Genomic DNA, 142132 nt, shown 5'->3' with positions numbered 1-142132 from the left:
TCAGCCACTTTTAAAATGCTCTGCAACCATGCACGTGTGTCACAGCATGGCTGTACAGTGCTTTCAGAGGGCTAATCATGCAACAAATATAACTTCTGTCTGCGCCCACCATTACCACAGTTATTTTCTGTTCTCAGTGCAGAGAGAGTGTCTGGTACCTCTGATATGGCCTCCATGGTAACATGTTGATAAATGTTTTCTTTTCCATGGTAACCACTTACTGACTTCCTGAATCACAACTCCTATTGGTTTCAGGATTGATTTACTGTAATGCTACCACAAGCTTCTCTGTATGAACAGGGGACCTTTCATGATAGATGGATTTCATCTTGGGGCAAGCTGGCAATATCTCCATTTCTGGTACACCTAAGGGATTCTAATAAGGGGGACATTTTAATTTCTAGGGCACTAGTTCCCAATATTTTTAGATCCAAGGCACTCCTCAATAGATTCAAGGGACCACTTGGAAAATGCCAGCTCTTAATTTTAACTTGTTTTCTGACTACAGAAAATTATAGAGTAATTCTTTTGTTGCAAAGAACTTACAAAGCCCAAAACAGGGCAGACTATTTTTATGAATACCCACTTGAAATCTCTGGGTTTACTTTGTGAATTATGTTTGCACACCTAACATTGCTGACACTGTGTGGCACCCCACATCACCCTTGGAAAGATACCAAGGCACCTGATGTGGGACCCTAGTTGAGAATCACTGCTCTAGGGGCTTCATAGTCTTTTCCGCAAAGGCTGCAGTGGGGATGAGCTACATTAGTATGTCCTTTGTCTGCCATGTCATGCCCTTTCCTTGGTTCAGAGCTGCCTTGGCCATTGCGGGCTCTCCTACAGCACCTCTAGGCAGACTTTCTGCTGCAGGGGCTCTTTACTATAAAGTCCATGTCAGTAGCAAATTGGTCCAAAATTTGCATAGATTGAAATGATACCTCAGGAGATGTGTATCTTAGGGGACCTTATCTGAAGATAAAGGCATTAGTTTGAAGCTCTATGATATGGATGCATCAGGTAGGTTGCACTGACAGATCAATCTTCTTCATCTGATTAGCAAAGATAGACAAGCTTCTCATACTAAGGGTGTGTGCTTGGGAAGATAAATTAACCTGCTGTATCAGATCCAGATTCACTTTATTTTCTTTCCTTTTTTCTTAGTTGGAGGGCTGCTGACTCTGTTTGTGTATATCACCATTGCTCTGAAACTGGTGTCCTACTATCAGGTGAATCACTGGTATAGGGAAGGAAACTCCCGACCCACCAAAGGCACTGCCAGAATTCAAGGTCAGCAAACTTAAAACCCTTCCATTAGCCAAAGCTGTAAGAGACATTAAAAGACTGTACTGTTATAAGTGGCTCTGTGGACTGAGCACAGGAATAGGGGATTCCTGAAGTCTACAGGCAACCCCCGCTTAATGCTGTTTCGCTTAGTGCTATAATGCTCATTTTAAATTCATACTTAATTTCACTTAGCGCTCAGGGAGCTTCACTATAATGCTCACGATCACTATCTTGGATCATTAAAAATAATTGCAGTCACCATCTTGTGTCATCGAATACTTTTGGTTTCGCTTAACACTTGTTTCGCTTAATGCTCGGTTTTTCAGGAACCAATTAAGAATGCTAAGTGGGGGTTGCCTGTACTTCCAGCTCTGAGAATTCATCATGTAGAAGTATAATGAACTCTGTGTGGATCTTTACCTTGTGATTGTTACCTCAATGTAAAAACACTCCTTTTTGGTATGGGCATAATGGTGACTAGTGGGAACCTATACACGTGCCCAACATGTGTAATTAGAACGTGTTGAAGCAGGCTCGATTAATCTAGTGCTAAAATAGTGCACTCCAGCAATCTTGGTGTCATGTGTATTCAGTGTCCCTGTGCTTCAAAATGGCAGGGGCACTTTAACTAAAGCTCATCAAATGAGCTTTAGTAAAAGCACTCCTGCTGCCATTTCAAAGTCTAGGTCACTGAATACACAAGACACTGTGAGTGCTTTAATTAGAGTGGCTCCCAAGAGCCGCGTTAAATTAAAGTACTTCCTCACCTACCCCAGAGCACATGTAAAGACACCAGGATGACTAAAATTATTTCAGTTTCTGCCTGACTGAGATCAGTAGAACAGATATAGGCCAATGCCAAGTTTCAGCCTGCTTGAAGTCTGACTTTTTCTTGCCTTTTCTGATTTCCTCCTCTTATAGTATATAGCCTCATCTTGTTTGCCTGAATTTACAGAATATCATGCACATATTCCTAAGAGGGAGGGGAAATTGTTGAATATGATTAAAAAAGAAAGTGCCCAAAACCTGATCTTTTCTCAGTCAAGATGTGATTCTCCTTGTGAAAAAGAGGAAGGATGGTCTAATATTAGGGTACTAGCCTGAAGTTTTAAAACCTGGGTTCAGCTCCCTGTTCCATCATAGACTCCCTGGGACAGTCACTTAGGCCCAGACCTTCAAAAGTGTTGAGGTGCCTAACTTAGTTGAAGTCTCAAAAATCAATGGGAACTAGGTGCCTTGATAGAAGTTATATCTTTGAGGATGGAGGTCTTGGCCTCTGCATATAGATGGAGAACTGAAGTATATCAGGATTAATAGCACTGCCCTAGAGAACAAGATGCTGAGGTGCTAAACTACTCTAGTGGGGAGGGGGACGTGTGCAGAATTAAAAGAGAGAGAGAGAGAGAAAGTCAACTCTAATCCAGAGTGTTTGGAAAGGCTGGAAGAGTTAGCAGTAAATTGGTGTTGGTGCCCATCTCCTTGGACTTTGGGAAGGTTGAGCAGTGTAGCACCTATTGCTTCTTGATATACAAGTCATTCATGACCTTGAATTCACTTGAAGCCATATGAAAGATTTTATACATGAATGTTGCATGCCTCCCACCGCTGGGGGGGCATGGCGACCTGCCTGCAGGTGGCAGGGGCATAGTGGCAGCGAGTGGGGAGCTTCTGCAGGTGACCATGGCAGTATCAGCAGTAGGGGCAGGCCAAGCGGGGAACTCCTGCAGTGGTGTTGAGGGGGGGGAAGCGAGTGCTGACCAGCGATCGGTGACCACCCTCAGATGCTGTCAGCGCCACTGGCAGTGCCAGCAGCAGCCAATCTCAGGGGGTTCACGTGTACCCCCTACGCATCGCCACTGATTTTATATCTTTTGTTAGCAGCAGAGTCTTCGAGCTACCGGTCTAGAAAGAATGAAAGAGGGCAGACAAAGCAGATCTTGTATACAGTGAACCTCAAAGTAAAAGGTAACATTGCTTCAGGTTGTCAGCAGGATATGTATAGTTTACACTGCATCGATGTAGCCACGGTGTTTTAGGAGGTGCAAACCTACCTTATCCTTATAACCAAATGAACAAAGGTTGAGTTTATAATCACCCTTCTTAAAGGGATACCATCCATTAAAATCACAGTTCTGAAATTACTTAACTAGCTAATGTCATAAGTACATGTAAGACAGGGTGGGCAAAATACCACCCGTGGGCAGGATTTGGCCCATCAGGCCATTGTATCCAGCCCATGAGGCCCCTAAAAATTTAGTAAATTAATATTTATTTGCTTCTGGCCACCTGTCAAAGATGACAGGAGCCAGGGGCAGTAGGACCCAGGGGGAGCCGGCAGGACTGAGCAGCCCCACCCCGCCCCACCCCCAGGCATTTCCCTGCCTTCCTGCCTCTGCTGTGCTGTAGCACCACGTGGCTCCCAGCTGCATCCCCGAACCACAGGAGCACGGGGGCCGTGCCGGTTCCCTGGGGTGTGCATACGTGTGTGTGTGTGTAGGGAGGGGCAGAGTGTGTGTGTGTTCACAGGGTGAGTCCCACATGCACACCCCACCATACACATATACCCTCACCCCCTCTCGCACTGCCATCCATGCAGACCCCCACAACCACATCCCCTCACATACCCTAGCCACTCTCCTCCCCACTTACATCCCCCCACAAACCCTATACTCATTCACCCCCACATATCCACACACACACCCACATGCCCTCACCCCACACCCACCCCCCACACCTATCCACCCCCACAGACACACCCACACCCTCCTCCACACCCCACATACCCACAGCCCCCCACAAACCTATACCCACTCGCCATTTCCTCCACCCCTCCACAATATACAAGAGTGAGACTTCATTTTAAGCTATTATATACAATCACCTCTATGCACATTACACAAATGCATGTAAACCAGGACAAAAATATATTTTTAAAATCAATTAATGAATGTTGTAAATATTTGTTTTTTAGAATATAATTTTGTATTTTTCTGGTTCTTGAGATGGCAAAACCCCTTGCTGAAAGGAGTACTTTTGGGGGCAAGGGGAGAGACTTCTGGTGGCAAAGGTCAGGGGTTAGGAGGCAGGACTTCCGATCACAAGATGGCGACTAGGTGGGGGGGGAAAAGGGGGATAGCACCTGTCAAGGGGTACGGCTACCTGTGTTGCCCTCGACAGCTTGCCAAAACTCAGTAAGTGGCCCTCCACCTAAAATAATTGCCTGCCTCTGATCTAAGACTATTAGAAGTGAAAGAGAATAGCAAAAACAATAATTCACTGGTTTTCGTTTATTTTTGTGTATTTGACAGCTCTTTGGGGATAGGCAAGGTCACCATTCACTCCTGCATAGCCTGTTTTTTGTTGAAGTCTTTCACAAGACAATCAGTGCAAAAAATCTTGTTTCAAATAGAAATGATATTTGTACCTCAAAAGTACTTTTAAAATTGCGTGTGTGTGTGTATGATAAAAAATCAGTCACTTAACCAGCACTTATGCCTTTTATGTGTTTGAAAAATCTCTGTGCCTTAACTAAAGCAGAGTTTTTGAGAGCTTAGCAACATTTATTATTTAGTTATCTAACTAGGATTCTAATGTTAGACATGCATTTTTTTTAAATCTTGTCTTTAAGTTCGATAGTCTGGTGTATGCTCCACAACACTAGTTTAACAAGCTTCTATGAAAAATTAACTATCTTTAAGTGCACCTCCACAGTGAGCAGCTAAGTGAGAATGTTATTTTATTAGCAGTTATGGAGAGAGAAGAGATCCCCATAAGAGAATGTCTGTGCCTTGGAGAGCTCTCTCTCTGCTATGTTGCCAGTTCTGCTATATCTCTGCATAATTTGTGTTTTGTAGCTATTGAATTCTGAATGAGTGCCATGCAGGCTTCTTAATGGGAGACATTACAGTATAGGCATCCTCAAGCAGTGCAGAACATTTTAAAATAAACAGTGCTAACTTAGTACAGTCACCCTGATTTACAAATGCTGTGAATTTTACCTGCTGTGAAATATACACTGAAGTGACCTGGCCCTTTAGCTTTGTCCTAATATCATGGTTATTGTGTCCAGGGGGGGTCCAGGCTATTGTACCTAGAAGAGGAAAAGATAATGAGTGAAATTTTGACCTCCCTTGTAAAGTCAATAGAAAATTCCCCTTGACTTCAGTGGGCCAAGATTTCACTTAAAATCAAATAATTCCTAACTGCTAAAAGCGCAACATCAAACAAGAATTGTAAAAAAAAACAAAACAAAAACCCCAAACAAAAAACTTTAAGCCATGCTTAAGAGTTGCGTTGTGCCTGTCCCTTTTGTGTTCATGAGGGGAAAGGGAGGGCAAGGAGCCTGCTTCACACACATTCTCCATGCAGGGACTGACCACACTTGCAACCATTGTGTTTCCTTGAGCACGACGCCTGCACCTGATTGCCACAATTATCACCAAAGCTGAGGTAAAGACAGGTGTCTCTGGTGGGTTATGGAATAGAGAAAATCCCACACAACTTACTGATTTGTTTGATGCACTGGCTGAGGGAGTAGTTAGTTGATTGCACAATTTCACAATGATTGCACACTTAATTCATACAACACAATTTTATTTTAAAATTCTTTGCTACACATATAACACTGCTTAGCTTTGAGAAATACCACAAACATTAAGAACACAATAACTACATATATCAGAAACAATGCTCCAAATGCACTTCCTTAAAACAATTACAATTACAACTAAAAGTTACATTTGAATCAATACTATTATTTTTCATAATATACTTACAATCCTAGAATTCCGAGAAGCCAAACACCTAGATATGCTTTCATTCCTCAGTAGTACAATTTAATGGGTTGGCCTCAGTAGTACAGTTCAATGGGTTGGCCTCAGCAGTACAGTTCAATGGGCTGGCCTCAATACTGATAGGACTAAATCCCCTTCCTTCAGTCCCTTTTGGGCACTCCACAGCTTCAGCGTGAACTGAGAGAGCCGTGTTCATGGAGAGGGTGGTTCAGGTGATCAGTCTGATCCAGCCTACACTTGCGATTCTTCCTTCATTGTTCTGCAAGTGAGGTTACCTCCAAATTGGGACAGTAGGTTACAGTTTTTATTGAGTGAGTTGCCATCTTGGGCCCCTCCTACCCAAACCTGTCACTACTCCCAAATCTGGGCTCGGATCTTTCTTAACAGATTCTTTTGCTTGGTAATCAGTTTCTTTTCTTGACCATTCAATTACTTTGGGGAATTTCCTTTCTTTCCAATCTTTTCAAAGGCCCTAGGGTTTGATCTCTCTGAATGTGGGATGTTTGCTTAAGGGTAATTTTTATGTTAACTTTGTTAAAGGCCTCTAGAGATAAAATTCAAGAGTTAAGACTTTGAGAAAAGTCAGGACCTTCCACAGGTAGACCAAAACAATGGCCTAGATAAGAAGATAAATCTTGTCTTCTTCCTGAACTGGCTAATGGGCAACTATTACAAACATTCAAACTATTTCATTCAATATGACAACAGGGTCATGGCTTTCAGGGTAGGACAGCAACTGTAATTCTTAGGATCTCTACAAGACTACTCAGCACCACCTGTATCTCAGGCTGTTTTCTACTGTCCTAGTATAGTTCACTCACCCACTTCTTCTGAAATTGACTTTTATCAGGAGTTATTCACACAGTAGAGGTCAGGATCTAGCCTTAGATGATCTGTCAGTGGAGTTGCAGACATTGACAGAGTGCCACGTGTGATCAGAATGTTTTTTCCATAGCCTAAGGATACTGTGTGATTCTGGTTATACTTGGAATATCAGTTTATGTGTACTTAACAGTATGACAACATATATTCATTTTCCTGTTCCTTCTAGCAGCATCAGACTTAACTGGTGAAGTATGTATTGATACAAACCACAGTCCTTTACAGTAACAATGACTGTAGCTGAAATTCAATAGGTAGCCTGAATATTAAAGTAGGCCTGCCAAGTAAAGTGGATTTTTTAAAGAACATGCTATTTATGATATTTTTCTTCCCCACCCCCACCCCTGCCAAGACCCTTACTACTTCCTGCTGGCCCCCATACTTTGCTACCAGCTGAATTTCCCAAGACAAAAGCAATGCAGACAAGGCTATATCATTCGGAGACTCATTGAAATGGTAAGAAAAAGATCTGCATTTAAAATGATCCACTTCTTCAGCCCTGCCATGGGTACTAACTGTAAATCATTGAAATATATGGCTGGAAGAGACCTCAAGAGGTCATTATGTCCAACCCCATGTTTAGGCCTGGATCATTCCTGTAAAACTGTGATTCTCAACCAGGGTGCCGCAGCACAAGATAAACCCAGAGATTTCAAATAGGAATTCCTAATGTTAAAACTATTCTGCTCTGTTGCTGTCTAAAGTTCTTTGCAACAGAAGAATTTCTACAGAATTTTTCTGTACTTGAATAACAAGTGAAAACTAAGAGCTAGCATTTTCTGAGGGGTGTCCTGAGTCTAAAAAGGTTGAGATCTACTGCTGTAAATCATCCTAGACAAATATGTGCCTAGCTTCACTTAAAAATGTCCCATGATAGATATCTACACCTTCTCAAAGTGGATACCTGCTCCAATGCCCAACCACCCTCATAGTCAGAAAGTTCTCCCAATCCAATCTAAATTTCTCTTGTTGCAATTTAAGCCCATTTATCAGTGAATGCAGTAGATTTTGAAGTTTTACACTGTGGGTGACATTGTATGCATTTTCCTGAATACTGGTGCTACAAGTCTGAGCCAGATGCTCATTATCTTGTGAACGTATTTTCTCCTGATGTTTTACAAACCCAGAAGGTCCATTTCTGCAATATTAAAAAAAAAGATTTCCTTAGTTCTCTAAGGAAGAGCATTCTTCCAGCTCTTAATTTACAAAGGCACAATACAAGTACACCATACTGAAATGTGACAATCACCAGTGCTGTCTGCAGCTTCCTTTAGTTTCTTTGAAACAAATTATGCTACAGTTGTACTGTTAAATTACATCAACTCAGTGTAACTTTCACTCTTCACTGACATTTTACAAATTGTGGGTGTGTCACACAGATTCCTATATAACCTCTCCACCACACACATTCTTCAGGACGCGTGTGGAAAATGAGTTTTGGCCATCTTGGATGATCTTAATAAGAGAACTCCCTAAATAGTGGTCATAGAAAACTCTGTTTCATAGTAACCCTTACATGGAAGCTTCCCTTTTCAGCCTGATAAGCATTGGCCATCTGGGTCAGTGAAACTGGTGTGAAGTGTCTGGAACTCTCTCAGCTCCAGCCAACTCAAGGAGCAAAGCGCCAAACATAGCACCCAGACATGGATCCACTCTGTGTAGCAGCCACTGTCCACTTTTTAGTCTGACCTTTAGTCCATCATTAATGTAGGAAACGCAAAGTTAAAATTCTACCAAAAATTTTATGAAAATGGTGATAAGAAGTCCTTGCATTTTGAAGGTTCAGATGTTTGACATCTTGTATTAGGTGAAGTCATATATCAGAAAGCACAACATCCAAGAAGACTGTCACCAGAGGGGTATAGCACAATCAATTTCAATGTCAGTTAATTGCACTTGAAGAGGCTTTTGTTGTTATGGTAATAGATTGGAGATTTGCAGTGTTGCCATGGGATATGGTGAAATCAGCCTGAGGGAATCCAGGAAAGGCTCTGAAGCCCTCTCTTGGTTTGTTTTTTTGCAGGTATTTCTCTTTCATCTCATGCTGGGGCTAATCCAGCAGGTATGATTTTATTTTATTTTTTGGGTGGGGGGGGTGTCTATGGTTCAACCCCAGGGATTCAGTTGCTACAGAATGGTAATGAGGTCTGCTGTGATGTGCCCCTTAACACCAGAAGCTGATTAGGACTAATCTTTATCACTTTATTTTCTTTACTTTCAAAATATGCCCCTACATCTACCTTTAATAAGTATATATTTTGGAAACTGATTGATTTGTTTATTATGTACCTTCATACTCTCATCTGTTGGGACATAATAACCCAGCGTTCTACTGCAAGAACACAGTGCCTGTATAATATAGCAGTGGGTCAGACCCGTTAGGCAGTGAGGCAAACAACACCTTTTAGCTGTGTTGTGAGACCTCCATCACCTTTGTCTTGCTCCTCCCTAGCAGTCTATGAATCAAGTTAAAGACTGAATCCACATACTAAGAGAGAGTACAAGGAAAGTAGCCAGCCACTGTCTCTGTTGTTTGTCACCAAGAGTTTTTAAAGCAATACTCTAGATTCCCCAGGCTTCCAGTCACAAAAGTGCAGCTGGGCAATTCTGCACCCTGAGTAGCAGTGGCATGTGGGGCAACACCAAAAGCCAGGTTGCTGGCAGCTGCTATTTTTGTGTCTATGTTGTGTTCCCCCCTCAAAGTCAATGCCTGGGGCTGGTGCCCCACTCAACCCCTACTTTGTTAGATTGCTGTCTATTCATCTCAGTTGCTCCTCTAACAGCAAACTGCAAAAACACCTAATAGCAAAGGTCTAAACTTTCCTTATTAGAAAGTGGTGTTAAATGACACAGGAATTTATACCTGTTTCTGGAAGCCACCCAGTTAGAAAGTTAAATCCTGAAAATGTACAAATATCTATACACAAATATGTTCATGTCTCACACTGACTAGTGGAGCATTTAACTGGGACTCAAGAAACCTGTATTTTGTTCCCATTACTGCCACTGACCTGCTAGGTGACACGAGTGAATCTCTCTGCTGCACAAAGATTTGCTCTGTGCCTCAGTTTCCCCACCTGTAAAATGGGAACAACAATGCTGGCCTCCTTTCAAGGTGCTTTACAATCTTCTGATGTAAAGCTCTATATGAGAGCTATGTATAACCACAATAATAGTAATAATAAAATATATATTTGTTTCCAATTCCCGTTCTTACACCTAGCTCACCTGCTTATCCTGTTCACACTGTGTCAAGAGTTATCATTGGTCTGGTTGTTCAGTAATTTCCCCATCAAGGTTTTGTTCCAAAATCCCCTGAGCCTGAAACAGTAGCAAATGAGTGAGTGCAGTAGAGGAGGATTCAGTTAGATAGGGTGTTTTTTTCCAGTAATCAAGTGTAATGTTAATTATAGCATAATAATGGTCTAGTTAATAATCTACCTCAAACTCCTAACTCTACCTACATACTTAAAAAAAATCTCTCTGCAAAGTGTCAATCTAAGATGCCCCCTTTTGCACCATAGTAACAAGTGCTAAGGATTCTGCTTTGCTTCAGTAAACCATCCCCACACCCCCATTTGATTTCATGCCTTTTGCTCACAGCTCGAGAAGATAAAAGAGCTTTGTATCCTAACATTTCTCTGAGCCCTGCTCTCCCCAGTGTAGGAGGATACCAAGTTCTGCTCCATATCTGAAGTGATAGTGAGGGCATTATGGTATGTCACAGTCTTCAGGACAAAAAGGAATCACTCATCTGTAGGCTAGGATGCAACTATTTAACTGGGTGTTAACTCTTCTTCTAGCTCTTCAGTTTGTTTGACAGCCTTGGAAATGGTTTGTATGCTACAGAGGCTGCAGCCCTGTTTCCTCCTGGTAACAGAGACATAAAATAATGAGTCACTTTGCAACACCTTCCAGAAAGAGCTGTTTGTGTCCTCATCATTGTCTCTGTATTTTTTCTTTCAGTAGGTTGTATCAAATATAAATAAATCAATGAAGCCCATAAATATAAGCAAATAATACCTTCTTATTTTCTTTAACCCAATTCTGTTTTATCTCAGTGCTCGAGATAATGTTAATCAGTTCTGTTTATTTCTGCAGGAAATAGAGTCCACCTTGCTCGCAGAATACACTGTAAAACTAGTGGTAAGGTCAATCTGTATGCTTTTGCACTCACTGGTAACCATTAACCTGATGCATATCTATGAGAGATTTCCCTTTGTAACAGAAAGCAAAGGAGATCTGGAGGTGCAAGGGGTTCAGTCGCATACTAGTTCCATTCCCTTCCATTTGTCAGTCTTTGGCTTTTATAGTGCTGCTATCACTAACCTCCTTTTTCAGTGCTTCCAAAACTTCTGATGAACAACACTATGTATGTGTAAATATGAAAGCAGAATCACACAACAACAACCATGTTAAACAGCAATGGCAAAGTCCATGGTAGATTCCCTAGAGCAGTGTTTTTCAGCCTGTGAGCTGGGACCCAAAAGTGGGTCACAAGAATATGTGAAAGGGTTGCAAACAAACTTTAAAAATGGATCGACAAACTTTAAAAATGGATTCTCTTTAAAGGAGAAAAATGTGGGAAACTATGGCTTTTCCCTTGCAGGCTGGCAGAATTCCAGCCTGCGAGGGGCTGCCCCTGCCCCACACACTGAGAGTCTGGGGTTGGGAATGAGAGGCACTGAGTCGGGACTGGCCATTGTTTACAAATGGGTCCTGGTACAAAAAAGGTTGAGAACTACTGCCCTAGAGTGGTTTACTCCCTTCTCAGGGTCAGAACTCCTCTTGGGACATGGTGGCTTTTCCCCCTTTTTTTTAGCAGGGATGTTGGGCAAAAGCAGGCTGAAGGGGCATCCGATTTATAAGTATCATTCATATGGTAGAAGAGTTTTTTTCAAAGAACAATAAATTATAGTATATCTTAAAGAGAAATCAGAGTCTGGATTCACCTGTTTTCCTCTAGAAGTTTGTTTCTTAACCTGCACCCTTGACCTAAGATTTCTTTGATCTCACTTACTTATATTCTTCATTCTGGGCCCAATATCTGCATGGTCCCAGAGGATGGTATTGGTAGTGATTTGTAGATCAAAATCTAGCTTTAATATAGCCATTAACTTCTTTCAATACAAGGACTGAGGCTTTAAACTGCCTTGGAAAAGGTGTACAGCAGCATTCTGTATTAAGTGAAGCCTGTGCATCATCTATGCATCCAGCTTAAAATACAGGCAATTCCATTAACTTAGCCTGTAGTTGACTAATACATGGATCATTGCGGGCTGGAAGGGACAGTTTCCTAGTGAACAGAAATGGAAGCACTTTTGTTAAGTTAGCAGCTATATCTTTTCCTGAAATTCTTAACTGCCTCATATATGAGAAGATGATCAACTCCCTGATGGAACCCTAGACTTCCCTTCACTCTTTCCCAGTTTACACTGTACTTACTCTAAGCTGCATACCTTCTCCTTACAGGCCTGTCAGCAGTCCTTATGCTTCTGCTCAAGGAGAGCTAGGCAGCCTGCCGGTTTGGATCTATTAACATAACTCTTAATTTTTCAAAGCAGTTGCTCTTCAGTGGTGCTAACATCCCCCATCCAGGAGCTGAGTACTCTGTTTTCACTGCAGTAATAAACCTTGTTGGTCTTTATGGCAATTGATGGCACCAAAATCTCATAGAAGATTTAAGTGGATTTAGTGCTTCCTTAATATGCTAGATTGTCAGTCCTAGAGATTGGCATATTCTTTGCATCCTTTTCTATATATTATATTCTGCTGTTTGTCCCTTTTAGATGATGAGACAAAGCAAGGATAGAATCCAGTTCACTCTATGCTGGGTTGCTTCTGCTGGGTTTTGCCACTAACATGAGCAGTAGACTTGACCAGAAGACAACAATTCTGGTTGTTGTCTGCAACAATTCTAGTTGCAAAAATTGATTTTGTTCTACATTGCACTGAGATAAAAACAGAACCATACAACACTAGTAATAAAATGTGTGTGCATGCACATACATGCACTAAAGCAGTTGGGCACTACCTATAGTTTCTGGGTACCTATGTCCAAAACTATGTTCTGCCTGATTCAGAAAAGAGTATTTCATTCTATGTGACTTCAAATTAGGTAGTACAGAGTCTTGAAGTCATATTTTCTGTGAATGCCTGAACCAGTGAGCTATAAGGAGTGAGAGGGTGTCCTCTTTCTTTCACCTCAAACTTCGCTGTTACATTAGTTAGTTGAAACTTACACATTTTAAAATGTTCTGGCTTCATTCATTTTAGCAGGATGTCATTTAATCAAAAATGTTCTCATCAGCTTTAGTTAGGATGCCTACAAAACCCTAAATTCTCTTCTCTCCTTCTCCGTTTTTTTCACTTGGATAACTCCAGTGATTTCAATGCTCATTTTGCCAGGCATTTCTAATTTATACCCTAAATATGAAAGCAGAATCAGGCTCTGAAAAAAAAGATTTGTTGGGTAAAGCCAGTTTTACATGTTCTTTCTTCAGAATGAAACTAGATTTTAAAGGAATCTTACATCATCATTGTATTTTGTTTTTATCCACATTAACAACAAAAAAGTAAAATCTTGCACATCTCATTCCACCTCTCAGAACGTGACTCTGTCCAAATCTGGAACAGGAGACTGGGGAGTACTGATACAGGAAAGAACTTGCTTCCACTCTTCCTGCATCCAGCCAGTGCTCTCAGTAGTTCTCTAGGTGCCATTCCAAAAATGCCTCATTACACACCATATGTATATACAGCTTCTCAGTTTACTATTTGAACCCTGTCCTGAATTGCTCTGTGATCTTTATTTATATTTGAATAATTTTCATCTGTCTTTCTTTATATTAAAATCATATTTAAAAACCTCTCTCTATTGCTTGGCCTGCAATTGGACACTTTAAATCAAGCAGTGGGAGAGCTCTTTATGAGAGCAGTCACTTGGGTAAGGGTAAGTTTAGATCTGATTATAGTCAAGCTATGCTGAAGGGGTAGAACTGAACAGGAGGAAAAGTTTTTTTGTCTGTTTCCTCTATAGGTGCCAAATCATTTCATCTGGCTGATCTTTTTTTATTGGTATTTTCACTCCTGCCTCAATTGCCTTGCAGAACTGCTATGATTTGGAGACTGGCAATTTTACTTTGATTGGTGGTAAGTCTTCCTTTACTTCTTGCAAAACTAGGTTATTGTTACTTATTCAGGCTACTATGTGATGTGTCCAAGGTAATGGGAAGAGAGGAAGGAAATTAGAGAAAAAAACATTCCAAAAAGAGGAGCTGATTGGCTTGGAAGGGATCTAGTAGTACAGGTAGCCTGGAACAGCCAATGGAGCCCTAGAGTTGTTAACCAGTTAGGATCATTAAGTAACATGACTCTGGCAAAGCAAAATAAAGATTAAAAAAAGAAGAAAGAAAAAGACCAAAATTATTGATTAACTCTGTTGAAAGGTAACTGTTCCCAACTCAGCATAGCAATGATTGTACGTCCACATTATACTGCAACAAAATCTGCCTTATAATAGATGTACTTTAACTTGAACCACTGTTTTTGCATAAATGGTCTTCGGATCTGTTAAAATACATGAATAAGACCCAGAAATGAGGACTCTACCTTATTTTGGCTGATTTCCTATGAAAAGAGAAAACCAAAGCCAGCAGGTGCAACCGTGAAAATAACAAGTGTCTTGGTTTCTCTTTCTTGTTCCTCTTGCCATTTCCATACAAGGAGATGGATCTGTGAAAACAAAGTAGAGGAAAGTTATTAAGCAAAGTCTCTGCTTTTAACTTTGACCTGATTCTCATTAATCTGACTTTCTTTTCCAAAGTAATGGGGCAAGAAAGCCATTAGTGTGTCAGTATCACTAGTAGCTGCTGGGAGCCAGTAACCAAGCAAGAGAGAGTGAAAATTGATTTCAGCTACTGGTGACCTCACCAGAAGTGGTTTACATAAGAAGTCCCCAAATCAGCAAAACTTCCAATTGAAAGGGGGTATTTTTCATTAAAAATGGAGGGGGAGGAGACATTTAACTAGTAATTTTTTTGAGGAACTCAGTTTAGAGGGTTTTTAAAATTTCTTGTTTATTAATTTTTGTTTTATTTAATATACAGGCAGTTATACTTACTTTAAGTATAAGTAAGTAGCTGACATCACTGTATACCAGAGAGAAGTAGTTAACTGTGTTAGTTTGAAGTCAGGGCAAAATGACAGCTTATTGACTAACTAATTCAGGGAAGCCTAAACTTTCATAAGCAACAGCTTGCTTCATCAGATGCTATGAACGGACCAGCAGGCTGCGTCCAGACTAGTGCAGCTGTGACACATCTGCGGCGTCACATACCGCACATTCAGCTGTTCTCCATGCTGCAAGCAAGCAGCCCAGGGGGTTTTGACCCCTGGCTTTCTACCCAGTACACACATGCCACTTTGCATGTATTATTATTTATATAGCAGGTGTCATACAATATAGAATAATCGTTCTGTTGATACCCACATACTATACAGCAGTATTAAATGTTGATAGCATATAAAGGAGGTACTCATAGCCTGTAGAGAACAGATGCATCTAATTAAGCACCAAGCCAGGACCTGTAGTGGGTTGAAAGGATATTCTTGCATGCTGCAGATGTACTAGAAGTTCTCAAAAGTGATTTGAACCTCTCAAGGGATGGCATAGTACACCTGGAATGGGTGATTGCTTACATGAGATGCAAATAACAGAAAATGAAAATAATACTGATACTTCAGGGTTTCTACAGAATTAACAAGATGGATTCTTTTACCAATAGTATTCAGCTCCATGTGTATACTGTGTTCCAAAGGTAGTTGCAATATATGGAATAACTAAGGCAGTAGTTTCAGTAGGAGGATTTTAAGAAAGCACAAAGGACTGGTACAGATCTCTGTAGGCCACTTCTTGAATCAGACACCTAGGACTGTGCTACCTAAACAAGAGTCCTAATGGCAGCGGGAGCCAAAAGATGAACAGCTGTATAAAGCCTGTTGTGTGACAGCCCTCTGCAGGATGCTCTGTCTGTCTCAATGTTTGTCTCTGTCATTCCTGCTGCACCCTACTGCAAGGCCCAGAGAAGCAACTGAGCCTTCTATCTTGGCAATGTCCACTGGAGTCAAGAAGGGTGATCAACCATTAGTGTTTCTACTTTCCAGGGACAGAGTTGCTGTTAAAGCCATGGCTGCAATTGACCTATTTTTAAAAATAATGAAAACCTAGGAGGTTAAAAGCTGCATTAACCCCACAGCAAGTTACTTCCCCTAAGGATAACAAATACAAATAACAAATAATAAGTTACAGCAGGGACAACTGCAGGGATTCAAGGCTCATAAATCACTACAGGGTTGATTTTAAAATCAAGATATCATTTTAAAATTAGTAGTATTTCAGTTGCCTTATGATGCTTGGGTCTTTAAGTTTCACATTTTCCAATTTAATCTGTATTGGGCAAAGAAGTAATTGTTTCTTAATACAAACCAAAGCTGGGATTCTGATGTATCCACATGATTCCAGGAGCTGGTGCTTTAAAAGAAAACACTTGTTTTCCAAGACTCAAAGACTCACATTATTGTAAACCACTGTGTGGAGAAAACTTACCTGAGTCGATGAAGAGGCGGTGGGACGCCGCGCCAGCAGCGGAGCACAACGAAAGCAAAACTGTGGTGGCCAGAGCCGCCGCAGATAAAGATCAAAGTAAAAACCTACGGTGGAGCCGAGAGGAGCTGGAACCGGCTCCCACATCTGCCTGGGCGCGCTTTATAAAAGTGTGCCAGGGACGATTGGTTGGGCGGACACCCGGCACCAAGATAAAAGACCCGGTGGGAAAGAAGCCGGAAGGAGGAGGGACGAAAGCAAAAGTGGAAGTGGAGGCGGAGGCAGCAGCAGCATCCTCAGCTGGCTTAGAGGAGCCTGGATGCCTAGAGGCTTCAAACGCAAAAACGTGGTGGTTCCCGTGGAAGGGGAACACAATGGACACGTCAGGGTGACAAGTATCCCAGGGGTTGCTGGCAGGACCAGTGTGGACGGAGGACAGCAGCAGCGACTGGGACATCAGCAGAAGTGACAGGGACAGCACTCTGATGGGAACAGCAGGCAACAAGTACCGGACCTGGCGCGGCAAGGGGGACTGAAGCCCGGGCAGAATCAGACTCTGCATAGGCAAGAAGGAAAAGGGGGGCGCGGGACATGGTCAGAATAAATATCACCAGTGACCAACTACCTCAGCCCCTAAGGGACCGAGCAGTCAGGGAGGGTCAGAGCCATCAACCCTGGCGGACAACAGTGTGGTTGGCGTTAGGCGGGGTGTAGGGGAGGTGGAGCCCCGAGAAGACATATCATGAGAAGGACCGAGGGGAGGTACCTCGGGACGTGGGACCAGACATTGTCCTCCCAATCGAAACCTATTTACCATCAAAGACGTGGCAGGTGATATCCCTGAGGGAACTGACCCAAGGTCACTCCCAATAGCCTGGCCGTGCAGCTCAGTAAGCCACAGTGAAGTTCAAGTAGAGCTTAGACGCGCAGCACTTGGGAACTAGGCACAGAAGGTTACACACTGGCATAAATCCTTTGTAATCAGAGTATACCTTAAATGCACATTACTATAAAGATGCATCATTTAAGAGAAGTGCAAGATTATAGTCCATAGACTGTGGGCAGGAGAGGTTCAGTTTGTATGCCTCATCTTCTGTTACTAATATAAGCGCTGTCAAGAAAATGAGTTTTATAAATTCTAGAAAAGTCAGTCAGAGATGGGAAATGCATTGTGCTAGTACCACTTCATCCAGTCAGATATTCATCATTTTGAGTGACTGACCATTCCATCTTGTTGAGGTTGCCAAACCTGTAAAAGAAAAACCAGGAATGGCTGTAGTTAAATTACAGTCTGGAGTTTTGCAGTGGTATTATGTTTTTCAGGATCCCCACAAAATGTACAAAGGGTTGATGCTGATCAAGCCTAAACAATGGAAGATAGGAAATTTGCATGAAGAAGCATCTCTTTTCTCAAATAATTAATTGGTTTGACAGTATCAGCCCTCCTTTAAAAATATCCATATGTAGCATGATAATCTCTGTAACAGTCTTGAATGTTTAGTTTTGCTGGAATCTAAAACTCAGGATTTACTCATCACTGCCTATTTCCTGTACCAGCACTTTAGGCTGTCCTTTCTAGTCAGGTCTGATGACTGCTTCATTGTTGATGATGGACCAAAATAATTAGCTTATGAGCCAAAGATTGGATAGCATATAACAATACCTCACATCTGTCATCAGAAGTCTGAGATAATTGGCTCCTGAGTTCTAGATCTGGAAAAATGGTGGGGTTATCACTACTGGGACAAATGCATGCAAATCAACTGCATATATATGCCGGTAAATGGAGTTAACTCTTTAGTACTCGAATGTAATTTGTTTTTTTGTTTGTTTTTTTTAAACCCCTCAACTAAACCCTCCTGCTGCAGAGAACAAGTATAACATTAATTTCAGATTCCAAGGGTTGTTTTATAGAGAACACCAAAGCCCTTGTCATACATTTATTTCAGTAGTGCTGTCAAAATGCAGTTGTAATCAGAAGATTAAGGGAACTGCACTTGGATTTTTGATGAACCTCTGCTTCATCTGCACTGATAAATGCCTGTCTAATAGAATGGCTACATGCTTTTCCTGTTCTGCTATGAGAGAAGCCCCGTTTTATTTGTTCTGTCCTTGTAGGAATGCGGATTCACTCTTACAGTTCTGGTCCAGATGGAATATCCCAGCCCACAAATGGCTAGACAGGTATAGTACAGAGCCCTGTATTCTTCCATTAAGATTCAGTTACATTTAGGAGATGAAATACTGCTCCGGGGAATCAACAATAATAATACATTGATTTTCTTTCCAAAGAATTAAGTTGCCATGAATGTGTCTATTTGCCTGCTATATTGCATGAGAAATTCTGCTGGCCTGAAATTTAATTCTGAGGCATTGTAATTAAGCCTTGACATTTAGATGTAATTAATGGGAAAGCTTTAAATTTTAGTGTCGTCTCAAAGGAATAGCAGGGTGTCAAAGGGAATGTAATATTTTTGTTAAATGCTTCACAGTTTCTGTAAGAAACTAGTTTGTACTATTGGGAATGTGATCATTTTGAATAATGTTGTAGCCGCATCCTATCCTGTTCCAGAGGGCTCATATCAGTGCAGTTCCAGTGCAGAAAAATGAGAGGGCAGCCCCAACAAGGAATGTAGACATCTTTTGTGTCTGCTGTTTCACCTCACTGTATAGGTAGCTGGGAGGAAGGTCCAATGTGGCAGTTTTGCCATTATATGGATTTCTCAGTTATTTTTCCCATGGCTACTTGAACATGGAGCTGCTTGAGCTGGAGGACAAGTAGCCTGAGTGGAGGATGATTCCTTCTCCCCAACCCTGCTGATATTCTCTCACATGCAGCCCACCTATGCCAGCTATACCCAGCCCCTGCTTCTATAACTAGGCACTCTGCATCAGTTCCACTGAAACTGGTAAAGAGTAGGGCTGTGCGAAACACCATCGTTTCGTTTCGACATCCGTTTCGCCATTTCGAAGGGACAGTGTTTCGTTTAGTTTAATTTTGAAGCACTGTTCCGTTTCGTTTCGTTGAAACTGTTTCACTGTCTCGGCACGTTTCGCCCATAGGCTATCATGGGGAATCATGAAAATGCCTAAAACGTTGCCATTTCATGCCTGATGTGGATGAAAATTGCAGGGATAGTAGCCCCTTTGGATGGCTTGAAGTCTGCCATGTTTCAAGGAGATAGGTGCAGAAGGTTCTGGGAAACTGCACCTCAAAGTCTTCAAAACAACTCCTGATATTTGCTGGCAGTGGCAGCCTCCTCTCATCCAGCACACAGATCCAGGGTCTTGCACCCCTGGGAGGAGTCTGGCACAGCCCAGCAGCCCTCCCAGGGGTGCGAGCCCCCAGATCTGCACCCTGGATGAGAGGAGGCTGCCTCTGCCACCTGGGACCGGCACTGGGTGTGGGCTGCTACTAGCACCAGAGAAAATTGCTGCTGCCACCTGTCCCAGGCAGCAGTGGTAGCCTCCTCTCATCCAGCGCACAGATCCGGGGGATTGCACCCCCGGGAGGAGTCTGGCACAGCCTGGCAGCCCTCCCAGGGGTGCGAACCCCTGAATCTGTGCCCCGGATGAGAGGAGGATGCCCTGTTGCCTGGGACCGGTGCTGGGTGCAGCCAGCACCCAGCACTGGTCCCAGGCAACAGAGCAGCCTCCTCTCATCTGGGGCGCAGATCCAGGGAGTTGCACCCCTGGGAGGAGTCCAATGCACAGGACCTAGGGGGACTCCTGGAGGAAGCAATTGATTGCAACAGCAGCATACATACTTATTTGTTCAGTGTAGTTCATCCTAACTCCATCCCTCCATGCATAGGACTAAAGATCCAGGAAATAATAGAGCATGCTTCTGCACATCAGAATAGCTATTCTGGGGGACAAACCCTGCACTTACTTGTCAACTAAGTGTTGTGAACTAAGTGTGTTGTGTTGTGTGTTGTGTTGTTCACAACTAAGTGTTGTGAACTAATCAACTTGTGTAAATTTGGAGTCACTCTACTGACTTCAGTGGAGCTTCATTGGTATCAAATCTGAGACTAATACTGATGCTAATGACAATTGAATTATGACAAACAATTGAATAACAGGCTCTTTTTACACTATTTTTCTCTGTGTAAACAGACACATCTACAGGCCTTTGCTGCAACATGGCTATGACAAGTGGCAAGCCCGAATGACTATGTTCCTACTCTCTGCATGTTTCTATAAGGTAAGTCACAGCAGCAGTCTTATCTTTTAGCATAGCATTTTCTTACACTGAGAAATCCAAGATGGTCTCTCCTTGATAATATTGAGTTCTTGCTACAATTATAGTCTGTGCAGTTTGTCTTAGCTATGCTGGTTAAGAAGCATTTAATTTTAGAGTATTCAGCTAAAAGTATGAACAATGTAAATTGTGTTATTAGTTAGACTGAAAATGAACTTGAATGTCTGAGCAGGTTATGCTGTAGTGGTTTGGAATTCATCAGCTCTGCAAAAGGAGTTTCATCCCACACAGGACCTGTCTATACTGTAGAGTTAGTTCCAATTATCTCCTCTAAAGTTGGTCCCAGTTTGAGCGAGAGCAGTCACATCACAAAACTGTATTCAAGCTGCATGGAATGATCAGATTAGAATCAGGATTTCTATTAACAGTACAGAATAGCTGTGTTCCTACTGCAGTTTTAGCTATAAAATGGAGCTTCACCCACAGCCCTGGCAGGCCAGCTTGCTTGAGTGGCACTTAGCTCAGGGGTAGAGATTTTTTAGTGTGGATGGAATCTGGTTAGGGTCAGGGCAATACTTGAGTTACAGCTGAAACTAACTGCAGTGAAGAGAAGGCTTTGGTCACAAAGAAAGGACTGAAAAGGTGGCTTGAAAAGTGGTGGGGTTAATTCAAAAGTGAGCATGTCTAGAGGAAATAGCACTGGTACAGTTTGACAGGTGCTTCTCTGCCTACTACCCATCCTGGAATATTTTTTTCTGGAAAAATTAACTTCTTGAGTATGGGCCTCCATTCCACACTGAAAAATACCTAGCTAGGAACTCACAGGACCGCACAGTGCCAGGGGAGGAAAGTTTTCCACATCCCATTACATCCAGCCTCTGATGAAACCTAGTGGGTCTGCCCCACATTGCTAAGCAGAACTTTAGCACCAGGCTGTGGGGAGTTTGCATTACTTTGATATAGCAGGCAAGGTAGGTTTGCACCTTATAGACTAACTAAAGTGCATGCGTGTGCACTTGTGTGTAGCATAAGCTTTTGTGGGCTGAAGCTCATTTCATTAGATTCTGTGAGTGAAAGGATGTGCACAAAGCAGTGCATAAAGAGAGAGAAACTTCAAAAAAGGCAGAAGGGAAGAAAGAAAGAGAGGAGGGGTGACGAGGGCAGTGTTGGGAGAAGCAAACAAACAGGCAGTAAATCAATAGGAACAAAGGAGTCACAACAACTAATCCAGGTAATGGGATAGGAACCCATAGTCCGTGTTTAAACAATACATAACACAATCCAGTCTGGATGATTTCTTGTTCCACAGTTTCCTGTTCAAATTGGTTTCTAACGATTGGCTGCCTGAGAACAACCATCCTCAGGTCAGCAATGGAGTGTCCAGGGAGGTTGTCATGGAGAAGATGACAATGTATGGTGGCTCTCAGTTATTCCATTAACTCAAGTGTCAAACCTTTGTGGATCTAAAGCAGAGCTTTCCAAACTGTGCGCCGTGACACATTAGTGTGTCGGCGGCAGTGTGTAGGTGTGTCACGCGAAATGCAGAAAATTTTGCGGAAGGGCACCGCGGAGCTCCCTTACTCACGTCTGCTTCCCTTGGCCCCTCCCCCGGAACTGAATTACTGTGTCGCGAAATGATGCATGTCTAAAAAGTGTGTCACCAACATGAAAAGTTTGGAAAGCTCTGATCTAAAGGTTCCTACCCTGCTGCTTGCTTGTGTAAGTCAGTAGGATGCCAAACAATGGATGTCATTTCCCAGTTTTCTTTTTTAAAAGCCTAGGCTAGAGAGGGAGATTCTTGCTGTCCCATAATGGTTGGCTCCAGCAGAAATGAACTTCAGCCCACAAAAGCTTGTGCTATATATACACATCTACTTTGGTTAGTCTGCCAGGCGCAGATCTACTCTGCCTTTTATTTGAGTTCAAACTGCCATGGCTAACTACATCTCATTACTTTGATAAATCATAACAGAGCTGTAGCTGGCATTTGTGAGTAATGCTGCCTCTTCCCATGGGCCTAAATCTGAAATCCCTACTTAGGTAGATATTCCTGTACACACGTGCTGCTTTGAGGATAGTAGAACAGCCATATTTCTGCAGAAGTGGGTGGCTACGTAACATTACCCAACCATCACATAGCAGTTTCTCTAGCTTTCAGATTAGGGATGCATTAGGGGCAAGTAAAAAAGGAGGCAGAGGAAGATTATTCCATATGCATCTCCTAAGGACAGCACATTTTACTGTTGTAACCCGGGCGGTACTCCAAGAGGTACCCCCTCTACAACTGAAGGGATCAAAGCAGGTGCACAAGTGCTGTGGGAGGTGTAGGGACTCTCCTCCCCCTACAGAGCAGAGCCAGACCACCAGTGGGCCTTAACTATATACCTTTTAATGAAAGAACAGTACTGGGAACATAACAGGCGTAAACCAGGGGGTACAGAGGACACTACAATGCCCCAAGGGGGCAGGATTCAACGAAGGTTAGACACTTACAATCATTGACAACAGACAGGGTTAACAAAATGTAGAACACAAACAGCAGAACAAACAATACTGGTTGATGAAATATAAAAAAGGCACAAAATACAAAATGCCAAATGACAAGGAAATATAGGGCCTAGGTACCTGGAGGGGGAGGAAGGGGGAAAACACAATGGCCCCTTTCCATTGCAAGAAGATTTTCTCTTTGTTAGCTCACTCACCCCAGCTGGGACTTGAACTCTGATCTCCCACATGGTAGGCAAAAACACTGCTACATAGCCAGCAGTGTTGGCAAGCTGCTAGGGGTCTTGACCTTTCCAGAGCCCTGGCCTCTTATTGGAGGAGCTGGAAACAGAGCTAGGAGCCTCTCAGGTTGTTGTTCAGATCCTTGCTGGAGCAGGGGAGCCTCTCCTGCTGGCCACAGCCTCTCATAGTCAATCCTGGATCCCAGCAGGGAGCCTCTCCTGCCTGCCGCACACTACACTGCTGAGGGTCCAGCTGCTGCCTGCAGGTCCCACTCCTTCAGGCTCTTCTGGGTCAACTACTCCAGCCCTGCTGGCCCAGCTCTTTGAAGCTCCTTCCTTATGGTCCCTCATTGGTCTTCCCCTTGAGTCAGCCACGCTGCCCCTTTTGTCCCCCTCCAGGTGATCCAAGGGGTCAATCAGTGGACACGGAGGGTGAGGCTCTGGGGCCTGATTGGTGAGAAAAGGGAATCCCAAGTCCTCCAATCATCTTTTGCCCTTTCAAAACCCCTGGGCTAAGTCACTGCCAGCTAGCCCATCACATTGTGTAGTACACGTCAGCAGTTACTGCTGCTCTGGATGCCAGAAACACCCTTCTGTGGCTTTCAGAGTGCCATAGGAATTGACTGTGAGAGCCTCTTGTCTCCAGCCAGCATCAGCACAGAAAGCCATGCTGCTGCTGGGTGCAGGTATGGGATCAGATGCCCCTGTATATACTCTTGGTTCCTGGCATTTTAGTGTCAAAGTGATAGGTGCTTTAGTAAACACAGGCAGACACAGCGAGGAAGTCAAAGCCTATGGCTGAAATCCTAGCTAGCCATTGCCCTATTCTGCTGTCAGTTTCTACTGTCTTTGTAACTGGCTAGTGGTTCTTCACAAGTTTTGCATCTCAGTAGGCTCTCTTTCCCCTTCTGCACTCCTTCCTCAAGCTAATCTCCTACTAAAATCCCATCAGGATCAGGCCTTCTCAACTTAATTTTTGGTTATAGTAAAGAACAAAGCCTGGAATAGCCTCCCACTAGCCAATGCACGTCAGCCTCTTGCTCTTGTCTCTTTCAGTATCTGATTGCCATCCCACTGAAGATGTTCCAGTTTGGGATGTTTTTTTGTTATGGTAGTTCAGGTAGGGCAAGATATTAATGTCAGGGTTTGAATTGGACTCTGACTCTTTGTAGGGGGTGGGCAATTCTGTGGTGGTGGCATCTGGAAGCTGGAAGGAGCTGCCACCGCCGAGGCCGCTAGCACCACCTGAGCTGCTTAGAAAGGTATGGGGGGGGGCTCAGCCCCTCCAAGCCCCCTCCAATACTAATGCTAAGATGCAAACTATGCCAGTGAGTATAAATCTATCAAGAAATTCATTACAAAGCTCTTTGTATAGTTCCTATTAATTAGTAATTATATTTATAATTAAATCATTAAGTTTGTAGTTTAAACTACTAGTAACAATTTGCCAAGTGCAGATTCTTTGGCAAGTGTTGGGTATCCTGTTCCTTCCAGCCATCTGCTGACACCACCAGTCTCAAAATGGAGCTACACACTAAATACTTTTTATGATGTTGCTTATCAGCGTGCAGTGAAAATGCTAAACAAAAATCTTGCACCATGACTTTTATGGCCCCCAAAAGTATGCTGTTTATAAGCTCCACGTAGAAAACTGTTTTGTTAGTCTTATTTTATTGCCCTTACTTCAAAGATCTTACACGTATTCTTTAGGGGTTTTTTGGTGTACTGTTGAGAGCTACTGGAAATCATCTGAGAGGATTAAATGACTGAATAATTTCATATGTTCTCTGAACATATTATAAACTATTTTCAGCAAATAAAAGTAAAACTTAAGGGGGTTTTCTAACTTGTTCATTAGAAATAGAACAGGTCACCTCATCTGTACTATGACTGGAAACAGTTTTGCAGCCTAATTAGATTTGGGGGTGTGGAAATTTTCACAGTATAATGATCAGTCTTTTGCTAATATGGTTTCTGGGATGCAATTAATTTATTGCCTTCTGAAATCATTCCCATTTAACCTCTCTTAACCTTTAAAAATCATCTCCAAACACTTCTGTTCCAGCAGGGACTTCTAGTTTGACAACTGTTGACTTTAAATGTATGAACCTTTCCTTCTCCTTATGGCCATTTGGTTGTTAAGCCTTAGCAGGTGGTCCCTTTAATGGTTTTTTAATTGTTTTATTATGATATGCATGAGCCCAGAGTGCATTGGCAAGAGAACCCTGTCAGAAGAAAACAAGTCTTCAGCATTATTGCATAAAAGCAAATGTGATTGGAAACTGGTCTCTAGTTCAGAACTGCTGTGAATCCTATTGTTACTGACTAGTGTTTGCTTTTCCCTACAGGTCCCACTGGCTTGCATAATGAAAAGGCTTTTTGGGGGTAGTTTTGGCAACATCCTCATGTGGATCAGTCTTGTCCTCGGTCCTCCCCTCACGATTCTCTTGTACTTTCATGACTTACATTCTGCACCATTGGAAGGATTCAAGCTGGGGGATGTTTTTTTTCTGACCTTCCCATGTCTTCATTGCCTTGCATTCTTTGCCTTGCTTTGTCAACAGCAGAAATACCAATATTTGGCTCATGGTATAATCACAGATTGAAGCCACCCTCATCTTCAATATGAAAGGAATGGCTTCAGCTTGCTAAGCCCCAGCTGGCCACTAGGCTGAAGATAAAGCCTTGTGTGAAGGTTTCCCTCCATATTGCAGGTGAGTGATCACAGACCAAAGCTGTGGAACCCACATGTATTTAGGCCTTTTGGCCAGTCTCTGTCTCTGTGCAAGGTCTCTGGGTAACTAAGTAACAGCTCTTTTCATTGGAAAATTCTGCTGACTATAAATATAATAACTATAATAGATTCTCTTTCTTCCTTTTAAAATACTGCTGTTTATTAAAACATCTTGCCTAGAAAATGAATTTTTTTTAAATTAGTTAAAATAAATACTCTTGCCTCACTTTTTTCACCCAATGATTTAAATGATAGAATCAGGTTAATGAGGAAATAATGTCAATAGGACAGAAGGTTGTCACAGGAGAATGGTCTCCTCTAGCTTTATAAATGCTAAGGTAAAGGGAAGACATTTCTATTCACAGCAGGAGACAGAGCTCTATTAAAAATCACTGATTCTTTTATCTCAACTGACTTCTGTATGGTAGGTATAATTAAACTGGGCCCAGTACTGGCAACTTTACTGAAGTTGAGCATTTTTGCTATTCCCCAAGCAGTCCCATTAAACTCAGTTGGACTGTTGGCAAAACATGTTCTAGTCATTGCAGTTACGGGTGGCAGAATTGGGCCCTCTGTGTGAAGTAATGGAGTGGTAATTAGCAACAGAAGGACAGACAATCTGTAGAAGGGTGTAGGTTTCACTCTTTCCATGCAGGAAAGCAGTCATCTGCCTCTAGTATTTAACAAAGTAGGCCAGCACCTATAAAAGCTTATGCCTCTCTGAAAGAGTTAGTTTCTAAGGTGCCATTCGGCCTGTCTTCTGCCTGATTTCAGACTAACACAGCTCTCTCAGCCCTGTGTGGGGAAACTGGGCTGGGAGGGTTCATGTTGCTCCCCCATCTCCAGGAATAACCCTGCAGAGTCTGCAATACAGTACTGTTAGGTGAGTGCCCTGATGCTCTTTGAATCACTGCAGTAGTGAAGTGGCTCATGAACACTGTGCGCCCCCAGAGGTTGGGGGGCCATGGTGAGCTTTCGCAAGTGGCAGCAACGCTGTTGGGGGCAGGAGCATGGTGGAGGCAAGTGGGGAGCTGCTGCAGGTAGCCGCACCGCTGGCAGGGGTGGCGAGCGCCGACCAGTGGTCAGTGACCACTCACAGACACTGCCAGCAGCAGCCAGTGACAATTGCGGACCGCCCATGGACATCGCCAGCGGTGTTGGCGGTGGGGGGGTGGGTGATTAGCAGCAACCGCCCGTGATTCCTTCTTGCAGGGGGTGCACTGCCACACTCAGGGGGTGCACTTTGTCAGTGAAGTGGCTGGAGGCAGAAAGCAGCTCTGTGGTAGCAATGTGGCCTTAAGGAGAAGAGAACTGGCTTCCAGCACTCTGGTGAGAGTTTGTGTGAGGCTTCAGAGATTGTGTTACACATGTTCAGGTAATCATTGATCATTATTTATGATCACTTGGGATTCTTAACTGTCATTAACCATCAGACCTGCATCCCAGCCCTGCTAAATGTGTAATGAGCAGGGATCCAGGTTTTCCATTTCCCATGGAAAAATGAAGAAAACCATGGATTCCCTGTTTTTATCGGAGAAAACGTGTATTTCCCTCTTTAGCAGAGAAATCCACAGACTCTCCGCTTTTGCAAAGAGCTCTGGCAGGCTGGCACAGCTCCAGCCTGCAGGAGCCAATTGCAAAAAGGGCGGGAAACGCCCAACCCTGCCTGGAGAGGGAGGAGGGTAGGGCCTGAGCCTCTGAGGCAGCCAAGGCCAGGCTCAGGCTCACACTCGCCCTTTGCCCCTGGAGCATGGAGGTAAGTGGGGCTGTGGGGCAGGGCTGGGGAAGATGGCTGGGGGCTGAGGGAGTGGGGCTGAGGGAGCAGGGCTGGGGGGCGGGTGGGCGGGGTGAAGGCGGGTGTGCAAAATCAGAGGATTTGCAATTTTTAATCAGAGAAAACCAGGACCCTTGGTAATGAGGTATCCTCAGGAACTCCTCAGCACAGCTGTAATACAAACAGGAACATTGTGACTAGGAGGGGGAAGTTACTCTTTTTTTCTGCATGTCCTTTCACAGCATCTGATGAACTGAGCTTCAGCTCACAGAAGCTTGTGCTATATTATATTATACACACGGACACACATTTTGATTAGTTGATAAGGTGCAAATTTGCCCTGCTTTCTGAGAGGGGCCAGCCAGGCCCTGAATGCAAGCTGGATGACAAGCTCTGGACAAGGCCCTTAGAAGCCAAGTTAAGGGAGGAGAATTTATTGAAAACCCCAATTAATGACAGCTTAATTTTAACAAATGTAGCAGGAAATATTGACATTGTTTCCAGGGCCACTAACCAGGACACAGTGAGCATAAGCAGTAACATTGCTGTTGGACCATGTGCTGTCTCCTAGCTTTGAATAAGTTATTCAAATAAGAAATATCTCTTCCCTTGCTTACAATGTCCATAGCCCGGTTTGTATGCTGAACCAGGCCAGGATTTGGCAGTGTCTGTGGTATGTAAGCATTTAAGTAAAGCCTGTTTCCTAATGCAAGTACAAAAAGGCACAGCACTATTGCTGTGTATACAACCCTAACCCTGGCAGCTCCCACATTTTCCTTTGCAATATTATTGTTCATTTTACAGAAGCTTCTATAAGGAATCTAGACATAATTCAAACACCGGTCACATTTAGAATGCACGTCACAGCCTGACTTTGAGGACTTGCCAGTGCCCAGCATCCCTATTAGCTACAGTGGAAGGGATTATTCACCATCCTTGATCCTGAATTAAATTAGTGTTTCCTTCAAACAATGATTGTCTTCTTGCCTCCTGCTGGCAGCAATGGGTAAGGCATTTCCTTAGAAAAGGGTTTGGATGGGGAGTGGTCTAAAAAACAGGGTCCATTTCTCACCTTGATTCCTCACTTCTCCTAGAAAGAGGGCTGAGTTTGCTGCTGCTCTGTAACCAACTTCATATAGGTATCCAACATGTGCAGATGCTGTTTGTACCATAACAGGTGACAACTGAATGTTCCTACAGCTTATGTAAAAAGTGATCTTGCTACAAATATTGCCATAAGCTTTAAAAATACTGCAGCCACTTGAAATGTGGTGTGTGTATATATATATATATGATCCCCTTCTCAGCTTTGATCTCTGTCCTCCTTCCTTCCTATTCTCCTTTCTTATGTGAAGGACCCTTACAGCACCAGTGGAGACTAGAAGCAGTAGGTAAAAGAGCAGATTTATATGCCATCCAGGCAGGTTTTCAGAGAGTTACCTAGATCAGGTACATACCAACCATCCTGCACGATATCTATATGTGCCTGGAGTCTTTAGCTACTCTGAGTGCATTACAGGGTCATCCCATGTCATCTCCTTTGCATCTTTGACAAGTTCCCCATGTGTATTTTTCACTTGTCGATCAATAGGAATGTACTGAACAATTCTTGCAGCCATACTGTCCTTGTACTCCATCCATCCAGCCCTAAGGGGCTTCCGTTCTTGACATTTCTCGCACTGTATAGTCAAATGTATTCAGAACAAAAACCAGTTTATCATGGGACTAGATGCCTCAGGGGATTGCTGATGAAAGACTATGTCCCAGGGGAGCTGGGGTTACAGGAGGACCCCAGGCCAAAGCAAAAAGAAAGCCTCACTTACCTTCAGCAGAGCCCGAAGAACAAGAAGGAACATGCGCGGCAAAACCACCGCCACAACCGATCAGCCGTGCTTATATCCAGCTGGGGCCAGGCAGCCTGGGCTGGAGACGCCACCCTGCGGAGATAAAAAGCTGCCCCAAGGGTGCAGTGGGGCGGCAGACGAGCGGAGGCTCGTGGAGGAAGCCCTCACCCAGAGGGGCTCAGCTGCTGCATTGGGCAGCATGGGAAGTCGGGGGCGGAGCCAAGAGAGGCTCCAACAGTGGAGCCAGCAGCAGAGTCGGCAGCAACGCTGACAGCAGAGCCGGCAGTAAAGCCGGCAGTAATGCTGGCGGAGGAGCCGGCAGCGAAGTCGGCAACAAAGCCAATGGCAGGGTCAGCAGGGACGCCGTCAGTAGAGGTGGCAGCAAAGCCGGGAGCGATGCCGGCGGAGGAGCCGGCGGCGACGCCTGCAGTAGGGCTCATAGCAAAGCCGGGAGAGACGCCGGCAGTAATGCCGGCAGAGGCTCCAGCAGCAGCACCTGCAGCAGAACCGGCAGCGGCCCCGGCAGAGGAGCCGGTTACAGACTCAGCAAAAGTAGCGTCGGGCAAGCTGATGCAGGGATCAACGAGCAAGCCAGCAGTGAAGCCTCGGAGAGGAGGTAACAGGGGTGTGGCCAACGGGGACCCCTACAGGTACCTTCGGAGGGCGGCAGAAGACCCCAAGGAGGGACAGAACAAGTGGCGGATGGGTCCCACTTCAGCCCTAGGATAAAAGACTGGGACTCAATACCCGAGTGGGGTGAGCCACCAGGGCTGGGTACTTGGGCACAGGGGGATCCATGGGGCCCATAGGCCAAGGGCACCCTTTGTGGCCTCCTAGCCCAGTGGCCTTAGTGCTTCAGCCATCACGGTGGTGGGAATTGCAAGTCAAGTCACAGGGTGGTTGGGATAGGGCGCTAGGAATTTGGATTAGTGGGACCCAGGTCCGAGGACTTCGAAGTCCGTACATCAAGGCACGGCCTGAAGACACTGGCGCGTAGCTGGCGGGCCGCGGGAAGAGGTCGGGTGGAGCCAAGAGGGGCCCGAAGACCGACAACCCAAGGTGGCGAGTGGCCGGGGTGTAGGGGAGGTCGGAGCCCTGTGAGTGCCTGCCGGGAGGCGCGACAACCCTGGAGGCTGCCTTGAAGGGGAACCCTTCCACTGAGGTACCATTCAAAGTCATGGCAGGCGAGTCAAGGGGGTCCCCTGACATCAGCCAGGGTAGTCTTTGGGGTACACCCGCAAGCCCAGGACAGGTGCGATCTATAGTCCGGGCTAAGGCCTCACGAGAGCGCCTAGTAGAACAGAGGAGGGCACAGAGTACATCTTTCACCTCCAGAACTCAGGTTTGAAAGCAGCCCATATCAATTGTAGCTGGAGATGGTTACTTTCTAATGGCTTCAAGACTCCATTCTCAATTTGGTTCCTGGTAGAAGCTTGTCTGCATCACAAAAACCTCAGCACCAAGTTAGCAGTCAGCAAAAAGTATAAGGAATGGATGGAGAGAGAGGCATCTCCCTTCTTGCTCCTAGAGGTTTACTTTGTTGTGTTAACATGGGGTAGTGAAGCATGCTGACATCTGCACTGGTCCTCCATGTGCTGAACCAGGCTTGTGCAGAGAGGGCAGAGGCCTACAAGTCCCTCAGTCCAGCGCCTTTCATGATTACTAAAACATTAACAATCATGTCCGTCCTCCTTGAGCCAAAGATCCAAGAAACCATAGCAGGTTAGTTCACCTCAAGTAACCATTCCTTCACCTCATGACTAGTTTCAGAAGAAACTGCGCAAAAGCCTCCCTCAGAAGTTTTTCCAGCGCAGCTCCTCAGCAAGACATCCTTGTAGAAACTGTGGGGAATCTGATTCATTTAGTTTCATGGAAGCTTTTGGTCATTTGCCTCATAAGTGAGTACATTTTAAAAGGAAGAGAGCTGCTGGTTCCTGGCTCGCATGCAAGCTAAACACTTCCATCTGTAAATCTCTCTGAAAGTCACAGAGCAGCAGGAGAAACTTATACATGCCCACTGGCATTTCTGAAGACAACACATATAATTTCTCCAGGACCTCCAGGGGGGAAGTTCAGAGCAATGCCAAAAGGAGCTGTCTCCAAGAGCTGCCTGTCAGTCACAAGGAAGCATTGATTTTAGCAATAAGGCCAGCAGGGAATGGGATGCAACTGAATCTGGAGACACAGAAGGAGATAATTTAAGAAGCAGAGCATAGATAAGGAAAAAACAGGTTTCAAATGCCTCCCTTTGTTTTGTTCATGTAAGATTTCCCCAAAGCTTTTGCGCTGTTAGATGTAGTACCTAAAGCAGAACTATTTGTTCTGTGAGGTGGAAAACCAAATGGACGTGTCTTCAAAACTGATAAGATTGTACTGCATGGGCAATTTCTGCTGTGCTCATGTTTTTTCATGATCAATAGGTTTTTATTGAAGGGCTCTCACTCCCTCATTACATCTTTCTTGGCATGAGGAATAATTCAGAAACATAATAAAAATGCTAAAGCAGTAAGGACCTTCAGCCAAACATTGTATGGATGGATATGCTTAAACCCCTTGTTCTGAACAAAGGCAGCTTTGTGCAAGTGGTTGGCTTTCAGAATAGCAGCCTGTGCAGTTCCAGCATCAGCGGGGTTCAAGGTGGAGGCTGAGTTACAGGTCTTATCTATACACCCAAGTTGCACCAAGTTAACAAAAGGTGGGATTTTTAAACCAATTTGCTCATAAGCCAGGGAGGGGTGTTCAGTTCTCTCCACTGAACCTGCCCACACTGAGTCAGCTACCAGGGGCCAAGGAGATTAATTAGCACTTTTAATCCAAGTTCCAGGAGCCAGTAAGAGACCCATGCAAAGCCTCCAAAAAGGCTGCAGACTCTCCAAACAAATTTTGGAGGGGAGCAATGGGAGGGAGAGTTCACATCAAGAGATCCGCATCTTGAATACTGCTATGCAAGGCGTTAGAGAGAGGTTAAGAGTCCTCTGGGCAGAGAGAGATGGAAATGATTGTAGCAAGAATGGGTCTGGTTTGGAAGATGAACATGCAATAGATTATGAAAAGCAGACTGGAAACTCTGCCAAATGAGTTTATGGCCATGATAAACAGTTGGTCAGTGTGACATTTTTGTTTGCACAAAGGAAAGACGTGGAGCCCAAAATCTGCTGGACTTGAGAGATTTGAAGTTGGGGTTAAGTACTGGGGTGGAAGACTATAAGTACTTACGGGAAATATGGTTCCAAATTAATTTTATTGTGAAGTCCGTAGTACTCACAAGGGTTATTTCAGAGTAGTGGGTGGCTTTGAACTTCTCTATCACTATTTTCTATGATTATAAAATAGAAGAGGCAATGTAACCTTGAGGAAAGGAGCAAAGAATATCACCAGTGAGTTGTACCAATCTTTTCTAGACTGGTCTGCTAGAATATTAACGGGTTTTCAACCAGGCATTGACTAGAGAGCACTCGATGGAGCTTTTAGTAAAGAGATTCTCATCTTGTTGGGAAAAGTGGGGTAAGAATGGTTCTGGACAACCAGAGGCCCCTCACCTTGCTCAAAACAAGCCACAAAATTCCGACTAGGAAGCCTCTACAGAAACTGGTTGAGCAGTGCTTGCACATATCCATCTAGCTCAGCCAAGCTCAACAAAAGGCAGGCTCATTAGCAGGCCATCACAAGGGGTGCAGACAGAAGTGCAGCTCCCAGCTGTAACTCAGAACATTTTCTGCAAAATATTGTGAGTTGCACTGTTACCCCAGGCTGAACAGAAGTTCACTGTTGGTTCCAGGGGGGTGGGGAATCTAGCTGCCTGTCCAGAACCTGCAGCTAGGTTCCCATAGCAGTGGCCAGGGCTCATTGTTTTCAGAATGGGAGGGGGGAAAGGTAGCCAAGGTGGCTCATTCTTGGGGCTCCTCAGCCACTGCTGAAGGGTGGGGATGCTGAAAAAAACCCAGACTGAACTCCCTCCACTCTTTTTCTCCCCTCCCATTCTGAAAACAGTGACAGGCTGGGAGCCCCACAAACACAAGTTACAGAAGGTGCTATATTTTGAAACCTCTTCATCGCATACAATGAGGGCTCAGATTTTCACCTTCTCAGCCTTTTTTTAAGCTGTCTGCAGCCATGCACTTGTTTGGGCATGACTGTAAGCTACTTTCTGTGGCCAGATCGGGCAAAACTTGTCACTTCTGTCTGTACACAAGTAGTATCTAAAGCTGCTGAAGGACACCAGGAAGGGTTGGTAGATGCCTTGGATGAAAGCAAAGTTTTGGAACATGCAACACCCAATTTAGGAATTCTGCTACAAAAGCATGGAGTTCTGCAGATTTCTATCAGTGGCTGCAAACCCTGTGTTCCCAGCATGTTGGTGGTCAATGGATGTCTGGCTCAAGGCTCACTCCCAAGAGGTGCCTGCAATGGCTTGATCCACACTATTACATGGTGCACTACCCTGAGGGCTGCTCTCCTCTTGCTCCTTGCATAATACCCATGGTGGCCCCAGCTCCAAGCCTTGTACAGACACAGCTATTACAGCCCTCCCTGATTCTTCAGGCTTACCAAGGCGCCAGAGCAAGCTTGCACCAACTACTCTTTTCTTTGGCCATCAGCCCCTGCCCCACTGTCAGCCTCAGGCATATACACTCAGAGTTGCACGGTGAAGACCTTCCTTCCACCTGCCTTCAAATGGGGTAGTTCCACTTGTCCCAAGTAGACACAGCTGGTCTCTGACCATGCCTCAGTCTCTTCTCACTTGGTGCTGGGGCAATGACTCTGCATTGCCACCTTCTGAAGTTCCACATTCCCCCATGGCACATGTCCCTGGCAACAACAGTGTCTCTGCAAAGCAACTGCAAGACCCACTAGCTACTAGCAGGGAAGATGCTTTTCAGCTGCTCTTTCCCTAGCAGAGTACCCATGGCCACTGGTCCATGCTCCAGCCTTGCTGGAATAGGTCCCCCCGGCCACCCCACCAGGTCCCCTGACACTCCTAACCCCCTTGTTCTAATAGTCTCTTCTCTTCTCCCTAGAATGCACCCCTACAGCAGCATCCACTGTGTGGGTTTATAGCTTTCTCCCATACTGACAGGCCTTTCAGGGTCCCCAATAAACCTCCTGATCCAATCGAGAGCAGGGACCTAAGAAGCAACTCCTATTCCCTTTTTTTCCAGCTCTTCCTCTCAGTGTTCCTATCTCTCCTTGTGCAGTATCTAGACTGTACTGAGGTGCAGATCACTCCTGCTGAGTAAGAAATTCAGCACAGGCAGCAGCCAACAATCCAGCTGAAAAGACCACTACTCCCTGCCTGCCAGCAGCCTGCCCAGGCTCTGTCTGGAAGAGCACATCAAAAGGCCTGCTCAGGCTCAGCCACCACCTCCTCCCTGCTTCCAGCCAGAACACAAGTAGAACACACTACTACCAACAATTCCCCTGCGCCATTTTTGGCCCTCTCAGAAACATCCAGCACAACCCCACCTGAGACTGACCCACATTCCCTCTCCCAGCTGATGCTAGTGACATCCACAGCACACCTGGTCCTACTAAGAACCAGCCAGAGCCCAGCTGAAACAGAGAACTAGAGGGAGCAGGTAAGTGGGGTTTTTGTGGTATGGCCTGGGACAAAGGAAAGAGCTGTGTTAGTAGATGACTCAAGTATTTAGCTGGTCTCATGAGCAAGCATTATAGGGGTAAATGGGCTTTTATAGGAGCCTCTGAGCAAGGGTAGGATGCTAGAATAGTGGAGGGAAAAGGGCCTGAGACTCTGGTGTGGCAGTGATATGTCTTGGGCTGGGGAGATTGCCTAGCAACTTAAACCAAGCTTGGGTTGCTCTCTGCTTTACATCCTCTCTGTATTCAGTTGCTTCTTTCAAAGCTCAGACCTGAGACTATGGCCCTATCTAATTTAGTGGCTTGCAGCCAATCCCTAGACAACATCCTTTTTATTTGACCCCCAAGTGAGTCTGTAGAATTACAGCACAGTTGAAATGTGCATAAGCTAGATGGACCCTTGGCTTGAACCAAAATAGAAGCAGCAATAACAGTTTACAAGGAGCCTCTTTTATGCCTTGTGAGACACTGAGTGGTTCAGCTTTCCCTAAGGACATATAAAGAGCCATGCTGACCTCCTTGTTCTCCTATAAACACTTCATAAATGGTAACAATTTAATAAACATTTTGCCTCTGAAAGGGCTTGATTCCCCAGAGGTATCTATTACCTTGTTGTTTCACTCAGACACAGGGCTAAAAATGGCATCCTGAGGGCCCATTTTATTGTGTCTTAATGATTTCTGCAGTACACGTGCTCCATTTCCATGTAAAGTGGCCAGCCCTGCACTTGGTGTTGCAGAGTCAAGGCTGGATTTCTTCTTTTTTGTTCATCCCCACAGCCCCCAGCAATAAAGATTTTGTTGGCCACATGCTGCTTTCAAGTTGTCTGATAAACTGGCCACTTTCTCTATCTGAAGATGGGGGGCATTGCTAACTTTAGACCAAATGGTATTGTTTGAGGACACTGACCCTTCCCTGTTCTGTAACAAGGCTGCAAACTGCTTACAAAGTGACTGTACCCCCAGGGCACCAAATCCCATCAAGTGAACATTGAATTGCCTCTCTTTGGGCATTCCCTGAACTCCACTGTTTGGCTGGATGATACCATGGCAACATGATCTAACAGTGGCTGATTATGTGGCATCAGACTGCTGCAAGCTTCAGTGTCCTGCTCCTGGCCCTACCCAAGTACACAATGGCTTCAGGAAATGCAGGCTCACAAGCTGCAAACAACATAAAGCAGCTGCATGTAGGGTGACAATCCATAAGAGACTGAGGGACAGACAGACAGTAAAGCATAGGGGGATGGTGGGAAACAGCTGTGGTAGGTGGTCTTTTCAACCCAGTGGATCTGGCAAGGACAGGAAAAGGCTTGTAGTGAGACAGGAAGGGAAGAGATAGTTTTGGAACTAGTGTAGGCAAAGCAGCAGATGGGACTTAGACGGAGGCCACGTGGGGGAGGAAGGAAGGAAAGAGAAGCCAGTGAGGGCTCCAGAGCTGTTATGGAGAATACACGGGAATGAGGCAGGTCCTTCAAAAGAATGGATGTGAACAGCGGGTGCTGCCTCACAGCCTGTGGTATCCCACTGGCTTCAGAAAGGGGCATGGGGGATGGTGTGTGTCAGGGCAGGGGTTGACCCAAGAACATGTGTGCTGGACCTCCTGGGTTCCTGCTTGTTGCTGGGCCCCAGCGCAGCTAGATGGTGGGAATTAGGATGTAGAAAGTTCTGGTCTTGAACAGACACAGAGGTAGGATGGCTCTGGAGGCAGGCAAATACTCCCTACAGTTTGGCTTAGGCTGAAAACAGAAGCCCATGCCTGCTGCCAGACTGAGGCTAGAAGTAGCCACAACCTACCTTTCCCTTCAGCTGTTCAGCTGCCTATGAAAGAGCTAAGGCGATGAGGCATTCTAGAGGTGACAAGGGAGAGACAGCTGAAAAAATGTGGTGGAGGACAGAGCTATCAGAACTGCTGCCCTGATTTCCCTGGGTTTTCCAGCCTAACAGTTCCACTTCTTTGTCAGGGCAGAAGGACGGGATGCTTGGTGCTGCTCTTTCTGTGCTTCTCCTATTCCCTGGTGGCTGGTGAGTGAAGCTTTGTCTGGGAACAAAGTGCTCTAGTCTGGCCCTTACAGTCCTCAATCAATGTCTTCAGGCTAGTGAAGGCTGGGCCCTGCTTGAGTCTCTCTCAACCCAGACTAGCATTTTGGCCACCTGTACCCTGGGGGAGGTAGAGCTGTGTGGTGCTCAGTGTCACCTGACCAATAATGGCAAGGGAGAAAAGCAAGGGAGGAGAGGGGAGGCAGGGAGCCAAGAGATGGAGAGATTGAGGGAAGCCAAGGAAAAGATGGAATAATAATGAAGGAGAAGCAAAGATAAGTGAAGTGAGAAGAGAAGGTAAAGCACAGGGCTGAGCCTCTCTCTATACTAGAGGACTGTGCCCTTTGTTTGCTTTGCAGGCTGTGGGACCCAGATCAGCTTGGCTCCCTCTAGCACGGCGCAGGAGTTTGTTGCTGTAGGTGAGTTCCCTTGGGTAGTGTCACTGCAGGACCTACAACACAAACATTTGGCCTTTGGCTGCATCTTGAGCGAGTATTGGATACTGAGCGCTGCATCCAGGCTTCAGAACAGGTGTGTATCCTGCTGCTGTTCTATCGTACCTTCAGGGGAAGAGGGGAGCTTTCATGCCTTAAGGCCTGTACTTGTTCTCTGGAGGGCACATCCTGTCTGTGACCCTGTGTCAAAGGAAGTCAGTGGAATTGTCAAGGTACACTTTATTCCACATCCTGAATTACTTACCAGGCACTGCCTTGACAGACGGGGTTGGCTGCAGTAAAAGAACAGGATCTGAGCCAATAAGCAAATGAAACTCTCTCTAAATGTTGCATAGAAATGTCTGCTGCTGTGAGAACTTCCACTGAAATGGAGACAAGAGTTAAATACCCAGATGCCACACATTGCGTTGGGCAGAGCTGGAAGGAACCTCAAGGTCATCTGATCTATCTCCATGAATGAATGTAGAAATGTGACTCCTGATATGTTACCCTGGGGTTTCCTTGGGTCCTCTCTCAGAATTGGGTCTCTTAGAAGATCTGCTCTGCTTTGGCAAGCCAGAGAGTGAGCACAATACATTCTTCTCATCCCTTCTCTGCCACTCAACATTAAATCAACTGAAACCTTTCAACCAGCCTCTTATTCTTGGCCACATTCTACCCTGCCCCTCCACACACAGTAGCTAGTATAGTCTCCCATCTAGGAACTGCTGTGCTCCTCCCAATGAAGATGCGACGTGAACAATGTGCCAGTGTTGTCAACTGGATATATTCGAGATTTTAGGGTTGCTCTCCTGACACAATTCTACCCAGTTGCAGTCCTCTCCTGTGATGAGGTGGCTCTGTGCTACTCTGGTGATGAAAAACTGGCTCAGGAGGCAGTGGGGGAATCTTTGTGTATCACAGAGCCACTAGAATATTTCCAGCTGTAACTTGCCACTGTAATAGGCCTAAGGAAAGCAGGGTGGGTAGCTGATGAGCCCTTACTGCTGGAATAGCCCCTGCAGATTGAGAGCAGACAGTGCAGTCTTTAGGCTGCTCTAAATTGTGTCTTGTGACTAGGCTGGTGCTAGGCCTCCCAAGATTAGGTAGAATGAAGGCACAACACAGCTTGAAAGTCTTCTCTGCCCTAGTCCTCTAATGCTTGAAAAGTCACAAAGCTGGCTTCCAATCTCCCACTGGCTTTATACCAGTATAGCTGCCTTACCCAAATCTCTGCTTATTGAAGTCTCCTCTCCTTGCTCCCTCTCTCACCAGGCACCCAGCTTTAGCCATGGTTGGTATGACTGATCTGAATATGCAACAGAAGGTCCAGCTCCGCTATTCAATCAAGACCATAATCCCCTATGAGGACTTTGATGAAATCACCCGGTACAACAACATTGCCCTTCTGAAGACAGCCACCCCGGTACAGTTCAGTGACACAGTTCAGCCCATCTGCTTCCCAGGCAGGAACCTCACTGCATCAGCCCTGGAGAACTGCTGGGTGTCAGGATGGCTCTACGCCAAGCAGGTAACCCCTTCATTGCCAGATAATAGGCACTGGAGGAGGGTGAATCCTAAGACTGCACTCAGAAGTCTGGGGTAGAGGGGAGTGGGGGGATGTTCAGGAGCTTGAATCTGTCCAAGACAATCAGACCTGCTAGCTCCTCCTGGCCAGGAGAGTAGGTAAGGTATGCTGCAGGAGAAGAGAGGTGACTGACCAATTAGTAGCAGGGGTGCTTCAAGAGGTCTGGATCCTGCTGATGGTGGGTATGCTCCCCACTCCGCAGCAGGCATATTTGCACATTGTCCCAGAAGATGAAATGTGGTCCAGGCAGGAAATCTAATGGCTAAGAGCAGGGTAAGAGTAGCACTGTCTGTGAACCAGTGAGCAGTCTCAAGGGTGAGGTTTCCCTCATTTTCCCATGATCAGGCCACATTCCTGCAAGCAGCACTCCCATCAGTTTGTCCTAGGAAGGTTAAAGACAGATGCATGCAGAGCTCAGTCAGATCTGCTTCAGATCAGCAAGCAGAGGCTGCAAGGAAATAAACCCAAGCTTGTGCCCTCTGCCTCTGTCTAAGATAGCAGTGCGCTTATCACAGCCTTTCCCAGTCTGACTAAACCCATGTTTCAAACCCAGGTCTCTTTTGTGACAATGCAGAAAAACACCCCTGGGTTCCTTACCCAGATAGGATCTAGATGAAGTAGCAGGGCTGCCTTTAGCTTACTGTCTTAATAGGAAAAACATGGCATAACATGCAACATAGTTGCAACTTCCAGAGACCACCTCTACCCTGGGCAGAAGCTAGCCTGGGGCATCTGATCCCTTGCTTTCTTCACTCAGGCAGGAAACAGGGCTGCTGTAAGCTTTCTGAGAAAACTGTCAGTCCTGGATGTGGATCCTTGCCCCTTAAAGAGAATCATCACAACAGAGTGTTGCAGCCACAGGGAGTCTGACAACGTGACTGGATGCCTGGTAAGAAGCATCTAGTGATCCAGGCACAGAACAAAGCGCGGGAACTTATCAGCTCCTGCTTCAGTCACTCAATAGCCCAGTCCACAATAGCAATTTGTTACACTGGGCTGTCCATGGCAAACCAGTGAAGGTATCTCACTCTGGCTTCAAAGGCACAAGCTTGACTCTCACTTCAGACCTGTGCCAAACAAAGGCTCTTCCCGGTCATTTGGGTGGGGAGCAAAAGGGCTGGATGTAATGTTGGTCACGTTGCTGCCTAGTGTGCTGCTGGCTACAGACACTAGCATTCTCTAACCAGACCAGCCCAATAGGCTGCTAGGCTCAGAAGGGCCTCTGTAGTGGAGTCATGAAGTCCAGGGCCTGCACCATGTTATTTTTAACCTGTCACCTCCCACCTCTGTCCTGCTTCTTTGCACAACCACAGCTACTGGCCACCACTAAAGAAAGCTGAACTGGGTCCCCCCAATACCCTGTTAATGTTGTCCCTCTCCAGCCAGTAGGTATTGCTGTTGGGGGAACATGGGATTCATCTTCCCCCACATGAAGCTAACCCAGGAAGCAAAAGACTAAGGTCAAGCCTTGAATCCAAGCCTCCCTAGACCTGATTCTAAGCCAGAGCTCAGTCTGCAGAAACATCATCTCTGTGCCCGTGACTGTTGTGCCTTGCTCTTCATCAGCTATAAGCCTAACATGTAACACCATAAAGCAGATACTTCTTGGTAGAGCACTGCTGGTTTGACAGCTGAGATCTTCATTGCAGAACATGCTATGCCAGTTTAGAACCTGCATATTAAAGTCTTGTTTCTGATGGAGACAGGATCCCATGGAAATCATGTATCCAAACTTCCTTTCTCCCAGTCTTGGAGGATTCCAAGACTGCTGTGATCTAGCCACTCTCCCATCTCATTCATCTTTGAATTCTAATTGTGATAGCATCCTGAACACTGATTTGGTCCTCTCCATGGAGTCATTTTTCTGTCTTTTCAGCATTATTGTTGCTGTCTCTTACAGCAAGATGGCCCCAGCAAGCCAGCCACCTGAACATGCCAAATGTGTGCAGACTGTTTGTATACTTAATGGAGTTTGTTTAAACTTGTGTAAGGAGTGAGGCCTTCTGTATTGCAAATGCCAGGACAATCTTGGGGCATCCCCCTTAAATCTATGGGCCTTGCTCATTTTCCATAGCCAAGCTGCCATAACCTCCTCACTTATCCTGATGAGTCCTTGTAGATGTCTTTCAATAGGATTTTCTATAAGAATTTCCCTGTGGATTTATCAGGGGTGAATGCCATATTGAATGACTTTTCCAAGGCCCCTCAGGTAAAACATGCAGAAGGGCTTACACTGGTTGAAACTGGGGCCTAAGGAGCTGCCTTCTGGTTGTTTAATTTGAAGCACATAGCAACATGGAACAGCAAGGCTCTTAATTTCTGTCAGCCTAAGGAAAACCGTTAGCCCCTGGAATTAGTGCTGGCTTGATGACAAAGTAAACAGAGTAACAGGTTGATGTGTTCTGCTTTCCACCCACTTCAGTGGGATTCATGGAGAGGAATCCATAGGACACAAACAGGGCCATGTTCTGTATAGGATACGTTCTGTATAGGATACATTCTGTATAGGATATGGACTTTTGTGACTTAAGCTTGCTTTTTGTCTTTCAAAGGGAGACTCGGGAAACCCAGTCATGTGCCAGCCTAAGGGGACCAAGAGATGGGTTCTCAGTGGAGTGCTCAGTGAGGGCGGCATGAGATGCTATGGACCATTTCTGTACACCAAACTGTCCTACTACAGTGACTGGATTTCAGCCACAACAAAGAAAGCAGGAACCACAATATATCACACTTTTGCCAGAGGCCATGCTGCTTCCCCAGCTCCCACAGAGTATTTGCAAGGGTCCAACTATAGCCAAGGAAAGCAGCAACAGAAAGGCAGCAAGTCCTCCCAGGTTGGATTAGACAGGTCCAAAAGCAAGTCTGCTCCTTTGTACTATGACTATTACAGTGGGGAAGTGCTCCCCATTCCTGATGGGAGCTGCTGTCTGCCTTATCCCACCCAGGACACCATTGCCATTTTCCTTCTGCTTTGCCTTCTGTTTTATTAGACAAGAGATCAAACTACAAAAGCAGCCCCCCTAGGGCCAGTACTCAGGGAACACTCTTACCCACATCTGCTACTGCTAAGAGAACCTATGTAGCATCATCCATGTGCATCAATGACCTGTCCTCACAGCAATGCCCCAGGTATCTGTCTGTCACTCCAACTTGGGAACTCACTGAAGGCTATATTAAACTTTTAAATTCTCCCAAGAAATCTTCCTGATTCCTTTTTTTTGCATTAAATGATCACAAGGCTCAACCCAGAGAGGGCGAGAGGGCAGTTCATGTAAACATGTCAGATATGATCATAGAATAACTGGTCTTCAAGATATCTGACAGGAAAGGAAATATGAAGAGCAAAGCTGATTCAGAACTTTGAAGGCATTTGTACACATGCTTGCACCGGGTACTTTTAAAAGCACCCAGCACCGCAGTGCATGCAATTGTGTAAGTGGCGAAACGCGTGTCAACACTGAGAAAATGGCAGTGGTGCGCTTTTGAATTAAAACACATCAGAGGTGTTTTAGTTCAAAAGTGCACTGCTGCCATTTTCTGCATACTGACACACATTTCACTGCTTATATAACTGCACGTGCTTCAGTGAAGTGCGTGTCAGGTCGCGTGTACAGCAGACTCAGTTAATCAAGTCTGCTCACCTGCCAGATCTCTGGAGCATTGCAGGACAAAAAGTATGTGTATAAATGCCCTGAGAGCCCAGCAAGGAAACCAAGTGACAGAGGCCAGTAGAATCCAACTTATCAGATAAATGGAACTTGACCAAATAGAGAACTTCCAACCCCGGGGCAGAGGGCAGGAAGGCGGTTACTTTATTATTTGTGCAGAAATGGTTCCATCTCATGCTGCAGTGCAAACGGCTCTGTATTCATCTGTTTGATATCTCTGCATTCCAAGGGGCTGGCTCTTAGCTATATCTCTCACTGGCTACCTTGCAGTGTAAGACAAGTTCTTGGCAGCTTACTAGCCATCTTGACCTTGTTCCAAGCTCTGTGGTAGCTTTGCAAAGATGCCTGCAGAAGTAAACATAAAAAAGAAGATATAGTAGTACAGAAACAAACTGTCATGAGGGATACTATCTGCCATGCTATCTACTGTATACGTGTATATGTATGTCAAGCATGTACTTTTGCAATCTCAGGCTATCATTTGCTCCCATTGGTTTTCTGTGAATACTATGTGGAAAACTTTGAGATGCCACACAGCTGTCCTGTAGGAGCCAAACACTACTTGCAGCATGGCATATATGTTTTGCCTTTTGTCTTTCATGTGCTATTGCATTTACAGTCTCTGTAACCAAATAATAACAAGATTTAGCTATATGGAAATACCGTCACGGAAATAAATGGGAAGCTGTTTCTCTTGTCTAGTGAATCCCTGCTTCTTTTCAGCTCCCAGTACAGCTGATAAGACTTGCGTTATACACTATTTATATAGCAATGCTCTGTACTCCAGATTTGTTCAGTATGCCATGTAGCTGGTTTAAATAAAAGGCGGAAGGGTTATGTGATAAGTGAGTTTGTGCTGTTGTCAGATAGTTCTGTACGTGAGCCCATGAACTCTGAGCAAGTTTGCACTCAGAGCTAACCTTCATAACACATAACATTTGCTATGATTAATCCAGAACCCTAAATCCAGGCTGACTTGAGCCTGGAGAAAAGCTGGATCCAGTTGCAAGTGTGTATTTTAGCTTTACTGTCATAGTATTATCACAGCCGCTAAAAGCTTACCATACATCAGGGCACTGTTGTGCTAGGTGCTGCACAAACAATGAACAGAAGGATGACTCTTGCCTCAATGGCTTTCCAGTGTAAGTACACAGGTCAGGCCCATCCCTGCACGTTGATGAGCAGAGGTGTAAAAATGTAAGACTACACTATGAGCACTAGAAGACACTCAGAACTTGCCATGGCAATTCTGTTTCTTCACACTACCATATATTTGCATTTAGTTTACACTGTGGAGAAGGTGGCATTTCAACACAGAGAGCACCTACAGATGTGCAGCGAGGCTGCTCCAACATGCTGTAATTACAGCACATCAGAGCTGTACAGCACATCAATTAATTGAGTCTGCTGTAGCGTGTTAATTACTGTGCTCCAGCAGACTCCAGGGTCATGTGTATTAGCATCCCCTCTGCTCTTTTTCAGCAGAGACATGTGACCCTCCAGGCACTTTAATTAAAGGGACTCTCAGAGCCACTCTAAAGCACTCTCCCCCTCTTCCTGGAGCACATCTATAAATGCCCAGAGATGCCCCTGAGCTCTAGGCATTAAATGTGTTTCCTACTATTATTTAATTTAAACTACTTTCTTTCATAATGAAAGCCTGGGCCTGGGGTCAGAAGCTTCAGGACACTTCCTATCTTTACTACAAAAGTGCAAGTCACAGCCTTCCTTCCTGTGTCTCAGTTCCTTCATTAGTGAACTAAGGGTAATAATGCACCATAAGGTTTAATTAATGTTTGCAAAGAACTTTGAGATCATCAGAGGATCAGGATCAGAAAGCAGGTCAAAACATTCTGAAACAATCATTTAGGGCTCAAAGGGAACCAAATGGGCTGCACATGCAGAAGTGAGAACAGAGGCAGATCTGTGTTGGTTCCCCTTGAGGGGAGGTTTGCATTGCTGCGCTTTTACATTGTAAACATGTTGGTCTAACAGCAACTTGATAATGCTTCCTGTTAACATTGCAGTAGATGTAACCCATCCTAAAACTCCTTGGTTTTCAGTCTCAGAGCTTAACTGTTAGAAAAGCTTTGGCCTCTATCCTCTGAATAGGAAGCAATAAGGACTGTGTTAACAGGACTTCAAGTTATTCTATTATACAGTAGTGAAAACCACAGCTAAAATTCCCCTTTGTGCTGGTTTCTACAAAACAAAAGGGCCCTTTACATAAACTATATGTACAGATATGGACCCTCTGGAAATCAAATCCCAACTGCCTGTAGGCCAGGACACAGGTACAACCCATGCCCTGCTCTAAACTCAGGAAGAGCTGGTCCTTCTGTACCTCAGCAATCTCCACCTTCCTCTCCCAGGTCTTAATACTGTTTTCCAGGTCATACAGGGCCATCTTCTCATTGACATACTTAAGGATGGGGGGGACTCTGTAATCTGACAGCTGCTTCCGTAGCTTCTTATTCAGACACTCAACTTTGGCTTGTTCCTGAGAGAGAAAAAGAGATACAAGACAGATGGAATCAGTGGGTGATCAGTGCTCAGAGAGGTCTGGCCCCCTCAGACCTGGTGATCGGTCCTCAGAGGGGAATGGCCACTTAATTATCTCTGAAAAACAACCAAACTCCCTAACACTAACTGCAGAGTGACTCAGGTGGACAGCATGATATTTCTATTAGCAATTCCATTTCCTGACTGCCTGGGGCAACAGGAATCTTCATGAACAAACACTTTGCAGTATCTGGTTGCTATGGCTCTGCTTTATGTGCACCTGTCTTATGGGATTGTGCTACAACTTCTTAGTGCCCTGGCTGGGGATGGCAGGGTCTTGCCTTTGAAAAGTGCAAGGAAAGTAAAAGTAAGGAAGCCCTGGCCAGTCCTGTCAAGTTGGGTGCCTAAAAGTAGGGTCCAAGATCCTTATGGGAGAACCTTATGTGGCTTGCATTACAGAGCTGCAGAACACTCTTTAATCCTCCTGACTTCAGCAGGAGCTGCTGGTACTTGGCCCCATGGAAAACCAAGGCAACTGCTTGTAGGGGCTTGAATGTGGATTTCAGAGTATAACTTTGGACAAATGGCTCTGAAAATTCTGATTTATGTCACAATACAAGATCTTCAATATTCTGGAATATAAACATTGTGACAGTATTGTTGCTTTTTGTATTGTGGTGGTACCTGGACACCCTAAACAAAGATTAGGTTCCCTTGTGGTAGCCACTGTACACAGAAAGCAGAAGTCATGTCCCAAAGAACTTTCAGTCAAGGATGCGGACAAGTGAATGTTGTTTAGACAACCCTTACTCCTATATTCCCTGAATTTTGTGTTTCAATATACAGCTTTATTGATGCAGTAATTATTTCTCTCAATGCACTTACTCCAGTGGCCTGGTAAGTCACATGAAGGGCTGCTTAAAAATCATTAACGTCTATTGGACCAGATACCGATCCAAGTCACATCAGTGTAAACTGAGTCCAGTGAAATCAGAGGAGATATAACAGATCAAAATGAGTTTGAGGTCAGAACTGATTGACTTAAACTGTTACTCTAGATTTACACTTGCCTAAGTGGAATAATAATGTGGATATAAATCAGTAGCAACATCTTTTATCAGCATATGCAACACTATAATGTTAGGGAATGGTTTTCTATAATGCAATTTAAAGACTGAAAAACCAAATAAGGCCCCAATTCCCAGGGTGACTGCTTTTGGCATTCCTACCTCCTCTGCCAGGATGGTCTCTCTCTCAGTTTTCTCCAGCAACTCCTTCCTCTGAGAAATCTCTTTCACCAGATGGGTGGCTGTCCCTGTGGCATTTTGCAGCTTCCCCTGAAATATGGTAGCACAAAGGGGAGGAGGAAGAGGGCATCAACTACTCTGTTACCAGGGAAGACAGAAGCCCTTTGCTCACTAAGCTGAGAATTTCATCATACTTTATCAGTCTGGATGGTCTAGAAACTGCTCCTCACTACCTGTTCACAGTAGAATACATTGATCAAGGTGACATCTCATCTCATTGTTGGTGACTCCCTCCTGAGGGGAACAGAGGGAGCGATCTGTCATCCGACCCCTTAGCCCAGAAAGTCTGCTGCCTCCCGGGAGCCCGTATCCAGGATGTGCCTGAGAGGATCCCAAAACTTATTTGGCCCTCTGACCACTACCCTATGCTCCTTATCCATGTGGGCACAAATGACACAGCTCAGAGCTATCCCAGCTGGGTCATGAGTGGCTACAGGGTTCTGGGGGTTGGGGGCGCAGGTGGTATTTCCTCAATCCTTCCAGTTATGGGTCACGGGCAGAGGAAGGAGAGATGAATCGAGGCAGTAAACAGAACACTGCAGTGCTGGTGCCACTGTAAAGGCTTTGGCTTCTAAGACCACAGTCCACTTTTCAGAGAGAGAGGCAGTGGTCTGTTGGGAAGAGATGGCCTTCACCTCACTCCACTGGGGAAGAAGCTCTTTTCAGCCATAATGGCTGACTTGCTCGACCGGGGGACGGACAGACAACCACCAGAGCAAGCTCACCAAGCATCAACCGCAAAATCAGCAGGTTAGGATGCTCAAGGAAACCCATTTCTACCCCAGCCTAAGAACAGAGCTTCTCCATGAGTACAAGGAAGGCTACGGCCTCTAACGGCACACTTACTTGTCTGTACACTAATGCTAGGAGTTTGGGGAATAAACAGGAGGAACTGGTCCTTCTGCTAAACACAAACGACTACAATCTCATAGGGATCGCAGAGACCTGGTCGGACTCCTCTTATGACTGGGCTACCAGTATAAATGGCTATACCCTGTACAGGAGAGATCATGCTGAAAAAAGGGGTGGGGGCGAAGGAGAGTTACATGTCCCTGCAAGCTGAGATTGGCACCCGAGGAGGATGACTGGAGACCCTTTGCGTCAGAATATGAGGGGAACACAGTGAAGGGGATACAATGGTAGGAGTCTACTAGAGACCTCCAAACCAGGAACAAGTGCTTGACCAAGAATTTGCCAGGTAACTGGCCGAGGCTACACACTCTCAGGAAAGCTGACTTTCATAAGCTCAGGAGGCTTGTTCTTGAGGCCCTGAGAGGCCATGATTTCACAGGGAGGGGAGTTCATGATGAGTGGTTCCTCCTTAAGGAAGCGATCCTAGAAGCACAAGGGGAGTCTATCCCAACCTGTAGGAAAGGTGGTAAAAGGGCTCAAAAAAAATCCCTTAGCTCAACAGGGAGCTCCTGGACCTTCTATGTCTAAAAAGGGGGAGTATAATGGATGGAAGATAGGAAACACCACTAAGGAGGAGTATACTGCACTGGCCTGCACCTGCAGGGAGTGAACTAGAAAAGCCAAGGCTGCAACTGAACTCCATCTGTCTACACAAATCAAGGACAATAAAAAGTCTTTCTTTAGATATGTAGGGAGTCAAAAGAAAAACAAGGGCAACATTGGACCCCTGCTAAACCAGCTGGGGCAGATGACTACTGACACCCAAGAAAAAGCCAATCTGTTTAATGATTACTTTGCATTGGTTTTTCACCAGCCCAAAGGGACCACCCTGCCAAGCATGATGCAGGATGACCAGGGTGAAAATGAATATATGTCCACCATTGGTGTGGATCTTGTGAGGGAGCATTTTGAGAGGCTGGACCCCCATAAATCAGCTGGTCCAAATAGGTTGCACCCGAGAGTGCTAAAGGAATTGGCAGACATCATAGCACAGCCACTGGAGAGGATATTCGAGAACTCATGGTGCTCAGGCAAAGTACCTGAAAATTGGAAAAGGGCCAATGTGGTGCCCATCTTCAAGAAAGGGAGGAAAGAATACCTGGGAAACTACAGGCCAGTCAGTTTGACCTCAATCCCTGGGAAGATTTTGGAAAAAATTATCAAAGAAACCATTCCTGACAAGCTAACAGAAGGCAACATTCTGAGGGATAGGCAGCACAAGTTCGTTGCGGGTAGGTCTTGCTTGACCAATCCCATTACCTTCTATGACCAGGTGACATATCACCTGGACAAAAGGGAAGAGGCTGATATTTGGATTTCAAAAAGTCCTCATGGAAGTCCTCATGGAAAAAATTGGGCAACTGCGGCCTCGACTACACTACAGTCTGATGGCTGGGGAACTGGATCCAAGGCCGGACCCAGAGAGTGCTAGTTGACAGAACCAAATCAACATGGCACTCAGTGACTAATGGCATCCCCCAAGGCTCCGTTCTCAGACCTGTACTCTTTAATGTCTTCATAAACAATCTGGACACTGGTGTCAAAAGCAGACTGGCCAAGTTCACTGATGACACCAAATTTTGGGGAAGAGTATTCACACTTGAGAACAGGCTGATGATCCAGGCTGACCTCAATAGGCTTGCAAGGTGGGCAGATGAAAACATGATGGCATTCAATATGGAGAAATGCAAGGTGCTCCACCTCGGGAATAAAAACCCTACATCACACTTACAGGCTCGGCAATGCTACTCTCGCTAGCACCATGACCGAAAGAAACCTGGGGTCATGACTGACCATAAGATAAATATGAGCAACCAATGCAATACCATAGCTGGCAAAGTGAACAAAACACTGGCTTGCATCTACTGATGCATCTCGACCAAGACCCAGGATGTCATCCTCCCACTGTACTCAACCTTAGTGAGGCTGGAGCACTGCATCCAATTCTGAGCTCCACAATTTAGGAAGGACGTGGAGAAGCTTGAAAGAGTCCAGAGGAAAGCCATACACATGATCAGAGGGCAAGAGAACAGGCCTTATGAAGAGAGGCTGCAAGCTATGGGGCTCTTCAGCCGGGAGACGCACAGGCTCAGGGGGGACTTGGTGGCAGCCTAAGTATGTAAGTGGTGTGCATCAGGATCAGGGGGAACACCTGTTCACCAGAGCACCCCAAGGGATGGATGACGAGGTCCAACGGTCACAAACTCCTGCAAGACCGTTTTAGGCTGGACATCAGGAAAAACTTCTTTACTGTCTGAGCCCCCCAAAGCTGGAACAGACTCCCCCCAGAGGTCGTGCAAGCACCTACTGTGGACACTTTCAAGAAACATTTGGACATTTATCTTGCTTGGGTCCTTTGATCCTAGCTGACTTCCTGCCCCTTGGGCAGGAGGCTGGACCCAATGATCTTATGAGGTCCCTTCCAGCCCTAATGTCTATGAAATCTATTAAATCATTTCTGAGTTTCTCTTGTAGACAGCAGTACCAGGATCTACTGTTGGTTTAAGATCATAACATTCCTCATCAACCATACATCAAAGACATTGTGTTGAATACTGTCCTATACTGACATAGGTCAAGCTACTGCCATAGCCCAGTGTTTCTTCTTGAGAGACAAAGCAAAGACTAATAGTTCCACTCACTACATCACAGTTCAGTTTAACAACAGTTTACAGGGGAGATTTTCAAATGCACTATTTCTTTGTGATTTCTTAGTTGATCTAGTAAAAGGTATAATCTCTGAACCAAGAGTTCTAGAGGTTTGCATTTCTAAGAAGAACAAAGTATTCAACACCTCAGGCAGCCTCTAAAAATCTCTCCTTGGGTCTGTAAGAGAGCCATGCCAAGAGATCCTGGACCTTGTAAATGACTGACCTACTCACCTTCCCATAAAGGTGCAGTTCACTGGAGGTAGAAAGCAGGACGTGCAGCGAGAGCAAGACTGGAAGGAAAACTACAGGGAAAATTAAGGAAGGCAAGCTCCCACTGTGCAAGGTGGTATTTTGAACAGGATACCATCCCTGACACCTCAAGCCTAACAGAAAGTACCCAGGGACAGATCTTTAATGACCTCATTGGTTTTTTCCTTCACATCTGAGAGCATCTTGGGAAGTGCAACCCAGCATAGCACAGCCCCCTGGATTCACTACTGGTTCAAATGGAAGGAATCCTCCCAAGGAGTCAGCAACACCATCTCAGTTATTGACAAATCCAAGGATTCCAAAGTAGGTGTCAACTCACAGCCTCCACCTGGTGAGTATCACAGGGAACCCAGACACCTGCAGCCAATGTTCCCTCTAAAGTGTAGTGATCTGTGAGTGCACCTCTTCAGTCCGTGAGCGTGCCACTTCGGTCCCACCTCCCCCTTTCACTAAGCCTGGATCTGGACTATGCTAAGCCTAACAGACTAGAATCCTCATGTAATGGATCTTCATGCAATGGATTTTGCAATAATCCTCCAAGCACAAGACTGGGGGCTGGGGAGCAGAGCAGTTCCCCGGAGCCAGTAATGGGGACTCCCCCATGATGCAGAAATCTTATGTCATGGTTAGACAAAGTGCTTTGGGTAAATGTGATATAATCTACCCAAAGCACCTTGTCTGCCTATGTGCTTAGACTAACACAGCTATAACCAGCACCCCCAAACTACATCATGGTTACAAATGATTCCTTGTACCAGCTTCTTTTCCTCTGATGCAGACCCAGGTTCTGCACCTTCCTGCTCTACCCCACGCACCTGAGATCTAGGGAAGCCAAGTTCTGCACGTGTCCCTGCTCTGGGAGCGAGGAGGCACATGGACTCCGGCCTGGGGAGTGGAGCAGTTCCCCGGAGTCAGCAGAGCCCAGCCCCCGCCCCTGCCTCACCTCTGGGAGCGAAGAGGCACGTGGCCTCGGGGCTGGGGAGTGAAGTAGTTCCCCGGTACCTGCAGAGCCCGCACAAGCCCCAGCCCCCACCTCACCTCTAGGAGTGAGGAGGCACATGGCTTCAGAGCTGGGGAATGAAGCAGTTTCCCGGCGGCAGTCCCCAGCCCCCATCCCCGGGAGTGAGGCGGCACTCTGGAAATGGGGAGAGCGCGCGCCAGCCCCTAGCCCCTACCCCCCACCTCACCTTGCAGTGCCACAGCTCAGATCCTCCCCAGGTGGGTGAGCAGTGTTAATAAGTTAGTGCGTGGCACTGTATTATATTGCGCGCAGCCGCGCACATACACACCTTGGAGGGAACCTTGCCTGTAGTGTAAAATTAGAAAGGGCCTCTGATTGAAAAGGATAGTCAGAAAAGGAAGTATGTGTGTGTGTGAGAGAGAAAGAAAGTGTTAAGTACCCTACCCCTTGCCTAGCAGGATAAGGAGAAAAACAGCAGGCAGGTCACATAAGCCTGACTCACTTTATAGGAATTGAGGATTTGGAGTGTGTTTCCTGCTGTCAGTTTTAGCTGCAGCAAGTCCCGATTCCTCTCATCAATCCTCTCCAAAAACTGAGCATTCTCAATCTTTAGCTGCTGGAAATCAACCTCATGAAGCGCCTCTCCCATCTCTTCCTTCTGCAAGCCAGAAAAGGAACAGAGACGATCACTGACCTAAGGTTAAGTACTGCATAAGAGGGCTTTTCTCTGTGATGAAAATATCAGGAGAGAAGATGGAGTCCCCAGTCAGGCTGCTAACACAAGGAGGGAGTAGTATACAGTACATGGACTCAAGCCCACTGTCCAAGCACGCACTTGCCATCTTCACAATGTCCTTTTCAAAGGGAGCTGTAAGGATCCATTGTGGATCTTCTCCATGACACAAAAAGGGTGGCAGCTCCTTCTCTGCAGGATCTCTGCTGCTCTCACCCTGCACAGCTACCCTGAAAGGTTTATACAGCTTATGGACCTGCCCCAGGCTTTAGCTTTTGCCTAATTACTAAGAACTTAACCAAATTTTTCTGAATCACAAAAAGTAAAATTAGAGGTAAAGGAAACGCACAGGAAAATAACAACCCCAGCTCCCTTCCCTGCTGAACAAGAAACTGCTCATTGTACCTTTTCTTTTGCAGAGTGTGAAATCTCTATCACTTCTTTTCAATCTTTACATACCTGCCTAAGTTGCAGCTGCAGCTTTTTCTTCTGAACCTTGAGAGAGTCATTTTTCAAACGCAACTTTTCTTTCAATGCATCCTAAAATAGAAACCAGAATACACCATCATGGTGGTACCATGGGGCTCAGGCTGAGGGACAGCTCAGTTTATCATTGGTGAGAAAAGGATGTGAAGCGGCACTACCACCAGGCAGCCATTAACGCCCCTCTATAAAACGCTATCAGTAAAAAATGGTCCCATAGCAAAGTGGACAGAACCCTGCCCCACATCCCACATATATCAGCTGTGCAACCTCTCCCAGCTTCACTAGGTATGGTGCGCCCTGCAGTCTCTCCTGTACCAGGCTTTCTGTGTTTCAGCTTCCCATATCACTGGTGAGCTACCACACTGGCCACTCCCATTCAGGTATAACTGCAAAGCAAGAGGAGACAGCCAAGTAGACCTGCTAATGTAAGTGTAGCTGAAAATGCCATACAGGATTCACTTGAGCAAAACGGGCCAGGATTTTGTCCAAGCTATCCAGCTTCGTATATAATAAATGTATAAATACCCAAATCTGAACTGACCCTGTAGTGGTTCTTCTCCTCCAGGTATTTCAGCACCTTCTCAGAAGCTATGACAGTCCCTTTCTTCTTGGCTATGGTTGTGATAATCTCTTTGTTAAAGTCACACATGGCTTTCTTAATATCAGCCCATTGAACATCTGCTTCCTCCATGGCTGCCTGTAGAATTAAAGTCACCTTATAGTAAAAAGATGTCAGCTTCCACTTATCTTCTCCAAGTTTTAGACATGGAGAACAACATACAGAAATGATGGGCTAAGTTCTCTGCTGGCTTAAGTCCATTGAAGTCAGGGAATTTTGCCCTACTTACCCTGTGGAAGTGCTATTTTAAAAACAGTTGTAGTCTCTCATTGACTAAAGTACCATGAAAAACTTTGGGCACTGTAGATGAATTTCAGGACCAATTCTGCCTTGTTTAGTAAGCATCTCCAGTTCTATCAAGTCTCCCAGAATGGTTGCGTACCAGACACCATTTTGACACAGTTACACAAGTTCTAACCACTAAACTTGACCAAAAAACTTCTATTTTGTTATTGTAATAAGAAAGAGGGAAGATAGACTTTTGTAGCAAAAAAGGAGAAAAAGCTGATCAAAACAGATTGTATGGCTGATGTGGATTAGTATTCCAAGCAACAACACCTGTTGAACACATCCTCATAATTTTTAGGGACCTCCAGAAATCATAAACAAATCTTCTTCGAACAAATGGACACACAGGCTGGCAGCTCTATAGCCAGCCAATCTTCATTATCAACAACAAAGGCAATTGTTTAAACTCATAACATTTCCCCTGAACTATGAGGTATGGCAAATAATAAGTAATTTCTTGCACAGAATTATAAGATTTGACTCATTTATGCCAGTGTAAAACCAAAATGGATCCCCTGATTAAAATGGGAGCACTCTAATTTTACATCAGTGTGAGAGGAGAGTTCTGGCCTTTTCTTACTGGTGATGAACAGCAACTCTCCCTTCCTCAAATATTTCCACTAGCTAGACACTCAGATTCCAAGCTGAACTGGTGGCACTGAAGTTAGGAAAACCCAAAGTTTACCTGCAAGTTGGATAAAACTGACAGGGAGTCACTGAGACTAAAATATGGAAGCCCAAAATGCCATTTTTAGAGAACACCACCACTTTTGAAGGGCTTGGTCTAAGTGCTTTATTGCACCAGTCATATCTTTTCCTACTAAGAAATTGGTAATACCCAGTACCTCTGGCTTCAAAGAGAAGCAATAGCACTATTTCATAGTTCATAAACTGCCCTACCAGATGTTATTGCAACACATTTTGGTAAAATGATATTTCAGCCCCCTGTCATAGATTCATAGATGTTAGGGTCGGAAGGGACCTCAATAGATCATCGAGTCCGACCCCCTGCATAGGCAGGAAAGAGTGCTGGGTCTAGATGACCCCAGCTAGATACTCATCTAACCTCCTCTTGAAGACCCCCAGGGTAGGGGAGAGCACCACCTCCCTTGGGAGCCCGTTCCAGACCTTGGCCACTCGAACTGTGAAGAAGTTCTTCCTAATGTCCAATCTAAATCTGCTCTCTGCTAGCTTGTGGCTATTGTTTCTTGTAACCCCCGGGGGCGCCTTGGTGAATAAATACTCACCAATTCCCTTCTGTGCCCCCGTGATGAACTTAAAGGCAGCCACAAGGTCGCGCCTCAACCTTCTCTTGCGGAGGCTGAAAAGGTCCAGTTTCTCTAGTCTCTCTTTGTAGGGCTTGGTCTGCAGGCCCTTGACCATACGAGTTGCCCTTCTCTGGACCCTCTCCAGGTTATCCGCATCCTTCTTGAAGTGTGGCGCCCAGAACTGCACACAGTACTCCAACTGCGGTCTGACCAGCGCCCTGTAGAGGGGAAGTATCACCTCCCTGGACCTATTCGTCATGCATCTGCTGATGCACGATAAAGTGCCATTGGCTTTTCTGATGGCTTCGTCACACTGCCGGCTCATGTTCATCTTGGAGTCCACTAGGACTCCAAGATCCCTTTCCACCTCTGTGCCACCCAGCAGGTCATTCCCTAGGCTGTAGGTGTGCTGGACATTCTTCCTCCCTAGGTGCAGCACTTTGCATTTCTCCTTGTTGAACTGCATCCTGTTGTTTTCTGCCCACTTGTCCAACCTATCCAGGTCTGCCTGCAGCTGTTCCCTGCCCTCCGGTGCGTCCACTTCTCCCCATAGCTTTGTGTCATCTGCAAACTTGGACAGAGTACATTTGACTCCCTCGTCCAAGTCACTGATGAAGACATTAAAGAGTATCGGTCCAAGGACTGAGCCCTGCGGGACCCCACTGCCCACACCCTTCCAGGTCGAGACCGACCCATCCACCACGACTCTTTGGGTGCGACCCTCTAGCCAATTCGCCACCCACCGGACTGTGTAGTCATCCACATCACAGCCTCTTAACTTGTTCACCAGTATGGAGTGGGATACCGTATCGAAGGCCTTCCTGAAGTCTAAGTATACGACATCCACCCCTCCTCCTGTGTCCAGGCGTTTCGTAACCTGGTCACAGAAAGAGACTAGATTGGTCAGGCACGATCTGCCCGCCACAAACCCATGCTGGTTTCCCCTCAGCATAATTTGCCCTGCCGGGCTCTCACAAATGTGAGCCTTGATAATTTTTTCAAAGACTTTACCTGTCCTTGATACAGTTTTAAAAAGTTGATAGAAGCAATAGCTTGCAATGTGGATGTGTAATAAAATGAATGAAATATTTCCTTGAAAAAAGAGGGGAATGAAGGGGCATCAACAGTCAGTATCCCAGCAGCTTCTATAGTTATCAGAATATATTCTGCTGCAAGCAGTATCTCTTAATTTACCTACCAGCTCCAACAGCCAGTGTGTTTAGCAAAATCAGAAAGATAATATAAAGGGTATATTGCATTCAAGGATAAATTCTGATGTAGTGTCTACTTACTATGGGATAAAGTGGACACATAAAACAGTTAGAGCAGACTACCTGAAAGCAAAGCAAATGCCCTTCTCTTAAATCAGCACAATTGTTTTATCCACAGGCAATGAGTGTGTGTGCGGGGGGGGGGGGGGGGGGCGGGCGGGCACAGTGGGGGCAAGTAACCTCCCCTGAGATTGGCTCTCGCTGGTCAGGGAGTGGGGGGTGATGGCCAACACCCCCCCCCCCCCCGATTGTGGGGGTGCTGAGAGAAGCGTTGGTGGCACTTCCGGGTTTGCCACCAGCACTTCCGGTGGCAGTAGCGACCAGCCACTGGGAGACCCCACCCCCACACCAGTCAGCAATCAGCTGCTGGTACCCCCCCAGGATCAGGAGGCACCAGTCGCCCACGGTTTTGTCTGTCAACACCCTAACCTGCATTCCTGGATTAGTAATTTACAGGTATCTAGGATCCGAGATGGGACTCTAGCAAACCTTTAAAAGAGAAACACCGCCCCCCCCCGTTTAGTACATAAAGGTTATTATGTTAAAGAGAGGTCTGGAAGAGAGGTTATTCAATATGCCAGGGAACCTAATGTTTATGGAAGGTATACCTCAAGGTTTTGTAAACTCTGTTCAGAATCCTCCTTTATCCGCTGAATTTCATCCTTTATCTCATCCAACTCTTTCTGTGCTATATCACATTTCTGCTCCACTGTCAGGCCTGTAAAATGGTCTGCTACAGAACGAGATTTAGATTTACGTCTGCCACGTGTCTGCAATCCAGAGAAGCAAAGACATATGGAAAGAGCAAGTAGGTAGCAATATGACCCAGTCAGAGTGGCTGCTAGTACAACATAAACATTTACCAATAGGTACCCTATACTTTCCCTATGCTTATAATGGGGATTAACGAAGATGAAGCTGTCAGGGGCTACTGATTAAAGCCTGGATGGAGAGTCTTCGTTTTGGGCTGGTAACCCACCCAAAACCTTAAATGATGTAGGTAAAATCATTTGAATGCTAGTAGAACTTCAAGGCCTTTCATACTTCAAGTAGATCTAGCAGTTGGAGTATAAGACGGAAAGTCTGGGAGATGCCTGCTGCGTCATAAGTTGATGCACAGCCTCAGCTGGTCCCTTAATTTTTCTGCATCTCAGAGTTGCCAATTATAAAACTCCAGTCTTACAATAGGTTATTGAGACTTAAATCACTAGTATATGTAAAGGACTTGCAGAACTCTGGACAGTAGACACCAAAGGACAAAATATGGGAGAAAAGGAAGTGTTTCCAGGAGAATCAGAGAGGAGTGGCATCTCACCTCAAGTCTGTATGTATCTACTTTATTTATAAGACATTTATCACCCACCAAGGAATCTAAACACAGTAGATGTAAGGTGGAAGTGTTTCTTATGTGTATGGCAAACATAATTTTCCTGCTCTTATTTTCAGATATCCAAGGCCACATCTCCAACTGTGTGAGATGCAAGGGGAAGCCCATTTAATGAGGTCTGTGTATGGCTGCTCTCCTTGCATCACTTGTCAGGAAGACAGTAAGACAGAGAAGTCAACATGAGAATGACAGGGAAGGAGGCAAATGAGTACTGAAAACTTGACAGACAGATACAGAAATACAGTGCTGCAAACAAGAAACAGCCCCGGCCATAACTCAGTACAGCACCTGTGTCAGGTCCAGCGAGGATCCATGCATGTCAGGCAACAACTGGACAGACATATCCTTTGGCTCCATTTTATTGTAATACTTTTCGAACATTTCGGCCTCGATGTTGAGAGTGGCATTGGCATAGCTGCAAGGTAATGGTTGTTAAAGTGAGCAATCTGACATTTGGGTGTAAGACACAATAGCAGCCCATGGTCAGTGTATGAAACTAGGGGAGAAACACAAGGTTCACGGTCCTCAAAATTGAAGGTGAGACACCACAGCCATTCTTTGATGCACACAAGTGACTTGAATCTCGTTGCACAATGGTGTAAAAGTGGGTAAGAGAGAAGTCAAATCCAAGCTTTATCCAAACCCTGTGCTTGCACAAGCTAAAATCCTTAGGAGTTTAGCTACAGATTTCAGTGGGAACACACACATCATCCATCAGTCATTGAGACTTTGAAAACTTGCCAATCTTCTGCTGGGACAGCTAGGGCTGATCTATTAGACATATGGGATCCCTCAGGAGCCAAAAGTCCTACTATTGGTGATAATCCTATTCCCTGCTAGGAGACAGAAGCACCCATTGCGGGGCTCTCCCTTTTTCTCTGAGCCTGCAAGATGGAAGTTCAAGGTGATTTCAATCAGTCATCAGTGGATCTGGGAGGGAAATAAATCAACTCTATGCTAATCTTATTCCCTTGTGTTGCTGACAGGGGCCAAATACAGACCACTTTTATAGCAGATGTTCTCAACATAAGGCACCCCTGGACAGACTTGCTGCCCCCTCGGTCAGTGCCAGCTCTTTGTTTTCAGTCTCCTATTGACTAAAGACATCATATGAGCAGTTTTTTGTTGCGAAGGCCTCGGAAAGACTGGAACAGGGAGGGTGGGATGCTTGTAACACCTGAAATCCCTGGCATGGCACTGCTGCACCGCCGAAGGAAGGGTGAGAACCAGCGCAAGACCCTAGAGACCCCGGGAAGCAGGCCAGGTCTGGAGGGGCGCTGCTTGGGGGCCTCAGCTGAGACCCGCCGACGGGCGGCCCGGCGCGGCTCTCTGAGGGGACCCCGTAGCCGCGCGCGGCCCAGCCCTACCTCTGGGCCTCTGCCCGGCCCCCGGGCCACGGCAGGGCGGGCTCCGGGCCCCGCGGGGCGGCCCGGGCCGGCCCGGCGCTACCTGGTCTCCTCCAGCAGCGCCTCGAGCTGGGGCAGCGGCAACGCCGCCAGCTCCTGCAGCCCCTGCGACTCGCCGGTGGCGCCGCTCTCCGAGTCCTCGTCCGCCATGGCCGCCGCCCCGTCACCCCGGCGACGGCCCGGCCCGGCCCCGCCCCGCCCCGCCCGCCCGCGTGTTGCCGGGCCTGGCTCGGCGTCTCTGCTTCCTGCAGCCTGCTGCTGCTGCTGCTGCACCAGGCGGAGATCAGGGGGGGCTTAACCGCACATCGTGAGGCTGGGCGCGTGTGTGTAGCACGGATTTATCTGGGTTTTTTGCAGTTGTATAGAAAAAAGCCCATTGGCTTGTGTCAAGCAGAAATGTTAGTCACTACTACAAAGTCGTGCGTGCTGTCTCAAAGGGACACTGTCCATTCAGAAACAACACATTGTCACAAGGGTTTATCTATGTTTCTAGGGGTGCTCAACCCCTGGCCCACAGCTCTGGGTCATCCGGCTCACGGGGCTCCCCAGAGGCCTGTGAGGAGCCCCAAAGGCAGTGGGCGTGTGCACTGGGTCAGGCGCTCAAGGAAGTGCGGGACGGATGGGCACGGGCAGCTCAGGGCTCTGGAGTCTGATCCCAACACGTGGGGGCAGCGCAGGCCGGATCCGGCCCTTGGGTCAGCCCTATGTAATTCACTTGCCAAAACCTTGAGCATCTAAGTCCTAATGCAACCTTGTATCAGAGAAAGTGAAAGAGTTTAAGAGCCCAAGGTACTTGTCACTGATGATGCTTTGCTTGCTTCCCTCCCCCCCCGGCCAAGTGCTTCAATAAAGGAAGTCACTTTTACCTTTGATTACAGTCAGTTTCACATCAGTCTTAGCTATTTGGTTTCAGACAGCAGGGGAGCGTTTATTCATCTGAAACAACTTTTCATCAGTGTTTTGTAAAAGGAATTTAATGAAGATGGCTTTGTTGGCTGTAGATCTTATAAAAGCTTTGGCTTAACAAAATCAGAGGCCAAATGTAAATTGCCAAAGCTCTTGTAATTATCCAGGTACCTTTTCAATGAAGCCAAACCTCACTCTTGGATTTTGTTTTTCATCCATAGATCTCAAAGCACTCCCAAAATGGGTCAAGTTCACTATCCCCATTTCAGATAAGGGGAAATTAAGGCACAGGAGGAGGAAGTGTAAATTGAGACCACTGAAAACAAAGGAGATATAATAGATCAAAATAAGTGTGAGATCAGAACTGAGACCACCGACTTAAAGTTACTCTAGATTTACACTTGCCTACATGGAATCATAATGTGGACATAAATTCATAGCAACATCTCTTATCAGCATATGCAGTATTATAAAGTTAGGGAATGGTTTTGTATAATGCAAGTTAAAGACTGAAGGTTCATGCAAGCAGGCAGGTGGCAAAACTAAAAACAGAAAGTACTGTCTTCTGCTTTTTCTCAGGGTGAGATTAGCAGCTGCCACAAGGGTCACAAATGACTATACAATGGGAGTAGGGCCAGTTTTTCCTGCCATACTTTCAATGATTAGATGCAAATACTTAGGAGTGTTCTCTTGCTGAGAATTAACACTGGCATATGCTTAATACTCCTAGATATAGAGCTAAATGGTGATCTCTGGATATTTGCTTTAGTCAGAACCACATTTTTCTCTCTTGGATTCACATATCCATGCCATTCTTTAACTGTGGAATCCACAGGTCTTTATTTAATAAGTGCCCTTGTAATCACAAAATGGGACGTCTTTGGATCTGGTGTAGCTGATTCCTTAGTCTAAAGGGTGGGGATGGTTAGCCTGACTCCTGTAAACTTCTTCATGTGGATCAGCTGCAAGAGGGAGACCGTGAGCTACTGCACACTGAATACAAACATATAGGGACAATTGTAATATGAATGTATACAGTTGTAAGTGCATTTGGTGGTGGCGACCTTCAATCTCTTTGTTTTCAATTTGGGCTTCATGTTATCTATTATATTTTTAGATGTAGCAGTGAAATCACAGTGCTCTTTAGTTAATGCACATTAAGACAAGCTCATGTGCATTTTCCTACTACCTCACAATGGAAGGCATTTTTACATGTGCTTCTGACATGGCTCTGGGTGCTTTGAATTAGTGAGCCACACTAATTAAAAGCACCCGCGTGTCATGTGTATCAGCTGTGCAGCACCCCTGCTGTGAAAATGAATGGGGTGCACTTTGAACTAAAGCATGTAGAACGTGTTTTAGTTCAAAGCGCACTGCCACCATTTTCTCAGTGCAGAGGCGCACTGTACTGCTGATATACGTGATGTGCAAGGCTGCCAGAGCATGTCAATTTACATGCTCCAGCAGACTCTATTAATAGTCTGCTCTGACATGCTGGATTTCCAGCACATCAGAGCAGGCACCCCGTATGTAAGTGGACATTGGTACTAGATTTAAAGCGCATTAACTAAAGCATATTAATGCATGTGTAAACACGCCCAGTACTGGGCATTAGGTAAGCAGTAAGCATTACGGTCCCAGCCCCCTCAAACTGATACCCTTGCCTGCCTGCCCATTTTCAGAGCAGTGGGTTTACACATCTTCAGAACTGTCTGGGATCAGATCTGACATTCTTCACTGTAATGTCACTGAGATAAATTCAGACATAGGGTAAACAATTCCTTTGATTTCAGTTATGTTGAGTAGAAGCTCAGTGGCAGCACCAAACCAACACTGAGGTTGCAAAGCTACTACAGATAGGAGTCTCTGCCCACTGCATGTTGGTGATGCAGCATAATGACATATTCATATAATTACACAATGTAAGCCTATTTATATAACTGTATGGAAATCAGTGCACTGACAACATAGGCCCTATTTCTTGCCCGTTGAGACAGTTTGGTTGACTGTGTCATAGTTATGATCATATCATGTTTGCAAAGCAACTGAGCAAGGATATTGCATATTCACCTAATGGCTGGAACATGTCAAAACCTATCAACAGAACAGATCTTAGTCATAATCACATCTGATCCTTAAGCAAAGAAACAAGGTCCCTGGTCTTATTAGTATTCCAGCAAGAAGGCCACCTACTTGCAGTCCTATATCACTTATGGGAACTGATTATTAAAATAATAAAGCTTTCTGAGGTAAGCTTTTATAAAAAGAATATGGGGGAAGAAAGATACCACCCTGCCTGGATTAATTCCCAAAGCAGGTCAATCCTGTGTACTGAATGAGGCAGGGGTCATATGGAAAAAGTAATATCTGACCAAGTAATTAAAGACCATATCATAAAGCGTAAGCACTAGGAGACAGAGTCAATGTTTCATAGGCAATCATAGTTCTGGCATTTCCAAATTTCTAAGTGCTTGACTTTGTCATCTTAATATTTTCAATAATAATGTAGTTTTGGGGTGTAATTTCCTAGGTTTCTTTTAACAAACAAATTGAAAAAATATTGTCATGTCATCATGACATCATATGGACACTGACATGTTATCAGTGGGCTTGACAAGCTGGTGGGGATGATAAACCTACTTTTAGATTCTTTGTATCGGCTTACACCACTTAGGCTCACAGAGCAAATGATACTAGTATTCTAGGATCCTCTGTGCAGCCTAGCACTAGAGAAAATGGGATACGCACGTTTCTAGTGAGTTTCACAGATTCTTGTTCATCACAAAGGAACAACAAAATTTAGGAATCTTGAGTTTCATTCCAAGACTGGGAGAGGAGTGTTCTTTAGTAGATACAGGGATGTTGGCTGTAACCATGTTGATCTACAGTCATAGGCAGACAACGTTCTTTGGGTAAATGTAGTATATTTTATTAGACCAACTAAATAGTTGGCAAAGTTGTTCTTTTCTTGCAAAATTGATTTTTGTCAACTATTTAATTGGTCTAATAAAAGATATCCCATTTACCCAAAGAACCTGTCCGCCTAGTAGATACAGACACTTCTGCTGCCCCTCCTCCCCCCATACTCCTCCAGTTGGACAGCTCTATTATTTCCCCTCCAGTGTGTCCCTGCCCCAATTCTCTCTTACCCTCCTTTTCTTTGTCCAAGTCCCATTCTTCTTCCACATCCAGGACCCATTCCTTATTCCAACCATATCATTGCCCTGTGATTTCTTGTCTCTCTTTTTAGGCTCTCCATCCAAATCCCAGTCTCCATACCCAGGCATTTCCAGTTCCCCCACCACAACTTTTTGTCTACAGATTCCTTGTCCTACCAATATGCATTTGCCTCTCCCCATTTCCTGTCTGATATTGCTTTCTCTTCCCTACAATCTTCAGCCGTTCTTTCACCACCATTGCCTTCCAGTTCTAGTCTTCTCCTCACGTTCCTTATCTAACCTCAGTCTACCTCTAGCTCCTCCCTTCCTTGCTTCTTGTCCCAGGCCCTTTGCCCAATCTGTTCCAGTTTTCCTCTGCATGCCAACATGGTCAGAACTGTGTCCTTGCTCCCACTCCCATTCCCTGCACTACTGCTTCCCAATCCCACTCTCCTTGTCCAGAAAACTCTTATCTCTGCATAGTTCCTCCTCTGACCTGCAATTCCCCATCACATTTCTCTAACAGACTCTCAATCTTAGTCTCCTTGCAAAGTCAGTCCAACTCAAGACTACCCCCCCTGACAGTTCCAAGTCCCAGTCTCTTTTTTCAAACAAACTCAAGGCCTGCTAAGCTCCTTTTCCCAATCTTCTCCTTTCCCCATCCCTCCCTCAGGTCTGGTTTTTGTCTTTTCTGTATCTGAGTCAGGAAGACTCCTCCTTCTTGTGGCCTTAGTACCTACAGAGGGTCACTGTAAGTACAAGAGAGACAGGCTCTCTGCTCTCAGCCCCAGTGCTTTGCCTAGAGCAGCTAGAAGTAGCCATCACAAGGAAATCTGGCTTCATGTCTGCTGCTCAGTCACTTCCTGGGAATGGTGCACTCACATCCTTGTCAAACACAGGACCCGTAAGGGGATGGAGCAGGCTCAGTCACTCTGTTGAAATGGCAGGGCACAATCTGGTCAGCCTTCAGAAGCTGTGAATGGCTGGAACAGGCTCTACTGAGATGGAATTTTCAGAGACATTATCTTCTAAACTCTTCAGAGTCTCCATTTAACATGTGCAATCTGGGGTTTTTACAAAGGTTTATACTTTGGATGAATTTGGGGAGTTTATCATAGGATTTGCAAAAGGCATACCTTTGAGACAAATGATGCCGCCTGCTTGATGGCAAGTCTCCAGAAGTTTTAAAGTGGGGGTGGGGTGGGGTGGGGAGGAAATCCTTAGCCTCATTCCTGGGAACAGCTGAATCCGTTTGGTTGAAACTTTGAAAAACGGAAAAAAAAAAGAAGAACCAGGCTGAGGAAAGAGTTCAGCCCAAAGATTTAAGGTTTGACATGATTATAAGCAACTGAAAACAATTACTTCTAATGGCAAGTACAGGGCAGAGGTTCCCAATCCCTGGCCTGGTACCAGGCTTGCATCGGGCCGCGAAGGGTTGGCTGCCAGTCCGCAGGAGGGTTGGCTCCCAGACTGGCAGTCCAGAATTGACTGGCATAGTGTGGACCAGAAGCCAAACTGAGTATAAAAAAGGGTTGGCTGCCAGTCCGCAGTATGCAGGTTACTTCCAGACTGCAGTATGCTGGTCTGTAGTTTGCCGGTTTGTGGTCACTTCCAGTCCCCGGTCTACCAGTCCACTGTCTAAAGAAGTTGGGAACCACTGGTAGAGGGCAATGGTGGTAGGAGCAGCCAGAGGAGCCAGCTGGCTCTGGAGTCAGGAAACTTTAGAATCTTGAATACAGTGGAATCCTTCAGCTCAGCTGCCAAGAAAGCAACCAGATGTACTGGCAGGAAACTAGGCAGATTTCCATCAGAAACCTGCCCGGCAGGCTCAGTTTGAAACCTGCCATATTCTCTTGGAAGATTTGTTGAAAGCGACCCATTTCTATGAAATGTGTCACTTCCAGCCAATCCGTGTTTTCCAACAGGAACTTACTCCACCAGAAAATGTTCAGCCGGCTTTAGGTATGAGTACATATGTCCAGATAGTACAGCATGCAAAATGTGGACGCTTATTAGCTCACTCTTTACATTAGTTAGGCATTAGCTAGGTGAGCAATTACATGACTAACCTGTTTGTTTTGTTACCCTGATTATACACACAGTTCAGGTGATTGTGCATGCAAGTTACCATAATTAGCCATTTACATGAATAATTACCTAATCAGCAATTACAGCCAGAAGTGCTACATAGTTACCTGCATAATTTGTTGTCATTAGTAGGGTGAGTTACCTGGGGTGCAGGAGAGATGGCACTCCAACACACATGTATCTATATCTTGACCGTGTGGAGGATAGTCCCTGCTCTTGGTCAGAAGCAAAGTAGACCTGAACTTGCAAAACTTGAGTCTGGTTCCGATTCCAAACTTTCCCAAGGTTCGTGGTGCGAGAGCCCGGAGGGCACTCACCTACAGTGCATCCCCGACCAGGGACCGGGACCGGGACCGGGACCGCACCGCGTTATGACGTCCACTTTACGACGGGAGCTCCCCATCTGCACCGGCCCGGCTTTACCTCCTCGACAGCTGAAGCGGATTGGGGCCAATCCACAGCGTGGGCAACATCCAAAGGCAGGGGGCAGAACCAGGGGAGCGGAAGAAGGAAGGTGGAGGGGGTCTCCGCTTGACAAGCTGGAGACGTGGGGTGAGGATGGAGAAGATCAGGTAAGTCTTTGGTCAGACCCCGAAGAGGCGGTGGCACCCTCGCCGCAGCAGTGAAGAGGAGGGTGGAAGAGACCAGGCGGCGGAAGGCGGATTAGGGAAAGACCCTAGGCGAGTCGGCGGCGGTGGATTCACCCGAACCGCTCGCCACTGGGGGGGGGGTTCTCGTCCTTTTTTTCCCCCTTTGTCTCCCCGCCAGCTAGAGAGCCCAGATCAGGGCCAGGCATTCAGAGGGGCTCCACAACTGAGACTGGGCGGGCAGAAAACCCCGAGCGGTGAGAACCGCACCCCCTTCCCAGCTGATTGCTCCAGAGGGCATCCCCTTCCTCGTTAAGCTGCGCGCGCCGGCAATTAAGCTGTTGCGGTCCTGATTTAAAGTATCCTGGAGGAGTCCAGGGCGGGGAAAGTAAACCGCTGAAGACTCCTGGGGTAACTGCCCGAGGCAACTGGAACCAGACCTTGAAGATGCCCAGAAGAAAAGGACAAAGGTCATGGGTCTTCAGTGAAATAAATAAATAAATAAAACGAAAGAAAGTAGAAAGGTTGGTTTTAAGTTGGTCCTTTCCTTGATTCTGGTTTTGGACTTCAGGCGTTGGGGACAGCCCCCACAATCGATCCAGACATGAGACAGGTAGACATCTCCCTTTTGTGAATCTCCTTTTAACATCAAAGTCGTGGCAGACGGGAAAAGAAAGGGCACCAGATTTCACCCGGCTCAACCATAGGGGCACAGCCACCCCAAGGGGCCAGTGAATGGCAGCAGGACATAGGGGTACATGTCTGTATCCGGTGACTGCCTGACACGTGGGTATCATCTACATCTGGATTTTGCCACTATCTAGAATTTTCTGGCACAAATAAGCTGTTCAGCTAGATGGCATTCTCTAGCCTTCTGGTTATATTCTAATAAGAAGAGGCCTTTCAACATGCCATTATCACAGTGCTATCTTAAATCATCAAGTGGTATGACTCATCCCTTATGCATACCTTATTATGAAATATAATTGACATGGTAATAGTAATAGCCTTTCTTTAATCAACAGCAAGGCTCATGTGTTTCTTTTTCCATCAGATTTTTATCCCATTATACAGAGCACTGGATAGATTGTTTTTATTCTAAATCTGTAATTTATTATTCCCTATAATAGCTTCTCAGACTACATACTTTCTGTGACTCAGTTTTCAGATATGGGTGACTTCTTGCTTCCTTTGCTAAGACTTATTTAAGTGGGTGTTAGGCCTGACATTTCCTTGCCATGGTGAGCTGTACATCAGGACAACTAACCTCCTGAACTTGAGGACCAGTTATCTAAAAATCAAATTAAAGTGTCACCTTCCTTTGCTCATTAGGCCCTAACATCTAATATTATGAAGTCTCATTTAGCTCTTTAGTAATTCCATTTTATGAAGTGAAAGCTTTATTGGATTTTGCCATCCTATATATGATATATCCCATCAGTTTAACTCTTATTTATTTTTTTTAAATATTTCCTATGTTGCCTCCGCTCACATCTCATAAGATAATATGGGCCCAATTCTTGCATCAGTTTACACCAATAGTGTTCCGACTTCAATGGAGTTCTTCCTGGCTTCCCGCAGTTACAAAGCCCACCGTGTGCTTTTGCATGCTATGTTTTCTCTGGGAAGGAATGTAGTCTAAGAGTTGGTGTATTATATGGGTGAAATCCTTTTCCTTACTAAGGCCTCAGTATGAAACGGCTCTAGAATCTTGGACAAGATAAAGCTACTACAGTATAACCTCGCCAATCCAGATATCAAAAATCTGGAATTCTTGAAAATCCAGCACATTGAGGAGTAGCAGTGGCTGGTCCCAGAGCAGCAGAGGGGGAAGCTTGCATGCAGCAGCTGCTGCCGCCATCCACCATACCATGCTGCTGCTCTGTGTGCAGCAGCTGCTCCCTTACCCCCGCACCTCTCCCCTCCTGCTCCACAACCGGCCGCTGCTCCAGTTTAAAAAATCTGGAATTTTCAAATTTCTGGCAGGTGCTCAGGCCAGAGCATGCTGGATTTATCAGGTTATACTGTATAATGTTTCCTATGTCAAGTTTCTTATGCCTCTGAATACAGGGAGTATGTTCCAGGAAAGGAGGGGATGGCTGTGGCATCGCTAAAACCTGACTGCTAGGAAGGCCCCTTGAATGTTAAGAGCAGCCAGCATGAAATAGAGAATTTCTATTAGCTTCTAAACTTGTGCTTGGATGGCCCCAGGCTTGGGAGGCAATAAAGGTGACTTTAAGTTGTTTTTGTATTCTGTCTCCCTGAGGTGCCCTACACTATAAATGTGATGACTGTGATGTTATTGTCCATGGTGATGGACATAGGGCATGTCTACACATTGCCCTACATCACCATAGTGATGTGCTACATTGCTGTATGACGTGCTATGGCAACACAGTGATCACGTGCGACTACATGTGATTGGCAGCTACTTCACCGTAGTGGCACACTCCCCTGTTTTAGTATGACACTATAGCAAGGTAGTGGCAAAAACTAACCAGGTGCTGCACACCCAGCACAGTATGGGCAGTTACTGCACCGTGCTTTAGTACTTTCAAAAGGAAGTACTAAAGCACAGCACTGTAACAACGTTGCCACAGGGCTATGTACGGATGTGCCCATGGTGTCATGTACCGAGTAAGAAATGTCATTCCTTGTAGTCCTAACTTCTGCTGATTTCTTCTTGCCCTGGAAGCCATTCTGCCACACAAACTGACTGCTTCATACCTTACCCCTCCAATGTACTCCCACCCCCAATAGCTCTACATGAGCCTAGCTGGCTCTTAGGGACTTTTACAGGCTCCTAGAGCAGTGAAAACATGAAGCATTGGCTGTATCTCACTCTGATTCTCTGATGTTCATGAGATTTGCTGGCCCACTTCACTCTTGCTGGGTCTCCTTCAGGGCTTGCATCAGAAGGGAGCAGTGGGTCAAAAATGCCAATGATTGAGGCCTATTCCTCCACACTACATCTCAGCCCTGATGCCACTTCTGTCAAAAGAATGTAGGACAACGTTATATCATGAGATCCCAGTATCACAAGGTGCACTGTGATGGCTCTGGAGGAAAGCTGCAGGCAAACAGTGGCTGTATTTTGAAGGACTGGCTTGAAGTGCCCGTGAAATATTCTTCTTGATGGCTAAAACTTCATCCCTGTTCTTCTCTTTAACCATCTGCTAGAGGGCGGAAAAGTTCCCAGAGAACCAACAGTTTAGCCTTTCAAAGGCAGGAAAGCCCTTGACATCGTTCTGATGTTCCTATTCTGCCTCCATGCCCTCTCCCTTTTAGGTTTCTTCTTTTCTTAGCAGCAGTAAGTCTGACTTATCTGTCCCAAATGGGCAAGAATTGGAATTTTTAATCTCATACACAGAGCTGTAGTTTCATTCTACCCTGCTCCCAGCTGAACATTGACTGTCGAGTATCTTAGGAGGATTGTCTCTCTCTCTCCCTCTCTTTCTCCCCAGTTCCTCTTGTGCTGCTATCTCACTAAATGATGACAGGCAGGGTAGATAAAAATCAATGATTTTTTTAATTAAAATCAGATTTTTTTAAATTTAATCGCATTTTTAATTTTTTTTGTTAGGATGCTTTTAAAAAAAACCCATATAAAGATAGTTTTAAGAGATGTTAAAGATCAAAGATATCATCATAGAATAAGGATTGTAACTTCTCATTATATACTATTTGAGACAATATATGTATGTGACCTTTTTATAAACATTTTATAAATAGGTCACAACAGGCCATGGATTACATCAGGGACCCAGTCTTATGGGTTCCCAGAGGCTCCTCTATAGATTAGTAAAGATTAAAGAAAACCACTCTACCCAGTGGGACTCAGTACATAGTCTAGAAGATCCCATTAAGCATCTCTGTGAACTGTGCTTGTCTTTCTTTTTCAGTCTATGAATAAACAGAAAGAGGGAGGTGAAGACTGAGTTTGCTGCAAAACCCAGTATTTTAAGTTTATCATGTTCACCTGGCTGAAATAATCTATTTAATTTTTGTTAAAAACACATTTCTGATTTATAACTAAAATAGTTAAAAATTAAAAAATACATGTGCTTGTTTTGTTAAAATAATTATACAACTTTGTTGAAGAAAATATACAAAATACATAAGCTTGTTGTTTTAGTTAAATAAAACAATGTAAATGTCTGCTGTTTTTGGTGATGGTTGTAGTTGTCCTCCTAATACAGTGTGGCAAAAATATCCCCAAAATATCCATGATTAATCTAGTGAATTGAACATAGTTCACTTCCCAGTGACTTCACAAGTATCTGCTTCAATTAGCTTTGGTAAATAAAATAACCAGTTTTTTGATGTAGCTGCAAAATTAATCTGAAAAAATATCAAAATAAATCACTGCTTTAAAATGTATAGATAGAATCATAGAAAATTAGAGTTGGAAGGGACCTCAAGAGGTCATCTAGTCTAACCCCGGCTCAAAGCAGGACCATCCCCAACTAGATCATCCCAGCCAAAGTTTGTCTAGCTGGGTTTTGAAAACCTCCAGGGATGGAGCTTCTACCACTTCTCTGGGTAACCTGTTCCAGTGTTTTACTACCTGCCTAGTGAGAAAATTCTTCCTAATATCTAACCTAAACTTCCCTTGCTGCAACTTGAGACCCTTGTTCCTTGTTCTATCATCTGCCACCGCTGAGAATAGTCTAGATCCATCCTCTTTCAAACCCTTCTTCAGGTAGTTGAAGAGTGCTATTAAATCCCCTCTGTCTTCTCTTTGCTAGACTAAATAAACCCAGTTCCCTCAGTCTTTCCTTGTAAGTCATGTCTCCCATCCCCTGAATCATTTTTGTTGCCCTCCACTGGACTACTGCACTCTCTCCAATTTTTCCACATCCTTTCTGGGGGGGGGGAGCAAAACTGAACACAGTACTCCAGAAGTGATCTCACCAGTGCTGAATAGAGGGGAATAATCACTTCCCTTGACCTACTGGCAACACACCTACCAATGTAGCCCAGTCTGCCATTAGCCTTCTTGGCAACAAGGGCATACTGTTGGCTCATATTCAGCTTATTGTCCACTGTAACCCTCAGGTCCTTTTCTGCAGAGCTGCTGCCCAGCCAGTCAGCCCCCCAGTCTGTACTCGTACATGGGATTGTTCCCTCCTAAGCGCAGGACTTTGCACTTGATGTTGTTGAACCTCATGAGATTTCTTTTGGCCCAATCTTCCAATTTGTCTAGGTCACTCTGAATCCTATCCCTACCCTCCAGCATATCTGCTACTCCCCTAGCTTGGTGTCATCTGGAAATTTGCTCTATGCCATCTTCCAGGTTGTTGATGAAGATGTTGAACAAAACCGGCTCCAGGACTGACCACTGGGGCACTCCACTTTATGCTGGATGCCAACTAGAAATTGAGCCATTGATTACTACTCTCTGAGCCTGATGCTCCAGTCAGTTTTCTATCCACCTTATAGTCCGTTCATCCAGCCTGTGCTTCCTTAGCTTCCCTGAGGGAATGTGGTGGGACACTGTATCAAAAGCCTTGCTAAAATCAAGGTATACCATATCCACTGGTCTCCCTGCATCCACAAAGCCAATCACCTCGTTATAGAAGGCAATCAGGTTGGTCAGGCATGACTTACTTACCCATCCTGGTGAATCCATGCTGACTGTTCCTAATGACCTTTTTCTCCTCCAAGTGCTTAGAAATGGATTTCTTGAGGATCTACTCCATGATTTTTCTAGGAACTGAGGTGAGGCTGACTGGTCTGTAGTTCCCTGGATCCTCCTTTTTCCCCTTCTTAAATATGGGCACTATGTTTGCCCTTTTCCAATCATCCGGAACCTCTCTGGATCGCCATGAGTTTTCAAAGATGATGGCCAATGGATCTGCAATCACATCAGCTAACTTCCTCGCTACCCTCAGGTGCATCCCATCCAGCCTCATGGACTTGTACACATCCAGCTTTTCTAAGTAGTCCCTAACCTGTTCTTTCACCACTGTTGGCTGCTCACCTCCTCCCCAAAGTGCGCTGCCTGGTGCAGTAGTCTGGGAGCTGATCTTGCCTGTGAAGACTGAGGCAAAAAAGGCATTGAGCACTTCATCCTTTTCTGCATCCTCTATCACAAAGTTGCCTCCTCCACTCAGTAAGGGACCCACACTTTCCCTGATCCTCCTGTTGCTACTGACATACTTGTAGAAACCCTTCTTGCTACCCTTCACATCCCTTGCTAGCTGCAACTCCTATTGCATTTTGGCCTTCCTGACTGCATTCCTGCATGCCCAAGCAATGCTCTTATATTCTTCCCTAATTATTTGTCCAAGTTTCCACTTCTTATAAACTTCCTTTTTGTGATTTTAATTTACTGAAGAGCTCCCTGCTAAGGCAAGCTGATCTTCCGCCACACTTGCTAGTCTTCCTGAACATCAGGATGGTTTGTTCCTGCACTCTCAGTAAGGCTTCTTTGAAGTACAACCAGCTGTCCTGGACTCTTCTCCCCCTCAGACTGGCTTCCCAGGGGATCCTGCTCATGAGTTTCCCAAGTGAGTCAGAGTCTGCTTTTCTGAAGTCCAGAGTCCTTACTCCGCTGCTCTCCATCCTTCCTTTCCTCAGGATCCTGAGTTCTATGATCTCGTGGTCACTGTTTCCTAAGTTGCCATCCACTACTACATTCCCCACCAATTCTTCCCTGTTTGTGAGCAGCAGGCCAAGAAGAGCATGGGCCCTAGCTGGCCGCTCCAGCACTTGCAGCAGGAAGTTGTCCCCAACGCTCTCTCAAAACTTCCTGCGTTGCCTGTGCACTGCTGTATTGCCCTCCCAGCAGATGTCAGGGTGATTGAAGTCCCCCATGAGAACCAGAGCCTGTAATCAGGAAACTTCTGCTAGCTGTTTAAAGAAAGCCTCATCCACCACTTCCTCCTGGTCTGGTGGTCTAGCAGGCCCCCACCATGACATCGCTGTTGTTGCTCTCCCCTCTGACCCTAACCCAAAGATTTTCACCCACCTATCTACAGTTTCATACTGGACCTCTGAGCAATCATATGACTCTTTTACATGAAGTGCAACTGCTCCTCCTTTTCTCCCCTGCCTGTCTTTCCTGAACAGTTTGTACCCATCCATGACAGTGCTCCAGTCATATAAGCTCTCACCAAGGCTCTGTTATTCCAGTCACGTCATAGTGCCGTGACTGTGCAAAGATTTCCAATTCTTTCTGCTTGTTTCCCAGGCTCTGTGCATTTGTGTACAGGCACTTGAGGTAACTAGTTGATTGCCCTGATTTCTCAGAAAGTATGAGTGCATCTCCCCTGTTGTCCCCTCCTGCTTGCTCTGTGTACCTTCTAAACTTTCTATAGTGTGTACCTTCTAAAAATGAACCCTGCATCTATCTCTGAGTTGTGAATAATATGTATTAAGGTTATATCAAACAACTAGAATGCACTTTTTGTAGAAAACAATGATTAAATCGAAGCTTCCTGACCAGTGATTTAAATCTTTATGTAAATAATGATTTAAATCCATTTGATTTAAATCAAATCCACCCTGATGGCAGATAGAATAGGTTGTACAAGAAACAAGTTTTACAATGTATATTTTTCCTTCATTGTTGTCCCTGAAGACTGACCAACTGGTATCCTGGTGACAGCAGGGGAATGGACACTGTGACTCCTGCATGGTTGATCTGTCAGTGCCCTTTTAGAGCAGGGCTGCAGCATCTGATCTACCTCTGCAGCTCTCCTCACAGTGGCAGCTGAGGATCAGGGCCAGGCAGCACTGGATATAGGCTTAAGCTACTTAAACTACAGTTTAGGGCCTCACAATATGAGGGGCCTCTAAATAAGAAGAAGAAAATGGACATTTTGTTGTAATATGACAAAAATATACATATATATGGCTCCACAGTTATTATTCATATTAACTTCATAAATCTGTGCAGAAATAAAATAATCTTAAAATTTCATGAAAATCCATTTTTGTGGATTTTGTGAATTATTTTAATCGTATAGTGACTCTTAAGCTGGACACAAGGCCTTAGCATGTCATAATCAGGCACTGGGGCCAAGGCCCAGGGCCAATCCTGGGGTGAGTGAATGGGGGTGACTGCCCCGGGCACTGTGCTTTGGGGGGCCCTGTGGACAGTCCTGTATAGGCCCCACTGTGGCTGCCATGCGCCGCCAGCTATGCGGTCTGGCTGCTCGCCACCTCCCTCTCCCTCCCCTTGCTCTGCGCTCTGGCCACTTGCCACCCACAGCTCCGCAAGGGCTGATGCGCCCCACACACCCCTAGGGATGGCTCTGCCAAGGCCTGTGCATATCCCACAGCTTCCAAGCAATGAAGTCTCCAGCATTGTGGAGAAAAAGTATATTGAGCAACTCTGCAGCCTGAATCACTGAGAGCTGGGAAATGGATAAACACCTGGAATTCCAGAACCAAGCTCTGATAACCTGGCTCAGACAAAACTCCTAAGGATGGGGAATAAGGTCACTAACAGGTTTTTTGTCTTACTAATATAAATGTGAGCTTTGCCTCAGTAAGGACCACAGACTTTGCCTAACAAGAACCAGCATTTTTCCTCTACAAAGCAAAGTATGAAGAACATGCCATATTCTTCTCTCTGATCCACCTTCTAGGCCCCCCTTGAGCCAGAACTGACCTACTGAGCTGTTTCATATGGAGGGAGGGGTACACAAGGGTCAGCGGCTGAGACAGACTTCCTTAAATCTCAGCAGACATATGTCTGTTAGGACTAAGGTTACTCTCTCCAGATCCAGAGTGGACCAGGGCAAAGACTCAAGGAGTTATTACTTGTTGCCGATCTCACCCTCTGCCCTGAGCAGGTGTCAGTGAGTGTCTAGACCTGTCATTTTCAACCCTTTTTCATTTTCAGACCCCTAAAAAAAAAAATTGAATGGAGGTGCGGACCCCTTTGAATTGTAAGTGTGGGTATTCGCACACTTTTGATTGATCACATTCATCTTTTGTGGACCCCTTAGACATAATTTACAGACCACAGGTTGAAAAGCACTGATCTAGACCAGGGGTTTTCAGCCTTTTTTAATAAGTGTACCCCTGGTGGACCCCTTTTTAATGTGTACCCTGGTGGGGGGGGTGGCGAGCAGCCAGATGCAAAGCAGGTGTGGGGATGGCGAGCAGCCAAACACAGAGGGGGGGCGGGAGGTGGTGAGCAGCTGGATGCGGAGCAGGGGGAGTGGGGGAGAGGCGAGGGGCCGGAGGTGGACAGGGTGCGGTGATGAGTGGCGGAGCAGTGGCAGTGTGGCGTCTGTGGGGCCCTGGTCTCGCGCTGCCCTGGCCCTGCTCCTGTGAGACAGCAGAGTGGGGTGGCGCCTCTCTGTCCACATCTGCCCCTGCGTACCCCGTGGGACCTTTCAAAGTACCCCCGGGGAGGTATGCATACTCCCGGTTGACAATCCCTGATTTAGACTAATGAATTCCAACAGCTCCCACTGGCAAGGAAAAGCAAAATGATTTGCCCAAGGCCAGAGAAAAAGACAGCACTAGGATCAGAACTCAGAGGTCTTTGGTCCCTTAGACCACGCCCCTTCTGAAAAATCTGATGGTGATAACACAGTTCTTACACACAGCCAGAGAGAAACTATTCATGGCCACACAAAGGATAGTACTTATTCTGAGGGTGATAGCTTATACCCCATACCCTTATTCTTTTATTTTAATTAAGTCCCTACCCTTGTAGTTACAAAGAAAACCTTCTAAATGTGCCACAGTGACATCTGCTTGAATCTGCAGAAAGCCTGAAACAATATTTCAGATGGATGTGAACTACCCTGGTCATCTCAATAGGGCATTCATTCTGATGCCCAATGGTGAGGCCATTTAAGTTTCAACACAGTCAAAGAAGAAAATCTTTGATGCACAGTATGATCCCAGGACACAAGCATGAAACACAAGAACCAACAATGAGTTTTATTCATTGTACAGAGCCTCACCCCTGACACAGTGTGCTATGATTTCCTGACTACAGTAGCTGGGCCCTACTGAAAGAATGGAAACAATCTGGACGCAAAAGACAATAAACCTGGGGTACTGGAAGGGAGAAGGCCACCTGGACAACCAAGACAAAGATGGCTAGAAGATATAGTGTCAGACCTACTGAAATTAAATGTGGATGAATGGAGGACAAAGGCACACAACACAGAGGAATGGATGAAGATAATGGAGGCAGCCAAGTGCCTCTAGGGCCTCTAAACCTAAATTATTATTATTACTGTCAAAGAAGGGGAGGGGCCATTATATCCTAAATATATAGTATTTTTATCTCCTCCCTTGGGTTAAGATGGTATTTTCAGAATCTCCTCTGTGTGACTTCTCATTCTGGCTCTGATCAGCAGAGCTTGAATTTTGGGTGAATCTGGGGAGATTATTGAGCCTTACTTTATTCCAGTCTGGCCCCTTGGCCTAGCCTTTCCTGTGTATGGCTGACTCAGAAGAGACTATTTCTGGCAGAATGGAGCTGTTCTCTCTCCTTTTATCTTTAATCTCTCCACTTGACTCCTCTCTTTTATGCTCCACTCCTTGTATTTTCTCTCTGTGCTTCTCTTCTCCATTACTATTCAGTGGTAAAGGGCTATTCCCCCTTATTACAGATCTTTGTCCTCTCTCTCCTCTCCTAGCCATCCTTCTTGCTGCCTGCTCCCTGCTTTCAATTCCCTATAGCCATCTTGAATACAGGACCTACATAAACCCTGAAGGAAATGTAGGCCTGGGAAGGTTGCAGTCTTCATTAATTCATTAATAAACTGTAAAGCCAGGATGAATCTTCTGCCTAATATAGGCAGAGAATTTCTGACTGTCCCCTTCCTCTCAGTCACATGGTCAGACAAATCTCCCTCTACCACCTCTTCTTTCTGAGTTAATGGCAAGGAGGTGGGCTGTAGAGTGGGGTCATCATGACAGTTGCCTGTAAAATGTTGGTGGGGTCACATGGCGTTGCTGGAGGGATATGTCCCTTGCAGAATACAAGCAAGTGGGAGAGGATCTGTAGTTGTATGGAGTCCTCAGCTGTGCTTTCTCTAGCATCTCCTGTCTCATCTCAGGTTTCAGTATAAGGGTTAAAAACCTAATGAAGAGCTAAATCCTTTCCTCTATGCCAAGCAGCTGAGCTGTGGCATAGAGAAGTTCCATGGGAACTGTGGGAAAGGGAGCTTCCTTCCAAACTTTGAGGCTGTTACGTTTACAAGGTTGTTCCTCTACCCTTGAGGCTACAATGGTCAACCTGGTTCAGTGCCCCTGCACTCCAGTAGATCTGTGTAGGAGTATATGAACTTGCCACGTTCACCTCTACATCGGCTCCAAATCACACTGTAAGAGGATTCTCCAGGAACTTGTGGAGAAATCCAGCTTCTAGCCCTTAGGAAATATTTTCAGATTATGGCCTTTCCATTCTCTTTTGGCCTTAGAGAGTCAAATCCTCAACTGGTATAAAGTATCATTACCCTATTGGCATCAATGGAGCTGCACTGATCATTAGCTGAAGATCTGACTCAGATCCTGTTCCATGTGTTTGGAGGCTTCTGACTGATTATTGCAAAGCAACTCAAGCTCAGTTAGGTTCAATCTTGTTCCCTCTATAGTATATGGCAACGTTTTTTCCCCTTTCCCCATTTCAGGGCTGAGCCCAAGCTGCCATCTACACCAGTACATCTACATGTATTTTGACTGGTATTAAGATCCATCCCCACTGGTAACCAAGACCCCCTAGTCAGGAACCTCCGGCTTCGGTCCCAGCAGGAGCATTGGCACACCCCAGTCAAAGGGCAGTAGGGTGGCAGTGGCAACCAGCAAAGCCCAGAAGCACTGGAAATACTCATGGAATACTGTAGGCATAGTTATGCCTAGATCTTCCCCGACCAGTGGCTGTCCAACCTCTTCTTGTACATCTCCAGTGATGGAGAGTCCACAACCTTCCAAGGCAGTCTATTCCACTGCCTCACTGTTCTAGCTTGGCTCCACGGATTTGCATTTGCTAAATAAATAACTGTTTTAACAGTGAAGAAGTTTTCTAACAGTGAAAAAGTTTTATAAGGAGTTTTGGTTGATGTATACAGACATTTGTAAAGCGAGACAAAGTTTAATTTTTTTGGTGTTGTTAATTTCTTTTCCATCTTTGACCAAAGACAGAATTCAGGAGAAAGAAATGGCCTGAAAGCAGCTTGCAAAGGAAAATCCTGCCAGTCCACAGGAAGCGGCTCTAAGCAGAGGCCAACGACTACAGAAGCTGATGGCTCTCACAGAGAACAAAGCTAATGTAGAGGCCAAATGAGCAAACAGTGGGGCAGGAACTGGCCTTGATTGCAGGAGAGCAGGGAGAGCAGATATGTGCTGCAGCACAGAGAAAACGGAAGCAAGGGCACTCGATGGAATTTGCCCAATAAATGCTAGTCATTTCTGCCCTGGCGAGAATGAGAACTAATGAGACAAAAACTCCTAAAGCAATGGAGCTGGCCCCCTCAGCCTGCTTTCGAAGGGAAACACAAGAACCAGAAGCACAAGGTAGAGCAGCAATGGAAGTGGAGCTCTTGAAGTTATTCCATTTACTATTCTTGTTTCTTATTCTGGAGCAGCTGGTAATGGTTACTGTGAGAGACAGAACACTTGGCCAGAGGTTCCATTGCTCAGATCTGGTATGGCAATTCTTCTAGCTCACATGAGGTTAATCACCCTCTTATGTGACATGGTATATCTGAATAAAGAATTCCCAGATCAAATGAGAAATCACTACAGTGGAATGAACATTTTATGCTTAAACTTTTAAACCCCCCATTTTTCCAAAACATTTTTTGCAGGAAAAGTGTTTTGTTTAAATGTTCTGTTTTTAACCTTTAAGATTTTTCTCTCTTTTTGAAAACTAAAAATTTTTGCCACTATCAAAAAATCACAAAAAACATTTTAGATTTTTTCACAGAGGAGACCATTTTCTGAGCAGCTCCAAAAATAACCCCATGGTTATGGCAATTGTTGACTTTGGGTAAAGGGAGGAAAAAAGCAAGCACAAAGCCAATTTGCACTAAGAACTAGTGACATGAGGCTTCCTGCATTTAAACAAAGGTGTGTAATGCAGACTGCCTGGAACAAATGAGGCTGGGTCTTACACAAAACAAATGCTTCTTTCACATAGTAGTCCATTCTGATCTAAAGATTTAAGGAGTAGGATTAAGCATAAAGCACTATTTTATATATGTATTCCAGGGAAGAGTTCAATGTAGCACACTTGAGCCTGAGGAAAACAGTAACCTATGACTTATTTAAAAGTCTACACCAGTCAAATCTTCCAAAGGAACCCTTTCACTTTCAGATGACAGCTAGGTAAATGTTAGGTGCTAGTAAGAAGGACCTAAAGTGCAGCTAGAAGTAGGGATCTGGGTATAGCAGGTCAGTTTGTAGAATATTATTTACTCTGGTGAGTACTTAGGGTATGGTGACATGGCAAAATGAAGATGTGATTGTAGCAGATGCAGCATACTTGTATAACTTATTAGTAGGGATAACAGTACCAATGAAGATGTGCTAGCAACCGGAGGAGAAATGCTGCCGTAACCCTGGGTCTGTAGTTTGGTTGTTACTGGGCACATATACGTGTGACTATTAATGTGATTCAATAAACTCCAGTGTGGTTTGTGCTGGAGTTTATTGCTCCCTGGCAAAGCATTTAAACATGCACCTGGGACCACAACACATTGAGCTAGGGTGGTCCTGCCCAAGCTGGCAGGGGGCCCTGGGAGTCAGCCTGCCAGCTTGGTGCTGTTCCAACCCAGCTCAATGTGTTGCAGATGGGCTGGCTGAGGCACGAGGGTGCTTCAGTGTGGGGCTAGATATGCCCACTGTGTATTAAAGCCTCTGCTGCCATGTCTTTACTGCAATTGTACCTATACTATTGGATCAAACTCACACAGATAAGCTAGCACCTGATACTATCATAATTTCAGCCCTTTGCTTACTTACAGAATACCAGTGAATCAATCAATGACTTGTGCTAGTAACTGTTCATCATCTCAGAGTACCTTTTACTGACTGGAAATAAGTCATAAGTCAGAGTAAGAGGTTTTACATTTACCACTTTATTTGGTTTGGGACATTTCCAGCTATCATTGTTGTGAGTAGTAGCACCACTTTAGCTAAGGTTGAGACTAGTTTTCTTATTAACAACCTTTTTTATCTAATGCCGCTCACTTAATTTTTTTTCAAATTTGCTATGCCTCCTAGGGAAAGCTTCATGGTTCAGAAATCAGAGTGTCTGAGCAAGCGGTTGCCAAGATACAATCCTCACAATAAAATTACCAGACAAAACATGTATGTTTCTAACTTCTTTTGTGTGTGACTGGGACTCAGACCTTGATTCTCCCCAGTTGGTCTTGACTATATTTTCTGATTTTAAGAGATTCACGTTTGTATAGCCTTAACTTTATTTCCAGGTTTGTAGAGGTTTACGTATGGGTCCGTTAGACCAGTGATATGCAACCAGGGTGCCATGGGGGGGGAGGGGGGATGGGGGTGCCTTGAGATCCTTTCAAGGGTGCCACAGGGTGTCGTGCAATGTTAGCACTGTCAGGTATGCAAACATTATTCACAAAATAAATCCAGAGCTTTCAAATAGGCATCCATAGAGTTCACACCATTCTGAATGGCTGTGAGCTTTCTGAGTTCCTTGCACCAGAATAATTGCTCTATTATTTTTCTGTAGTAAAAAAAAAAAGAAAATTAATAGCTAGCATTTTCTGAAGGGTGCCCTGAGTCTATCAAGGGATGCCTTGAGCCTAAAAAGGTTGAGAACCACTGCATTAGATGTTCAGTACAAAGCCTTGCTGATCAGCCTTAACTCTGTAGTAATCAAGTTTTTGCACAGTGTTTAAGAAACAAGAACCCTTGTGATTTTACTGCAAGGAGGGAAGTGCAGCAGAAATTAAATTAGAGGTTATTGATGTTGTGCCTGTATGCTCCAGAGACAACATTAACTGCAATAATGAAACTAAGTATTAATTAGTCAGCTTCACTTCCCCTTCTTCGAGGGATGGGAGAGTCAGTGGATCAGAATTTCTTGGTTTTGGATAATGGATTGAACCTTCCATATTACTTCTGGGGATAGCCTGGCAGAAAGGATTCCTTGGGCAGAATCTAGAGAAAATAAATGGATGGTGACCTAGTTGATTTTGTACAAAAAGTATCCGAAGGCCAAGCCAAGCCAGGCCAGGTGTAAGGACACTTGCAAATGTGAAAAAAGCCAGAAAAATGGTGCTTTATGTTAAGCTTGGTGTGCCCTCACACTGAGCCCAGAGCATGCCCAGAAGAGGCATCACATTAGTTTGACCCAGCTCTGCAATATCGGTATAGATTGGGCATTTTAGTGGGAATTTTTTTTGCGCTTTTATCTAATAGCTGATTGAATCAAGCTTTAGATAAAAGAGCCAAAAAGCCCCGCTGAAGCACCTGATCTATACAGACCGTGTGAAGCCAAGTCAAACTAACACCCTTCTTCTGGTAAACCTGTTGCCCCCAATCTTTAAGTGCTCTTAGTGGCCCTTGTGTTGAGCACTGCTGGGCTGAAGTGCTCTGAGGCCTGGTGGGTTGGGTTGGTTGTTGAGTGACCGCAGGGCAGGGGATGTGTTGGGGTTCATGGGACAGAGGTGGGCCGGGGGCTCAGTGGTTTGGGTGGTCACAGGTCTCCGGCATTTAGGGGATGGTTCAGCTGTAACGGGAAGCGCTGGGCTCATGGGAGGTTGGGGGCTCTACAGGCTGCAGGGCTCCAGGATTGGGGGCTCTGGGGTTGGAGGCTCAAAGGTCACAGGCACCCGGGGTTAGGGGGTCACGGCTCCTTAGGGTTGGCGCTAGGCTCCCTGGCTAGCAGCTCTGGGCCGGCGCGTGCCAGCCGCCGGCCGGGCTGGGGGCTCTGGCAGCTGCCGGGACTCTTCAGACACTTTTTCTACGCTCCGCCCCCGGGGCTAGGGCCGCAGGTCCTCGGGGCGGGGCCCAGGCCGCGGCGAGACGCGGCCGGGCCCTCGTGCGGCGGGTCCCCCGGGCCGTAGGGGTCGCTGTGGCGTCTGTCGCCGGCCGGGCCCGTCGGAGGCCGCTCCCGCTGCCGCTGCCTGGGCCGCGGGCGCCGCCGGATCAGCCCCTTTTCCGGGTTGGTTGCGCTGAGCTGCGCTCGGGCCGGCTCGGGCTGGGCTGGGCCGGGGCTGGGGCCGCCGCCGCCGCCGCAGATCGGCCTCGGCACCGACCGCGCGGGCCCGGCCCCCTCCCCCACGCCACGCGCCCGGCCGGGCTGGCCGTGCTGCTCCCAGCCGCCGCCGCCGCCCTCCTGCGCGCCGCGCCCCGCCTCGGCAGCGCCGCCGGCCCCCTGCGCCGCCGCCTGCCGCCCGCCCCCGCCATGCCCGGCCCGGCGGCCGGCAGCAGGGCGCGGGTGTACGCCGAGGTGAACAGCGTCAAGAGCCGCGAGTACTGGGACTACGAGGCGCACGTCCCGAGCTGGGGGTAAAGCGCCGCCGCCGCTCCCCGCAACCCGGGCGGGGGCGGGGGCGAGGGCGCCGGGCCTGAACCCGCGGGCAGGGTCCCCCCCTCTCGGGGCCGGGGCCGGGGCCGCGGGAGGGGGCGGTGGGACGGCGCTTGTCGGCCCCGCGCACGCCCCGGCAGTGATGTCCCTCTGTGCCTCCCACAGCAACCAGGACGACTACCAGCTAGTCCGGAAACTCGGGCGCGGGAAGTACAGCGAGGTCTTCGAGGCCATCAACATCACCAACAACGAGCGTGTGGTGGTGAAAATCCTGAAGGTGAGTGTCCAGGGCCTGACCCAGGGGTGCTTGTGGAGTGGGGCAGCCCTCCCTGGGCTCAGACAAGAGCTGGGAGAGGGGCCTTGGGGAGGGTGATGTGGATGGGACGGGGGGGGAGGGGCGGGCAATGGCATCTAGCTTGCCACTCATCCCGTCTTTATGTCTCTGCCTCGCTCACCCTCTCCAGCCCAGAGATGCCCAATCTGTGGCTGTGAACTGTGCAGCTTGCACCCTGCTGTGCCATCTTGGTGCCTTCTCTACCTTCCTGTGTAGCTGGTGTCAAAGGTGCTGGGTTGGATGGGGGCTGTGAGCAATTTGGGTTGGGTGATGTGCGTCTCGGTCCACAAATGGTGTTGCCTGTGCTGCCTGTACTATGTAAATGATTTTCTGAGGACGCTTGGCCCAAATGGCTGGAGGATGGTCCTGGCTGCCCTAACATGAAGCCTTGGAGTGGAGACCCTGGCGTTTGTCTTTAGATGGTTGGTGTTCATCATTCTTAGAGCCAGGCTGTCTGAAGATAAGCAGCCTGGGTTTTGGTGAGGGGCAGGGAGCAAACTAAACCTCAGATTCTGCACTTGGAAAATTGTATGTTTTAGGGCAAATACCTGCTGTTTTGTGCAGAGTAAAACCATAGTAGTCAGGGTCAGTCAAGTGCTCCAGGCTGGCACATGGGGAGCAAGTTCTGGTATCACTGCAGCTTTAGATGTTCTGTGGAACCAGCAGCCAAGGCTTGTGAAGGGACCAGTAACCACCATTGAGCAGCACTCTTTGCTTGATGAAGGTGAGATTGGTGAAATTCCAAAAATGCTTTGGGCAGCCCAGTGCCTGGGACCTTTGTTTCCATGTCTGGCAGCATTTTTTTTGCTTCTCCCCCTGACATTAGAATTGTTGAGAGCTGGGGCTGTGCATCAGCCCCAAGTACTACAACAGGGGAAGTCTGTATTTAGGAAGTGGCCTCCCAGCTGCTGTGGCTGGTGGCTAGCTGTTGTACATGTGTTCACACAGGCCCTCTTCCTCAGAGCAGTTATGTACTCAGCAGCCTGTGTGTTGGTCATTAGGTCTGACAGAGTCCTCCAGACAGACTGGGTTGTGCCAAGTGCTTAACTAGCATTGGTGCTGCTCCTCTCCTCTAGGTCAGGTGGCCCACTCATTCATCAAGGGGCTCTGCTTCCTCTTCCTGCTTCCTCATCTCCCTATTTGACTTGCTTTGCTGCGGGTCTCAGTTTGCCTGGTGACAGTTGCTAGGTAAGTTGTGAATTTCTATCCTGCCTTTGCCTCAGGAGGAGTTAGTCATGTTAAAAACTTAACTGGTGGCTCCAAATTAAGATGGCAAAGTTATGCGACTCTTCAGTGAGTGCCAGTCTGGTTTGGCACCAGGAAAGAGTCCCCTTCTTCCTCCCCACACTGGGTGATCTCTCCTGGTTTCAGACTGGTTCAGTCTACTTTGGGATTTGGAGGGTATAATTTCAGCAAGACACGTGGTGCAGTCCCCAGGGCCTGACTACACTGTCACAGTTACGCTGCCAGTGCATGCTGGCTGTGGAAGGGAGAGGATGAACAGTTCCAGACTTGGGCCTATTGTGCTGCTTGCTCTGTTCACATTAACATGTTAACCCAAATTCTTACGAGTCACAGGGTAAAATTGGAAGGTACTGGGAAATAAAGGTGCACTTTCTTCAAGGTAGAAATTGGGTCTAGTAAGTAAGAGTAAGCCTTGCATCACCATGTTGGGTGTGATGTTAAAAAAAATCCTAGCCTGTGGAAAGAATGTCACCATCCAAGATATAATTCTCTGTAACATTTGTAATTAAGTCTATTTTCTCTTCTTTAGTTTTAGCACATGGGATGTATTTTACTGGCCCTTTGTATTCAACATGTGAAGTGGAAACCTAAGCCAGCATGTGATGAGTTTTGCGTGTGCTTCAGGTTGAGCTGGTAGAGGGAGGGAAATGCATGGTTATGGATACAGGTGTTTTGTACCTTAGTCTTAGGTAACAGTTCCTGAAATGGGAACCCTTTTGTACTCACAAAACAAGTTTTAATGCCAGTTGCCTTGTATCTTTCTTTGGGGTCCATGGCTAAGATGGCACACAACCTGGAGCAGTACTTAGGTCAGCTGTTCAACTTTTTCCTCTCTCTTTCTGTTCAGTTCAGCACTTGTCTTATGCTTATTTAGTGCAAGATGGTGTGTTGTAGAGATCTATTTTCTTTTCTTTTATAAACTGCTCTTCTGTGGCTCTCAGCATTGTACTTCAGCTCCCCACAACACCCCTCTGAGGTCAGGAAGTACTATCACCATTTCACAGATGCAGAACTGAACCACGGAGACTTCCTGTGTGACTTCTGGCAAGTCAGCCTGTGGCAAAATCAAGAATACAGCTTCACTCTACTAGGTCCCAGTCCTACTGCCTTGTCTATATAGTTCATTTTGCCCTTTCCAACTGGCTATGGCTCACTTGCTGCATTGCCATGCAAGTTTTTTGGCAACCAAGGCCAGGGAGCTAAGGGCTTCAGCTTTGTTTCAGGCCACACGCTGGAGCTGGTATGATGAATCAAGCAGGATGCTCTAGGCTCTCTACAATTTCAGTACAAAGCCTTGTCTCGTTCATTGTTTTCAGCAGATGCATGATAAACAGAACCAAGGAGGTGATACTTCCCCTCTATCGGGCACTGGTCAGACTGCAGATGGAATACTGTGTCTGGTTTTGGGTGCCACACTTTAAGAGGGATGTGGATAACCTGGAGAGGGTCCAGAGAAGGGCCACTCATATGGTTAAGGGCTTGCAGGCCAAGACCTGTGAGGAGAGACTAGGGCACCTGGACCTCTTCAGCCTCCGCAAGAGAAGGTTGAGAGGCGACCTTGTGGCTGCCTATAAATTCATCATGGGGGTGCAAAAGGGAATTGGCGAGCCTCTACTCACCAAGGCGCCCCTGGGAGTTGCAAGAAATAATGGCCTTAAGGTAGCAGAGAGCAGATTTAGACTGATCATTAGGAAGAACTTCTTTACAGTTAGAGTGGCCAAAATCTGGAATGGGCTACCAAGGGAGGTGGTTTTCTCTCCTACCCTGTGGGTCTTCAAGAGGAGGTTAGATAGGCATCTGGCTGGGGTCATCTGACCCAGCACACTTTCCTGCCTATGCAGGGGGTTGGACTTGATAATCTATTGAGGTCCCTTCCGACCCTAGCATTCATGAATCTATGTTATGGAGCAATCCTTTGGATGATGTCTTTTACTCTCAGCCTCTCTTAATATAATTTCCTTATTCTAAAGCGTGTGTTCAGAACATGGTTGTGCTTCTGTAAGCTTGGGAAGAGGTCATGAACAGCTGAAATAAGTTTGAGCAACTTCAGGGATATTGCACTTCTACACAGAAGAATGTGCAAAGAGGGTCTTGAGCATCTTTGTCTTCCACTCATGTCCTACAACAAATACAGCTCAAGTGGACCAAGGGTGAGACCTGGAAAACACCCCTGCACATCCAAGGGACTCTCAAGAGGTCATCTATTTATTGGCAGTGGATTATATAAACGCACATACATTATTAGTGTAACAGATTTGACATAACCCAGTGCAAATGGCTAAAGCGTGATTTCTGTATACTTCTAATTCAACCAAATCAGATTAAATCATTGTTAAACCAGGGAAAGGCACATATGTGGCCTGAATGCTGTACCTCTGCCAAACTTCAAGTTTCCATCACCTGCTGCTGAGGTGCTAAAGCTGTTCAAAAATAGTTTGCCATCATGTTTTCTTAAGAGAGAAACACATTCTCAGTTCTCAGGCTCCTTGCATGCTTCTTGGCTGATACTTCCAGGATAGAGAAAGTGCTCTCAAGAGTTGAAAAGAAGCAGAACAAATTGCTGCCCAAAAGGATAAAATTTTGAGAAAATTACAAGCAACCAAAAGATGATGCATGTTGTGGACACTTAAGCTCTGCCTCTGGTTAAAAGTACCATGCAGGGTGACCTATCATACAGTTTCATTTGCCATAGCATTGGGGCGGTCAACCTTTACAAATTAAACCCTATGCTCTCCCCAGGTGCCACTCCAGTCCTCTTCCCTTGTCTGATTTGCTGCTTTGCTTTCTGCTCCATGTCCTCTCTGTCATTATGCTTCCTGCCCCCTCCTTGATCTGTCTCTCACCATACACACATACTGCCATACCACTCCTGGCACTCATGTTGCAGGATGGCTACCCTATGCTATAAAAACATAGGACTGGAAGGAACCTCTGCATTTGCAGGTGACCTATTCTTCAAGAGTCGACAAAGATGTTTAATCCCTTGCATAAATGGTAGTGTAAGATGGTGTTGCATCTGTGATCATCCAGAAATTATGCAAATCAAGGACTTAGGGTGCTCTGCCTGGCTTGTTCTGGTCAGACCTGATGAAGAATGTCTTGCTTTCAGAAGCTTTCCTGACTCTATTCCAGCTACACAGTTAGTCCAATAAATATGTCACTAAAAAATCTTTGCCCTTTTCATAAAAGTACCCTATATACTGAAGGGGGGGGAACCCCTAAGGAAGAGCCATAGGGAAAGAGCAGAAGTACATGGATTAGCTCTCAATGCCTTGCCATCTTTTAAGTTAAAATATGCCCAGGTGGCCCAAAGAAGAAACTTAGGGTCACATTAGAGAAAAGTTAAAAAAAACAAAAAAACAAAAACAACCCAACAAACAAACAAACCAAATCCACAGTCCATGCCAGTCTGACCTGGAGAAAAAATCTTTCTCGACTCCAACTGGCAGTTGCTTTGGCCCTGTACTTATGCGAGCGAGACCCAACAGACAGGCACCTGCAAAAGTTTATGGGTAGTAGATGTAATTTCTCTTTCATTTGCCACCTGTTTTTTCTTGCACCAGTTGTCTCTGAGTTTAGTGTCTGCTCAGGGCAGTGCTTGTAGTGTAGATACATCCAGCCCCTTTCAGGATTCTTCCTGTTTCTCTTTTTGTGTGTGCATTTTGTTCAGTATGTATCGAGTGCTTTGTAGACAAGAGAGAAGTTTCCTCCCCTGAGGTGCTTGGCATTTTGAATAGGTGCTGCACATATAAAGGATAGGGAAAGCACACCATAAAAGGCCAAGTGGTGAAGAGAATTTCTGTTGGCAATGAAGTTGTCCCCTTTCTCATGTTGGTGCTTTCAGCCCATGCCAAGCCCACAAATTGGTGCTTTAGCTCCAGTGCCCAGTTGAAGTGTGATATTTGTCTCCTTCCTACATAAGAGTTACTAGTGCAGAGGTGCCTATATACCAGGTAGCTGTTTAACTAATGGGTGCTACATATCATCGCTGGAACATCCTTTTAGTAGCTTGAATTCATCTTCTTTTTCCACCTAATTTTGTTAGTTCCATGGTTTTATTGGATTTCCTACAGTCTGTGCTATTGGTTTTTTGTTTTGCTTTTTTTTAAGTGGGCTAGAAATCTTATAGTAATTTGAAATAACGGTGTGTTAAGAAGGGCCATAAATGACTTATCATATTAGCATGAAAAAAGGCTTTAGAGAACTAGGATCAGGTATTACTGGTTCCTCCTGGTTGGAGTTCTTGACTTACCATTTCTGTCCAGAAAGCTGAAACTGAACCCAAGAAATTTGTGAGTTGTGCTCTACTTCTGCAGCTTTGCTTTTTGAATAAGCACTTGTCACTGCCACTTCCTCCTTCTGACTTGATATTGAAATCAGTTCTCCTTCTGATGTAGGGTCGTATAGGCACGTGCAATGGGACAAGAATGCTTGTTTAAACTGAAAGGTCATTGATGCTTAGTTGGGAAATTGAGATATGCAGGCTGGAGAGCAAGCCACGCTGTTATCTTGGTACAGTTTGAAGCTTGTTCTGTGGCTTTAAATCAAGCCCACAACTTAAAGATGCTGCTGGTTAAACATTTATGGCAAAACATAATCCACTGTAACTGGTGAGTTAGTCTGAGAGAGTGCATGTTACCAATGTGCTTGTGAGATGGGATGTAATATATGTTCAGATAGGCACTTGCCTGAACCTTAGTTCTGCTAAGCTGACCCTGTAGACCAGTAGGGAAGATCCAAGTTTAGGTGTTGATTTTTGTTTTCAGATACCATTCCTTTTGAGTCCTATCTATTCATCCTCCAGTTGACTGGAGGAATAAGATCAATGGGCAGCCTTAAAGAAGGAGGGAAATTGTAACAGGAAGAGAAGAATGAATTCTTGAAGCATTTCTCTTTGATCATAACTTATTAAAAGATAAAAAATATTTAAAAATAAAAACATTTTAGCACTTTCAGAAGTGTTTGTTTTCCTGACCTGCTTTTTCAGAAAAACATCTTTTGTAAGAGAGCCAGGGGACTAATTCACAAATTACTGTGAAAACAAATGGACACTTTTGTGACTCCTTTAATAAATATCACTATCCTGAAGCCAGTCTCCCAGTTGAACAATCTGTGATGTGCTTTAGTAGGTTGGTCATAGCAGTGCCTTTGGTAACTTTTGCTAGCAATAAAATGGCCCACTTTTCTCTGGATGCTAGAAAAGTCCATCTCTGGGGCTGAACTTTACACATCACAATTTGCTTACTGATTCACTAGAACAGTTATAGCAGCTGCTTATAGCCAGGATTCAATGAATAAAGAATAACTCAGGGTTTTTTAATTGAAAATACTAGGTTGCAACTTTCTGCATTGAGTGCATTAATGCTAATTCCACATACTATCTTCTACTTGTGTAACAAGAAAAACATTAAATGCCCGCACATGGCATTTGTTCCTGAGAAGTGTTTGCTTCTGTTTGTATGGTTTCACTTGCGTAGGTTTATACTTTGTTATGATAGTTTAGCATCTGGTTTTGTTGGTTTCTGTCTCTCAAAGTGCTTGAATTTATGTGCTTGAGTGTATTAAATTTAGTGTCTCAAAGTGCTCAAAGGGCTTGAGTGTATTGAATTTAGTAAACAGTCACACACTTTATATTTTTCTCACTCTAACCAGTAGAATATCTATCTTCTGGTGCAATACATATGAAACATGGGGCTTTTTATACCACAAAGTTGTATCAGTGTAACTATTCTTCTCCAGTTACAGTAGTACAACCATGTCGCATCATGGTCACAGTCAAACTACCACAGATGTGCTATATACGTATGCAGCTTCTCCTGTATGGGAAGTGTGGTAATACCAGGACAAAGCACCTTAATAATGGTACAGCTGTGTCAATGATAAAGTAATGGTGTAATTTAGGGTTTAAAAAAATAATCATTCATAAGTAAAACTTGCAACCTTAGCTGTGAAACGCACTACGTATGCCTGGAAGCATCTAATATTTTAATAGTGTAAGTGAGGCTTGCACATGCTTTATATATAGTGACTGTGCCATCAAGGCACCAAATGTCCTGACTCTATCAGACCTTTGGATTCTGTCTCAGTGGTCTAAAGTGGGAATGGAAGGCCTGGGCAGTCTCCTCCTTCATATTCCTACCCATGTATTGAAGGTCCTGGTGCCTCTCATGCATACACCATGATCCAGAAGGATCTGTGGTTGCCTGCTAATGAGTTCTGGCTAGCACTAACTAGTGGATAGTAGTGAAAGGGTGATATACAGATGTACAAGCTTATAGGAGAAAACTTTATGCTGAATTTGAGACGGAGAGCTTCATGTCTATGAGAGGGAGAAGAGATTACACTGGTGGCCTTAATTCTATTGTCTTCTGACTCTTCAGCATTTAAACATGCTGCCCTTCTATTCCCTTAAAGTAGGCCTTAGTGAAACTTTCTTGGTGATCTCTTCAGGGAAGAGGTTTTGAAATAATAACTGAAGATTATAGCACTCTGTGTATAACATATTCTGTCTGGGTAGATGTTGCCAGAATGCCTTGTCTCAACTATTACACAAGGTACCAAAGAGAGAGCCCCTGTCTCTGACCATTCTTAATAGTGCCCAGGAGAGGAAGCTCATCTCCTCACTGTGGAAATGCCAAAGAATGCAAGAGCATGGCTTCCCTCCTGAGCTCTTTAGCAGGTTAGCTGCCATGGAAACTCCTGGCTGTTGGGGAGAGGCCTGCTAATGTTCACAGGGCACTGCTGAGCCTTTTCCTCTTGTCTGTGCACAGCTTTGAAAGTTATATAGCTGACTTAACCATGCATGTACTCCTAAGCCACATGTCATGAACTTAGTTTAAGAGGGATACTGTGTTGTCTCTACATAGCATGCAATTTTGAAATGGTTCTAACTCACTCCAGTCAAAACCTGGTTTCACTAGTGCAGTCCAGCTTATTTTTTTTTCCTGAATGACAACTATTACCCTGTCAGATTGCAGTGTCTGCCCACAGGCCTTTCATTTACAAGGACTTTAAATCGCTCTGCTTGATTTCAAAAGTTGCTGAATCTTTTTCTCACATTTTGAAAAGAAATGGGGGAGAGACAAAAAGTTCTCATTTGCAGGTAGAGACAAAGCCTGGAAATTTCTGGTTCAGGGTTCAGGTTGGAGGAAGCATAGTAGCTTCAGCCAAGGGCTGTTAGAATGAATGTGATGTAACACAAAAATGGAGTTTCAAGTCTTTTCCTTAGCCTAGGCAATCTTTTGTGGTTGTGGGCTGGAATGACACAGCTTGGGTCAGAGGTGTGTGATTGGGTGGGTGCTAGGACCCAACCCTACTTCTTCTGGTAGCAACACAGGGCTAGCTGCCGCTGCTGCTTCTCTCCACCATGGCTTGAAGAGAGCTTCTGTCACTGAAGCCCCACATCTGGGCCAGATCAAATGGCTCTGCAGACCAGATCTGGCCCTGCAGGCCATAGATTGCTGATCCATGGCCTGCTTCACCAAATGCATACTTCATCAGCCTGTATATCACTTTAGCATGCCAGTAAAGCAGAGGCGGGGAATTATTTTGGCTGGAGGGCAGCTTAATGAATTTTGGCGAGCTGTTGAGGGCCACATGGGTAGCTCTGCCCCTTGATAGGTGCCCCATCCCTTAGTCACTACCTTGGGACCAGGAGTCCTGCCCTCTAACCTCTGACTTTTGCCATCAGAAGTCCCTTCCCTTCCCCCCAGAAGTACTCCTTTCAGCAAGGGGGTTGCTATCTTGGAACCAGAAAAAAATGAAATTATGTTCTGAAAATCAAACATCTACTACCATATACATTAATTTGACTTAAAAAAATATTTCTGTCTTGAATTACATGTGTTTGCATAGTGTACATAGAAGTGACTGCATAATAGCTTAACATGAAGTCTTACTTTTGTATATTGTGTGTGGGGAGGTGTGGGTGGGTTTGGTACAGGATTTGGAGGGGGTGTATGCAGGGTGTGGGGGAAGGGTGTGGAGGGGTAGATAGGTATGGGGGGATGGGGATGCGGTTTGGAGGCATGGATAGGTGTGTGGAGGGGGGTGGGTGTGTGTATGTAGGGTTGGGGAGCATGTGGTGGGGGGTGTAGTCTTACTCTTACTCACCAGCCTGTACAGGCCTTAGCTCACTTGCTCTAGCTCAGCTTCTCAGTCTCAGCCTGTCTTCTCTGGTCATGCCTGGCTCAACCTGCTCTTCCTTCTGTCTCAGCCCACCCCTGTCTCTCTCATGAAGTATGAGGGTTGGCCTTTTAAGCTCTAATGCTGGCCCTGGCCCCAGGGCACCTGCCTGCCACTCCACCCCTCCACCCACTGCTTCGGCAGCTTGCAGTTCCCGGCTGACACCTGCTGTGCTGTGAGGTCCTGGCCGTGCAGTCGGGAACCATGTGGTGCTGGAGTGGGCTGGGCCAGCTCCTGCTGTGCCAGGAGGGAGAGGCAGGAAATCGGCCCAGCTCCATAGAGACCCTGCCAGCCTAGGCGTCATGCTCCTGCTGCCCGTCCCTAGGGTGGGCCCTGCACTCCAGCCCACCCACTCACTGTTATTCCCCAGCCCCCCTCCTGCCTACCGCTGCTGCCACCGCCATTTCCTCACCTTCCTGCCACTGCTGCCGCTTCTCCCCTCCTCCCTGGCACTTTCTAACTTTGCACTCTCTGGTGGAGGGAGGTGGGGAATAGCCACAGGGGTAGCCAGGTCAAAAGCCTCTGCTAAGCAGAGGCTTGTGGGGGGGGGAGGGGGGCTGGTGGAGCCGGTCAAGCCTTGCTGCTGCTGCCACTGGGTCCTGTCATGGGCTCCTCCTGGGTCCTGCTGGCACCTAGTCAGTTTAGACAGGCAGCCAGGGACAAATAATAATTTTATACATTTTTAAGGGGCACTGCAGGCCGGATAGAATGGCCTTGTCAGCCGAATCCAGCCCGGGGGCCGTATTTTGCCTACCCCTGGAATAAAGGTATCACTTCAGGTCCCCAGTTAGGTCTGCATATCACATCATATGCAATAGGAGAGTTCTTGCATAGTGCTGAGGCTTCAGCAGTGGCCAGGCTTAATGCACTTGTTAAGGGTGAAGCGGCAACATAGTTACTTAAAATTACATAGAGCATAGCTTGTCTGCTTCTCTGTGCAGGCAGACAAGCCTGGTAACTAAATTATGTGCTTTTTAATTCCATCTTGGCCTCATGATGATGATGATGAAGTCATGTGAACAAAGCTGGAATGGTTTATGTAGTTAGTTTGGCATAGATGGAATTATAGTCCCATAATGAAACATTTTCCTGTTAGATTAAAAAAAACCCAAAAAACTTCACTGGTTTGCAGGTGATAGCTCCTTGCTCTCCTCCTTTGCCTGACCTTACATTCTACAATTGCTTTTCCCAAAATTGCAGTTAGAGGTGCACCGACACATTGGTCCGATAGTGGATTGGCACCGGTACAAAGGACATTTTCTGTATTGGAAATTGTTCTGATGAGGCCAATAATTTGTCCAGTAAATGTCCGTGTATGTGCACAGCTGCAGCGTAGCATGTATACAATGAGGAGCAGAGCCGGCAGTGTGGAGTGCTGCGTGCAGCTGGTAAGTCTTGTGGAAGGGGAGGGGGAAGTGGCATGGGGTGGGGGTGCAGATCAAGGCCCCTGCAGTGAGGGGGCCTTGAGTGGAGTGTGGGGTTGGGGCTGGGGCAGGGCTGCCCAGTGGGGCTGCGGTGGGTGCAGGAAGTGTGGCAAGGGGCAGCTCCCACCTCTGTGTGTGACTTGTCTGGTGCTTGTCTGGCAGCTCTTGCTGCTCATCTGGAAGGGGTGGAGGAGGGGGGGCGCGTGCCCCTGGATCTGTGCGGGGCGGGCTGGGGCTGGACATATCCAGGGGCACACCCCTCGTTCTCCTATGCCCTCCTGGATGAGCAGTGAAAGCCGCCAGATGTGCACTGGATAAGCTGCATGCAGCGGCAAGAGCCACCCCCCTGACGAGCTGTGCCTCTGTCCCGCACCTGCCCCAGCCCTAGCCCCAGCCTGCAGCTGAAGCCTGCCCCGCGCAGAACTTGGGGGGGGGGGGGGGGGGGGCGCACATGCCCCCACCCCCCAGATGAGCCTCATGCAGCTCTGTCCCACACCTCTCCCCGCCCCAGCTGGTCAGCCCCAGTCCCATTCCCTCCCTCACCACAGGGGCCTTGATCTGCCCCCCCACACCCCTTCTTTCCCCTTCCACCACACCAGACTTACCAGCTGGATGCAGCTTTTCCAGCTGAAGAGCTGCTTATTGGAAATCGTATTGGTATCAGCCAATATGCCTCCCTAAAAATTGGCTATTGGTATCAGCCCCAAAAATCTCTCTTGGTGCACCCCTAATTGCATTGGGGTATCACTTTTGCATCCTTTCGTGAATGTTTCAAGGTGATGACACTGGCAAAGATTGACTGGCTGTTGTAATTAATGGACAAAAAATGCAAAAGGCCTTACTCTTATGGGAATAGCAGCTACTGTTGTTTGTGAGGGTTTGTTTTCTGGGCTTAGTAGAGAAACACTTGTTGATACCTTTCTGGAACATTCATCTTTCAGGCTGAAGACTTAATCTTGACCTCTGTTAGAATGTGGCTTTTTTGGAAATTTTTGAGTCAAACTTTCTTCATTATATAATATCTAAACAGCTACAAGGTTTGCTTGCTTTTAACCTCTCTATTGCTGAAAGGGCAAAGGGAGAGTTTTCATCTGACAGAGAATCCTTACCGAGGGATAGTGCCATTGGAGTGTTCCAGGTCAAATGGGTTACACTTTCTTTTGAATGAATTTTGAGGTCTTGAAATCCTCTTTGTGCACGTGCAGTACAATGAGGACAATAATTTAGCTTGTTGAAAGTAAACTGGCAGCATGTCTGTAAAATTGAGTGGAGGCACACAGTGAATGAAAAGTCTATCCAAAGTCCTTGCCTTATCCACTGTATTTTATAAACCTTTCTAGCTCCTTTTGTAAGGCATGTTCTAGTGATGCCTACCCAGATAGTCATGCAGTATGGAATTTTGTCTTCCCAAAAGCCTAAAACTGCTTTTGACAGAGTTTGTAGTTGTCAACTGTGTTTTAATGTGCATTCATGAGAGGGAAGAATTATGAGGATGTGCAACTTTTGATGTCTTTTTCCTGATTTACAATCCAATTTTTATCTCTTGATGTATCTTTTATATTTAACATATGGGTAAAGGGAATGCAACTGAAACATCAGGGCCACGTGCAGGTCTTTGGCTTCTGAAGTGTGAGCTGTCTGTGTGTTTGCAGATTTCATCTTTGTTTTATGATTGCCATCCAAGGTAGGATCAGAATGTAGGTTTAGTGTTTGTAGCTAAGCAAATAGAGTTCTTGCTACAGTTTTCAGTGTTACTTTCTAATCTAAAACATTAGTGATTTCAGGAACTTTAAGTACTGAAAAATTATGAAAGCTGAAGAGGCAGCTGACAGTGAAAAGGGAGACTTTTTAAACTCAGTGTTAAAATAGTACATCTCCGAAGTTTGCCTTCTACAGACTGTTTTGGGATGAGTACAAGTGGGAGTTAGTGTTCCTTATGAACTTAAATCTATCCTTGGTACCCTGCTCTGGTTCTTACAAGAGCAAGTTATTGTGGGCTACCAGTTATCCAAGGAGAATTGCTGCTAGCAATCTTCTTTCAAATAAGTCTCCAAATCTTACTTTAGCTGACAGGCTGCTTTTTCATCCAAAGCAGGTGCAGGATTTGGGAACAGAAAACTGTAACTTCTCTATAGTAACTTAATGGATTGGAAATGAGGACTGAATGTCTATAACTAAAAGAGAAAACATTATTTGATTTGATAAGGAACCTCCCCTGCCACTTCCTGCAGCTTGTTAGCTTGACCAATGAAAATTTACTTCCTAAAAGAGGTCCTTGCAGGGAGTACACCTGAAAGAGAATTTAAAAACATTAAAATGTCGTAGGAGCTTAGGAAAGTAGAGCTGGAAGGGATCTTGTGACGTTACCTAGTTCCAGCCCCCTGCTCAAGACTGGATCATTCCTGACTACAAAGAATGAAAAAGATCAATTTACATGCAATTTAACATTTTTTATGTGAGTATGGAAAAAATGAACTCTACATTGCCAACCCGTAAAGTGTCCTCATAGGGCATAACTGAACTTTGGCACTAGGCAAAATAAGGCATATCTTAATCTTTCACTTGATAGCGTTCTTAGAAAAATGAACAATATTTCAAATCTAAGTAGCAATCGAAACTAAGTATAAGAAGATTCTCACTTCAGATTTATATTCCTTACATTTTAATTTAAAAAAATAGTAATAATATATCAAATAGTATAATGACACTGGTTGTCCACACTTTATGTGGTAGTTGAAGAACTATATGATATCTGTTGAGGTGCACATGGTGTGAACTTTATAACCCTTGATATTTGAAAATTATGCAAGCTGAAGGAAACGTGATGATAAATGTTTTAAAATTATGCAGCAACAAGGACAAGAAAAAGGTACTGGACTGGTAAATAATGTCTGAAGTCGCATCTGCCATTCTTGTCCTATGTTATACTATGTTTAACACACAACTAGCATGTTGGGCTTTTGGCAAGCAGTATTAAAATACTTGGATATGACTTGAGTTAGTTTGACAACCTCCACCATTTGGTCTTGCCCAGTATCTATAGGTAATTAATGAGGGCAGGTGAAAACTATTTGGTCATCCTGTCTATTGTATGCCAGCCCTTGTCTGAGTATTGCCTCCTCACAGAAGCTAGAAATGCTTTCATTTCTTTCTCCTCCCCTGTTTCCCTTCAAACCACAGAGAGAAAGGAGGTAGTCCAGTCTAGTAGAAATCAACAGGTGGGAGCTGGTGTTAACTTGTGAAAGGAATCTCATGTCTAATTACTTTTGTGTATTTAAGCCAGTGAAGAAAAAGAAGATAAAACGAGAGGTTAAGATTCTGGAGAATCTGCGAGGTGGCACCAACATCATTAAGCTGATTGACACTGTCAAGGATCCAGTGGTAGGTGCCAGTATGTCTTGGGGTATCTTGAGTGCTGAGCTTGTCTTCACCTGCAGTCTGTACAGCCAGTCCCGTGCAGTCAGTAAGTCCTGCAAGATGTTCATTAGCTGGATATGTGTTCCATGTACAATATTCATCTTTGTCACTGCCTGTTCTGTCACCTTACCCTTCACGCTGCTCTTTGCATCTTTATTCCTGAAAAGGAGTGAGACATATTGGGTTTTGAGGCTTTGCTGAAAATAACTTGGTTCAGATGACCTGATATTCTTCTACCTACTTCAGAACCATTTGCTCTCGTTCTGTATCTGATGAGCCTCCCTGCACTGACTAACAGGGAAGAACTTTGTAGCTCAACTGTGTTGGTCTTAAAGCACAGGCTTCTGGCTGGCTGAAGGAGCAGTGGTCTCTCCAGGCAGAGGTATATCAGGTGTTCATCACCTCCCAGGGTTACAATTTGTCTTCCTATCTAATGAACACTTCTTAATTCCTCATTTTTCTTTCATGAGCATGCATTTTGTTGTTTGGTTTGGTTTGTCATTTAGATGCTACATTTATTCCATTCCCAAAACGGTTCCTCTGATTATTGTTTGGGGGCTGATAGTAGAATGGGTTCTTGAGCTGAGTCATATGAATTCTAGTTTGCTGACAGCTTTGGAGATGACATGGATAGCAAGTCCTAAGTTTAGTAAGATGCAACATCACTCTCCAGGTCAGCTGTGAGGTGAGAGCACTAGATTTTGCATTTTACTTAGCTGGAGACTATCTGGGATCAGTGAGTTGGAAGGAGAGACAAACCTGGTGAGAAATGCCTCACTGGTGGGGAGCAAGAATGAGTTGTTCCAGCATGTTTTGTTAGTGACAGAGCAGAGACTGTGTTTCTCTCATGTTACTGCCCTGTTCTGTGAAGTATAACAACAGGCAGAGGCTGGGAACAGGAAACTAAATTTGCTTAGGAGAGTCCTTGGACACAGAAAGGTCAGAAGGAATTGGTGGTGTGGGAGGGTGTTTAAACCATTCATCTTTCTCTCTTGCAGTCAAAGACCCCAGCTCTCGTGTTTGAGTACATCAATAATACAGATTTTAAGGTGAGTCTGTCTTGATGCCAAGGTGGGGATGGGGGAAGGATTCAGGATCCTATAAGATTAATTATGTACAAGCTTTACTGTAGACACTTTGAGAAGCCACAGGGGAAGAATAATGAGTTTGTTTCCTAATGTTGGCTTCCACCAAAAAACAGCCAACAAAAATTAAGTTTGGACTAAAAGAAATACATTTGAAAACCATCCAGCTGTCCCTCCTCCTCACTGAGAGGTACAAGTTCAGAGGGAACAGGAAAACAGGAGGGTGTATTGCATTTCCTAGTTACTCTTTCTCAATATAGCAACTGCTGCTGTGCTATATTTTAAATCTAAGTTAATCCCTGTGCTATGATACTCTATTTATGGCAGGGCTGTTGATGGAGATGGTATCGCTGGTTTGCATAGAAATCCTGAAGAGGTGGTGCGTAGATTGGAGAGTGATCTCTTCATTTATAGAGTTTGGTGCCATGTTATACCTAGGCTGTCTTGAACAAGTTATAAAGGTTCCCTGGCTTCTGCACCCTCCCCTTCCCCCCCTCCCCCCCTGAAAAAAAGGGGAGGAAAAAAAGACTGTAGCATATATTGTATTACTTTAAGGAGTGGTGGGCAGTGAAGAGTGGAACATGGCTACTCCTGAGAGGAACAGTTTCTCACTTGGTCCAACAGTGATCAGGCCTCTGATTTAAACAGCTCCTGGCTGAGGGGAGGGGAAAGCTGATCTGCAAAATGGTTGTGTAATTAGTAGCTTTCTCTATTAGGTGTAGTTTCCCATACTTGCCCCATGTGACTTTTTACCGTAAGTAATTAATTCTGATAAATGGAATTAATTATGAGTGATTGGTTTTTAAATGACAATAGTTAACATGCCACTCTGAGATCAGTTGTTATTCCTCATACAGGAAAATACTGTGATCTGTCAGATACTGTCAGTATGGGAAATGTTTTGTAGAGGCTGAATTTAAGACTATAGCTTCAAAATAGTGTTTGAAGATCATCCCTGCCCTGGGCTACTGCCAGTACCAGTTACTACTATTTAAATGAGCAGAACTTGATTCTTGGCTTTCAAGTCAGCAGACTTCTATGTGTAACTCCATTGAGTTCCATGGGAGTTAAGTGCCTGGAAAATCTTTTAAAATCGGGCGCCTCAGTGCTTTTGAAAATCCTACTAAGTGACTAGCTGCCTCCGTAGGTGTCCAGATACCTTTAGAAGTCCGGCCCCTGAGATTGTTGCATTGTATCTTGCTCTCTGGTGAATTTCTAGGGACTCAGGGTGTCACAGTGGGATCCAAATGTGTGCTGCCTTTAGAAGAGATGCTTGAATACATAATCCTTGAGGACAGTTTAAAAGGGGAGCAAGAATCTTGCAGAGGATAATTGCAATCCCAGGATTTCATATCTGGAGGTCTAAACCTGCTTCTGAGGTAGACACTTGACCCAAGTAGGATCCTGTTTACCTTAGGGATGTTTAGTAACCTTGGCTTCATTGACTGAAATCCAACAAAAAAGGAGTTTGAAGAATCATTACAGTATGCTGGCTGTGTAAGAAGGTTGCGAGTCCTCCAAGGCCTTGCAGTTCAAGATTGCATGCATGATTTCCATCACTTGAGAGTCAATGTAGTGATTTGAGTGCTGCTGTAACATGCTGACCACAGCCAAAACATGTAATTAATCTGACTGAAGCATTTTGGATATTCTTTATGCCATGTAGGGATTTACCATAGAGACTGAGACATAGTAACCTGTGATAGTTTGTCCTGACAGGAGTTCACAGGGTATGAGTGTTATCCCATAATGTAAATAGTAACCAGAAGAGTGGTGTGTTGGCAATCATTGAGGGCTAATGAAAATGACTTTAATTTGTCTGGGATGAATTTGAATCAGATGGACTGTGCAAACACAATGTAGGCTGTTCTGAAGGATGGGTTTCTGTAAACACAGCTCATGCCTCCTTTGCATATTTGATCCCTTCAAGATGTAGCCATTAAGTTTGACTTGAAACTTTTATTTACATTTTTAGTAAACAATGCGAGACCAAATCAAGTCATAAGACAGCAAATCAGGTTGTTTTTACTAATGGCATTTTCATGCCATACCAAAAAGAGATCAGGCCATAATTGTGCCTAATAGTCCTTCTACACAGGAATACAGAACAAGGTAAATTTTCCTAGTATGCAACTCAAGTCAGATTTGACTCCCAGTTCCTCTGCTGCTATCAGAGTACCCTTATGGGAGGAGAAAATATTGAACAGTTAAAGAACCTATTGATTCTTACCACAGTGTCCGAGTATGATGGATACAGTGCCAAGAGAGTTAAGTGATGCTTTTCAGGGCCTTTGTGCAGGTCACATACCACATTCCCTGCTAGAACAAGAATAGCATTTTTTTAAAAAGGTTTGCAAGCCAATCTTTGAACTTTACTCTGTCTCATCTGAATAGGAGATCATGGGCTGCAAGGTTCAGTTCTGGCAATTGCATTAGCAGATATTAAATAAACAAACAAACTAACACTCTTATATTTGTGTCTTGAGACTTCTCAAGGCTCAGTGTCACTGACACTTGTATAAGACAGAAATGGGAAATGTCTCTTAAAATTAAAAATGCAAAAATCTTTGTCTGCCATGAGATTTCCAGCCTGGCTGGGCAAGCGATGTTGACCGTTCAGATCTTGTTAGTTATGTTTAGAGCCTGCAGTTTCTGTGATTGGAGATTCACACACATCTTACTGTAATTTGGGTATTTACACTCACAGATGGCTAATGGCTTCAAGTTGTTGTATGCACAAAAACATGTTCAGCTGGCTGCTTTTACAGTTAGACCCCATAGTCTTTTTTCACTTAGACAGGAATGATCCTGGGAGGGAAGGCTGAAAAATTGATTAGACTGCTTATGTCAGCTTCCATTGGTTGTCCTTTCACCTTAATAAGAAGATGGTTGTGAAGACTTGAAGCCAGTTGGAGAGCTTCCAATTCAGTTGTTTTTCATTTTTTCAGATCTCAATGCTTCTAATTATCACCAGCAGCTTAACTTTGCTAGAATTAAATGCAATACTAGCTAATTCTAGTGATATAGTATAGTTCCCTCTCTCCTTTCTTGGTACAGTTGATCCATGAGCTAAATGCTTGAGCTAGTGGTGTGTACATTACCTACTATGCCTGATGGCAGTGATCATTTTGACCAACTCCACCACAGAAACATTATCCGGGGTTGGGTGATGGGTTCTCAAACAACTTTCCACTGATTATTTTGAGTCTGATAGGATGCTGCCAAGTGCTTTATTGTATTGCATTTTTATCTTTCAGGTTTGTCATATCCACTTAAAATTATGAGCATTTTCTTATCTATCTTCTCCTTTTTGGCACATGCTTTCCCTTGTGCTTTCAGTGAAATTAACTTCTTTTTTGCCTCATGGTAATTGCTTGTTACAATACATGGCTAACATTTCCTTTTGAGTATGATCATTGCCCTCAGAATACTGAATAGACTCCTTTGGCCGCCTTATGATCTTTTTGGGCAGGAATAGCTTTGTAGACCCTACTTAAACTAAGGCAGTTGGAGTTTCTAGTTGGTTGGTGGCCCAAACTTTAAATATTTAGACCCAAAGGAGTTTAAAATAATAGCACTTCCTAAGTATAGTGGTAGGAGACTCTAGAAATACTTCATGAGATAAGTACCTCAATAGATTATACTTTTCTTCATTGATCCAATTAGAGTGTTAAAATGCTTGATGTTATCCCTCCTAAAACAGATCGTTTTGAGCGTGTATGAATTATAAATCAGGGTTTTAAAAAACACCCAGCATTATGTTTGAAAAAAACAATCAAGTTGCCCATATTTATCTTCAGTGTTACTTTTTGAGTTACAAGTGCTGCTTACAAATATTTGTTAAAATCCTAACTTCCAGCAAAATGCTAGTCAGGCAAATGATAAGCAAAGGCCCAATGTGCCTATTGGTTTTTCTGATCCAACTAGAAAACTGTGGGAGATTCTCCCTTAAAATTGTGCATGATTTGTGTAGCGTCTGTAACATATCTGCCTTCAGTAGCAAAATAGAGGGGCAGATGTGGGCTCCTTAAGTGCTGCACAGATCTTGCTAATTCATTTGTTATGGAGACTACTCTTTTGAAAGGGAAGGCTAAAGTTTACAGGCTGTTTGGGAGGTAATCTGCAGGAAGAAAGAGCAGAGATGTGAAGAGAGTCTGGAAGGGGGATTCAAACCATGTGGGCATGTGTAAAAGAAAGAATCAAAGGGGCTATGTACCCCAATAAATTTTGGAGCAGTGTGGGTTACACCTCTGCCCATAATAGGTCTGATTTTAAAACAGAAAAACAGAATGGTTGTTGTGTTCTCTTATTCAGTACATTAAGGGGACACAGGCAGGATGCTTCAGTAGGATTCCTTTAGTTTTCTTTTCCATATTTTGAATGATAGTTTCTCCCTCCCCTTCTGCCCAACTTCATAAATTTTGAAGGTAGACATAATTTCCCACTTCAACACTACAAATCTTAACATAGCAAAGTATACTATGCACTTGGCAGCTAAGGAGCAAATGATTTGAAATTAGACCTTTCGCCCCTGTGCTGTCTGCTTTGTGCCTTACAGCAGCTTCCGTGAAAATGCATTGCTGCTTTGCATAAAAACGTCATGGCCTCTTCCCCATACTGTTTCCAACATGGGGGGGTGGGTGGGTGGGTATTTGCTCATTCTAGCAAAGCTAAATGATTAACTGCTATCACTGGAGCTAATGCTGGGGAGTCTTCCTTCTTGGATGTCAACAAAGTTGTATTACAAGGGTTTATATACACTGAAAGCCATTGAGGGTTGTCCAACTGCTGTAGAGCGCTTAACAGGACCTGTAAAATCTGTAAGACCTTTCATGCTGATAATTTCTAGGGTCGGAAGGGACCTGAACAAATCATCAAGTCCAACCCCTGTCCTGGACAGAAATAAGTGCTGGGATCATAATACCCCAGCCAGATATCTATCGAACCACCTCTTGAAGACTCCCAAGGTAGGGGAGAGCACCACCTCCCTTGGGAGTCCATTTCTACAGCCCTCCAGGTCAAAAAACACCACCACTCTCTGGGTGTGACCATCAAGCTGGTTTGCCACCCATCTGACTGTGTAGGCATCAAAGCCGAAGTTGCCAATTTTTTTTGAAAATGAGGTGAGAAATAGTGTCAAAGGCCTACTTGAAGTCCAGATAGACATCCACCTCAGCGCTCGCATCCATGTGTGACCTGGTTGTAAAAGAAACAGGGTTAGTCAGGCAGGATCTGCCCTCAGTGAACCCATGTTGGTTGCCCCTGAGCATTATCTCCCATGCTGGGCTCGCTGCTATTCTTGGGCGGAGCATGCTTTCTTGGGCTGCTGTCAGGCTGCCTGCAGGGCTTTCTGCAGAGCTGTGGAGCTGCACGGAGCCCAGTGCTTCGCTCTGCGGCTGTAGGGGCAGCAAACTAAAACTTCTTGAAGGAGCTTTAGTTTGCTGCACCCCAAGTCATTTAAAGTGCATTACACCACCGAATTTCCTACAGTGGCTGGAATTAATGTGCCGTATGCCACTGAGGCGTGCAAACACCAACACCAAGCGGTGCAAAAGCATTTAGCCTGCTTTTAAGTGTTGTGCACTCGACCTGTGTGAAGCAGCTAGTCTTCGCTTCGGATTCGGCCAATTTGGGGAACAGTGATTCAATTCAGTAATTCGAATCACTGTCCCAATTGGATTCAGCTGAATCTGATTTGGAGATTTGGCTGCTGCTGAATCTCCGAATCAACCAGGCCAGGCCCATCCCCTGCCCCTCGGCCAGCCTGACCATGGCTGCCCCAGCTCCCGGCACTTGTTAAAAAGAAAAGTCCTGACTCAGCGGGTGCTGCCAGGTGGGGGACGATCCCTGCTGCCCCCCACTGCCCCACTCTGCATAGGGGGCTCTGCATGAGCCCCCTGACACTCCCCCCCCTCCCCCCCACCCCAGCTCTGGCCCGTTAAGAAAAAACACAAACCGACCCCCCCCCCCCCCCCGACTCTCGGCTCCTGCCCGCATGGGGTGATCCCCGCTGCCCTGCGCCACGTGGGAGGCTCTGCATGAGCCCCTGAGGTTGCATCAGGAGTGGTGAGTCCCGGGGCTTTTCTTGGTTTTTTTTTTTTTGAAGAGCTGGAGCTGGCTGGGGCAGGGCACCTGTGGGGTTGCTTGGGGCAGGGTCAGGGGCTCGTCCAGAGCCCCCCGTGCAGTGGGGGGCAGCGGATATTGCCCCCCCCCACCTGGCAGCACCCGGTGAGCTCCGGGGGTTTTTTTTAAAGTACGGGGAGCTGGGGTGGGTGGGGGGCAGTCATGCGGGGCTGGGGGAGGGGGGGGCAGGCAGGGGTCCCCCACAAAGTCCCCTCCCTCAGCCCCCTCTCCCCTGCCCCTACTACTTACCAGCTGGGAGTTGGCTGCAGCTCCCTGCTGCAGCCACCAGGGACTGTCCGAATCATCTAAGCTCTCCGAATCTTTTCTGAAGATTTGGAGAGCTTTGAATTGATTCAAACCTTTAAATTGGTCCCCCAATTCGATTTGGATTCAGAGATTTGGCCGCTGAATCGGGCAGAATCTCTTCCACATCGAATCACCACCTGAAGCTTTGCACAGCCCTATTGTGCACACCTCTCTCGTTTTGTCTACGCACAGCCTATCTGAGTGTATTAAAAGGAGTCATGACACAGCCAGGTAGTGGCATTGTTAGTCACTTCAGAGTAGAACAACACTTTAGTGCATGACCTTGTAACTCTGGAGCAAATTCTGTGGGTATGTGATAGTACTCCATAAATAGTTTAAATACCAAAAATGTGTGGCCTTGCTGGGAGTTGTCCATTTTATTGAAGTCTCTCAGGACTGCTTCCCAAATCTGCTTTCTTATTAGTGCCCTAAATCCTGTAATGTAGCAGCCTTAGCCTTGTTCTTTAAAACTCCCTGGGCACCTCCCCATGGGTGGGAATGTACGTTCCTCAGAGACAACTAGCAGTGGCACGTTTTTGTGCCTCTGCTAATTGTCCGTGGCGAACGCCCCTGCACTATGTGCTTTGGCATGTGGCAAGTTGCCCTGAGTGGGGTAGGGGAGGCTGGGGCCAGCACCTGGGCTAGCCTCAGCAGCCTTACCTGAGGTCCTGGGGCCTTCCGGGGCTCCAGCCGTGGCAATCCGGGTCCACGAAGCCTGGCTGGGAGCCACCTCATGGCTCTGGCTGGCCAGGCTCTGGTCTCAGGTAGCATGCACTACCATCATGTATGCCGCACCCCTTTTTTCTGGCACAAGCTTTTTTGCCACTGGGATCTCCCAGTGTTAAAAAACCCTGCTGTGCTGCAAATTAGCATGGCGAGCTTGCATGGTTTGAGGTGCTGCAGACGAGTCTGCAGCACCACAAACCACATGTGTGCTGTTGTCTGGACGGGTCCTCTGAGCTCACCATGCTGCATGAAAGAGAAACAGTATAGGTAGAAAGGCAAGAGGCAGCTGGAGATGCAAGGCATTAAAGTCTCAGATTTGCCTCCTTCCACCCACTTGCTCAGCTCTCTTGACAGTAGTGGCCGGGGCACCTCAGCTATTACTTTGGCTCTGTCTTGTATGAACACAGTAGGAAACTGTTCTGCATTTCAATGTGGCTTTTCTAAAGAAATGTTTTGAAAAGAGTTGTTGGTCAATGAACTTCTGCTAAAAAGGTAATATAGTTTCAGGGGAGAGGACTAGGAAGGGAGAATACCTCAAGAAGCCTTATTCTTTCCCTCCTCGTCTCCTTACTTGTAAGACCACGAGGAAAGAAAAAATATGTTAATATTTTGCAGCCATGAAGAGAGAGAGAATTCCTTCCCTACTGTCTCTTTCCCTTCCGTTGAGAGGAAGCCATGCGCCTCAGTAAATGAGCAGAGCATTGGGAACACTGGGGTTTAGTCCAACTTTGACCCAGGCTCTGTGTGTGACTTGGGCAGGTCTGTTCTCTCTTGTTTCCCATGTGTGAAAGGAGAAGGCTGATCCGCACTAACTTTCTTAATGCATTTTGATATCTCCAGATGAGACGTGCCAAATTAGTGATGGTGATTAGGGGGTGTGATTCATGGAGAGAGACATTTCAGAGCACCCTTCCCCAACCTGCTTCTTTTTTAAATGAGCCACTCCAAGTGGATGAGCCATCCTCTAATAACAGTAATCTGCTCCAGAGTATTCAGAAGGAGTGGTAGGTGTGCTCAGTGGATGGCTCAGTGCACCCAAGGTGGGGCCAACTAGCTTGGTGTACAGCCTCTTGTAGCTTGATTGCTAAACCTTTAATTCCTCCTTGCTGAGTTGCCTGGTTCATTACGTTGCTCTTTAGTGTAAAAATTCCCTCTCCCCTGCCCTCCAACTCATGAAAATAACCCAGAGATTGCACCTTAGGAGACCTGGAACTCTATTCCCATGTGTCTGTGTAATTTTTGTATGTAGTTGAATGGCTAAGAGTCTTGGAGTCAGGGTGGTGGCAGAGGGGCCCTTTGGATGTGGTTCTGGGGATGCCTTGGGCAAAGATGGTAACATGTTTATGCTGCTCTGTAGCTCAGGCAGCAACTGCACTCCAGTGCCAGGGAGGGTCCAGAGCTAGCTCTAGTTTCTTGGAACATGAATTTCAATCCCTCACTCTGGGATTTTCTCCAGACAGCTGGGCATGCCCTGAGCCAGCTGGCTTTGAAGTTAAAGAAATGAAATGATGTGACTGGGCTTTAAGGAGCCTCTTGTTTATTAAGAAGGAAAAAGGTGAAATCCTGCTGTTTTGTCTCATATTTAATGTGAGTTTCATTCCTGGCACAGCTGCTGCTTCCTAGTGTTGTACTGCAAGTTTCACCTCACCCTGTATAAGGGCTTTCCTGTTCCTCTGGAACAGGAATAATGGAACAGGTTAGGCTGACAAGGGTGCTAGTGCCAGCTATGAAGTGAAATGATCAGTCTGTGCTTGGTATGACCTGGGGAGGGGACTTTGCATGTTCAGAATGATTAGAGGTGTGGTGCTGAGAATGAGATGTGGTTTAAATTGTTCCCCTAGTGCTTTATTGGCATTGCTGATCTCAAAAGGAACAGATGGGGGAGGGTGAGATCATAAATAGATCATAAGAGTTTGTTTGGACTCAGTGCAGTAGTATCCTTTGCCACCTCCCCATAATGGCCTCTGGGCTCTTGTGCCATTCTGGAGTCCCTTCCCCTTGTACAGCTCTTCCTTTTGTCATCTTTTAAGAAGTCTCAGCCCCGTGCCTGTCCCTCTGATCTTAACAATTCAGATTCATGTTCTTTTCTCCCTACTCCCCCAGATTGGGCTGTTCAAGATCTTGCCAACACTTTACCAGGCTAGAGAGCGATTAGTTGTTTTACATCTGTAGTCAGCTTTGTAAGTTGTGTCAATGACTAGCATAGGAACCTTGTTAATAATAGGTAGCAATATGAAACCCAGTGTGTGTTTGGATTTCATATAAGCTTTTGCTGTTTCCTTTCTGATGCTGAGTGGATCATCCAAGGTAGGGAAAGGAATGAGGTAAGAATGCTGTGGAATGTATGCCTGTCTCCCTCATTTCCCAGTACATGCCATGTTCTCCGGAGTAGTCACCCTCCCTTTCTGGAGCTACTCCAGGGAATAGGAGGATAAAGATTCCCTCCCCTCCCCCCCAAAAAACCAAACCAAACCAAAAACAAAATCTGTAGTGGCTTCAGTGATTCAAGGCAGTAGGACCTAGGAAATGCAAGGCATGTTTAGAGATTGACTAATAGAGATTTGAATATTTATTTTCTATTCTCTTTCTCTCCCTCTCTCCTACCTTCCTTCCCCCAAATCTGTTTCAGCAACTGTACCAGATCCTGACCGACTTTGATATTCGATTTTATATGTATGAGCTGCTCAAGGTAAGTGAAGATCCTGGACAGCGGGTTAAGGCCACAAACCTGGGGCAGGGAAAGATAGAATTCCTTAAGCAGCTCTCTGGAGAGCTGGTACCTATGTTGATTTCTTCTTGGATTATCTGTGTAGTTCCCTTCCATATAAATAAATTGGAGCAATGTGTTGGTGAGAGAAGATCAAAATATCTGGCCTTGGAGAGAGACAAATGCAAGGTGTTCAGAACTGAGGTGGGGCTTGCTTAGTTGCCTTTTATACTGCAGGTAGAGGGAGTAGTTTCCCGCACTGGAAATTGCTTGGGGTAAAGGGAATAAGTGGGGGCAGGGCATTGGTGGTGGTTAACATTCTCCAAAGGCAGAAGACATGGGTCACCAATTCTGTGTTTTTATGCTCTAGAGCTCATGTTGCCTGAGATAAGTATTCTGATGAGCTTTCTGCAAGACCTGTTTTTTTTAGGACAGTGGGAGTTGGGTGGGGGAGTGAAGGGGGAAAACTTCTGATCTTTTTCCCCCCCTTGAATAGACCCACAGGTCAGACACATGATGGTTAGTTAAGAGCTCTGAAATTTTCTGTTGTGGGGTTGGGATGAAGTGTTAGTTGTAAATGGTTTTGTTGATTTTGTTAATTTATTTCCGAGGGTAATTCCCTGGAGACTATTGCTAGAAGCCTATGAAGTGAATAAGTGGCTGAGTGCTTCTTCCTTCTCTCCCCCTTGGAAGGAAGGATAGATGACATACTCCCAGAGGATGAGCAGAGTGTGTTCTTACTGTTTGTCTTACTAGAGTGGCCCACACCAAGTATTTTTCTGGTGACACTTCCAGTGTGTGACTGGGAAGCTTTTGAGATGTGTTGTCTTGCCTGTGTGGAATTTAAGAGTTTAATTTGGAGAATGTAAAGGGAGCGCTTCAGTTGTTTAAGCTGCAGTCTTGGTTGTATTGCATTGAATCTGTGCCAGAGCAGCAGCTGTTTTCTGTCTTGATTCCCAGCAGAACCACTGGGTTTTGAAGATTGCTGTTTCCAGACCTTGTGGGCCAGCTATGAGTCTGAAGTCCCTAGGCAAATCCATTTAAGCCCTGGAGTGCTCACGCCAGGACTTGATGGCTAAAGGTGACCTCTTGGAATAGAACTTCTAGCCAGCTCAGGCTGCACTTACCTGTCCTCATTCCCTTCCCTGTGCTTTAGGCAATGATTTTGCCTGTCTCTAAGGGAAACAGCTTTTTGATTGACCTGGGTAATGCTTTGAAATCCCAGGAAGAAATAGAGTAACAAAGCAGCCCAGACAAGCTACATAAGTAACGTAGCCCCACAAGCAGCCTGTTAAAGCACAGGCAGGGAATACACTGTCCTCCTCTGGTAACAACCTTGGAGCACTTGACAAACATGGTTAATGGATTGTGCTCTCCCACCCCTCCTGTGGGGGAGCAGCATTCTCCCCATTGTACATGAGGGAACAGCTGCACAGCAAGAAGTGAATACCTCAAGGTCACCGAGCTGCAGATCCAGGAACTCTTGCTCTTGCACTTTTAAGCCATGTTGTAATTTCTGTCCTGGTTCTGGAACCACTCTGCGTGTTGCAGGGAGGAATTTTGTTTAAACAAAAAGGTGAAAGTTATTAAGGCTAACCAAGATTATAGAAAGTTTGAGCAAGGGGGTAGACATGACTGCATGGAAGGAGGTGAAGAGGACTCTTCCCTCTTTGATGACCCTAGAACTGCTGGGCAGCGTCATTGAACACTGTGACACCTCGCTGGCCTTTGAATTCTAAAGTCTGTTCTGAGAGACCAGGAATTTAGTATGACAAAGCCACCAATAGAGGAACTGCAGCTGCACAGTCCTTTATTGTTCTGGCTGGCAATGTGCCACTTCCGCTTCAGCTAGGATGGCGAGAGAAATGAGAGCACCAATTGTTCATAGTCCTTGGGTTGCAGGGCTTCCCAGATCAAAAGGCTTCACCTCCAAGTCTTTTTTTACTAGCTGGAGAACTGTCTGTGACATCATTCATTCTGTCTGTTCACTGGTTTATCTAACATTATATGCGTATCTGCCAGGCCCTGGATTACTGTCACAGCATGGGGATCATGCATAGGGACGTCAAACCCCACAACGTCATGATAGACCACCAACAAAAAAAGGTACAGTCAAAGCCAGGGAGGTTGGAGGGCAGCTTGATGTTTTGCCAGTGCTTAGCCATTAAGCTGGGCTCCATTATCAGTGCATGCTGACTTGGTGCATGCCAGGAATTGCCTGTCTAAAGTGGCACGCTTCACTCTCAGAGAGAGAGCATCCTTGCTCTGAGACGTACAGTGACAAAATGCCCTGACTCAGCCAGGCTGTAAGAGGGATATTTCTGGTGACTTCAGTATTCCTGTGCTGATTTGGGAGATGGCTGCCAGTGCCTGGAAATCTCTTGGGGAGAGGATCTGGGGGTGGGGGACAAAGGCCTGTGAGTAGGAGTTGGGGGGAGGAAGGTAGAAGTTTCTCTGTCGGATACTGTTGTGTTCCGGTGTGACCTTGTATGCGGTCTGAAATGCCCGTGGATTGTATGTTCTGGAAACAAAAACTTTTGTATCATTACAGCTCCATAAACGTAATGTTGAACCCAGTAAAATTAGTCCCAGTGGAGTTTTGTTTTCTTATTGAGGCCCTAACTCATCATCCATGGTCTTGCATTATGGCACAGAGCATTTTTGGAGCCCTTCAGTAACTCTACTCCATTGGCTCACAAATGGGCTTGTCTCCAAATTTTGAAGCTTTTGTAACTCTTTAGATGCATGTGGCTATATTGGATGAAACCTCCTTTCCTCTGCATCTGCCAGGCTGGCTTGGTCACCTTTCTGGAAGACTCATCTGCACAGGCTTGGCCAATTGCTGAGGCCTCCTGTGGATTCTCTTTAGCTTTTGGCCAGCCCTAGTGTAGATACTTGTTCATTGTCTCACAAACTAGGTGCCCAGCATCATAGTGTCATCCTAACTTCAGTGGCACTTGCAGCAGTGAAGTACCAGCTTTTCCCCTTTCTGATTTGGGGCATGTGCTGTATAAACCACAAGGCCCTGGAATCTCTGTGCAAGTGTTTCTTTTCATTGGGTCAGCTTGTGTGGAGAGCACTCTGCAGCTCTTACACTTTTTTTCTGCTAAGCTGTAGGCCTCAGTTCCTTCCCCATGAATCAGCAGCTGTGGAGGAGATGGCAATACCCCTGCAGTTATGCTGTGAGCAGGTGCATGCAAGTGTTGCAGTCTGCCCTTCTTACTTGACAGCTCATCCTGTCCTCTCTGCATTATTTCCTACTCCAGCCAGCAACTACTTCACAACTCTCCTTGCACATTGGTGTTGATAGTCCTTTTGGGGCCAGCTATATTAAACCAAATAGAGTCATGGTTGGTTTCTGCCTGCTCTCCAGCATACAATTAACTGTCATTTGTTGACTGTGACATTAGTAAAGAATGAGTCACCAAGCAATAGATTATTTGATTAGGTTTGCAAGGCAGATAAATCTGTGAGCCTGGGTGATTCTATAAACTACTGCAGATAAGCGAGTGAAGCAACCCTGGACAAGAGAATCTATTGCGATGTTGCATCATGGCATAGAGGGTTTCATGCTTTCACCACAGGATCATAAAAAGCTTTGCACGCCTAACTTGTTTGTATTGAGGCAGCTAAACTATTTGTTCCTGACTATGTGTGTCTCCTTCATGTTCAGTTGAGGCTCATAGACTGGGGTTTGGCAGAGTTTTACCATCCAGCTCAGGAATACAATGTCCGTGTGGCCTCTAGGTACTTTAAAGGACCAGAGCTCCTTGTGGACTATCAAGTAAGTACCTGCCTTCTAATTGCTGCTTAATTATATTGGGTGTGATTGTACATTGGTTACTTACCTTTGGAGAGTCCACGTGCCTTCTAGAGGCTCCTTACTTTGGAAAGAGTTTTGCTGTCAAGTTAAAAAGCTCAGGTCATCTCCTGTGACTAAATGATAGGACTGGGGCCTGAACTAAAGATGCCCTTTTCCCCATCTCTCTGTGTCCTTTCCTCTCTTCAGATGTATGATTATAGCTTAGACATGTGGAGTTTAGGCTGTATGCTGGCCAGCATGATCTTCCGAAAAGAGCCCTTCTTCCATGGTCAAGACAACTATGACCAGGTAAGGAGCTGCTACCTGACTTTCCTACAGAAGGTCTCTTGTTTGCTTCTCCTGTTTGGGCTGTTGGTGGTGTTCAAGGCACTGGACCGTTTGATTGGTAGAGTGTTTCCATGCATTAGTTGAACTGAGACATCAGGACTCAGCAGAAAGCATGCCTTACACACAACCCCAATGGATAAATTGGCACCAATTGGAGAAATTACTTTTAGGTGGGCAATTCCTTGGACCTCAGGACTTCCTCACATTGAGCTCTTAGTTTTAAGTGACTTTGCTCATAGGGGCCCTCAGACCAGTGTCCTAGTCTCCCTTCTGTATACCAAACTTGAAAGGACCTTTTGGCGCAGCAGACCTTTCTCCATTCCTCTAAGTTGTTGATGTGCCCTTCTCATGCTGTTTTCTGTCATTGTCTTTTATTGCAGCTGGTTCGCATTGCTAAGGTTTTGGGTACAGATGAGCTATATGGATACCTGAAGAAATATCACATAGAACTGGACCCACACTTCAATGATATCCTGGGGCAGTAAGTGGATGGGAGAATTTTTTTGCTTTTTATAAGGGAAAAGGAACAATTACCTAAGTATCTATTCCAATAGCAACTCAAGGACATAAGACACAACTGTCATTCAAATCAGAGGAGACTCTTTGTTTAAATTCATTTCACTCTGAAAATCTAGACTTGGCTTTGTCTACGCTTACCTGTTCTGCCAGTAGAATTTCTGGTGCCACATGGTGGTTGCTGCCACCAGAGTGCATACACAGCTATGCATTTCTAGTAGCTATGCTGTCAGAGTGCGAGGTGCCCCTCAGGAAGGCATTGGTTGCTGATGGGGCAGCTAGAGCTGCCAGGTGACACGGGAGTGTCTATGCATACCTGCCAATTGCCAGGTGGTGGCAAAAGCCTTAGTCACTTTAGCAGAATGGGCTAACCCTGCCAGCTGCAAGTAGGGTACTGCTGCAGGAGAACTTTGTGGGTGCTGTCTGCTGGCAGAGCTTGAGTTCTAGTAAAACTTTCTAATGTAAACCAAGCTGATGATGTTTTACTGGTCTGTCAGTAAAATTACCCACATCCTATTGGACTGCAAATAAAATTTTGGGAAGCTGGCTCACAAATCATATACTGGTTGAAAAGAAAAACTTGCCTTTTTCTCACCATATGAAATCCATGTCTGCCTGCAGTGGACTAGACCCCTTGAGAGCAAAGAGCTTCTATAAGCCTCCTCACAGATGGTTACATCTAGGTTCGCCATCCCAGTAATCTTTTGTGCTTCTTTATCTGTCACTGGAATTAGAGCACTTGTGGCTGAACATTCCCCAAGTAAGTTGTGCCATAAAAAAAACTTCAAATGCTTTTGTATTTCAGTAGCCAAATGCTGAATTCTGGAAATAAAAGGAGTTGGTAGATAAACTTTGTTCCAGTGGGAGGAGCAATAGCCCCATGTGTGGGGTGTGACGGGTGATTCCCATGATAGAACTGTGGCTGCTTTGCAATTCAGAGCTTAATTTGTTCAGAATTCTGTGCAATAATAGGTTCCTCTGCTCTAGGCATTCACGGAAACGCTGGGAAAACTTCATCCATAGTGAGAACAGACACCTGGTCAGCCCCGAAGTCCTGGACCTTCTGGACAAACTTCTGCGATATGACCATCAACAGAGGCTGACTGCCAAAGAAGCTATGGAGCACCCCTACTTCTGTGAGTTGTGGGGAGCTGGAATCAAAGTGTGGGCTTGATGAGCAGAACCAGGGGTTTGCTGTGGGACTGTACGTCTTTTTCCAGACAGGAATTGAATGGCTCTTAATTCTGTGCTGAAGGCTGGACATCTAGCCACTTAGCAACAAAGAGTATAATGGAAGCTTGTGAGCCTGGGAGGAGGTTTCCTTGGCAGTGAAGCTTTGCATTCCTGGCTGATCCTTGTCTCTTGCAGACCCGGTGGTGAAGGAGCAGTCTCAGCCCAGCTCAGAAAATGCTGTGCTTTCTAGTGGCCTGACAGCAGCACGATGAAGACTGGAAAACGACGGGTAATTCAAGATATTTACAAATAAAAACAAAACCTTCAGTCACACAGTGAAGGGAATGAACCAAGACACCCCTTCCTCCCCCCCAGTTCCTTTATGCTCAGCAGAAATATAACCTTTGGGGGGTTTAAAACCACATTCCCCTCTGGTGGCTGTGGATAATATTACTTTAGACCTGTGGTACCAAAGCCCCTGGAAAAAATGGTTGTGCAAGACCTAAATAAATAGTTATATCCTTAGGGCTCAAGTTGACTGATTTGTGGCTCACATTTCTATGGATCTAATTCTTTCTTCCCAGTCTGGCCTTTTCCTATCATCCTGGTGGAGCAAAGTTGCTATTCCGTCATTAGCCCCTAGCATGCACCCATGCAAATAGGCCTTTTTAATTGTAGACCTGAGGACAAATTCAGACAGTGTATAAGTATGTGCAGTGCTATTGAAGTCTGAGTCTGCCTACTCCAGGTCTGAATTTGGCCCTTTAATTTTAAATGCGAATGAACAACCAGTGTCTCAGGATTGATTTGGATCATTAAAATGTAACATCTTTCTGAGTTGCTCAGAGAGAGGGGAGCTCCCCTGTGGGTGCACTCAAGAAAGGCTCCATCTGGGAAGAAACAATACAGAACTGTTATGGAAAAATTTTAATGTAGAGGATAGAAGGATTTTTTTGTAGCAGAAAAATGCTTTGCTACAGACTTGAGAAAATTGATGTTATAAGACTTGCTATAACAGACATGCAACCATATAACTTATTACATGGCTTGCATAATAGTTCATTTTGGATATAGTTCAGGAGCGTGAATCTAGAGTGGTTCAATTCAGCAACATAGAATGAAAAGCAGAGGGGAGAAGGTTCTTTGGGAGTAGTAGGTGGGGGGGGAAGATACGGGAAGCAATGGTATGGTTGGAATGGGGCTGTTGGGGAGGCTGTGTTGCTACTGATGCAGGACTTGGGTCCATGTAGCGTTCTAACAAAATCAGCCAAATATAAACTCTGGCCAATGATTCTGTTGTAGGGGTTTTCTCATGGCTTTTCTCTGCCTCCCTGATGCCTGTGTAGCCCCACAATTCACAGTTGCCTCCTCTAAGTGTTCTGTGTGTAATTCCTTGAATGGGGCTGGTGATATCATAAACTTAGAAACTGGAGATGGTGTTTACCCACCAGCACCTAAACAGAGAATTTCCTTCTATGTCAAATATTTAATTTTTATAAGGTTAGAATGTTTCTATTTGAAACATCTGTTTACATTCCATATTCCAATAAAGTTATATTGGCATTGAGAGCAGATCACATCCATTTGTATAATTCACTGAAATCAATAAATAACTATACCTATGAACTTCTTTTGTTGTCTTCTAGTCTATGGTGATATTCATACACTTTGAGCAGCTGAAAGCATTGCATCTTATAGATACGTTTTGAGTTCTAATGTATCTTCATTCCCCTTTTATCAGAACTGAGCTGTTTATTTTAACTTTCTCACTAGCTCCTTTTGCGATGAAACAATCAATGTCTGCTATCAACCCAAAGACGAAATTCTTTGAAAGTCTCAGCAGAATCACTTCAGCTGCTACCAGGTTAAAAGGAGGAACTCAAATTTTCCCAAATACCTGGGGAGTTGCACTTTGTGCCTGCCTGATTTTAATAGCTGAAGCTGGAAATTTCAAACTGGGATTGTTTTATAGAGCTCACTGAGGAAGAAAAAGCAATTCAAGCTGAAAAAAACAATGATTTTACTCTCTTAAGGTCATGAATCTTTCACGTGCAAGGTCACACAATTTTATCTTTTTCAGCTTGGGCAAATAAAATGTGCTTTATTAAGAGCATGCTGAAAGAGCATCTTCTTTTTCATTTGTTCTCCTTGTTTAAAAAACAAATGCTAGTGCAGTGCCCAGCTTTAGACTTCAAGCCATTCAAAGCTGAACAAGTTCAAAAGGGAAGGTTTTTAAATGTAGCCTGTGTGTGATTCTCAGCTGTTCTCATTGGAATGACTTTTTCCCTTTTTCCCCCCCCATCTCACATGTATTGGAGATCCATTCCAATTTGGGCAATATGGAATGGGCCAAGTAGTCGTGATTGCCTGAACTGTCCGCAGCCTCCATTTTTTGAGAACTCCTGACCTATGTCACGGAGAGTTACCAGGCAAGGAAATGAGCAGAAGGTAGCATTATGATGGTAAACTGAACTTGTGACAATTCCTGGTTTTGGTTGGTTCCTCAGCCTTAATGTTGCATTAATGCCAGTTTTGCATTTAATATTAAATTCCAAAGCTAAAGTAAATTTGGAAGTGTGTGCGCACACAAAAAGCTTAAGTTTCTCATAGCAGTGTGGGCAGGTTTATGTTGCTGAGAGAACCTGCATCCCCTAGCCAACCTAATCAGGTACAGAGTCGGAAATAGAAGTGGTGCCATATTTCCCCAGGTCTAACATCGGTTTGAGACAAAGTGTGGGAAACATCAGTCCAACAGGAAATGAGAAAATCAAGCATTGAAATTGGGGCTGTAAACACTGTTTCTGCCTTAACTAGCATTTCTCACTGCTGTAATGTAGTGAGTAGTGCATACATGTGCACATGCCTACTGTTTGATGAGCTGCTTCTTTGTCTTGAGTGAGTCGGCATTTCAGGCAGCCAGGGCAGGAAATGTTGCTTCACCCCGTGTAGTAGTTGAGTATTTTTCACCTTCATAAGGACAGCAGGGGGAAAGTAGAGATGAAGAATCTTGTATCCAGGAAGGAAAGGGTGGGGAGAGATGACTGGACACACAATCCCATTTGTTTTGCTCATGATTGTACTGTTCTGATACAATAACATAATGGTGATCTGGGAGAGAGCTCTCCACCAAGAAGTTCAGACTCCCAGCTGGGTAGGCTGGCCCAGTTGTGCAATAGCAACTCTGTGCAGAGAGCAAGAACTCAGATTCTGAGCTTAGAGCCTTGCTGGTGAGCCTGGTAGGGCCTCTGCCCACAGACAGGACCTGCATACTCAACCTGTTGGAGGAGAGAAAAGGGACTGTTTTGCAACTTCCTCAGCTAGTCATTGCCTGTAATGAGAGCGCTCGGGCTGTAGAAGAGAGAATCTTACCAGAATAGAGAGAAGTTTGACATGATGCTGACGGCTGAAGGAATGGTAATGAAATAAGGCATTGAGGTCCTATGTGCTCATAATAAGTTGTTACCTGCTGGACTGCTGCTAACCATCAGTATAGTGGGCGAGGTAAAGAAGCAAATCTTGATTTACTTGGTCTTCTTTGAAATAGTAATTCACTACTTCTGTAGTGCTGGTACAGTTCCAAACACTCTGTAGATACTGCATAAGCCTTAGGAAGCCACTGGAAATAGGTGAGTATTCTACCTACTTTTGATAAGGCACAGAGGTGATGCAACTTGCCCAAGGTGGTAGGAGTGGAGACGGAAAGAACACCCTCCTGTCTCCTGGGCCCAGAGGGGAAGCTCTGGATACACGTTGGTGTCCATTCCCACTAGCATCTGATGCTCACTTCCCTCCTCCCATCTCTCCTTAGGTCCGATGCTGTTCCTCCCAATTTTCCATAAGCAGAACAAGAACCAAATCAAACGTCTTATCAGCGTGTGTACAGAGATGGCGGCCAGACGGCATGGCGGTGGCGGGGTACGAGAGCAGGGACTGCGCCGGCTTGATGGCACCCAACAGTTTATAAACACAAACCTTACTTCTGAATGTAAAAGGTTCCTTCGCCTTTGACTTCCTGTTGACCTCTTCCTGACCCAGAAAGCATGGAAAATGTGAAGGGTATGCAAAATGGTTGTTGGTTAATGTTGCTTCCCCCTCACCCCAGCTTTTGTTCCCTGAACTCCAGCGTTAACATATTAACTAGCTGGCTCCAGACTTGGCAGGGCAGAGAGGGAATGGGGATGAGGGTGGACTATATGGCATGATGGACAGTTCTATATTATAATTAAAAGAATTATATATTATTGAATAAAAGTTTTAAAAGAAATGTATGGAGAGTATTCAGTATGGAAGGAGCCATGGGCCATGACCTGCTGCATTGGAAGAGGCTGGGATTACTCTGAGCGTTTCCTGGTGCTCTTTTCCTTGTTTTATATTATGTAGAGACGTTGGCAGGGGCAGAAGAGAGGGAGATGAATCTTGTACAAAGGCTTTTTGAAGTGTTATGGAGAACAGGAGGCTACCTACTCTGCCTGTCGGGTGGTGCTTAGACACCTGGCATAAGGGTGGACAGGAGCTGAATATACAAGAGAACTCCATGTTGATTCCAGATGTCCTTCCTTCAAATGTCAAGCTCCTTTTGAGGCCTCAATAAACACTAGATGATCACCCATGTGGTGCCTGCACCTCTGTAGGTGCTGTGACTAGTGGCTGCTGCCTTTAGCCAGTGTCCTGTTTCTTCTTCCTTCCCTTCCCTGCCTGCCTCTCTAGAGTGAGGAGTGGGCTTGTGAAAGGCCCCACCTCTTTCACTTCCTCACCCCCAGAGGAGAAGGCAGTACTGTTGGGGAAAAGGCACTCCCCCCCAAAGGTGCCTGAATCGGGGGGGGGGGGGGGGGGTTGTTGCATTTGGTTCAAGCTCTACTTTCCTGAACGTCTCTGCTGGATTAAAAAACAAAAGAAATGCCCATCTCGCCCTGCTTCATCCTGTTAGGCCCAATACCACCTAACAAACAGAAAATGACTGACTATTCCTATAGTGCAGCAAGGGAGGGGCTAGTTCTTGGTTACAGTAAAAAAAACAAAACAAAAAAGCTGTCCCTGCTCCCTTGAACTGAAAAGGGCATGTTAGAGCAGAAGAAACCTACTCCGCTTCCCTCTCCCCCTGCACTGGCAAGTCACGCTCCATGTAGGGTCACAGTCTCCCCAGGTGCCTTCAGCTACAGACAGAGCCAGCAGTACCCACCATGCTTTAATGTGTTCACTCTTTCATGCTCTCTCCCTGGCCTGCCACTGGATCTCTATGCAGTAGATCAGAATTGGCTGGGGGAGGTATAGAGTAAATCAGCCTCCTTTGTTCCCTGATGTCCCCCAATCCTCACTTGTGTTGAGCCACCTCTTCCAACAAGCAGTGGGCCTGGATGCATTTTTGCCTTGGTGAAGGTAGTGATTTCTGTTGGGTGGATCAATAGACCCCTGTCATGGCAGCTGATGTGTCACCCACTCAATCATCCAGTGTTTATCTGAGTGGCCTTTCTACACTGTCTGAGCTTCAGGATTTTGGCTGGGCAGGCAACATTTCCAATCGAGCAAACTAGAGCTTGAAGTTAACAAACCCAGACACTTGAAGCTACTTTTTAATATCCCAGCAGGGCTCTACAATTCTACTTTGTAACCTCCTTTTCCCCTGCCTCTTCCCCCTCCTCCAAGCCCTCTTGCATAGTTTTTATACAGTGCCCTGGTACTGAAACTGTCTGTTGTAAGGCTACCTCTGATATAAGGCTCTCTGCTGTATTTTTGTCTCCCAGCTATTTGGAAGCTCATTATAAATACCTCTTTATAACAAGCACCTCCCTGTAACGTATGTTTCGTATCTTCTAAGCCTTATAGAAGTGGTGCTATGTATGTGTGTGTGTATATAAAATATGTATTTATTATCTGTGTTTCCATGTGTGGGTCTGTATCTGGGAAAATGCTGTGCAGAGGGTGCAGCTTAAGGGTTTGCTTGGGGAGGAGGGAAGGGTGGGAAATGGCAGGTGAAAGGTTGAAATGGACTCTGTTCCCTTACATTATTGTGTCTTCTGATCCACCTCTTTCTAACTTCCTAATGGTGACCATGTTTCCAAGACTACATGAGCCTGTTTGGTTTTTCAAGGCTTTGGAAGTGGTGATGAGGGGACCACAATAGCATCTTCAGCAAGTGTTCTCCTGAATCACTTGATCTAGGTATTAAGCCTGTGCTTATCACCATAGAGTCCTTGGCCCCTGGTTCCTGGAAGAACAGATGGAGTTCTTTTAGTTGCAAGGAAAAGTGGTGCTATTTTATACTTATTTGTATCTGTTCATACCAGCACAGTTAGATTAGGCAGTAAAGCATTAAATCCTGGCTGAAATTCATCACACATGCAAGTTTTCCAGGCAAGAGAATGAAATGCCCCTTTGTGTTATGATTTTTATGAAGAGTTCCTTGAAGAGTGAGGTCAGAGGATACCTGGATGTCCTTATCCATTGAAGGAATTTGAAGGAAGTGGTTGAACTGAGCAAGGTGTGTCATTCCTCTTGGTCTGGAAGAGGAGGGAAACAACATTTATGGAACAGTGTCCACTACCACGGTTGGACCCATGTGAAATATGTTGGTGCCCTCCACAGTGTTAACAAATGCTTTAGACTTGCATTGACACCTGTTAGAATATAGATTAGCTCCAGTTGTTGCAGGTACCAAATAAACAGCATGATACAGGTACCCCACCATCATTGTTTCTGTAGCACAACTGGGCCAGCCTGTGAGTTGTGGTAATGTGATAATGCTGAATCTAGATGAGGCATCTCCTGTAGCTTACACACACGAGTACTAAACAACATAGAAAGGAGTCATCTTGGATACCAATATATGCTAACTTGTATAAGGTGGTGGATTCAAAGAGGGTACAGTGCAGCTGCACCCTCTTGGATTGAACTGTGCCACAGGAGCCTCCTGGGACTTTTTAAAGTTCATAAAGCAGATGAGAATTCTCTTGCCCTTCCTTTTCTTGCTCAAAGAAATCTGCTTTGCCCCTCACCTTTCCCCACTGTCCCAGGGATGGAGAAGCACCAGAGCCATTCCTGCCTGTTGGCAGGCACTGGACTCAACTGAGGATGGAGATAAGGGCAGCAGGGCTGGACAGGAATTCCTCTTCCCTGCACCAGGCAGGGTCTGGGGAACACCAGTCACTCTGCCACTGTCCCCTCCCCACCTGAGCCCAGTTCCATCAGCCCTGATAGCTCTGGAATTTCTCTGCCCCCCAACTGGCCAATACACACAGGAGTAGACAAGGGAGTGGCGGGGGGGGGGGGGGGGAGTGAAAGAGGAGGGGGGGAGGTATTTTCACCTACTTTAGGACTTTTAAAAACTCCTGAGAGGCTTCCACAAGTGTGGTCTGCCCATGGCAGAGGTGGCTGGGAGCAGGGGTGGCAGCCAACCTTGCACTGTGGGTTGCTGCTCCCATGGCCTCCTTCGGGAAATTCTGGATCTGCTGTGGTGGCTTTGTACTGCATTTTAGCCATCACTAATGTACATTTCTCATCCCCCCCACTTTTCCCCATCAACATTCTCCTGTTGCTCATCCTCTTCCCCTCCTCCATGTTCAGTTCATTTCCTGACTTGTCTTTAAAAGATGTTGTCAACTGCTTTGTTACCATTTAAACTTTTTTACACTCCATTGTTTGTTTGTTTGTAATGCCACCAAAAGTCTCTGAAAATAAACCGTTCTTTGCCTACTGACTTTTTGTCTTCCATTGATCAAAACATTGAGCCTCTTCCTTTTCTTCACCTTGAATTCCATCTGACTTGCCTCCTGGCCTTGTCAAAGTAGCACAGGGCTTGATCTGCTTGCTGCAGCATTAACCCTGTGTGTTGTCTGTCTTTCACATGGGGTTGTTGGGTTTAGTAAGTGGCCCCAAAAATAAAAATGGAAACAAAAAAGACAACAACATTGATTTTAATAGGAAATGATTCCACAGAAAATAACCAGATGGCTTCCTCCAAGCACATGTTGATTTGGTTCAAGGTAGGTTACATTTTGGGCCATCTTCTATATGTTCATGCCTTTTTAATTTGCCTTTTTTTGTGCGTCCAACTATAGTCATGTCTCTCCTGCCTTGTTCTGTTCCTTGAATGTATGTTGGTTTGAGATTCAACAAGTGTAACAATTTCAAAGCTTACAGCCTCTCATCTGCTGCTTTCTAGTGTCCAGCTTCCCCATCCATAAACAGCCATCTGTCCAATAACTGGCCCTATATCTGTAGCAGGATTTTCCTTCCAAGGTTTTTTTTTTTTTTGGCCTGTTTGTTGGATAGGCCTTACTCTGTCTGCTTGCTGTATGGCCATCTTCTCTACCTGATTGCTGGCAGCACCCTGTTGAAATCTTGGAAGCATGGTGTATTTAGAAATCATTTTGCTTTACAAAGTGCAAAATATGTTAATACATGGTCACATTTGCCTTCCCATTCTTAAGGGGGTTTGGCAGGCTACTTTTCTTGCTATATCCAGCCTGTGTCCACAGTGTCACTAATGAGCCTGGGTCCAACCTGTGTCCTCCTTGTTCTGTTGTACCTTATCTATGATGGGATAAATGGAAGAGGAAAAAGCCCAACTAGATTCTGAACTTTTTCATATTTAATAATACCCTCTTCTACTGAAAGCATGCCCAGACAATCTTCATCCAAGGGTGCTGAAGGAATTGACCAGTGTCATTGCAGAACTACTAGCAAGGTTGTTTGAGCACTCATGGCATTCAGAATGCGTCCCAGAGGACTGGAAAAGGGCCAGTGTGGCCCCTATTTTCAAGAAGGGGAGAAAGGATGATCCAGGTAACTATAGGCCAGTTAGCCTCAACTCTATCCTTGGGAAAACCTTTGAAAAAATTCTTGAAGATCCCATTTGTGGGAGTCCAGTAGGAAAAATAATGCTTTTCCTTCAATGTTGTAGGCTCATGGTTGTCTTGAGCCTATCTCTAATGTATGATGGTCGCCTTGGCGTTACCAGTCCCCTATTAGGCATTGGACATGTAAGAAACTAAAGAGCAATACAAAACATGCAACTGAGGGCCGTGGAGTTTCTTCCCTCTCTACACAGGGCCCATCTTCCTTCAAAAAAAAAAAAAAAGAACTAGCTGCTAAAGATCTGGGCTGGGTTTGCCTCTCCACAGTGCTGGGGCTTCAGTGTCAGCCCCTCTCCCAGCATCCCCTGTCAGGACGGGTCACCAAGGTTGCTGGCCCCTCTTGGGCATGAACAATCAGGAGGTCCTGGGTGCAGGAGCCCGGCTTTAGCCCACGTCTTTCCCTTTAAGCCAGCTTGGTGCCAGTTTCTCCTGTCTTCAGCCCTGATGCTGGGACTCAACCCAAACATCCCTGCTGGCAAAACCAGAAGCAAAGAAAAGAAGAAAAAAAAAAAAAAGAAACAGGACCTCAGTTGGAGTGTGGCCACTTCCCCTGTGGCTGGCTTGTTCTCTGGCATGGTACCCTGCCACTTTGCCGCCATGGGTTTGAAGTCGGCATTTCCTGGCTTACTGGGGCTCCTCCGAGCTTCCAGGCAGGGAGGCAGCTGACTCTGTTTCATGTGGTTTCCTGGCTTTCTGGGGCTCCTTGGGCTCCCCTGCTGCTGTTCCCCATAGGGCAGGTCCCGTCCATCTCCCACTCTCAGCGGGAGGCCAGAAATACCCGTGCAGCTGTCAGGCGGTCCAATCCAGGCTGAACAGCTGCTAATAAAGTGTGGCTCTCATTTGCATTTCCCCATCTCCCACTGTTGCTGGCCCTGGCGAGGCAGGTGAGTTTCTTTCTGTGGGTTTAAACAGGACATTTTTCCTGTCTTCACAGTGTGTTTTAGTCGTCTTTGTGGGATGGTGTATGTCTTTTGAGTATTCTCTTCATGAGAGAGGTAACATAGTCTGATAGATACAATGATTGGGGAAGAATAAATGATTTAATGCTTTGATCAATATAATTTTTAGCACTATGGGCCCAACCCAAAGCCCTCTTTTATATCATGGACAGCTCCTCGTTGTCTTCAGCAGGTTTTAGAACAGGCCTTGTGAATGTTTGCACTGAAGTCAGTTAAGCAGGTGCATGAGTTGCTGCAGGATTGTAATGCATTTAAAACTTGCCCAGGTGTTTTGTTTCCTGTTGGAGTTTGATAAAGACAATTATTTTGATTATAATAGGAGCTTAACAGTTTTTGCTTAAGAATGCTACTTCAAGCTGAAGCTGAGTAGAAGTAGGTCTGGTTGGATTGCCTTACATATCAGTTAAAGACAAAATGTCTGCATTTTTGTTGAAATGAAGGCCAACTTGAGTAACAGAGAGCTTGAAAAATGACTATACATTGTATGTTGGAGTTTCCAGTTTATTGTTTCACAGTGACTTCAGTACAAATCTGATTAATTAAAAGTAAATTACTTTTTTTTCCTGCCAGTCCTTTACACTTAAGTTTTGGGCCCAACCTTTAGGCCTCAGTCCTGCAAACATTCAAATACCTAGCTTTACTTGCATGACTAGAACCACTGAAATAAGAGGGACTGCTCAAAGGCCTCAACTTACTCCTGTGCCTGTTTGCAGAAAAGGGGCCTGGCATTTCACTTATCAGGACAAGGGGGAAAAATAAAGTTGTTATAGAGGCCTACTAGGAATCTGTCTATTATAATACTTTTTTTTCTAAATGGGTATTTTAAATGCTGCCTGGCCAGGCTACACATGCAAGCTGAACAAGGACAGATAAACCTATTTATACTAGTTGAGAGAGGATCCACTGTATTGAGTACACTATAGTTGCTTTATCCCACAGCAAGTAGAAGCTAAATTACAACTATTTACCACCTGCTTCATTCAGTGTACATCACTGTGGTTTAGCTTTGACAGATGAGACAGTTGCATGAGGTCAACTAACTCATGTTTATGAGTAGTAATCCCTCCCCCCACCTATTAAAGCATTTAATTGAGCGCTTAATTGTTTATTTGTCTATGCCCAAAGTGAAAGTGAAGTCAAATACACTGTTTTCTGCAGTACAGCTATATAAAATCCTCCTCCCACCTTCTTTGCAGATAAAGATGCAGCTTATTCTGGTAAAAGATTTCTGCTGGTCTATCCTTACATCAGCTTCTGGAATGGAATAATAATGTATCTGACAAAAGAGCCTTTTTTGCCAGTGGGTCAGCAAACACTAAGGCAGTGGTCACCAATCAGTTGATCAGGATTGACTGGTGGATCCCAGAGCCTCTTGAAGTCAGTCCTGGGCTGTGGGGGCTGAGTGCGCACGCGCTACTCCCTGAAACCCAGCAGGTCAGTCGGTGGGGGAGGGAAGGGGCGGAGGCCGGGGGGGGGGCATGTGCAGCAGGTCTCAGGCAGAGGTTTCTGGGGGGGGGGTTGGGGGGGTGGTCTTGCTGCTGTGGCTGTTTAGTTCTGCCACTGGCTCCCCCTGGGTCTTACTGTTCCTGGCTCCTGTCATGTTTGACAGGCAGCCAGGGGCAGATTAATATTAATTTTGTACATTTTTTAGGTTCCCCATGGGCTGAATGGAATGGCCTGGTGGGCCGGATTCAGTGTATGGGCTGTATTCTGCCCATCCCTGGGCTAGCAAAGTATTTATCAGCTTTGTTATCAGCATTTAACACTCCATCAGAAAACAAAGCCCCTCTCATTAGTTCAAGCTCTTCTTAAACAACTTTCTCCAAGGAAGAGAACATTCCAAGGAAGGACATTACCAGCTACCTGTTGATTTGCTCCAAAAAGGACACAGTCCTGTCTGCCTTTGTCCTGTCTGCCACAGCACAGACCGTAGCCAGCATGTGGTATGCTAGCTAATGCTGAGAGGTGTCTGCGTAAGGCAGGAGGGAGGAATCCCTGCTTAGCAGGGAGTGGTGAGGGGAGGTGGGGAAAGCAGGGGGGGTCACAGAATAAATGTCCTGATGTCTGCAGTCTATGCCGGAGCTCCAGCCAGGGAGCAGAGGGGAGGGGCCAGCTCTGCTGTGGAGCAGAGAACCCAGCCCAAAGAGCATGACAGGATGCTGAAGGAGTCTGGTTTAACTTAAACCAGGAAGGGGTTTGGGACAGACATTGCATAAACCGGTTTGACCCAAATCAGTTAAGTCTGATACTACATTCAACTAGGTTTATCTCAAACTGGCTTCAGCCATTTTCATATTGGTTTATGTGCACTGAACATCTGTCCTGTTACAGGTTTAAACCAGTTTCTGAGAACTTAAACTGGTTTATGTGTAATATCTGTCCCTAGCCATTGAGTCAGTGTCTAGGCCTCAAATTCAGATCCTCACATGGCAGACTATTGTTAACTTATTTTTGGTGGATTCAGTGGCATTTATAAAATTATAGCCTGAGGGGAAGTGATGCAAGCAGTTTACATAGAGCCTGTGTTGCAGGGTTATTCAGCAAGAAAATGGTGAAAACAGGGACATCTAGTGAAAACACACCAGAGCCTGCAGATCCTTCAGATATCCTGAATAATAAGGTACTTGGAAACTAGGTGCCTTGTTGTAGACACAGGCCAAAGAGCCCCCACCCCTGCAGGAAACTTTATACCAAAAACTTCAAAAGGAAAAGTAGAACATTTTGAAGAAGTATTCAGGCAGTAAGTGTCCATTAAGATCAGTCATTTAATTCGCTCCGATATGCTGAACAGGGGTATATGGGCTGGAACAACCTTGGTTTCATCTTAAACTTGATTGAGTGAACAAGAGGGGAAGAAGATCGCAGTTTTCAATTGCCTTGACTTCTTGCAAGTCTAGTCAGTTCAATACTGTTTTACTGGTAGGACAAGGTACAGAATGACACATTTTAAAGAGAAAAAAGAGGTTGCCAGAGACAGGTAGATTCTGTCTGAGCCAGGACTTTGCAGTGTGCTTAGGGTTTCACTCCTCCTCTGGTAAGTATCTTCTCCAGACAGCATTTCAGTAGTGTGAATCTCCCTGTGTCTCTTAATTCTCAGCTCTCTGATTCACTGTCCTGAGTATGCTTGCTTGTCTGTCTGCAGCTGCCATGTGAGATGGACTAGGAAGTATCATGCAAGGGGTGCCCACCACAGCTGTGGGCACAGCCTGTGGTGGGCGGCTGTCAGGCTCCAGGCCTGTTGGCACCTCTGTGCTGGCTCAGGCAGCCGTAAGCACGATGGACTTGTCCTATGTGACCAGTCCAGCTGCCAAGGTGCCTGCCTGCAGCTGCAGTGGCATCACCTCTGTGTTGCTGCATGCATGGCCAGCCATCACCTTTGCGCCAGGCTGGGTTATCACCAAACTGCAGCTGGCTGGGAAGTGCCCTGCCCCCATGGCCCAGCTCAGGCCAGCCTCACTATCTACCCACCTTTCCTGGGGCTGAGCTGGGCCACCTGTGGGTGTGGAGGGGCTGGGTTGAGCCACAGGGGCAGGGCCCTTCTCAGCCGGCTGCGGCTCCATGACATCCTGGCCTGGCCAGGGTGCAGAGAACCAGGAGCAGTCCAGATACACAGCTCCTTTGGCCCCAGCCAGAGCTGCAGCTGGCTGGGAAGGGCCCAGCCCCCATGGCCCCGCCTGGGCCGGCCCCTCCACCCGCCCTTAGCAGCGCCCTTGTGCTGGCCCAGCTCAGCCCCAGCCCCAGCCCCAGCCCTGGACAAAGTGGGTGGATGGTGGGGCTATGGCAGCTGGCTCTGGCCAGTCCCCCAGCCATGTGATCAGCCAATGGGACAGAAAGCTGAGGTCCCTGCAGGAGAGGGTGGGGGTTTAAACCCCACCCCGGTCATACTCAGTGGCCTACCAGGGCCTGGCTATGTGCTCCCCCCCACCCCCAGGTTAGCTTCTCTCAGCCTTGTGCTGCTGCCAAAAGAAAGGGAGGGCTTGCTCTAGTGCCCCCTGGCTTCTAGCCTGAGCCACTGCAGGCATGTGGCTGCATTTCTGGAATCAAAAGTGTCTATTCACTTGCAAATCATTTCAATCTACCCAGGTCAGACTAACCTGCAAAGATTGAATCAATTCAGGCTTTGGCTTTTTGAATGCCTGTAGTTAACCCTGGTACTAATGAGAGAATGAGTCAAGCAGTTCTGATTGCTCTTCAAGTTTCTCTCTAGCTCTCCTGCTCCATATCATTGTAGCCCTCACTTTTTGGAGATCAGCAGTGACACCTGCTTGTCAAAAAGCAGATCAATTATAGAGAAAGGAAAGAGAACCCTTGCTCAGGGAGCAGGAAATGACAGTAACAAGGCACCTCAGTCTCCTGCAGGGGAGCCCCAGTCTAAGCTCTGGGGGAGGCTGTGTCTCTCTTTTCTCTCCTATGAATTTCTGATCCAGTCCATAAAAAAAATTTAAAACAGAAAATGTCCATATCCCCTGACAATCTGTCCCAGAACAGCAGCACCTTGTGGCCTGTGCTGAGCACTGTACATGCATCCCACGGAAAGATAGTGCTTCTCTCAAAGAGCTTTCAGTCTAAGGCCCTGATCTTAGGAAGACTGAGCAGGTGGTTTCTGTTATGTGCTGTGAGCTGTCCCGCTGCAGTTCATGAGGCTGCTCAGAATGCGTATAATTAAGCCTGCACCCTGGCTCTCACAGGATCAGTGCCTGAGTGTCGGCCTACATAGAGGCGGAGCAAAGCAGCCCTGTGCCTGGGGTAGTGCTGGCTGCCAGTGGCAGCAGCATTGCAAGTTTGGTCTGTTCAATGCTGTTTCACTGGTAGGACAAGGTAAAGAATGACATGGCATTTGGAACAAAAAATAATAAAGTTTGTCCCTGCTTCCCCGGGGCTCCCCGCAGGGCCTGGGGCCGGCAGGTAGGAGTTGCGGCCCGTAGCAGTCCGAGGTTCAGTCCCCGCCAGCCCCCAAGGGGGCGCCCGATCCTGCCGTGCCGGACGGTCGGGGCGGGGCGGGGCGGGGCCCCCCGTGAGCGCGCGTCCCGCCATCGCCATGGCACCGCGCACGCCGACATCCGGCCTGTGCGTCCGGAGGAAGTAGTTCCGACGGCGAAGGAAAGTAGTTCCCTGGTGACAGCGACGACTCTCTGCGCGACCCGGAAGAGCGGCTGAGCCGGCGGCGTTCTCTCCCCTTCCTGCGGTGAGGCGGCTACGGAAGGCGTCATACGAGTACGGCGCGTCCCTCCGCGGGCGGCCTAGGCTCGGCGGCGGCGGCGCGGGGAGCAGCCAGCGCGGCCCTGCCCGGCCCGTCCCGGCGGCATGTTCAAGAACACGTTCCAGAGCGGGTTCCTGTCCGTGCTGTACAGCATCGGGAGCAAGCCCCTGCAGATCTGGGACAAGAAGGTGCCGGGCCGGGGGCACCGGGGGGCGCAGCGCGGGGGGCACGGGGCTCCCTCCAGGGACGAGCCGTCCCCATGGCAACAGGCCGCCCGGCCCCACCTGCGTCGTGCCAGGCCTCGCTCTCGGGCAGCCTCGGTGTGTGCCCTGGAGTGTGAAGCGGCGCCTCTCCTGCCTCTGGCTCTTCCTCCCACCTCATTCTGCGCATCCACACGTTCACCTCATTCCCGATCCAAATTTCCTCCCGTCCCGTGGAGTCGGGCTGGGGATGCAGCCCCTGCACCAGCTGCTGGCTTTTAGAAAACCAGTTGCAGCTGCTTCTCTTTCTCCATCCCGCGGCACAGGGCTTTTTGGACATTTCATTGTTTATAAAAAGCTTTAAATTCTTCTCCCTTCCTGCCCTGAGGAGCCAGGCAGGTGTGGGGAGCTGCTAGGGAGAAGGCGAGAGCGACCACGTGCAGCAGGTGATGCAGCGCTCTGAGTAAACAGGAGAAAAGTGATGCTCCTTTTTGGATTTATTTATAACAGCCCTGTGTAATCTGTGTGCCTTTCCCTGAAGCTGGTTATCCGAGATGCCCAGCAGCCACTGTTTAAAAGCTGTCATCTTTCCCTTTTAGCCCCCTTATGGTGTATGCAGAAAGACTGGCTCTTTTTCTAATTTTTTTCCTATAAGAGTGTTGAGGATGTTTGCTCTCCTCTTCCCAGGTTTTGCTATATTCTTCTTGGACATTTGAGATGTCTGTGAACTCTTGTATCATAATGGAAAGGTTGGAGATCTTGAGTATGTCACTGATGCCCCCTCCTCTCAAATCTCTCATTAGTGATAGATGCCATTACACATGAGCATTGCCTGGTCTGACTAGAGTCCGCTTCCCCAGCGGTAAGTCCTCTGTGGTGTCATAACTCTGTTAGTTCTCCAGACATCCTGAATGGAGGAGACTTGAATTTTTAATGTAATTTATCAGGCAGAGAAAGCATAGTGATTATGATGTATTGTGATGCAGCTAATTCGAGAGCAGTGGTGGGGGCAGAGAAATTAGAGTGATGTAGAACTGGAGGCAGCAACCTTTTAGGATGACAGGCTGCTTTAATGGTGCTAGGTTTGAAGGTGAGCCCCTGACTGCTACTGACCTGGCTGCTGCCGCCAGTCCCACCCGTGGTGCCAACCAGATTGCCTCCAATATCCTAGGTTTATGAGCTGAATCTGGCCTGTGAGCTGTAGGTGGTCGACCCCTGGCCTAAAATGTCTTCTTGTTTCAAACTGCTCAGCTACTGCCTGTGCTACATTAGGCACATGTACTTAGACTTGCATGGGTTCATGTCAGTGCTTACCACAGCTGGGCACAGTCTGGGCGAGCAGCACACAGACACTGTCAGTGTGCCTGTAGACCTGCTGTTCCTGGTGCCAGGCAACACAGATGTCTATCTGCCACTACGGAGGCTTGTCATGGGACATTTATACACGTACCTTTTTGTCCTGTGACATGCTGGAGATCCAGATTAATTGAGTCTGCTCTGCATGTGAGCTGGTGCGCACTCTGCTGCATCGCATGCAGTTGTATAAGTGGTGAAATGCGCATCAGTATGCAGAAAAGGTCAGTGCTGCACTTTTGAACTAAAACACCTTCGAGGTATTTTAGTTAAAAAGTCCACTGTTGCCATTTTCTCAGTGCTAATGTGTATTTTGCCACTTATACAACTGCATGTGTCACAGCGCTAAGTGCTTTTTAAAAATGATGACCAGAGCCCATTAAAGAGGAGGCTGAAATCAGTAGATTCTTCTTGCCTGTGACATCTGAGATGGTTAGCATTTCTAGGAAATGTATTCTTTAAAAAATATTGATAAGAGACATTTGGGAGCTTTTTATTACGCGTAAATGGATTTATTCACATATGCATGTTTACTCTGCTCATGGTTTGGAGTTTTTGAAGTGTTCTAATGCCATTTCGTGTAGACCTGGGTTTGGCTGTAAACTGGGAAGTGCTCTTAGTCTTGTGTGTCTTGGAGCTTTAGGAAATGAGTAAGACCATGCCTGTTTTAATTTCTGGTGCAACATATTGCAATAATGTATCAAAATCTGTAGCTCTGGTGTGAACCCTACATGATACCTGTGTAGTGGTTCTGTGTCAGGGCTGTATGCTATGCTTATGTGCATGGGAAAGGTTTTCAGAAAACCTTTCCAGGAATAGGGTGGAATTTCTGGAGAAGGGGAGAGAGAAATCTCAAAACAGCCGCAAGGTTGGCAATCAGAGACACTCACCTGGGATGTGGGACACTTGAATTTTAGTCTCTGGGCTGAATCAAGTGGAGCAGGGACTTGGACCTCACTCTTTTACACCCCAGGTAAGTGCTATGACAACCAGGGTATTGGCTGTTCTGATGACAGCTATATCATGCTAGTTTTTTATGTGGATACCTTGAAGAGATCTTGGTTTTATCCTGATGCAAAATAAAAAGAAAACCTAGAATCTCCAAGCTTTGCAGGATGGAAGGACTGTTTCCTATCTAGTGCTAATGTAGTTATATTTAGCCTAATTTTCTTAATGTATGTAGATCTAGGGGCAGGTGTGGAAACATGGGTGGGTAAACTCGGTTAGGCTGGATGATCATTGTGGCTTCAACTGCTTACTGTATACACTACCTTCCTTCCTTTCCTGTGTTTTTCCCCATGTGCTGTGGTTTCTAAGCAGGTGGCTTGACAATGAGGGTAGCTGATTCACAGACTTGCTCTGTGCTTAATGTTCTTTCTGTACACAGACCAGCACTCTGGAGTCCAAAGTAGATTTTGCTAAAACGTAGTGGTTGACTCGTAGCTTTCTAAGCAAGGGGAAGCATTACTTCCTGACAGAGCAGGTGCTTGAGACTCTGCAATACAGAACTTATTTGTTGGACATGTTTTTGTGCAGACCTCATCAACCTTAATATTCTGAACTTGGGGGCTTCTCTCCTGAAATTTCAGAGCCATCCAAGCTGTACTTGGTGTCCAGTTTTACTCTTGCTATTGCCATGTCAGTACTGTGCTATTGAGAAACCCAGTTCATTCCTGAGCCTCTGACTTGCCTATGAGTGGAATTCATTGCAAGCCTTACTTCTGTAATGGATCAAAACCATTTGACACTTCATCAAATGTATTGATTTTTCTTGTTAATGCCTCCAGGTACAGAACAAATGAGGAATTCCTTATGCTGGAGGAGAGAGAGGCTTGAAAGTTATAGCAGCTTTGAGTACAATGGTGCAAGGATTCAGGATTCATTCAGATACCAAATAACCACTCTTGACGTCTAAACACAGACTATAAATAACTTATTTTTTACTGTTTCTCTGAGCATTGTGGATGGGAAGTTCTTTCTCTAATTATATCAGAAAACTGCTGTGGCTACATGTGGATGGTGGGAATAGCATAATTCTGAGGGGGAGGAATGGAATCCTTGCCTACAGCGATTGGGGAAATGGTGCTAGCAACAGCTGTGTTTAAATTCTGCTGTTGCTAGTAGGGATCCAGCCACACAGTTGGTCACCTAACAACCTCTGCATTGAAATTGGACAGCAGTAAACATTACTTGAAGGTGCCTCTAGAGGGCTCCATCAATCCATTTAGTCCTTTGTCCTAACAGACTTGGGCTGAACAACTCAGCTCTTGGTGGACGAATTAATTTTATTTCTCTTCAGTCATTCAGTTACATGAAGCTGAAATGTTATGATGAACAATGATTGTGGGTACAAATGAGTTCAGGCAAAACTATTTTGAGGTGCTGTCCCCTTTAAAACCATTCATTTTTTAATGATGCGTGTGCATATGCATTTTTATTTTCTTTATAGAAAAGTTAGGAAATAACCACTAACTTTTATTATTCAAAAATAGGTTAAACTTTTTCTGTGGACGGAAGGGCTTTAAAGTCCTGTTGCTTAACTTCTAAAAGTCACTTTTTTGCTGAACTGATATGTTGAAAATGTTAGCCTGAAAGAAGAGGTTTTTTCCTCTGACACTAACTTCTGAGAGTTCCAGAAGATGATATAATGAAAATCCCTCTGCTGTTAACTACAGCGATCATTGCTGAGCAACTGCTTTATATGCTTTAAAGCATAGCAGTAAATTTTGTTTCTGTGGCATTAAGAGTTCCCCTGCTGGACAGTGTTGCCATCACCTATGAAGTTGCTATTCACCTTAATCAGTGTATCAGCCTTTGTGGGGATGACTTGCAGGAGGAGTCATTAAAGACTTTTCACCTGTGAGTCTAATCTAAGATGGTTGATGGGGCAGTTCTGATGGCTCTTTCATCATCTTTTTTTAAATGAGTTTGTTGCTTCTACCCTTTTCACTCACTCTGTTTTCTAGGGAAAAATTGGAGACCAATGTCTGAATGCTAATGGAATTTGTGGAAAGGGAGATGCATAGCTGGAAATAGTTAGCAAACTGTCCTTATCTCCTGTATGCCAACCAGCCTCCTCTATATGGTGATGTTCCAGATACTGGAGTTCTTAGTTCAGACTTGCTGTAGATGCCCTAATGTTAAGACCATGACTGTGCCTACTGCCATACTTGTCTGACTCATTCCCACTGCTTTCACTCTTTTTCTGCTAACTTTCTGTTTCCTCTCATTTACTTCTCATGTTCCTAGAAACCTTCTATGAAAAGTGGCACCTTCCTTTTCAGTCTCTCTCCATTTTGGAGAGGAAAACTTATTTTTACTATCCAGTTTCATTTAGGAACCCTGTTGACCTAACTAAACAATGTATTAAATCATATTTAAATAATTGCTATCCTTCTTGGCTGTCTCACTAGAGAAGCCAAAAACTTAATCTTTTCCACCCTCACAGCCACCCCGTTTGAACTACCACCAATGGGGAAGTTGTAGCCTGGGAACAGGCTTTCTTCCCACTAGATTATCTAGCCATGCTTAAGCATGTTATTTTCTCTGCGCTAAAATAGCACAGTATATCCTTGTGGTTGTAGCATCCCTGACTGCTGCTAATAGAGAGGAACACAATAGGGTGATTTCAATCACAGATGGCAAAACTATCAAATCTCCTGAATGTCACCAAGCTGGTTTCTCTTAGGCTTGTCAGTGGGGGAAGCATTTGGTGCAAAGAAGGGTAGTCTTGAAGAGCAGGAATACACATTTACCCCAGGAGGAGTTTTTTCTGGAAGCATAATGTTCTCTGTAAGTGCTTGTGAGGGCTTTTAACAAGATTAAAGCCCTAGTCTGTCAGTCAGAGCTAGTATTCTTTACCATTATTGGGATCCAGTGAGAAACTTCCTTAAAGCTCTTAGTGTAATAACAGAACAGCGAGATGGGCTGCACTCGGATCTTATCGCTCTTGCAGCAATGTGTCCAATATTGACCATCTAAAAAGCCTAAATTAGCAATTTTAAGATGAATTGCTGGTCTCCTAAATCATTTTATTACCCATGTCTGGAATCATCTCATTAGAACCTTAACGTGGCTCTATATATTAGTAGCAGTTAGTGCTGAAGAAATTAAATCATGAGACCTCAAGGAAGCAATGTGCTGATCCAGCTTTGGGAAGAAGGCAACTTAATTACTAAAAGTGCCTTTTAAATGTAGATAAATCTGATAGGAAATGAGCTGCTGCATTAAAAAATAAACCTGCAAAATGTGGTATTCAGCACAGTCAGTCACAGAGGAGAATGAGTTTGATTTGGCTTCCATTTTCTACTTTGTCATCCCTGCCTTGTGCAGGGAGCAGACTGTGACTAAATGGATTGAATTGCTGGAGGTCTCTTATCAGATCAGTTAATGGTTTCTCTCCAGCCAGACTCCATGATTGGCATAACTCTAAACAAACACTTTCTTCATCATTGGGGCTGTTTGCCATCTTTTTTGGTGGACTGTCCTGTCCCAGGAATGAGTAGTAGCCTGTGGAGGATGGCAGTTTTGTAGGCAGAGAAAGGAGTGTTTGCATCAGCCTACAGACAGACATAGGATAGAGGTCCATCTCTTTGCTTCTGCTTTTGTTGTAGTCTGAGTCCTTTTTCTGGTGTGTTTTGATTTAGCTCTTGTCTGGCTAATGCCATATTTGGCTTTTCCTATGTGAGCCTAACACATGTGAGTCCCTCGACAGCCATTTGATTGGATTATTTTGTATCAAGGAACTTATTTTGCCCTTCCTTTCTGCATCTGCTGAGTTCATTGTGCCTTGCAGACTGATTGAAGGCCCTTGCTCAGCATTCATCTGATACTGAAGGGTAGCAGTGTGGCCCAGGAGCCAAGTTTTGGCTGTGTGTCATGATGGGCTGCTTTCTTCATGTAAATGTTGAGATGGGTTCATGTTGGATAGATCTCCAGAGCACTCCTGGTTTCTGGGTTGGGAAGTCTCTTCTACTCTTGCTTTCTTCTCGCCCTCATGAGTAATAAAATGTTCTCTTTCCTTCTTTTCTTCCAGGTGCGCAATGGTCATATCAAACGAATCACTGACAACGATATCCAGTCTCTGGTGCTGGAGATCGAAGGAACCAATGTCAGGTAGACTAGAAAGGCCCATTCTTTGCCTTAATGTGTTTAGTTTTCAACCGTAATGAAAGATCATGGTGCTGCTTCAGTCTTTGGGTCTCCCAGAGACTGTCAGTCTTTTCCCCTCAGCTTATTGCCAGAATAGCCCCTTTTGTCCTCCTTTTGTGGTTGGGATGGGGAGAGTGACATTGCAGCCTGTCTGTGCTCTGTTGCTTTTACCCCAAGATGTTTTGGTTGTAAACCTCAGTGGAGTTTTTTTAAATGCTTTCAGCGCTTCAGTTGCAAACTGAACTCCTACTCTGTGCTGACTGTCACCTGCTATTGCTCCCTAACCATGTCAGAGCCATCTCCCCATCTTCACCCTGTTATAACTTGCACTTCTTATCAGAGACTGTTTGGAGCATTGGAGCCCTTAAGTTATCCAGGCCTGGAGAATCCCACTAAGATTAGCAGAATTGCTGCAGAAGCAATGCACTGTCTCTTGCACCTTGTTGCCTTAGGGCTGTCCCTCTTGGTCACCAATTTACTGAAAAACCTGACTATGGGGGAAACATTTTAGTGGCAGCAGGAAGTGAGGGTAAATAGAATGTTTTGGTTGACATGATTTGTGGCTTCATGGCTTGCCAGACCTATGGCCCAGACTTCTGGGGCATGCTAGCCTCTGATATTTCCCTGAGCATGTGTGCACTTGAAGTTAGTCCTCATTTTGTTGGAAGGTGCTGGAACCTGGGGCTCATGTGGACTTAAGATTTAAGGGCTTCCTGTGTAATTCACCTATTGCTCATGTAGGTATCTGCAGCTACACCTCTGCCTTATCCTATGCAGCTGGACATGAGTAATTAGAACTCTAAGGTGTGTTCCTTTCTCCTCCCAGTACCACATACATCACCTGCCCTGCTGACCCAAAGAAGACACTGGGCATTAAACTGCCCTTCCTGGTGATGATCATCAAGAACCTAAAGAAATACTTCACTTTTGAAGTGCAGGTGAGTGGGAGAGGGTGCAGGGATACTGTGGAGTAATTTCAGAGGGAGTCCTCTTTACTGCCCTTCAGTAACTTCTCTGTATGGAGATGAGCAGCTGTCTGTCTTGGTGCATGTACCTTCCATTGCTATCATACATGAGCACCTCCCAGACACCAACATACCTATCCTTCAGCAGCCCTGCAAGGTCAGGAAATATTATCACCATTTGACAGATGAGGAATTGAGGCCCAAAGTGGATATGAAGTGATTTGTTTGAGGAGGCACAGAGAAGTTGGTTGCAGTGCTGGATCTGAGTCCTAATTCAGTACATCCTCCTCAAGATAATCATTCTTCCCCTTTTCCTTTTGCTCAGTGTCAAGGCTGTTTTTCTAGCCTAACTAGGTCCGGTACCTGAAAGAGAGGGGATCCCAGTGTTAAAAGATGTGGTCGCTATATCTGAAATCAAGTTTTGATGTTAGCTCCAGATACTGACTTCAAAATAATCTGATGGGCAAAGGGGTGAGAAGGTGGGGGAAATGTTGTTGTTTAGAACCTCTTAGGCGGCCTAAGCCCCAAGTCAGTCTTTCCTGAATGTAATCCACTGCTGACTCCTGTGCTGGACCTACCTGATGGGGCCTTGTTTTTCTTCTGCATCAGGTGCTGGATGATAAGAACGTGCGCAGGCGGTTTCGGGCAAGTAACTACCAGAGCACAACCCGGGTGAAGCCCTTTATTTGCACCATGCCAATGCGGTTGGATGATGGCTGGAACCAAATCCAGTTCAATTTATCTGACTTCACGCGTCGTGCCTATGGGACGAACTACATCGAGACCCTGAGGGTCCAGGTACAAGCTGGTCCAGCAGCCAAGCTCTGCTGTCAGGGGAGGGCACTTTTTCCCTGGGCTGAATTTTCTATCTCTGGAGATCAACCCCTGCTGTCCTTCTCCTCCCCAGCCAAAGGAATATTGTCAGGGACTGGGGCATGCCTCTGCTTCTCTTCTTCTTCAGTGACCTGTCCAAGGGGTGTAAGAATCCTAAGACCCCCTCAGCAGTCACTTGGGGTCTTCATATATTGGGCAACGAGGTGATGATACTGGGCCTCAGTGCTGCCCTGCTCAGTTCACTTGCGTCTGGGCTAGTAATGGAACTAACATCAGTCTCTGCCTCCTCTTGCCTGCCTTTGAGCATTATGAATTGCCACAGTTCTGAGGTTAACCCAGATGCCCCTGGCCTTCATGGGGGACATCCACTTCACTCAGCCTTGGCTCAAAATCCTTCTTGGCTCTAAATCCTTCATTTCCCTCCCCTCAGACTGGGGTTGGAAAGCCTCAGTCCCTCTTACAATTCACTGAGATGATCTGGATAGGTTTAAGTGTTTTTCACTACCTGCAGATATGCACCCACAGGGAAAATGATTTATGCAGTGACCAAGTAGCTTCCACTAAACACCGTACAATTTATTTAAGACAAAAAAAAAAGGAGGAGAAAATATATCCTGAAGCCATAAACCACTCGCGTGCATACTGAACTTACCAGTAGGGGTGTGCTAAATTTTGCCACCAGTTTTATTTAGACCTGCTTTGAGGTCGAAACAGTAAAGTCGAAACAAAACAGATATGGTTGAAACAGCCTCGAAACAAAACAAGGCAAGTTGAAATGTTTTGCCGTTTCAATGCTGTTTCGATGTTTCGCCCATAGGTTATAATGGGAAAGGTCAAAACAGCCTATAGCTTTGTCATTTCTGGCCAGATTTGGATAGAACTTGCAGAAATGGTAGCCCCTTCTGAGGGCATAAGGCATGTCAAGTTTCAAGAAGATACGTGCAGGAGGTTTGGAGAAACTGCACCCCAAAATCTTGAGAGCCAAACTCATGTCACGTGTGTATGTTAAGCCACAGCGGGGTCAAAAGTACAGGAGTGCTAGCCCCTGCTGAAACCACAAAGCCTGCCACATTTCAAGGAGATAGGTGCAGGGGTTTGGGGGAAACTGCACCTCAAGCTGTGGACAAACAAAACTCATGACATGGGTGACACTGTGTGTGTTAAGGCACAGTAGGGTGAAAGCTGCAGGCCTGCTAGCCCCTGCTGCAGCCACAAAGCCTGCCAGATGTCAAGGAGAAAGGTGCAGGGGTTCTGGGGCCCTGCACCTCTAACTGCTGACAGGCAAAACTCATGACATGGGTGCTTGTGCAACTGTGTCTGTCTTGGGGCAGTGGGGATGGAACTACTGCAGGCCTGACTGCTAGGCCCTGCTGCGGCCATGAAGCCTGCCAGCTCCCGAGGAGATTGGTGCAGGGGGGTTCTGGGGCCCTGCACCCCTAGCTGCTGACAGACAAAACTTGTGACATGGGTACTTTTGCAACCGTGTGTGTCTGTCTTGGGGCAGTTGATTGTATTCGTTATTTCCTCTCCTTAGCCTGTGGTTTTGTAGGTGTTAATCCATGCTCGTTAAGTCATTATGTAGTAGCTAGGTACTGTGTATTGAGCTGGTCCCCGAGTGAATCATGATTAATTGGTAACTGGTAACACAGTAGCTTAGCAGCCAGGCCTGCAGTAGTCCTCGTGGTTGTGTGTCGTCCCCCAGTTCCCCAAGACAGACACAGTTGTACAAGCACCCATGTCATGAGTTTTGCTTGTCTGCAGCTTGAGGTGCAGTTTCCCCCAAAACCCTGCACTTATCTCCTTGAAACTTGGCAGGCTTTGTGGCCTTAGCAGGGGCCACCACCCCTGAAGTTTTCAGCCCGCTGTGCCTTAACACACACAGTGTCATCTATATCAAGTTTTGCCTGTCAGCAGCTTGAGGTGCAGTTCTCCCCAAACGCCTGCACCTTTCACCTTGAAATTTGGCAGGCTTTGTGGCCTCAGCAGGGGCTAGCAAGCCTGCAGGTTTGACCCCCATTGTGTCTTAACATATACACGTGAGACAAGTTTTGCGCTCAAGATTTTGGGGTGCAGTTTCTCTGAACCCCCTGAGCCTATCTTCTTGAAACTTAGCACACATCATGCCCTCAGAAGGGGCTACCATTCCTGCAAGTTTCATTGAAATCTGGCCAGAAATGACAGTTATATCAACCTTCCCCATTATATCCTATGGGTGAAATGTCGAAACAGGGTCGAAATGGCAAAATGTTTTGACGGAACGAAACAGGACAGCCGTTTCGACTCGAAACGAAACGCTGTTCTGTCAGAATGTTGAAATGCTGGTCAAAACGAAACGCTTCCATTTCACACAGCCCTACTTACCAGGTGTTACTCATCACCCACAGGGGACCCTGACAGGTATGGCACCCAGATTTTTCAGCTCTTTGTTCTACTGTGAGCATCTTGGGTCCCAGCTAGTCTTTCGCATAGTCTGAAATATGACTTCTAGGCCTCTTGAACCAAAACAAGCATATCCTCGTTTCTGAGGGAGCAAGGCTCATTACATACCTTAGTGTTCTGCAGTAATTAGCCCTAGTGTATTTCCATAGGAAGCCCACCCACGGGTCTAGGTACACACACATACAGAGAATGTTAATCTCTCTCATACAGAAGTCTCTGTTTTATTTAAATGTTCCATGTGTCTAACACTTCTTAGTATAGAAACTTTTGATATTTCCTACTCTGAAGCATCACATGTGTCACACAAGGAAGTTGGAAAGGTGCTATTACTGCTGTTAGCTGGCAGCTGAGTCTCTTTGGGATGCCAGTCCTGCCTTAAAGGTGCAGACAATGGATTTGAAAGCCTGTTCTTGGGCTTGTTTTCAGGGCAGTCTGAAAGAATCATTAAAGTATCAGAAAAAGGTGCAGGAGTGGGGTTGCACTCTGTGGTGAGGGAACATTGAAATTCAGATAAATAAGGGGAGCTTCAGAAAGCAGAGGTGGGGGGGAAGTGTGGGAGGAACATGCTTGTCTTCTGGCAGTTGGTGCAGGGCTCATTCCATGGAACTCGGCCAAAGCACAAGGCTTTTTAACCAGCTCCCAGTACTAGGTACCATCTGCTGCATAGAACAAGTGCTGAATGTAAGGCTGAAGGAGGCTGATGTAGGGCTGAGAGCAAGGCCCCACTCTGCCTCTATGAAGCAATTATGTGACGCGTATTCCAGGATTTAATCAGACATTTCTTCCCAGGCCCCTTACTCCATAAAATGCACCAGATACACTGCAGTGTCTCATAACCCTTTAGTCAGTCCTCCAGCCGCATTCAGGACAAATAATGTTTTTGAGATTTCAGGAGGTAGCAGGACATCCAGCCATAAAAACTGAGGGAATGATGTGTGGGTAGGATAACTGATGAGGTTGGGGAGAAGCTGCTAGAAAGCAGGATTGGAGGGGTTCTTTGCTGAGCTGGAGGGGGAGTCAGCAAGGCAGAATAATGCCTACACTATCCATAAGCAAAGGGGCTGGGGCTCTTAGATGATGGGAGATTTGAGAACTGAAAGAAGAGGCCAGCAGGAGGCTGGACTGTCCTGGGAAGGTCAGACCAGCACTGAGCTGGAGGGGAGAGGCTTGAAGGGAAGAAGATATGTGAAAGATGGGGCCAGCTGTGCCACTGCATTTTGATCTCCAGATCCATGCCAACTGTCGCATCCGGAGGGTGTACTTCTCTGACAGACTCTACTCGGAGGATGAGCTTCCAGCAGAGTTCAAGCTGTATCTCCCTGTTCAGAACAAGGCCAAGGTAAGCTGGAAAGGCAAGAAGGGAGAAGTAGAAACAGCAGATAAAGCCATTGCAAAAGTTGTCTCCTCTGTGCCTGGTGTTCCCTTTCCTCTTTCTCCTGATGCTTTGGCAAAAAATGTTTTTTCATGAGCTAATTGGCAGAGGCTTCTCTGTCAGTAAAGCATTTTCCCTGTGCTTGCAGGAGAGAACGCCTCATTGCTCACACTGCTTGCTGGCTCTAGTAGCACTACATTAAACAGTTTGCTGACTGCTGCTTGTCGCTGGTCTGGCTGGGGAAACTAAGTCCTGAAAGAGAGAAAGTGAGCTCTTTTCCTACTCCCAGAGGGAGCCTTCCCAAGTTAGGGGTTAGAGCAAGCAGAAAGTTTTGTTCTGTTTCTTCCCAGGGATCAAAGGCAGCATGAAATAGGCTGCTTCCCCCACACCTCTCATCAGCATGAAATTCACACCCAGCTAAGGAACAAAGCTACTGACAAACTGCAGTCTTCAAATGGAGGTGCTTGCTTTAGGGTCCTTCATCCCAGTCCATTTAGTTTCACTCCCATATCTTTCCTAATCCTGCCTGCTGCTGGTAGCATTGTTCCTACAATGATGGTAATATATTCTGGGGAGCGGTTGATGGGAAAGAAGCCATTTGCATCCTTCTGGAGTAATCACTGTGGTTATTTCAAGAGCTGTCTTGAGGTCCTTTATTGAGAAGCCCTCTCTGACCAAATAAATGCCATTGTGGTACAGATGCTTTGGGCTGGGCACAATAAGACAGCTAGTTAAAGCGTTAGTGGGGCTAAGAGGAATTTTTCTGAGAGCGGTTCTTCTCTTCCTAAAAGACTAACTCCAGTTTATTTACTGGTAGGTAGAGGGCAGTGTTAAAACAGCAGAAAATCATTGAGTGCTACCAGTGGAACATTTTCTTCTGTGTTATTACAAGTACAGGCAGTCCTCGGACTTATGACACAATTGGTTCCTGATAACTATGTCATAAGTCAAAACGTTGT

At 45.7% G+C, this 142132-nt stretch overlaps 4 protein-coding genes and 1 long non-coding RNA gene across 14 annotated transcripts in view; 4 read left to right on the top strand and 1 right to left on the bottom strand.

The window, feature by feature from the left end:
* The first annotated feature begins 13966 nt into the window (after nucleotides 1-13966).
* Nucleotides 13967-26404, top strand: LOC109285630 (uncharacterized). Its single transcript, XR_002093440.2, has 4 exons — nucleotides 13967-14114; nucleotides 18685-18750; nucleotides 20686-20773; nucleotides 25845-26404. It is a non-coding gene; the product is annotated as an uncharacterized LOC109285630 (long non-coding RNA).
* A 3912-nt stretch (nucleotides 26405-30316) lies between these two features.
* PRSS54 (serine protease 54) lies at nucleotides 30317-43167 on the top strand. Its single transcript, XM_059713295.1, has 6 exons — nucleotides 30317-30498; nucleotides 37286-37467; nucleotides 37842-38013; nucleotides 39192-39447; nucleotides 40262-40393; nucleotides 42057-43167. Exons 1-6 carry the CDS (start codon nucleotides 30317-30319, stop codon nucleotides 42492-42494), a joined length of 1362 nt encoding a protein of 453 aa, XP_059569278.1. The 3' UTR covers nucleotides 42495-43167.
* A 104-nt stretch (nucleotides 43168-43271) lies between these two features.
* On the bottom strand, nucleotides 43272-65728 carry CCDC113 (coiled-coil domain containing 113). 6 transcript variants are annotated; one of them, XM_059713700.1, is made up of 10 exons: nucleotides 65703-65728; nucleotides 64434-64559; nucleotides 58116-58242; nucleotides 57049-57210; nucleotides 53536-53691; nucleotides 52968-53048; nucleotides 52278-52433; nucleotides 46904-47011; nucleotides 45517-45672; nucleotides 43272-43517 (listed from the first exon to the last, which is right to left on the bottom strand). In XM_059713700.1, exons 1-10 carry the CDS (start codon nucleotides 65711-65713, stop codon nucleotides 43425-43427), a joined length of 1176 nt encoding a protein of 391 aa, XP_059569683.1. In that variant the 5' UTR covers nucleotides 65714-65728; the 3' UTR covers nucleotides 43272-43424. The 6 variants fall into 6 exon arrangements, with proteins under 6 accessions (XP_059569683.1, XP_014452554.1, XP_059569684.1 ...); XM_014597068.3 differs by lacking the exon at nucleotides 65703-65728 and adding an exon at nucleotides 65528-65692; XM_059713701.1 differs by lacking the exon at nucleotides 64434-64559.
* Nucleotides 65729-65741: 13 nt separating this feature from the next.
* Nucleotides 65742-119718, top strand: CSNK2A2 (casein kinase 2 alpha 2). 5 transcript variants are annotated; one of them, XM_059713703.1, is made up of 12 exons: nucleotides 65742-65957; nucleotides 82624-82735; nucleotides 96929-97026; nucleotides 98061-98111; nucleotides 107932-107991; nucleotides 110032-110115; nucleotides 111683-111793; nucleotides 112019-112120; nucleotides 112540-112640; nucleotides 113663-113811; nucleotides 114044-114137; nucleotides 117657-119718. In XM_059713703.1, the coding sequence occupies exons 1-11, from the start codon at nucleotides 65757-65759 to the stop codon at nucleotides 114118-114120; spliced, it is 1146 nt and encodes a 381-aa protein (XP_059569686.1). In that variant the 5' UTR covers nucleotides 65742-65756; the 3' UTR covers nucleotides 114121-114137; nucleotides 117657-119718. The 5 variants fall into 5 exon arrangements, with proteins under 5 accessions (XP_059569686.1, XP_059569688.1, XP_059569689.1 ...); XM_059713705.1 differs by lacking the exon at nucleotides 117657-119718 and adding an exon at nucleotides 115622-115958; XM_059713706.1 differs by having other exon boundaries at nucleotides 65929-65957; nucleotides 96925-97026.
* Nucleotides 119719-128856: 9138 nt separating this feature from the next.
* The window catches only part of CFAP20 (cilia and flagella associated protein 20), a 14374-nt gene continuing 1098 nt past the window's right edge, over nucleotides 128857-142132 (top strand). The window contains exons 1-5 of the mRNA XM_006271700.4: nucleotides 128857-129047; nucleotides 135448-135527; nucleotides 136390-136501; nucleotides 137138-137326; nucleotides 141030-141140. Coding sequence (XP_006271762.1) covers nucleotides 128964-129047; nucleotides 135448-135527; nucleotides 136390-136501; nucleotides 137138-137326; nucleotides 141030-141140 — 576 coding nt within the window. The 5' untranslated portion in view covers nucleotides 128857-128963. The remainder of the gene's footprint in view (nucleotides 129048-135447; nucleotides 135528-136389; nucleotides 136502-137137; nucleotides 137327-141029; nucleotides 141141-142132) is intronic.

Source organism: Alligator mississippiensis, chromosome 10 (assembly GCF_030867095.1).
Source record: "Alligator mississippiensis isolate rAllMis1 chromosome 10, rAllMis1, whole genome shotgun sequence".
Classification (NCBI taxonomy): domain Eukaryota; kingdom Metazoa; phylum Chordata; order Crocodylia; family Alligatoridae; genus Alligator; species Alligator mississippiensis.
This window is presented reverse-complemented; position numbering and strand designations above follow the sequence as displayed.

Excerpts from the sequence above, each read along its gene's own strand:
- CCDC113 (XM_014597068.3), bottom strand. The coding sequence starts at position 65,562 with ATGTGTGTTGGAGTGCCATCTCTCCTGCACCCCAG. Across the intron at positions 57,211-58,115 it reads CCTCGCTGGACCTGACACAG|ACACGTGGCAGACGTAAATC; the intron begins GTGCTGTACTGA and ends TCTGGATTGCAG. Across the intron at positions 53,692-57,048 it reads AGAGTTTACAAAACCTTGAG|GCAGCCATGGAGGAAGCAGA; the intron begins GTATACCTTCCA and ends TTAATTCTACAG.
- CSNK2A2 (XM_059713703.1), top strand. The coding sequence starts at position 65,757 with ATGACGTCCACTTTACGACGGGAGCTCCCCATCTGCACCGGCCCGGCT. Across the intron at positions 107,992-110,031 it reads ATATGTATGAGCTGCTCAAG|GCCCTGGATTACTGTCACAG; the intron begins GTAAGTGAAGAT and ends CGTATCTGCCAG. Across the intron at positions 112,121-112,539 it reads GTCAAGACAACTATGACCAG|CTGGTTCGCATTGCTAAGGT; the intron begins GTAAGGAGCTGC and ends CTTTTATTGCAG.
- PRSS54 (XM_059713295.1), top strand. The coding sequence starts at position 30,317 with ATGCCGGCAGAGGCTCCAGCAGCAGCACCTGCAGCAGAACCGGCAGCG. Across the intron at positions 30,499-37,285 it reads GCCAACGGGGACCCCTACAG|AGGCATTCTAGAGGTGACAA; the intron begins GTACCTTCGGAG and ends GCTAAGGCGATG. Across the intron at positions 37,468-37,841 it reads CTCCTATTCCCTGGTGGCTG|GCTGTGGGACCCAGATCAGC; the intron begins GTGAGTGAAGCT and ends TTTGCTTTGCAG.